At 45.3% G+C, this 107,197-nt stretch overlaps 4 protein-coding genes and 1 non-coding gene across 11 annotated transcripts; 2 read left to right on the top strand and 3 right to left on the bottom strand.

The window, feature by feature from the left end:
• Positions 1 to 12,071: 12,071 nt before the first annotated feature.
• On the bottom strand, positions 12,072 to 12,198 carry LOC118705026. Its single transcript, XR_004983570.1, has one exon. It is a non-coding gene; the product is annotated as a small nucleolar RNA SNORA27 (small nucleolar RNA).
• An 18,474-nt stretch (positions 12,199 to 30,672) lies between these two features.
• Positions 30,673 to 91,273, bottom strand: NSDHL (NAD(P) dependent steroid dehydrogenase-like). Of its 6 annotated transcripts, none has more exons than XM_045572548.1 (9): positions 91,265 to 91,273; positions 87,591 to 87,596; positions 50,486 to 50,597; positions 45,867 to 46,025; positions 41,729 to 41,875; positions 38,493 to 38,621; positions 35,476 to 35,618; positions 33,630 to 33,732; positions 30,673 to 32,033 (listed from the first exon to the last, which is right to left on the bottom strand). In XM_045572548.1, exons 3-9 carry the CDS (start codon positions 50,555 to 50,557, stop codon positions 31,701 to 31,703), a joined length of 1,086 nt encoding a protein of 361 aa, XP_045428504.1. In that variant the 5' UTR covers positions 50,558 to 50,597; positions 87,591 to 87,596; positions 91,265 to 91,273; the 3' UTR covers positions 30,673 to 31,700. The 6 variants fall into 6 exon arrangements, with proteins under 6 accessions (XP_045428504.1, XP_045428501.1, XP_045428500.1 ...); XM_045572545.1 differs by lacking the exons at positions 87,591 to 87,596; positions 91,265 to 91,273 and adding exons at positions 51,513 to 51,647; positions 55,204 to 55,390 and having other exon boundaries at positions 50,486 to 50,601; XM_045572544.1 differs by lacking the exons at positions 87,591 to 87,596; positions 91,265 to 91,273 and adding exons at positions 51,513 to 51,647; positions 55,204 to 55,390.
• On the top strand, positions 55,596 to 58,343 carry CETN2 (centrin 2). 2 transcript variants are annotated; one of them, XM_045572550.1, is made up of 5 exons: positions 55,596 to 55,613; positions 56,468 to 56,653; positions 56,915 to 57,043; positions 57,550 to 57,687; positions 58,052 to 58,343. In XM_045572550.1, the coding sequence occupies exons 1-5, from the start codon at positions 55,611 to 55,613 to the stop codon at positions 58,139 to 58,141; spliced, it is 546 nt and encodes a 181-aa protein (XP_045428506.1). In that variant the 5' UTR covers positions 55,596 to 55,610; the 3' UTR covers positions 58,142 to 58,343. The 2 variants fall into 2 exon arrangements, with proteins under 2 accessions (XP_045428506.1, XP_036269069.1); XM_036413176.2 differs by lacking the exon at positions 55,596 to 55,613 and adding an exon at positions 55,739 to 55,867 and having other exon boundaries at positions 56,474 to 56,653.
• On the bottom strand, positions 80,751 to 82,523 carry LOC118704981 (melanoma-associated antigen 8-like). The gene has a single exon (XM_036413091.2). It carries the CDS (start codon positions 82,521 to 82,523, stop codon positions 81,522 to 81,524), a length of 1,002 nt encoding a protein of 333 aa, XP_036268984.1. The 3' UTR covers positions 80,751 to 81,521.
• A 3,762-nt stretch (positions 91,274 to 95,035) lies between the features above and the next one.
• LOC118704980 (melanoma-associated antigen 4) lies at positions 95,036 to 96,032 on the top strand. Its single transcript, XM_036413090.2, has one exon. It carries the CDS (start codon positions 95,036 to 95,038, stop codon positions 96,026 to 96,028), a length of 993 nt encoding a protein of 330 aa, XP_036268983.1. The 3' UTR covers positions 96,029 to 96,032.
• The last annotated feature ends 11,165 nt before the right edge of the window (positions 96,033 to 107,197 follow it).

The raw sequence follows: 107,197 nt of genomic DNA, 5'->3' as shown, positions 1-107,197 counted from the left end.
GAGTTGGTCAAGAGTTGCCCTATCAGAATGACAGAATTGCAAGGATGGACCAACAGGTTCTCCTTCATCCAGCCCTAACAAGTCTATATCTCTCTGAGATATATTGGCCCTCCAATCCATTCATTTCTTTCCACTCCCACTGCCACCATCCTTACTGGTCTCTCTGCCTCTGATCTAACCTTCCTTCCTATGTAGTCTCCACACAGAAGTCTCTGTAACAGTTACACATTGCACCACATTTGCAACTGTTTGATGACTTCCCATCATTCTCAAGATAAAAGCCAAACTCTTTCAGGGGCCCAAGGTGTCTGCTACACCAACCTCTCTGCAGGCACAGCCACTCCCCCCTCCCCCCCTGGATTCATTACATTCCAGCCATGCTGGCCTCCTTCTGCTTTGTAATGCATCACAAGTCCCATCTCTGTGGGGCATTTGTTCCTGGCACTCAGACTCCCTTTATGTCTTTTGTCCACTTGTCTGACTAGTGAACTCAGTCATTGCACAAAACTTATTTCAAGTGTCCATAATCCTTCCCTGACTGCACAGGCTACTCAGTCAAGTTGATCACTTCCTTCTGTGTGCTCCCCTAGTTTCCTCTGATAGCATCCATTTAGCATATTGGCCACCATCCTTTCTTGTTCTGGATGGTGAAGTCCGGGCAGGCAGGGCCCTGTCTGAGTCATCACTGGGGTATGGAGACCAGCACAGGGTGTCAGAGAGAATTTACAGAAGACTGAGGGGTGTTGACATTCTGGAAACTGCCTTCATTCTTCTTTTCCTGGAGGAGGTGGCCCTGTGTCTGTGTGAATATATGTGGGGTGTAAAGGGGTTATATATACACTGAGTGGCCAGATCATTATGATCTCTGAATGCATAATAATCTGGCCACTCAGTGTATATCCTGTATAATAAAAGGCTAATATGCAAATTGTCCCCTTGATCAGGAGTTCAACCAGCAGGCAGGCCAGCCAACCACCCATGTGCCCTCCCTCTGGCCAGGCTGGATAGACCCCCACCCATTCACAAATTCATGCACTGGGCCTCTAATATATATAAAACCTAATAATAGACAAACATGTAATTGACCATACCTCTGCTATGCCCACAGCCAATCAGGAGTGTGTATGCAAATTAACCAAACAAAGATGACAGGTTAATTTGCATATGTAGGCATGGAGCAGCCTGGCGATGCCTACTATGAGGGGGAGGGAGGGTAGTGGAGGGAGCTACAGGAATGGGAACTTGCTGGCTCCTGAGCAGCCAGGAGCAAAACCAGGAGAAAGAAAGCCTATTCTTGCACGGATATCATGCACTGGGGGGTATGTCCCTCAGCTCAGCCTGCATCCTCTCCAATGTGGGACCCTTTAATGAATGCCCGACTGTTCACTAGGATCAGGCCTAAATGGGCAGTTGGACATGCCTCTCACAATCCAGGACTGCTGGCTCCCAACCACTAGCCTGCCTGCCTGCCTGATTGCCCCTAACCACTTCTGCCTGCCAGCCTGATCACCCCCTAACCACTCTCCTGTCAGCCTGATCGCCCCTAACTGTCCTCCCCTGCTGGCCTGGGTTCCCCCCAACTGTCCTCTCCTGCAGGCCTGGGTCCCCCCGACCTGTCCACCCCTGCAGGCCTATTCCCCACCAACTGCCCTCCTCTGCAGGCTTGGTCCCCCACAATTGCCCTCCCCTGCAGGCCTGGGTCTCCCCAACTGCCCTCTCCTGCTGGCTTGATCGCCCCCAACTGCCCTCCACTGCAGTCCATCTTGTTGTGGCCATCTTTTGTCCACATGGGGGCAGCCATCTTTGACCACATGGAGGTGGCCATCCTGTGTGTTGGAGTGATGGTCAATTTGCATATTACTCTTTTATTAGATAGGATTCACTGAGTGGCCTGATTATTATGCATTCATAAAAATCTGACCAATCAGTGTAAAGTCACTTCGGTTCATCTCTGTCTCTGGCCAACAATCATTTTTTAAAAATATTTTTTATTGATTTTTTAAAGAGAGGAAGGGAGAGGGATAGAGAGTTAGAAACATCAATGAGAGAGAAACATTGATCAGCTGCCTCCTGTACACTCCCCACTGGGTATGTGCCCGCAACCAAGGTACATGCCCTTGACCAGAATTGAACCTGGGACTCTTCAGTCCAAAGGCCGATGCTCTATCCACTGAGCCAAATTGGTTAAGACCAACAACCATTTTTATGCTTCCAGTCTGGTGGCCAACATCTATCACCTTCCTGCCCTACTCCCGCATTGAGCTGCTGGTGGCTATGGATGTATCTGGCTTGGCATCCTAGCTCCTAAACATGAGACGTAGAGTGTGTCACATCCCCTTCAAGAGACCCTATCTTGAAGAGATAGAATGTAAAGGACATAGTGATGGATTTGATGTAGGGGTGAGGAAGAGGGTGTCCTTCCTTCTCAATGCCACCACTGGGAATGGGCAAGTTCGCTCTAGAGCCCTATGTCTGGGTGGGCCAGCTAGAGAGCACAATCAAGAGTGGTGTCCCAAGCCACCAATGGCCAGTCAGTGAGGGGAGGGCATCAGATGGGTTTCCCTAGGGCCTCAAGCTCTTCCCATGTCCCAGGTGATTCAGCCTTGCCCAGGCCAGATCCACCACTATAGTGTCAGCCAAACGGACCAGCCTTTCCTCAACTCCTCCCTCCCTGCTAGTCTGCCAGGCCCTGCAGCTGATCTCACTTGCAAACGGGTTTGACTTGAACAGTCACTGCCCTACCCTACCCTGCCCTGCCCTGCCCACTTGTTCACTGCCCCAGTAGAATGCCCCCACCCCTGCTAGAGCCACCCCTAGCCACCTCATCCAAGCTTCAGGGTCCCTGCCAACTTTATCAGCCTCCTCTTTGACTCCTTGCCCTCAGGCACCTGAATCCAGACACACCAACTGCTCTCATACCACCAGGCCCCTACATAAGATGTTCAGTTGTGGTGATCTCCTAACCATCCTCAGTCGCAGCATTTGCTCCTTCATAAATTCTCCTTGGCCTAGAATTTGAGGGCCAAGACCCTGGTAGTTGATGGCTGCTCCAAGTCTAGGCTCTAGCTACACTTGCCTGGCTTGAACTTGGCCCCATTCTTGTCTACTCTCAGCTTCTTTTGTGTCTTGGCCCCTATCTTCAGCTTTAAGGCTGGCCAGGCTCTGGCAGAATCCTCCTGAAGCCCTAATCTCAGGCAGTCTCCCCACTGACATGAAGGCCCCTAGGTGGTGCCTCTAAGTAGGGTGGGGTAAGCTTGATTGCCTGTGTAGGGAAGAGGTCTAGAAAGTTGAGGCAGGAGTGGAGAGGTCCCCTATGCCAAGTGAGGCCATAGCCCATGAGCAAACAAGGGAAATAGATTATCTGGAAAGCCAGGTTGAAGCAAGCAGATGAGTACAGGGATAGGTGGCTGTTTAGAAAGAATTTGCCAGCAATGCTCACAAGATCCAGGAAGGCCCCTCTGATCTCCAGGGCTGGGAATGACACTCAGGCATGCTAGTCTAGCTTAAGATTTCCCAGGCTAGGGAGCGGGATGATGGATGGGGTACTGAAAGCTGTCAGGCCTCAACGCCAACCCAGGCAGTCTCCCCACACCAGAAGGCACTAGAGACGAACAACTAACCCAAACTCTGCCACTGTGTAATTTGAGAAACAAGTCCAGAGAGGGATGGCATCAAACTGGGGTCACATAGCCAGCCTGAAGCATAGCTGGGACTAAAACCAGGGCTCCACTTGTTCTGAATGGAGCCCCAACCCAGTCTGGTTCATGTGTGGGAAGGGCTGGGCTCCTGTTTGCACCCTAATCCCCTCCTTCCCTCCCTTCCAGGGCCCGCCCTGCCGCCTCATCCTTCTAAGCTCTTCAACCAGTTTCCACTTGCTGGGTGACTCCACAGGCTCCAAGTAGAGTGGGTCCCCTGGGGTGGGGTTGGGGAGCAAGGGTCCCCAAGTGTGGCTGCACCACAGTGGCCCCTTGAGACCTGAACCTGCAGGGCCAGCACATTGAGTGAGACCCTGCCTGCCTGGTCTTGCATTTGGAGCCCCTCTGCCCCACCATCAGCCTGCACTTCTGGCTAAGGGACTGGTCCCCCTCCCTGGCATTCACACGTATTCTCAGTCACCAAATGCCCCCTTTGGGCCTCCTTCCTCCAACGCACTACCACCCCCAGTCTTGGCTTGGAATAACTCCCAGTCTGGTGCAGAAGGCAGACCAGTTCAGCTCCAAGGACACGTATTCATGCTCTGTGGACAGTGGCTCCACTGGGAGCAGGGAGGTCAAGCAAGCAGGCCTCCCTGGCCACTGGGACATCTCCCACCCCTGCATCCTGAACTTCCCGCTGCCTTTTGAATCTACTACTTTGAATAAGCCCAGGAACTGCTCCACCATCAGTCTTGGCCTTTGTGACCTGATGCCCCAGAATGCAGACTGCTTTTTGTCTTTGGCTGTGAAGCAGCCCCAGTCCAGGCCTCTAGAGGACGAATGCGCAAGCCGAGCCAAGGCCCCGCTGGCAGATAATCCCCACATGCCCTAAAGAATGGCTTTTTGCTGCTTTAAGAATCATCCACAGATCGGAAAAAGAATGTTCTAATTGGAAAACCTCCCCGCCATGGTTTTCCGGAGTTTTAGTACAGTTGGCCGGCACGGAGGCTCCTGGGATAAGGAGGAAGGGAAGTCATGAGGAGGAGACAGTAGGCTCCCTGCCCAGCGCCCCCTCATCCCTGGAACTGAGCCACTCCCACCAAGGGGCCATGCTGAGGGTCTAGTCTGTCGGCAGCCTGGGGAATCAGATGGCCTTGCTGGGAGCCATGCCCCTGAGCCTGGCCCAAGCTCCACCCCCGGAGGGGGCCCAGCCTGTCTCAGAAGCAGCCTGGGCTCCAGGACCCTCTGATGCCCACTAGGTATTGTGAGCCCAGGTCCAGAAGAGAAAAGGTGTGGAAGCCACCACCTGTTGAAGAAACAGGAAGCCCGAGTCAGTATTGGGGTTTGTGTAGTGCTCCCAGAACTGACTGGAGCCCAGGATTGGAAGACCTGGCAGGGGGATGCAGTCTGCATGGGAAAATGGACTTCTGAACGTTAGATCTGTCTGGAGAGGGAGGGAATTTTTACTTAGGGGCACTGCTAAGCCTAGCTTGGTAAAACCGCTGGCTGGGGAAGCCGAGGCCACAGAAACCTGATGGTCTGTCCAACTCCAAGAGTTGCTGATTTGTTCCTTATGGTTAAGCATTGCCCTTGTACTTGGGGAAATCCCCACCTGGGGAGTGGAAATGCAGTGGATCCCTGAAACCCCTTCACACAGGAGAGCCAAGTTACTGTGATTTACCTCTTATAGGATGTAAGCTTCTCTGTTAGTCTTTTCTGGAAACCTCCCTTCCAGGGTGCTCAGCTGCCTTGATTTCCTCCAGCCTCTGAGAGAGTAGAGGGGAGAAGTGTTTGGAGGTTGCCTCCTTGCCCATCTAAGCTGGACAAGGGGCTGCTGGCCAAAGTCGCCCCTTAGTCGAAATTCAAATCTTCTCAGCATAGATGGAAGGACTGGCTCTCATCACCTGGCCCCTATCCATCCCTCTTGGCCCCAGTAACCTCTTTTGGGGACTATGAACTCAACCAAATAGCTCTATGATCTCTGGCATTGTGCTCTCCTCCCTTTCCTCTCCTCTCCATCTGCCCTGTTGTCATCTTGAGGACCACAGCTCCCTAACCAGCACATATCTCTATAACTCTACTTGCCATTATAGTTGCCAACTGGCCACATGTGACTATTTAAATTTAAATTAACTACAACTAAATAAAATGGAAAATTCAGTGGCTCAGTCACAACAGTCCAGTTTTAAGTGTTCAATTGTCCCCATGTGGCACAGCACAGATAGAGAGCATTTCCATCATCATAGAAAGTTCTGGAGGACAGAGGCACTCTAGCTGCTTCACTTCTTCCTTGATTGAAGCTGGACACCCTCCACTAAGCAAGGTACCCCTTCAGACTCCCCCGGGGAGAGTCTTCCTTTCCCCATATCCCACCTACCTTGGATAGACTAATCTGCCCTTGGATGAAAATCTCATCTTCCATGATGCTCAGGCTAACTGACTAACATATCAAAAATCAGGTAAGTATTCACACATTCTTCCTTTCCCTCCATACCTCACTGAATATGAGGAAGTGATTGGCAGGGATGGGGGCAGGATAGCAATGAGGTGGAGTAGTGAATGAATGTGTGACTTCAGTATCCATGCCTGTGGAACATCCATTCACTCTCAGGCCTCCCAGTTCTTCGACCTTGACATCTCTGAAGACCTAGTCAACTACACTGCAGCCACTTCTTCCTATAGATAGAGCCTGCATCCTGTCATCACCTCTAGAATGTCTAGCATAGGCCTTCTACTTTCTGACACGTACCTCCTCTTTTTCTTTCTTTCCCTCATTTCTCACATTCAATTAATCAGCAAGTCCTAATTGCAGCTCTACTTCCAAAATATACCCCACTACTTCTCCCTACTTCCACTGCCACCACCATCCTAGTTCAAGCAAGTATCCTTGGTCAGCTCCTCCCTGGTCTCCCAGCTTTCTCCTTTTGCTCTGCTGCATCTGTTTTCCACGAATCAGCCAGAATGACCTCCCCCTGTGTTCTCTGTCTGGGCAATAAGGAGACTATTAGTCCAGCTGTCCAAGCTGGAAACTGAAGTGCCATCTGAGACTCATCTTTCCCTCTCCCTGTCCAGGGCTGGTGCCTGCTATGGATCTCGTTTCTTCTCCAAACTCTCAAGCTCCAAGCTCCCAGCACAATGAAACCACAATGCACTTCTTGCTGATTCCCACATAAGCTTTGTTGTCTGTCTCCAAACCTTACTGTTGATTGAATTCCTCTTGCCTTGGTTAACCCCTACTATACTCATGCATCTAGCAGGAAATCATCCCTAAGCACAAGACCCAGTTAAGTGTCTCTTCCTGGGCTGCACTTATGCCCAGTATTCATTACCTGGCAGTCACTATCTCCTGTCTCTCTTCTCCCTTCTTCCTGCAGGTAGGAAACACATCTTGTGCTTGCCTGCTCCCCCAAGTGCCTGGTATGGTACTGAGTAGATACACAAGGGATATTTGCAAAATGAATAGAAGAAAGAATAAAATTTACTTTCAAATGCAGTGTATAATCAAGGTAACATTTCAAATCAGTGGATTAGAAGTATATCATTCAATAGATGATGTTGCACTGTGTACTGACTGGGGGCGGGGGGAAGGAGATTGGATTTCCTACCTCATACTCCACACAGAAATAAACTCCAGATGGCTTAGAAATTTAATGTAAAAAAATAAAATAAGACCATAAAAGTCCTAGAAGGAATCTTGGGGTGGGGACAGCCTTTCTAAGTATGTCATGAAAACCAGAAACCATAAAAGAGAGAGAAATTAAAAACTTCTGTATGGCAAAACCTACCATTGCTGTCGTTAGACAAACGACAAATGAGGAAGAATTATTTGTAGCACATATGACAGCCAAAGGCTTAATCTTCCTAAAATAAAAAAGGGCTCTTTTCAAAGCAAGCAATAGGAAAATGGGATGGCGAAACCGGGAACAGACAATTCACAAATGAAGACTTGCTGAAGTCCATTAATATATGAAGGAAATGCAACTATTCCAACCCCTCCATCAGATATGCAAAAGTTAAAATAGATCTGCAAAACCTGGGTTACGTGGGATATGGAAAAACGGTTTACTCTCATATCCCAGGGGCCATAGGGGTGGGAGTATTAATTGCTGTGACCTTTCTGGGCTGGCAAAATATGTAACAAAAGGAACAAAGAGGACTTCCTTTGACCCAGCAACACTGCCATTTAAAAATTACTTTTATTATCTGATATATAAATGGTATACATGTATAGTATATAAAATGTGATGCATATAAACATCTACCCACCAGCCAGCACCATTATCTATGCCTTCTAGCTTCAGTCTTGATACTCAGGATGACCTGTCCTGGCTTGAGATGAAAGGAAAATTTCTCTGCTTGTGCCCTTAATCACATCTCTTGCCACCTATTCAGGGACATCTGGCTAACATTTCTCCCTTTCTTCCAAGTCATCAATAATTTCCTCTTAGCTGGATCATTCTATAATTCTTCTCACCATAAAAAAAAAAAAAAAAAAAAAAAAAAAAAAAAAAAAAAAAAAAAAAAAAAAAAAAAAAAGCTTGCTCTCAGCGTCCTACCTAGTTTCCGGTGACATTGCTAAATGCACCAAGAAGGTTAGAAATCATCAGTAAATATGGACTGTTATGGTGCCTCCCTCAGGAAAATGGTGAAGAAAATTGAACCAATGGACACAAGACACTGGGGGGTGGGATGAGGGCATGTGACAGGGGGGTAGGGGAGGCTGGGGTAAGGTCATTGGGGGGAAAAAAGGAGGTATATGTACTATTTTATGTAATACTTTAAACAATAATATTAAACTTAAAAAATTGAAATCAGCCAGCACACCAAGTACACTTGCTCCTTCTGAGGCAAAACCAAGATGAAGAGGTGAGCCGTGGGGATCTGGCACTGTGGTTCCTGCATGAAAACAGTTGTTGTTGGTGCCTGGATCTACAACACCACTTCTGCCATCACAGTAAAGTCAGCCATCAGAAGACTGAAGGAATTGAAAGACCAATAGAAGCTCCACAGTTTGAAATGTTGTGAGCCTATAATAAATGGGTTAATGAACATAACAAAAAAACAAAAGCTTTATTTTAAATCCCACCTTCCCTTCCATTTATTTATTTCCTTTTCCCCTTCTCAGTAACAGTCCTGAAGATAATTATCTATACTCCTAGTCTCTGATTTTTCTTCTTTCTATCTCTTCCAGAATATCACAGAAATGGCTCTTGCCAATGCCACCAGTGCTCTCAACTTGTTAAATCCAATGATCAGTTTGAAGTTCTCATTTTACTAGACATGTGAACAGCATTTGACATAAGACATATTCCTTCTGGAAACACTTTTCCCTTGGCTCCCAGGACTCCTTACTCTTCTACTTTCCCCCCTATTCCACTGGCCCCATTAAGTCTTCTTTGGCCTCTTCTCATTGTCCACATCCCCCATCTTTAAATACCATCTGAAGGCTAGTGACTCCTAAACTTAACAATTCCAAGTCAGCCTTTCCCCGGAATTTCAGATTCTTATATCCCAAGGTCTATTTGATATCTCCACTTACATACCTATTAGGTATTGTACTTGGTGTTCCAAACCAAACTTCTTACCAGCCCTTCCAAATCCATTCTTCCTGCAGCTGTCCTCACCAAAATTGATAGCCACATATCCTTCTATGTGGCTGGGGCCCAAAACCTTGGTGTGATCCTTGACTCTTCACTTCCTTTCACTCCTCACAGCCTATCTGTCAGGAAATCCTCCAGCCTCACCTTCCCAATAGATCCAGAAATCTCCCTACTTTCCCCCCCAACTCCACTAGTTGGTGAATTCCTAGTGGTTTTGCTGTTAACAACACTGCTCTAAACATTCTTTACACATCTCCTGATTACATGGGCAAGAAATTCTCTAGATAAATGGTTGTCAAACTTTGATGGGCATCAGAATCCCCTTTGAGAGCTTGTTATAGTGCTAGCCCTCACTTCCAGAGTTTCTGATTTGTTTAGGAATCATTAGTATTTCTAACTAGATCCCAGCTGATGTTGACACTACTGATTGGAAAATCACACTTGGAGATCCACTGCTCTAGGGGTATATGATACCCAGGAGTAGAAAGGCCGGGTCATAGGATACATGCATGTTCAAACTGATAACAGAGCATTGATTTTTTTCCTGTCAGCAATGTCTGAGAATGTTCAGTGCTCCATATCCTTGCCAACACTTGTTGTCAGATGTGTTATTGTTGCCAATGTAGTAAATGCAAAGTGTTAGTTCATTGCAGTTTCAAGTTGTATTATTGGAAGTAAGAAACACAAGTAGTAGTATTCTCATTGCAATATTTTTTATGATAGTAAAAACTGGTAATGCCCTAGCCAGGCATCAGTTGGTTGGACATCATTTTGTGCACCAAAGGGTTGCTAGTTCCATTGCTAGTCAAGGCATAAGCTTGGGTTGTAGGCTCAATCCCTGGTCCCTGGTAGGGGGCATTCAGGAGGCAGCCAATCAATGTTTCACTCTCATATCAATATTTCTCTCTCTCTCTCCCTCTCTCCCTTCCCCTCTCTTTAAAAATCAATAAAATACTTTTAAGTGCTAACATTTAGCCTACATTTTTATCCATAGGTGTGTTCAAAATTCATCACAGGTTAATATGCAGCTGATCAAGTGATGATTATAGGTCTCTAGTTAGGGACCTGAGAAATGCCTATAATATGTTCTTAAACAAGCGGGAAAGCATTTTTCATAAGATTCATGACAGCAAGTATAGCATTACTTCATTTCTGTAAATTTGTCCGAAGGCATTGAGAAACACCTTTAATAATGTTAACACTTGTTATCTTTAGGAGATGAGTTTGAAGTTACTTTTACTTTTTAAAAAATGTATTCTGTAGTGTTTGTTTTTTTAAATATACATATCTCTTTTTCTTAAGAAAGTGATTTTCAAAAAGTACACCCTTATATTTGTGTTTGTATATGCTAGAAAGTATCTGGAAGGTTTCATATGACACTGGTTTGAGCAGCTGCCGCTAGGCAGTGGGTTTGTGTGGGCTGAGTGGGAAGGTATTTGTACTTTGAGTTTTCTCTTTATTCCATTCTCCACTCTTTGAATTTTTATGACAGTATTACTTTCGTAATAATAATAAAATAAAAAAAACACTAATGAAAACAAAAAAGAAAAGAGAGCTATTCTTAACACCCAAGCCAGTCCTGTCAACCCCTGCCAGCCCCTGCTGCTACTGGCCCAGCCCAGCCCACCAAGCCATGCTGAGGCCCCTGCCGACTTCACAAGCAGCCCACTCAAATCGTGCCAGACCTCCTCTGGCTGAGGAGCTCTGGAGCTGCGGAGTCAGAGCCAGTAGTTGGGCTGCCCAAGAGGGAGCTCCTCCTGCTTCTGGGTGATGCCTTGAGCCAAGAGTAATATGTTACCCCCACAAAGCCTGCAGCTGTGGGTTCCCCTAACTCTCTGTGCTGGAAGGAGAGGCCAGGCCCCCAGGGGGCCCAGAGAGAAGCCACTAACACAGCCAAGGAGCTGACTGACTGTCAGAGGCAGAAAACTCCAATAATGAATCGGTGTCTCTAACAAAGCATTTTTAAGTCTGTGAAGGTCAGTGCTAAGAAGAAATAACTCTGCAAAATCAGAAAACATAGAGATGGTGAGCGTGAACTCTTCTACAACAAACTTGTATGGCAGAATCTGGGGTCACCTCGAATTGAGAAAGAATTAATTTGACCTAAAACAGAGACTTCACATAGCAGGGATTGGATGCACATAGAACTGTCTACAGCTGTTCTTTTCTCAAAGGATACCTTTCTCAAAAGTGAGCTTTCTCTTCACTGTAGTCCCTCTGAGCTATCAGCGACTGCCATGTCAACACATCATGGTTTTTCTCTGTCTCCTCTAGAAGGCAGAAACCAACTCCCATTCCTCCCCTCCAGGCGCACACAAAGCACTCAGTCAATGCTGGAGCAATAGAATGGATTCCTCTCCAGTATAGAAAGAAAATGGAGATGACATTTTGTAAATGCTCACTTTTCAAAACTCAAGACAGAGGATGACACCTGGGTGTCCCCTGGCATCACTGTCCAATCAACAGTAGCCCAGCATGTCCATCAAGCAGATGACATACAGGGCTCACCTCCCACTGCTGGATTCTAGGCCAAGGCGGTCTCCGTGGACAAGTGGGTTACTCCCCAAGGAGTAACTTGGAGGTGACAATCTCTTGAATATATTATTTCTTGTTAATAAAATAGCTGCACAAAACAAAAACTTAAACTCAATGGTGGGACTCGAACCGCCCCTCCCCCCCCAATCACACCATCACACCATGGATAGCAGGACAGCCAGCCTTTAGCTGTCCTCACACGATTACTGCATTTGACCACTCTTAACATTTGTGTAATAATATTTATTCACAAGTAGAAACCCAGTAAGTATGTGGTGTTTTATTTATTTTTCTTTTCCATTTTTTTTTTCTCTGAGAGGATTACAAGACAAACACCCAGTTTGCTTGAGTTTTAAAAGGATATTTCCTTTGCCCTACTTGAATGACCAATAAAGACATATACTGAGTGGCTAGATTATTATGCGTTCAGAGATCATAATAATCTGGCCACTCAGTGTAAGTCCAACTGGCAAAGTAAAAAGCAGGTAATGTGGTATGCTTTAAAAGCACGTTACATTGTATTTTTTAAATTTACATTTTAAAAGTCAAAATGATTAAAATTATATAAAATTCTATGAAGTCACCCCAGAAGGTGTCCCCTGAATCCCAGACCCTACTCTCTCCTTGTGATACAGGACAGAAGAAAATGACACTTGGAGGCAGGCTTCAGGTAGACCATGTATATGTTCCAAGTGCCTGCCTGTGCCAAGCCCAGGTCCCAGGTGGTTCTGTCTGTAGGGGAGAAAAAATGCCCAAGAGGCTTAACAAGTCACTGAATCCTGAGGGAAGAACTAGTATCAGAGGGAAGAGGAGCATGGGGTGGGAACCAGTTGGGAGAGGGGAGAAGGACATTGGAGGGAAATTGAAAGAGATGGTCCTGGGAAGAGTAGGTGGGAGGGGAGCCTGGGTATGGCAGAGACTGTACCCATTTAAAAGGGTCTTCCATGCTTCCTTGAGCTTCAGGTCTAAAGGTATGAGGAGGTAGATGTGAAAAGTGAAATCATGTTGTTCTGGAGTGGCTGAGTGCTCCTTTGGATCACAGGTTAGTGACTACAAAAAGGAGGGAGAGAAGGAAAGAAGGAGGAAATCTGCTGTCAGTGAAATGCCACCATCAGGTCAAGGCTTTTTATAGCTTATCCCTAGCTGTCAAAGTTGGATTCACAGCTTTTTTTTCAAGACAAACATCTTTATTCCTTTATTATATTTCCCCAGGGGAAAAGGCAAGGAGTGGGACAGAGGGTCAGCATGTGCTTTAAAATAGAGATAAGAATATCAAATGCCATAAACCAGCCTTAATGGGGGGCCTCTTGCTCCATGAGCTTGGGAAGGAGAGGAAGAGGTCAGCAAAATAGCATGGGCGGGGCCCCTCCCTGTGAAGTCAAGACTCCACATCAAGCTAAGTAAATGTGGAGTCACATTTGTCCATCTTCTATTAGCTCATCTTGTGGCCACTTTGATGTAGGTTTCTTGCACCAACAAAAATGTTCCTATGTGGCTGGGATATGCTTTCATCTCCTTTTTCCCTGGCCTCCACTCCCAGCTTCGGCAAGGGAGGCCTCCACTGGTCCTCTCCTCCTTTAGTCTGAAGGGGTTAAACTGTTTGCCCCATCCACAGAGAGACGGACAAATGCTTGGGGTGTGTGTGTGTGTGTGTGTGTGTGTGTGTGTGTGTGTGTGTGTGTGTGTGAGAGAGAGAGAGAGAGAGAGAGAGAGAGAGAGAGAGAGAGACTATTTGCTTTAGTTACCTGCACAAAGGTTTTATTCAGGAATTACAGAAGCCATGGGAAGTAACTGAGGAAGGGCATGGGGTAGGAATCTAATCTGAGGGGCGGGCAATAAAATTGGTTTGGAAGATAATGAGACTTTCCAGGCCAGTGTGGCTCAGTGGTTGAGCATCACCTTATGAGCCAGGAGATCACAGTTCCATTCCTGGTCAGGGTACATGCCCTGGTTTCGGGCAGTGTGCGGGCAGGTGGAAGGCAGTTAATCAATGATTCTCATTATTGATGTTTCTATTAGGTCTAGTAATAATTAATGTCGTTTTCTAATACTTTTTAAAATCGAATTTATTTAAACAATACAACAAAATTTAATCAACAATATAGTTGCCGTTGTTTTCTACTACTTGTGCCCAACGCTCAGGAAGCATTTTAATCCCTCTGTTGTAAAATTCTTGTGATGTTGATGCAAAAAATTCGGTCAATGCATTTTTGAGGCATTCTTCATTATTAAATTTTTTTCCAAGAAGAAAGTTTTGCAAAGAACGAAACAAATGGTAATCGAAAGGGGCAATATCAGGAGAATATGCAGGTTGAGGGAGAACTTCCCATTCCAACTGGCGCAGTTTTTCAGCAGTGATTCTTGCAGTATGCGGTCGTGCGTTATCGTGGTGAAGAATTACGCCTTTCCGATTAATCAGCGCGGGTTCTTTTTCTCTTAAAGCTTGGGCTAACCTTTCCAATTGGGCACTATACACTGCACTTGTAATGGTTTGGTTAGATGATAAAAGTTCATAATGAAGAATTCCTTTAAAATTCCACCAAACACACAACATCACTTTTTTCGCATGCAAGTCAGGTTTTGGCGTGAGCTGCGGAGCCTCATTTTTGTCCAACCATTGAGGCCGCCTTTTCAAATTAACATACAGCACCCATTTTTCATCTCCGGTAACAATTTGCTCTAAAAACGGCAAACGGTTTTGACGAGAGAGAAGCGAACTGCAAATTGTGACTCTTTGATTACGGTTATTGTCTGTCAACTCATGAGGAACCCATTTTCCAAACTTTTGGACTTTGCCAAGTGCACGCAATTGATTGGAAATTGTTTTTTGTGAACAATTTAAAGTTGTCGCAAGCTCTTGTTGGGTAATTTGAGGATTTTGCACCAAAAGAGCTTGAAGAGCTTCTTGATCAAAATTGGACACACAGCCTCGACCACTCTTGTCATCTAATGAAAAATTTCCCTCGCGAAATTTCTCAAACCAATGCTGGCATTTTCTGGCGCTAACTGCATCTTGACCAAGAGCACTACAGATGTTTTTTGCAGCCTCACTTGCTTTTCTTCCTAATTGGAACTCGTAAAGCATGCAGTGCCGAATATGCTCTTCATCCGCCATCTTCCTAGCCCTAGTTTTGCAACAAAAACCAAACCAAACACAAACTTTTTCAAGCAAAACTTGTTAATTGTACTTCACACGTTTTGTAGATACCACGTGTTTGAAGGTTATGTCAATACAAGTCAACGCCAAGCAAGATTTTAAACGAATGTTTAAAAACGACATTAATTATTACTAGACCCGATATCTCTCCCTCTCCCGTCTGCTCTGACATCAATAAAAATATATTTAAAAAAATATAATGAGACTGAGGGGCCCGTGTGACAACCAAAGTACCAGAATATTATGGGGCTGAGGCTCAGAAGGACTGTCCAGGGCAGAGGCCAAATGTGCCTGGGCAGAGGGAGCTTTTGGTGGCCCCTGAAGGCCACAGAGGGCATGGCCTCACTTAGGCCATAGAGGAAGGATTTTGTGTCTATAAAAGGATAAGGAGTGCCAGGGAGGAGCCCTGCCCAGCTCAGTGAGGAAAGAGCCTACAAAGAGTTTGTAAAAACTCATCTGGTTGAAAGGAGCAGAAACCTATTAACCCAGCCTGAGCAGGGAGCAGAGGGGAAATGGGATACCCACTGGGGATGACCTGCTTGCTCCCCAAATAGTACCAGGAGCCATTCAAAAACAAATTGTTCCCACTAAGAGCCAGGCACTTTTTGAATTCCTGGCTGAGAACTTCAGGCATTAAATGTTCTTACAGTCTAAAGACAGCCAGCAACAGTTGGGGCCAGATACCTTCCACCAGGATGTACCAAAGGTGGCAATACAGGCCTCAAATCATCCCTATGAGATAAATACTTGGATTATTCCCATTTTACAGATGAGGCGACTGAAGCTCACAGTCACACAGCTAGCAAGCGGTGGGTCTAAGCCTGGCTGTGCTTCAGAGCCTGGACTCCTAACTTCCATGTCTATTACCTCACTGAGCTCAGACTGCTCAATTATCAGGTTACATGCAGAATCAGGAATCAGGGGAATCTGTGGGAGTTGTGCTAGCCATACTAATAGTGAAGCTAATATTTATTGCAGGATTATTATGTGCCAGGCACAATGCTAAGTGCTGAGAAAATCCTTTAGGGTGCTTGGATTCCCCCACCCCCACCCCGCCATTTTTCTGCCACTTTATAAGGAGGCTTTCTTCCTTTGGTCAAAATTAAATTATTGGAATCCTGCAGGCTTTAACTATAAGAGAGGCTGGTGCAACCTACTGCTTATGCCAGAGTTTAAATATCTGTGCAAGACACCACATTTGAAAAAGAAGCATATGATTGGCTTTTAGCAGGATATTTCTAAACAGATCAGGGGATGACTTGCAGTCGGGGAGCCTGACCTTGAATATCTTGACTGCTTACAAAGAGAATGAGGACTACACCTCCCCAGCCCCCCCCCCCCCCCCCCCCCCGGAAATGGTCCATGTCAGTCTGTCTTCGGTGAAGAGGCATGGGGAGATGGTGGCTCAGCTCCAACTGAGCCCTCTAGCAGAAGCGTTGCTATTTCTGGGAATGAGGAAGGCAGAGCTGACCCCATGGACCTCAGGCTGCTCAAGGGAATCCACCCTCGTTCCGCACAGGTCTTCAGCACATGTTGGACCCTTCCTGGAAGCCAGAAAAAGTGACCTTTTCCTCTCCTATAGGCCAGAATGCTATTGTGGTCAAGATGAGGACACTGGAGTTCAGAGCCATGAGGTCATTTGCCCAAGGTGACACAGCTGAGGAGTGGCTGAGCTGGGACAGCAGTCCAAGGCAGACAAAGCCTTTTAAGAAAGTTAACTAGCTTGCCCAGGAGACACAGCTGCCTGGCTCTGAAAGCCCTAGAAGGCACGAGACGTTGGGATAACTTTTGAAACATACACATGCCCAGGCTCCTCCAGCAGAACTAATTCTCATCTTAGAAATGAGGTCTAACAATTCACATCTTTAGCAAATTTCCCTGAAGACGGGTATGTGGCAAAGATTGAGGACTGTGGCTTTCGAGTGAGGTGGGGATTTTCAGGGATGTAATGCAGGGGTAGAGCCCAAGCAGTTGTGAGGCCAAGAACCTTCCTCAACTCAGATTCTCAGCCTTGGATCCTGTGGCATAAAGGTATCAAAGGCATCAAGGAAAGAGAATCAGTGATCAGACTCTCAAACCTCAGAGGGAAAGTAGGGGAAGGTGGGGGTAAGGGGGAGAGATCAACCAAAGGACTTGTGTGCATGCATATGGGCCTGGCCAGTAGCCATGGACAACAGGGGGGTGGGGGCATATATGGAGAGGGGTTTGGGATGGGAATGGGGGGATGAGGACAATTATGTGATACCATAATCAATAAAAAATTTTTTAAAAGGCATCAAGGATATGAAGGTAATTGAATGATGTGCCCACTGATTTAAAATGCTTTTCATGGAGGGTAGGTAAATGGGAAGAGATCAACCAAAGAATCTGTATGCATATAGGCATAACCTGTGGATACAGACAATGGGGTGGTGAAGGTCTGGTGGAAGGGGACAGGTTAGAAGAGGTCATTGGCGGAGGGGAAAGGAAGGGTACATGTAATACTTTCAACAATAAAAAAATTTTAAAAATAAAAAAAGCATTTCATTAGAAAATTTGACTATTGGTGTGCTACTATTCTCAAATTGAATCTCACCATTTACATTAAAGCCATTGGCCCTCCAAGACCTGGTTTGCAATTGCACTCCTGCACCGATACCCTCGGTTCTGGTATAAGATCCTTTGCCTATAGTCAGTCACTTGGATAATATTTTTGTTTGCTTGTTTTGCTTTGTTGCTTTCTGCATTTATGCTCATCAGTGGGATTGGTCTGTCATTTTCCTTTTCCGTTCTGTTCCTATTAGGGAACCTTCCCTCTTTTTCTAGTCTCTACAGAGTATTCTTTTTGTAAGACTGGAATCTTTTCCTTGAATGGTTGGTGGAATTCACCACTGAAACCATTTGGGCCTGGAAATTTTGTTTGGGGCGAGGTGTATCAGTCAGAGTTCAACCAGAGAAACAGAATCAGTAGGAGATATATAGAGATTTATTGTCAGGAATTGGCTACATGATGGTGGAGACTGGCCAGGAAGCCCGGAATCTGTAGCACTGGCTGTGGAACCCTTTGGCAGGAGCTGAAGTTTCATTCCACAGGAGGAATTTCTTCACCAAGAAAGCCTTAGCTCTGCTCTGACGTCCTTTCAATGAACTGAATCAGGGCCACCCTATTCCTGGGTTATCCAGAATAATCTCCCTTAAAGACGATTGATTATGGGCTTTAATCACATCTATAAAATACTTTCTTAGCAATACCTAGAAGAGCGTTTGATGGAGTAACTGGGGACTATAGCTTAGTCAAGTTGGCATGTAAAATTGACATCTTGAGGTTAGGGGGGGGGAAGATGGACTTTTAATTGCTGATTTAATTTTTAAAGAGTTCTTATAAAAGAATAAATTTTGGTTTTGTCAATCCTCTCTGTCATATTTTTTCTTTTTTTTTATTAATTTCTGTCCTTACCTTCATTGATTCATTTTTATTTGGGTTAATTGCTCCTCTTCTTCTAATTTCTTGAGATGGATACTTAGCTCATTAATTTTAACCTTTTCTCTTTTTCAACCACACACATTTATGGCTAAACTTTCCCTCTAAGCATGATCTTGACTATATCCCACAAGTTTTGATTTGCAGTATTTTCCTTATTAAAATACTAAAATTATTTTTTTTAATTTTCCATTATGGTTTTTGACCTGTAGTTATTTAGAAGTATGCTGCTTAATTTCCAAACAAGTCAATATTTTCCAGCTATCTTTTTGTTATCAATTTGTAGCTTATTTTATTTTTTGTTAGAGGGTATACTCTATATAATTTCAGTCCTGTTCCCTGTCAATATTTTTTTTTTAAATCTCATTCATACTGTTCTCCACAACCAATGGACATAAAACTCTGGGGAAGGAGGGTATGTATGCGAGGGAGGGAGGGGGGCAAAAAAAAGTCAATAAAATATATTTTTAAAAAATTTCATTCATTTTCTTAAACATTGTAAATGTAGCTCTTTTATAGTATGCATCTGCTACAAGTGACCCTGCAAAGGTGGGTGAAAGGTGAACTGGGAGACAATACATTTTTATTGTTTAAACCACCCAAACCGTAGTAGTTTTGTCACGGCAGCCCCAGCAAACTCATACAGGTACACACACTCCACACAAATGCATATATATTCAGTTCACCAAAGGCATGCACAACAATAGCCATAGCAGCACTATTTATAAGAGCCCACAGTAGCCACAGTGTCTATCAGACAGAACAAGAAAGTTGTGGTGTCTTCATGTATTATGATACTCCACAGCAGGAAGAATGAGCTACAACTACAAACACACACAAGAGCACCAAATTCAGAGTTTTGTTTTTCATAATCTGAAAGACTAGAAGAGCATGATGGAGGGACAGCCTTCCTTCCTTTGTTATTGGACAATGATGGCCTTTGCACCACAGATGATGTTCTAGCCCACCTGCTGGGACACATAGATGAGGGCAAGAGCAGATCTTCCTGGTGCTCAGAGCTCCTGGCTGTTGGGTAGAGGATGAAGAGGAGTCTGAAAGGAGTCAGGGAGACCTGGGACAGGGCTGCTGCTATGGCAGAGTCAAAGGCAGAACTCCAACCTTGGTCCCCTGATTCTGTGCACCACAGCCTGTAGATTTCTATCTACTAAAAGCCCGGTGCAGTTAGGAGAGCCCCAGCCCTGCCCCTCCCTGCCATGACCTGCAAGCCTTGGTCTGAATCCCTCCCCACTCTGACTTGGGACAGGCTTCTGCCTCTAGGCCTTGTAAGCAGCTACTTGCCAGTTCAAGTCTTGCTCACCCTCTGGGGTCCTGAACATAAAGGGCAAATAAATTCTTCTTGTGGAAGGTAGGAGGTACGCAGGTCCTGAGGGTCACAGAGCCGGAGGGTCATTCCATGGAAGATTTGAAGGTACATCTGAGTTTTTGTTTAGAGCTGCCAGTAAGACCATTTCAGCAATGTGGGACAGTGCAGAGGTATGTAGTACACACACACACACACACACACACACACACACACACACACTTAATCACAGAAACCACTTCGATTGTGTGTGATTGATTGGTTAAGAGTCCCCTACAGCTGGCCATTCTAAAGCCTGTGGAGCTGAGGGGGTTGGGGGGTCTCTCTGACCAGTGATTCGTGGAACAGTTGTGAAAGGCATAACATGTTACCACAAGACAAGGCTCATAGCTCAGCAGTCATCAGACTTCACTTGTGGCTAAATCTGGGCACAGAATGGAGATGATGTCACTAGAGCTTCAAGTTATTTCATCCAATTAACCAAGAGTTAATTAGTATGTCCAAAGTACTTTGAAGCTGAGGAGCTCTGTTTATTCATGACTGGATGGAAGCAGCAGGCCAGGAGAGGCAGCACAGGGGCACTGACATTGTAATGGGAAGTTGTCCAGGCCTCTGCCTCTGACTTGCTGTGAGCCTTCTAGGAGACACTTGGGAAAGTCTGCAGATTGTCATGGGGTGGCCACAATAAAGTGCCATACATTGGGGATCAGGGGGAGGCCTTAAAATAACAAACATGACTCTCCTCTCCCAGTTCTGGAGGCCAGCAGTCTGAAATCAAGGTGTCAGCAGGGCCACTCCTTCAGAACCCTCTAAGGGAGGATCCTTCCTGCCTTTCCCAGCTTCTGGTGGCCCCAGGCATCCCTTGGCTCATGGCCACACCACTCCAATCTGTGCCTCTGTTTCCCCTATGGCTTTCTCCTGTGTCTGTGTCTCTGTTTTATCTTCTCATAGGGCATCGCCATATAGCATTAGGGCCCACCTGAATTACCTCATCTTAACTTGATTACATTTACAAAGACCCCATTTCCAAATTGGGTCACATTCACAATGAGGGGACACAATGAAACCCATAACACTGCCTGTCTGATCTCCGGTGGCTAACAATGCTTCATTCCTATGAGTTTCCCTCTCTCACTCCTTTCCTCAGCATAGAAACCTGGGATTGACTGAGCGGGTCAAAAGCTTCTAGAAGGAGCTGGACAGAAGACTCTAGGAGGGGATTGTCATTGTAATAGCTCTTTTTTCATGAATGGGATTTTCTTTTTTTTCTTTTTTTTTAATGTTTTTATTAATATCAGAGAGAGGGAGAAAGAGATAGAAACATCAATAATGTCAGAGAATCATCGATCAGCTGCCTCCTGCACACCCCCTACTGGGGATGGAGCCCACAACTCAGGCATGTGCCCTGACTGAGAACCAAACTGTGACCTCCTGGCTCAACCACTGAGCCACACCTCTGGGCTGGACTTTTCTTCTTGAAATAATCTCAGCTCTCCCTGAATCTTGGTCTCCTTATCTGAATAATGAGGGTCCTGGCCTATATGCCCTCACTGAGTTCAAACATTGGAGGAGGAAGGTTAGGCTGAGGGAGTTGCTAGAGTTTGGTCCCAGAAGTATTCTGGGTAGGGCTTGACTATTCCCAGACAATGAACTTGGGTCCTGGAGAATTCCTTCAGACCCCAATCATTACAGTTTTCTCATTGCTGGGTTGTCATGCCAGTGGCCTACCACAGTGGAGGATTCCTCTGGTGAACCCCCAAGGCAGCTTCTGCTTTCCCTTCAGCTCAGCTCTGTGAAGCATTCAAGCTGAATGGGGAGAGGCTGGCTCCAGGGTGCTAATGCCTGTGCTGGCACTGCAGGGGTCACAGGGAGGTTCTGAGCAGGTCCTGCTTTGGAGGACTCCTCACTCTGAAGGGAGGCAGATACAAGAGCCAGGCATGTTGTTCTGGTGTCATCAGTGGAGGAAGCTCTGAGCAGGCACAGTGGGAGGACAGAGGAGGGCACAGTGGGAACTTCACCTGGCCTTGTTGCCAATCCAGTCGAGAATTGCTAGACAGAGGGCAGGAGGCATTCCAAGGAGAGCCCCCAACATGCTGCCATTAGAAATGGGGCTCCTAGGCTAGTAGGTTTTCCTGTAAAGGTTCTGAGCAGACTGCCCATGGAGACTACAGATGTCAAAGGTTATTTTGTGCCCCTTCACAGTGAAATCAGCCCCTCAGCACCCAGTAGCCTGAGCAAGAACTAGCTTTGGAGACCTCTGGAGCTCTTAGGTCTGCAGTGGCATGGGGTGACCTCTGCTGAACTACCAGCAGAGCTTTGGAGCCTTGGGTCTTAACCTTGCCTCTCTTGCAGGGCCAGGTCTCTTCGGCTTGGTCTTGGTTCCACTTGGACCCATGTTGGGTGCCCCTTTGGTCCGCTATGAGTAGATGGCTTTATTCTGGGCAGCCTTCACTTAGTCTCTGAGCTTCACTCTTCCAAAAGCTAATCCCAGCCCCAAATAAGGCACAAAGAGGCGTGTCCAATTCCCAGTGCCTCCCCTCCCAAGAAGAAAGTCCCAGTCCCAGGATCAGAGGTCACCGCCCTGGGCCTGGAGGCAATGTTCAGACAAATACTGGTTCACCTGGGCCAAAGGCTTCTCGGGCCTTTCTGAACCAGCCCCATAGACACACCCACATTTCTCAGTACCTTCTAAGCCAGCACCAGTCTAGTAATGACCTCTGTACAAGTTTTGCAATCATCAGTAGATGCCAAACTAGCCATGAAATGATTAGAATAGTATTTGGCAGATGACTGCAGGAATCCAGCACAGTTTGCTCAAAGCATTTGGTCTGTCAGAGGTGAGTTGGAGCATTGGGTAGGCAGTCCTTTGGCACTCTACCCAGGGGCTTGCCTTCCCCAGTGAGCTTGGCAGGGGCTGCCACACCCTGGATTCATAGCTTTGGAACTTGTTGGGACTTGTCTGGTCTTTGGTCCCTCTTCTAGCAGGCCTGCCTTATATCCGTGGCCCAGTACCTTTCTTCCATGCCTCAGCAGATTGCTTAGCACCCTCTTATGGTACATCTGCCTGTACTGACCAGGCTTCAGGCATGACTCTACCAGGCTACCTACTCAGCTAGTTGCCTCACTACCTTGTACTGAGGTTCAGATATAACCTCATGCCTGACTGGTTTTGCCAGGACACTCCCGCTCTACTGACTATTGGTCCAGAGGGGTTCCTTTCTAGATATTATATACATCTAGCCATTGTGGTAGGTTGAATAATGGCCCCCAGAGGTGTCCACATTTTGAGGAAATGTGTCAATGAAAGCAGATTAGAGTGATGCCATAGCCAAGACACTCAAAGCTGAAAAAGTCAAGAAAATGGGATTTCCCCTCAGAATTTCCAGAAGCAATCAGACCTACTAACACTTTGACTTTATCTCAGTGAAACTGATTTTGGACTTCTGACATCCAGAACTATAATAGAATAAATTTGCATTGTTTGAAGCTATTAAGTTTGTGGTAATTTTTTAATAGTCACCACAGGACTCTCAAATATCCAGTTTCTACCCAGTGGAGAGGTAAGGAAGGGGCATAGGCCACTCGGGATTACTCTCTGAAATTGAAAGACCATTGGGAAAAATAATGTTGGGCCAGAGGCATACCAGCCTGGGGTTGAGACCCAGTTCTGCCCCAACCAGCTATATGTCTTGTGAAAACCCTTCTGCTAAAGGCTTTGGGCTTTCGAGTACAAAGTGAAGATCATAATAAACAGTCTTATTGTGACAATCAAAGGAGAGAACACTGGTCCATATGTCTGTCCATCAGTATATTTGGGAATGTGCTGGCTGAGGAGGTGCTGAACAAAAGCCAGCTGTCTGCCAGCTTTTCCATAACTCTGCTCCTGTCATCTAGCTCAGAATTCATCTTTGCTCTTTTCTCTAATCCCCTCCTTCCAAAATCATTCAACAAATCTGGAGTGTCCACAGCATGACTAGTATTGTCTGGGGCGGGAGCTGGAGGGTCCTCAAAGTCTAAGATAATCTGCCCTTGAGATGGCCACCATCAAAGAAGAATATGTAGGGGAAGATGAAGAAAAGATGCAAGTTTCATAAAGAGTTCATGGAAATCTGCCTTGAGCACCAGTGTACCACAACTGGGATGACACTTGCTGCCTCATGCTGCAGCTTCCCTGTGACCACAAAGCCCAGTTGAATAAATTGTGATTCTTCCATTAATGACTACATCCCCTTCTCTTGCTGGATCATTAGCTCCACAAGGACTCTTATCTCGACTGTTCACTATGGTACCCTTGCCCCTAGCACAAGCCAGTTACACAGGAGGTGCTTAGGACATATTTGTGACTGTTAGACCTTAAGGACACTTCCCAATTCACTATCTGGGCATCTACTCTTGGCCTCAGCCTCCTCAACTTCTCTGCACTGGCTGACACCACTGACCACTCTCCTCTCTAGCTTTCCTTGATGCCTTTTGAGTTCACTTTTGAACTCTCCAGGTCCCATCCTTCATCCTCCTGTGTTCCCATGACTTCAAGTAGCAGCAGTATGCCAAGACCCCTCAAATATTGGTATCTTGCTTTCTAGAACCTCAAGGTTCCTCAGACTCACTGTGGCCAGAATACAAGCTTTCTAGTTATTTTATTCCTCTGTCCATTAGCTCCACATCCAATCATCGAATATTGTCTATTCTAGCCCAGAACCATCTCCAGACTATTTCTTCTCTGTATCTCCATAACCAGTTTCCTGAGACATACACACTCTCACCCTCTCTCCTGGACTGCAGAAGTCACTTGCCATTGGTGCCTACCTCCAGTTCCTCACTTTGCACTCTCCCCTCACCATTCAAACACAAATGTCACCATGTTACTCTCTAGGGCACATGTGTCAAACACAAGGCCCGCGGGCCAAATCCGTCCCGCCAGGCCTTGCAATGTGGCCCGCACCGCACTGTCATCACTGCACTCCGCTGCGTTTCCATCACAATGACAGTTTATGACTGTTCAGTAAACCATTCGGCCCGCGATTTAGGCTGGATTTTAGATTTTGGCCCCTTCTCTGATTGAGTTCGACACCCCTACTCTAGGGGTTGATCAAGTCCAAGCTCCTTGACCCCTGCAACTTCATCTCCTACCATTTCTAGCCACAGCCCACAGTGGTTGCCTCAGCCAAAGGCTAGAATGCCATTCCTTCTCTTCTCAGGTTGACCAAATTGGTCTCTTGTCTTTTTGTATTTATTTATTTATTAATTATTATTATTATTATTATTCTTTTTTGGTTAATTTTGTTGTTGTTGTTGGTAGGCATTTTAGTGAGTGTGAGGTGGTGTCTCACTATGGTTTTGATTTACATTTTCCTAATGAGTAATGGTGTTGAGCATCTTTTTCATTTGCGTGTTGGTTTATCAGTCACTCTTAAGCAGATTGGGAAACTTTATCTGTAAAGGGAAGATAGTAAACATTTTAGGCTTTGTGGATCACACAATAACTGGTCAACTCTGCCACTGTAACATGAATGCAACTATAGACAATATGCAAATGAATGAATGTGGCTGGGTGCCAATAAAACTTTACTGAGCAAAGTGGACAGCAAGCGGGAGTTGACCCTGAGTTCAACATTTGTAGAACTCTGCTTTTTTTCTTTTTTCTTTTTAATGTTAGAAAACTGCTTTATTGGAATTGTGTATTATGAAAATTTCAAATGTACTGAAAAGTGGAGGAAATAATATATAATAAACATTTATATACTCATTACTTAGGTTTAACAATTAATTTGTCATCCTTAGTTTTCTGAAATAGTTTAAATATTTAAAATGAAATTATACACTGAGTGGCCAGATTATTATGATCTCTGAATGCATAATAATCTGGCCACTCACTATTTTAGAGGCCCAGTGCCCAGCCAGCCTGGCTAGGGGGAGGGGACATGGGCGGTCAACCAGCCTGCTTGCTGGTCAAACTCCTGGTCGAGGAAACAATTTGCATATTAGCCTTTTCTTATATATTGATATGATATACACTGAGCAGCCAGATTATTATGTGTTCAGAGATCATAATAATCTGGCCACTCAGTGTATATATCTCCTGACATTTTGCCAGTTTAATATGAATCTTTACAAAATAGGGTGTTTTTTTTTTAACATAATCATTAATTTACCTAATGATTAATAATAATTTGCTAATATTATCTAATATCAATTCACATTCAAATTTCCCTATTTTCTTCCAAACGTCTCTCAAAGTACCTCTGGTCAAACCAGGATCTGATGAAGGCCATGTATCATCCTAAAACCTCTGTTCTTACTCTTTTCTTTTTTTTAATAAGTTTTTATTATTCATATTATTACAAATGTTCCTTTTTTCCCCCCCCACCATTGCTCTCCTCCACCAGGTTCCCACCCCACCCTCTGCCCTTTCCCCTCTCCCCATTGTCCTCATCCATAGGTGCACAGTTTATGTTCAGTCTCTTCCCACGCCCCCCTCTCCCCTTTTCCCCAAGAATCGTCAGTTCACTCCCCTTCCATACCTCTGATTCTATTATATTCAACAGTTAATATTGTTCATCAGATTTTTTAAATTTCCTTGGTTTTTAGATTCACTTGTTGATAGTTACGTATTTGTTCATAATTTTTATCTTTGTTTACTTTCTCTTCTGAAAGAACCCCCTTCAGCAGTTCATATAATTTTGGTTTGGTGGTGATGAACTCCTTTAGCTTTTTTTTATTAGTGAAGCTCTTTATCTGGCCTTCGATTCTGAGTGATAGCTTTGCTGGGTAGATTATTTTTGGCTGTAGGTTCTTGCTATTCATCACCTTGAATATTTCTTGCCATTCCCTTCTGGCCTGCATGGTTTCTGTTGAGAAGTCAGCTGACAATCGTATAGGTGCTCCTTTATAGGTTACTACCTTCTTTGCTCTTGCTTCTTTTAATATTCTCTCTTTGTCTTTTGCTCTTGGAATTTTAATAATGATGTGTCTCGGTGTGGTCCTCTTTGGATTCCTTTTGTTTGGAGTTCTGTGCGCTTCCTGGACTTGTAAGTCTAATTCTTTCACCAGGTGGGGGAAGTTTTCTGTCACTATTTCTTTCAGTATGTATTCGATATCTTTCAGTATTCGATTTCTTTCAGTATGTATTCTTTCTTTCTTTCTTTCTTTCTTTCTTTCTTTCTTTCTTTCTTTTCTTTCTTTCTTTCTCTTTCTTTCTCTTTCTTTCTTTTTCTTCTTCTTTAAAATTTTTTTTTTATTGATTTCAGAGTGTGAGAGAGAGAAACATCAATGATGAGAATCATTGTCTGCTTCCTGCATGCCCACTTCTGGAGATCAAGCCCACAGCCTGGGCATGTGCCCTTGACTGAAATCGAACCCAGGATTCTTTAGTCCTCAGGCTAATGCTCTATCCACCGAGCCAAACCAGCTAGGGCCAAAGCCTCTTTTCTTTCTCTCCATTCCCAACTATTTGTGCTCTTTAAGCCTGTCATGTTGCAGAGCCTCAGATCAGAGCCTGTCCCTCCCTCCCCACCTGGGCACCGTTCCTGCATTAGGCTGCCTGAATCAAATGGGTAACCTGCAGTGCACTGGCCTCAGGGGTCAGAGCCCAGGGTCTAGCTGGGGCTCTGCTAACTGCCTGAGTGCCCTTGAATGTGGCTTCTTTTCTCTGAAGCTCCCCCAGCTGGTCAATGTGGGTGTTGGTAGTTTTCCCCTCTAAATACCCTCCCAGTCTGGTTATACTTACTGGGTACCTTCCCAGAAGCAGGCATTGTACATGAATCCAGGGCCATAGAAATAAATCAAAAGCCCCTGGTCCTTGACAAGTGGACACAGGAGAACTGGGCAGCTAAACTGGTGATTACCTTATAACTGAGGAAGTATTTTGATGGCTCCCAGGCTTTGTAGGAAGCCAGAAGAGAGAGGCCCTTTTGAGAGAAAGCTGGAAGGATGAAATGCTGTTGGAGATAAAGTTTAGAATGAACAGGAGGCTGTGGGCCTAGCAGGACCACAGGAGCTTATAAGCTAGCTTTCTGGGATTGGATAGAGGGAGGGAAGCCAATGGAAGTCACATCAAGAGGTATTTCAGGTTAGCAGAAGGGAGAATTTTCCACCAGCAAGGGCTATTACACACCAAGGAGAGAGAGAAAGCTTAGAGCTACTTGTCAGTGCATAGAAATGCACACCAGAGCTTGGAGTGCTGTGGTCAGAGGCCTCAGCCATTCCATTCCCGTCTGCTGAGCCATCCTCCGCCTTGGTTCCAGTCCTTCAGATGGAACAGCGGGCCACAAGCACTTCTGGTCCAGGAACACACGCAGATGGGAGTGCTGAGAAGGCCTGGAGGCCCATTCTGTCCCTGTTTGTCTCTCCTGAGCCCTCTCTACAAAGTGGGCTTCTCCACAGCTACTGGCCCTCACTCCACTGGCTCAAATTTTGACTGGGCCACAGTCATGTTTGAAAAACAGATTATAGCTATGTGCCTTTCTTTTCCTGACAAAAGTCAAACACTCACAGGTGACCCAAAGGCTGCATCCAATTTACTAGTATGTGGTTCATAGACCTCCCAAATCACACCTGAACGCCGGGCCCAGAACCTTTGCTCCAACCAGTCCACTGGCTGCTCCGTTCCCCAGGCCTTGGGTTGTTTCCTTCCGTTGCTGCTGTTACTCTAGGATTCCAGGCCAGGCAGGTGGTTGAATGTATTTCCTGAATGCCCATTCTGTGCTGTGGGGACATTGGTTGGCTCTGCCATAAGAGCTCCTGGACTGGTGGGGGAAAGTACACAGAGGGAATACACTAAAATGAGGCAAAGATTGAGATTCCCAGGCTGGGAGCCTAGAGAACAGGCAAGGTTTTACTTGGGAGGATCTGGGTAGGCTTTTTGGATGAAAGGGAGCTGGCCATTACGGACCTGAGGACATATGGAGAGGACATTGCAGGAATCCAGGACAACCTGAGCAAAGGGATGCAGAACGGGGCACACGTAATTTGGGTAGAGCATAGCAGGCGTGAAGCCCAATAGAAGAGGCTGGAAGGGTGGGCTGAGCACAGGCCATGATGGACTGGCCGTGGAATGTGTTAGGAGAAAATCAGGACCCACTGAAGCTTTTTCAGTGGAGGAGAGGGAGGATCTAGGACTGTTTTAGGAGGGACTCCCTGGGTGTGCATAGAGGCTGGATCGGAGGAGACAGATCGGCTGGGCTGGGCCAGTACACCTGACCCAGGTGCGGACAGAGCCAGGTGTTGAATGAACTAGGTCGATGTCAATGGGGCGGAGAGATGACTGAAATGAGAGATCTCCCCAATGAACACACAGAACTGGGCATGGACTTTCAGCTGTCCCCTTTCCCTCGGCCCCGATTCTACAGACGGATGTGCCACAGGAGGGCACAGGCCCTGGTAGGTTCTCCAGGAAGTCATTTTCGGGAGGTGTGCTGCAAGGCTATCGGCCTTCAGGAAAAGAACAGGTCCGGTGGCCCAGGGACTTGGGCCGGTGAGGGGGCAAGTTCAGTCTTGCAGTGGCGGAGGCAAGGTTCTAGCTAAGACTCAATGACCTGGTGGGAGGCCACTTCAGTGATCCAGACTATTGGCAGGGCTTGGGAACAATGTGCCAGGCCCACCCCCAGAGTCTCGGTTCAGTAGGTGTGGGGTGGGGCTCCAGAGTTTCTAAGGAGCTCTCAGGGGGAGGGGCTGGAGGCTGTGGTTTCCTGGCAGTCACACTTTCTACAAATAGGTTGGGGGGGCAGGTTACTTGGGTCTGGGTCAGGACTGCAGGGCAGAGCAAGGGCGGGCAGCAAAAGCCCTCACCAGGCGGGGAGGGCAGCCCTTTGCCCAATTGGGGCTCAGGGTCTATCTGGAGGGCTCCTGCAGCCACTTAATGATCTGTCTCACCTCTCTGATCTGCACTAACGATGCTTCCTTGGGAAGAGTTTGGCTGTTCTGCCCCATTTTCAACTGGGCCAGGTTCACTTTCAGTTGCCTTCACTCCTTTCCTTCTTGGAACTTTCAGGTTTTCAATCATGTGACTTGCATGAGCCCACTAGAATGTCAGCTGTGGGCTGTGTCTGTCTATCCACCACTGAAGCCCGGACAGAGCCCAACAAACAGGTGGAAACATGCACAGTTCAGAGTTTGACAAGGGACATCATTGGTCAAGGCAGCTGCTAGCATTTCCCCAGGGAAGCGGAGAGGACAAAGCTGAGGACACTTTGGCCCTAGATGCTTCTCGGCGAGGCCTGCCAGCCTCAGTCTTCCAAGCAGTGACCCTCCTTCCATTCCATGCCTCAGTTTCCTCACTCCCTCTCATCTCCCTGAGGAAATCAGGTAGGGAGCTCTGATTCCTTTCTAGGTGCTTCCATGAAGGTTTTATTTCTATTTCCAGGGCTGCATCACTTCCTAATCTGGTCTCCCAGGCTCCACACAGAGTGGCCAAAATTAGTTTCTTGATTTTAGCTGGCCATGGTTAAACTGGCAATGGTTTCCCCTGCCTACAGGGCAAAGTTCAGTTCCCTTGGCTTTGCATCTGAGGTCCTACCTACCTCTCCAGTCTGACTGACCTCCTACTGCTCTACACTTCCCACCCCAAGCCAGGCTGGTCGCTTTTGTACTTCCCTGAATCTGAGAAAGACAATGCGCTACTAATGAAACTATGACAAGCCATTGGCTGTGAACCCGATCTTTAATCCACCTAACAGCCTCTACCTCCTGACTCTTATCCTTCAAGGTCCAACTCAATACTGTTACCTCTTTCACAAAGGTGTTTTTGATGGTCTTGGCTAGATGCCATGTCTCCTTCCTCTGAGCTTACACCACCTTGTCTCCAGTGTATCATAGTATTACATAGGATTGTGAATGTATCTTAACTCATCTATTTTTAAGTGCCTTTGGGCAAAGACTGTCTTATTTCTGTTTATACTCCCCCCTACCCTATTAGTTTAGCAGTCTCTCCGCAGGTGGGCATCATGCCCATATTACACAAACCAAACGGCATGTGCAATGTCTTTATTCCAGCCTCCCCAACTTTGGACAAAAGCAGAGAAGAAAACAGAGGTCTTGAAGATTACATGTCAATTAGTCTTAGAAGAAACCAGGTTCTGTAAGCAGAACATCACTAGGAAAGAGAGAACGCGGAGCCATTATATGTGCTGGGCCTTCTGGAAATTGGCCGGAAGGTTCTGTGTGAGGGGTTCGATGAGCGAAGTGCCCTTTCTGCCCAAACTCCAAGCAGATAAAGGAGACTCTTTTCTGTCTGACCTTTTCCATACCACACCGTCATGCAGTCTGATGTCAGGAGAGTCACTAAATAGCTGAAAGAGCATGCCACAGGGACAGATCACCGCTGTGCCATTAAGGACAACGGGATTCTGTTGATAAAGTGAAATGTGACCATGACAGAATGTTTTATGGAGAAAAACAAAACAAAACAATGCAGACAGGCATTGCAGCTGGGCCTTGGAGAACTTGGAAGCACGTAAGGAGGGAAAGCACGAGGGATTGAGGGGGAGGGTTCCAGTTGCTTAAACTTTTTAGAAGTGTTTGCTCTAAACTCTATTTAAAATATACACTTGCAGTCTCACCATGTGTTTCTAACTGTTTCTCCTCTAGGATGTTTGTACTATGTGGCTCCTTAAACAGTCTGTGGCTTCTACTCTTATATTGGTTTGCATGGAAATGAATCTAGTTCTCCATCCTCAATTAGCAACGGGGTCAGTTCTTTGCTACAGCTTCCTCGATTATGTACAGGGACAGTGGGATGCTAAGGACCCAGGAGAAAGGGGGGATGGGAGAGAGAGAACACAAAACAGATTACAAAGCTGCCCGCTGAAGCCCAAGTCTGAGCCTGTGCTTCCACTGAGGCCTCACTTGTGGTCATGGGAAGGCCGGGTGTGCTCCTATCTAACTGGCAGGAGGTACCTGAGCTCAGAAGAAAGTCCCTTGAAGGAGGTTAGTTTATTGATCCACGAGGAGAGGTATTGGAGGCGGAATGTGATGAGAGGGCCCAGTCTCGGGGGCCTCACTTGACCCTCCGCAGGTGGTGGAAGCTCTGCACAGTTCGTTCCACAGCGTCATCCATGGTGACCAGCGGCTGGTAGCCCAGGGCCTTTTTGGCTCTCTCACAGCTGTAGTAGTGGAATGTGCCAGCCAGCGCGACCCGCATTGGGGTGAATGTGGGCTGGAGTTGGATGACAGGACTGATCACCATCACCAGGAGGGACAGCAGGAGGGCCAGGTAGTAGGCCACCCAGTAGGGGATGTGGTACTTGGGGGCTTCGTAATTGAGGCCTATCAGGATGCGGGACAGGAATGTCCAGAAGGGGATGGGTTCGTCATTGGTGATGTGGAATGCCTGAAGACAGAACAAGAAGTTAGAGACTGCTCCAGCAGCTGTTGGCTCAGCCTAGGACCAGTGGCCACTCCCCGTCGGCCTGCCCGCCACAGCTCCTTTGCAGGGTAGCTCAAAAGTGAGGTGGGTATTAAGCGCATGCAGATCACAGCATTTCCGTGGTCCTCTAATCCACAAGTGTCAGCTGCTGGCAGACAAGCTTTGGATTTGCAGCTCTGGGCCCCTTTAGGAGCAGAGAGGGAAGGCGGTGTAAATTTGCTCTGTAAGTCAGGCTTTACAGTGAAGTTTCGATTGCACTCGGGAAGGCAGTTTGTTAATTTCATTTGGTAATTGTGTTTGTTAAGTATGGAGACATTCATCTTATCTTCAGGCACAATGAGTGGGTCATAGTTTCTCAAATGTGCTGTGTTTGGTCTAAACCAAGCATGTCAAATTCGCGGCCCACAATAAATATTTTTGTGGCCTAGCCAATATAACGGTATGTAAGAAACGTTTTAATAAAACTTTCATAACTTAATTTTTATAATATCGTTATACATAATCATTAGTAAGGAACTACAACGTTCGCTAATGACTGATGACTATGATCGTGTTGCATTCATTTCCCTTATGTGCCTTATGCGCAGGCGCACCATTTCTCTCCACTAGTATTAGCAGCGAATATTTTAGCAGCTGATGTCTCTAGTCTGGACTGACTTGTTTGGTGTGCACAACAGGAAATATTTCGCTTTTGGAGAACAAGAAAAATAGATTTGCTTTATGCTTATTGTACGGTTATTCAGTGTCTGGTAAGTTCATGTTCAAGAAAAATATTACTTTTTATTAAAGTATTTTATTATTTTATGTTAATGGTGACTCATTTATTTCAGCCCTTTGTATTCAGCATGTCTCTATCAAAATAAACCTACGTTTCTATGAAAATGAAAGCTTTTGTATTTTTTTGTGGTCCACATAAACTTAAATCTTGTTTATTTGGCCCGTGTTAGCCTTTGAATTTGACATGCTTGGCCTAAATCAAAAGCCACCCCAAGAGTTATATGAGTGAGAAAATGGAACAAGTCCCATAAACCAAATGAGGCCCAAATAGGAGGGATTCCAAGGCAGGAATGAGAGGGAAGGATGAGGGGCCAATGAGCACTGGATGCCAAACGCCAGGAGATTCAGATACATCTGCACCTCAGGTGGGGTGAAGGCATGAGCATGGCTGGACGATGAGAGGAAAATGGAGACACTTGGAACGAGTGGGTGGAAGGGTGAATAGCACACATTCTGCCTGGAGTAGCCACGTCCAAGGTAGGCAGTCAGGTTACGTTCACGAAGAACCAGGCCCGAAAACCAGAGAACCAGGTCCTCAATCTCTCAACCGCAGCTCACACCTCTGGACTTCGGCTGCCCTGGGCAATATGGCCATGATGCCATATTCCTGACCATAGGGGCATAACCTCAAGCCAACGGGATCTTAAAGCAGGTCTACCAGGATACAGAATCATAGAGGAAATGTACCAGTGCATCCAATCACAAAGAGAAGAAATCTGAAGACGGATAGGGGAGCATGTGGTGGGCCAGCCACTGCCTAGCTGAGAGAAGCAGGCGCCTTACCTTCCCACCCAAGGCCGTGTCTCGGGAGAGGTTCTCTGCAGCCAGAATGTGTCCGTGAACCACATTCTCCACGAAGGTGAAGTCCACCAGGTTCTCCCCGTTTCTGTGGGTATACAGATGTGGTTACACTGGGCTGGGAGCACTCAGCTGCATGCTGAGACCCTGCACATGGACCTGTGGGTTGCTCTTAAGCCCCCGCACTTTATTTTATTTTTATTAATCCTAGCCCCCGGATATTTCCCCATTGATTTTTTTAGAGACTGGGAGGGGGAGAGACAGAGGGATAGAGAAACATGGATGTATGAGAGACACATCGATTGGCTGCCTCCGGGCCGGGGATCGAGCCTGTAATTGAGGTATATGACCTTGACCAGAATCAAACTCTGGACCCATCAGTCCACAGGCCAACGCTCTTTCACTGAGCCAAACCAGCTAGGGCCTGAGTCTCAGCATTTTAAAAGACTCACCTTGACATCTGTAATAGTTAAAGATGTGCAAGGGCCCAGGACTCCTGGGGCCCTCAGAGGCAGGGGGATACTGAAGGGCCAACTAATGTACGGAAAGCCTGGTGCCCTGCCTGCCCCATCCCGGCGTGGCCAACACTGGTGTCATCTGCTCTGAGCTCCACTTTGGGCAGCAGCCCTTAACTCTTTCCGGGACACACTGGGCTAATGCCTTGCTCTGGCCTCATGTGTTTCTACCATCTCTGTGTAATCCCTCAAAGCAATAGGACAGGACAGCCAAGTGAAAGGCAGGGAGGCAAGGTAACAAGAAAAAGACAGGAAGAAAAGGGGGGAAAGGAAGGAAGAAGGAAAAGTAAATGTATTGAGGAAGGCAGCCAGCCACACTGCCACTACCTGCTAGGCTCCACCACCTGCACTTTGTTCAGAAAAGCATGTTAGCGCCTCCTCCTGTCTTCATGGATGCAATAAGAGCTGAGGGCCTGGCCCCTGACCGTGGGTCAGGCTTTCCCCTTTGAGCCTTTTCCTTCCATTTCCAAACAGGGACACCAATCTTTCCCCAGCCTGCCTGAGAGTGTACTAGGTTGAATAGTGTCCTCCCCAAATTCATGTCCCCTTGGAACTTATTTGGGTTTTTGCAGATGTAATCAAGGTTAGGTGAGGTCATCTTGGAGTAGAATGGGCCCTAAATCCAATGGCTGCTGTACTTACAAGCCAAAGGAAATTTGGATAAAGACACACAGAAAAAGAAGATCGTGCAAAGATGGAGGCAGAGACTGGAGTGAAGCATCTATCTAAGCCAAGAAATCCCAAGGACTGCCAGCCACCACCACCAGCTGGGAGAGAGTCCTGGGCGAGATTGTCCCTCAGAACCTTCTCAAGGAAACAATCCTGCCCATGGCTGGATTTCAGACTTCTGGCCTCCAGAACTGGGAGAGGATCCCTTTGTACCTGATTACCAGCCTGCGACCCCCCACTTTGCCCCCGGTCTGGGTTATTTGCTATGGGAGACTCAGCAAATGAACATAGAGGGCAGTAGAGAAGGCCACATAAGAAGAGAATTGGCCCTAGGCAATCTGGTTCAGTGGATAGAGCATCCAGTCTACAGACCAAAGGGTCCTGGGTTCGATCCTGGACAAGGGCATGTACCTCAGTTGCAGGCTCAATCCCCGGCCCAGGTCTGGGCACGTGTGGGAGGCAACCAATCAATGTGTCTCTCTCACATTGATGTTTCTCTCTGTCTCTCCCTCTCCCTTTCACTCTCTCTAAAAATATCATTGGGTGAGGAATAACAACAACAAAAATAAGAGAGAGCTGAATATAACTTGATCTTTGTTACAGTGGGTTCAGGGGATCTTGCAAAAAGCAATAATGAGCTGACTTACCCGATCATGAACTTCATCTTGCCTTTTCTGGCTGCCTCAATGAGGATGGGGACCAGTTGGGGGTCTCTTGGACCGAAAATGCCATGGGGGCGGATGGCTGTGGTGAAGAAATTCCTCTCAGGATCATTGGCGCCCAGAACTTCCTGAAGGAGAGCAGAAGGAGCAGTGGATGTGCCGTACCAGCTAAGCATTACCTCCCACAGGGGACACGGGTGCTGCCCACTGCCCAGGGCTAAAGATCTGCATCAATGAGTGGTATAATTCTGGCTACTTCTCTATTCCTCCACCGTCACCATCCAAATTTGGAAAATGCAGGAGAGATAGCTGGGTCAAAACCAGCGAGATCAAACAGAAAGGCTTGCGTTTGGGTATAAGACTAAAATGCACAAATGCAGCCAGGGGAAGATGAGCCTTGGCAGCATTTTGCGGAAAAGATCCGGGGGTTCCGGTGAGCCAGTCGGCCCTGAACCTCCCACGAGACTGCTGCCACCTAAGGGGCTCTGGCTTTAAGCTCTATTGTGCTGACTGCACGTTTCTGCACTAGCAGTCTTGGGCTGCTCTGGCTAGTGCTGAGCACCACCTCCCAGTAATGGGTTCTGATGAATCCATGTGGGTTACAAAGAAGGGCCAGACAAGGTGAAAGGTATAGGAGAAGCAGGACAGTTAATACAGGTCAAGTCCTCAGAGCAGTGCCTGGTACCTACTAAGCACTCAAGAGGAGGCAGCCACTATTCCTGTCATCCATTGTTGGCAGGAGAGGAAATCTACATTCTTTGTGGCTTAATGGACAAACTAGAATGTAAGGCATAAAATACAGAGAAACGGGTTTCGCCTCAGAAGTTACGCAACTTCCTAAAGGATTTGCTATGTAATTGGTAAAAATGGGGAACGTGCCAGTACCTACCTTGACAGGACTGCATGCTAAAGAAATGAGATGGCCCTGCCAATTTTCTGTAAGTACGCTTGGTAAGTATCATTTGTCACCTCACCCCAGGCTCTCTACTCTACAGTGGCAAAATTTTTGTATATATTTGGGTCCCAGAGAGCTGAAGTGACTTACTGGGTTTAGAACTACTGTAGCTGCCCAACAGTGAAACATTAGCCTTGCATGAGATTCCCAGAGCTGTCTCTCCTCTTCCCGCCAGGCCCCTGGTCCCCATGGCAATGGGGGAAATGACTAAATAAGCCTTCCAATGCCCTGTACCAAGGCTCATCTCTGTTACTAAAAAGAAGAGAGGTGAAGGGGTCCTAAGTCGATACCACATTCATTGTCTATGTTGGGAGGTCTGAACACCGACAGTGAGTTACTGTGTGCCAACAACGGCTGACAGGATGCTTTAGTGGGTTACTTCTGGGTGTTTACAGGCTTTGCTCTTTCCCATTGAGCACCGAACGTCAGTGCAAGTGACACAGCAAAGGTCTGGGCCATAGCTGCCACTTGCAGCTCCTAAGCGCAAAGGGTGGAAGTCCCAGGCACCTTGAGTGAGTGCACAGGGCCCATTGGATGCTTCGGTGTTCTCTCGGTCGAGTCCAAGAAGGTGGGAGTTCCATGAGGCTCTCTATGCTCCAAGGGGCAGGGACAGGACTCCAACTTGCAAAAGGCCAGGCCTCCACTTCCCTGGACATGGGAGGACCTTGTGTCTCTCTGAAGATGAGTTCTCCTGGGACTTTCTGAGCTGGAGTAATAGCAAACCGGTGGCAGGTCCTCAGGTAGTACAGGGGGACTCATGCCAAATGGACACTAAACTGGTTTAGTGGCTGTGGTGTGCTACAAACTCCTGGGAGAGGTAAACCCCCAGGACCCCACCTAAGGCAAGCTATCTGTGGCTGACTGTAGGGGGCCCCCTGGAAAATACCTGGACATTCTTTAGATTGTTGTTGACTGAGCCTCGGATATTGACAGAATCATGTCAGTTACCTTCCTTGGGATTGCGGAGATGTTCTTAGTTCCTGGCTTGTGTTTGTCAGGCAGGAAGGAGTGGATGGGACCTGGCCCCTCCCAGGCTCCTTGTTTTTCCTGTGAAAACCCCCCCCCCTTTGTGTATTGGAGAATAAATAGTGTGTGGTTCAGAGGTTGTCAGTCTCTCTAGCAGAGGAGGTCTGCAACCTACCTGGGGCCCAGCTTAAACCTATTTCTGCATCGACTCTCTTCATTTCTTTATTTCTCAATCCCTGGCTGCCTCTACGAAGAACCAATTTCATCTCTCTTTCCGTGCTGACCACGGAGAAGGGAGATCCCCAGCCTTATCAGGCCCCCTAGCTGATGAGCGTTTGTGGCCTTCAGCTGAGGCTGTCCTCATGGCAGTGCCCTCCCTGGACATTAACCCTGGAACTAGCTGTTGTCAGGGTCCCCGGAGCTCAGGAGTCTGAAGGCTTGGTGCCTGTTACTCAACTCAGATTGCCGCTAAATCCAGTTTCTCGCAGAAGCCAGGCTTCCCAGTAGAAAAGTATTTTCCCTTGAAATAAAGCAAGATCCTTCCGCCCTTTAATTTTAAAAAGGGAGGGGAGCAAGAGTGCTACTAGGAAGCTGTTTCAAATATAAACACCCTCCTTGTGTGTGAAGCCTAAGTGCTGCCTGCATACTTTGGATTGCCATAAATTGCCTGATTTCTGATCTCTATAGCAGCTGAGTAACCAACCCTGCATAGCGTGAGCTCCAGTGCAGGCTCTGGAGCTAAACTGCCCTGGTTCCACCACCTACTAGCTGTATGGCCTCAGGGAGCTTCTGAATCTCTGGGCATCAACTGTCCTCACCTGTAATCTGGTGATGATAATAGTACCTACCTTAGGGTGTCATCATGGGGTTGAAATGAGGCAGTTCCTAAAAAAGTAACAGTGTCTGGCCACATTAAGCTATTTTGTTATGATTTTTTAAGCTGAATTTCACCCACACATTTTACTTCCCAAGTCAGGTACTTAGGCCTCAGAATAGTAACTTTAAATGTTTACTAACATTTCTCTTAGGAATCTAAGCCCCTCAGATGTCCCTGGCACTCAACCAGCTCTCAGGTACGTACTCTCTCCTGCAAGATCTTCGTCTCCGTGTAGTAGTCAATGGGTTTCATGGCATAAGGGAGGTCCTCAGTTCCATTCTTGATGTCAACGCCCTCAAAGATGACACTAGCACTGCTGGTTAAAATGAGTTTCTGGCAGAGGAGAAAGGAAGATGAAAAAAAAACACAAGTCAGGAATGATCCCTAACTAAACATTCCAATGGCTGTGGATAAAAGAGAATCAAATGGTACTTGTTCATGACTCTTGCATGCAAGGCACTAGACTAGGGGTGTCGAACTCAATCAGAGAAGGGGCCAAAATCTAAAATCCAGCCTAAATCGTGTGCTGAATGGTTTACTGAACAGTCATAAACTGTCATTGTGATGGAAACGCAGCGGAGTGCAGTGATGACAGCGCGGTGCGGGTCACATTGCAAGCCCTGGCGGGAAGGATTTGGCCCGCGGGCCTTGTGTTTGACACATGTGCACTAGACGAACTATTGACTGTAGTGCTTTCACTTTTCAAGCTTTCTTAAAATAATCCAAAGATCACCATCTTTTGCAGCTATGATTATCCTAGGCACATTATGGCATTACATGCTAAAATAGATTTCACATTTTTTATATATTCTATCACAACTGAGGGATAGAACAGACTTCCATTGTTCATGGTATTTCACTATGGGAGTGATTCTCCATGGAAGAAGGATAACTCTGAGGGAGATCTGTCTGAAAAATACCCCTGCTGATTCTGACACCAACCTTGTCATATCAGTACATGCACCCATGCCCACTTGAGAAATACTATTCAAAAGGAAGATGCTGTCTTACGAGGTCAAGTTCCTAGCCCATCTGGTTAAAGAAACCTCATCCAACACTGACATCATTAACTTGAATCGTATCTTTTTTTTCTTTGTGTGTGTGTGTGTGTATTGGTTTCAGAGAGAGAGAGAGAGAGAGAGAGACAGAAACATCAATTTTGAGAGAGAATCATTGATCTGCTGCCTCTGGCATGCCCCCTACTGGGGATCGCAACCCAGGCATGTGCCCTGACCACTAAGGGAATGTGACCTCCTGGTTCATAGGTTGATGCTCAACCACTGAGCCACACTGGCTGGGCTTGAATAATATTTTAACCACTTTTATTCAACACTGTCTTAGAGTCCTAGGATAAGACAAACAAAAAAGTATTATACTTTGAAAAGAAAAAACAAAACTATCACCATTCACAGGTATGGGAAATGTGGACACAGAAAACACGATGAATGTACAGAGAATATTAAAGTGAAGGGTTCAGCAAAATTGCTGAGTATAAAATCAATACACAAAAATCAACTGTGTTCCTATACACTAGCAATTGAAAATGTGATGTAAAAGATATTTCAATAACCATAATGAGGCACATAGGGGTTTTTCAAAAAAAAATACCCTATCTTACCTAATAATAGACAAACATGTAAATTGACCATACCTCTGCTACACCCAGTCAATCAGAGTGACTGTGCAAATTAACCCAACAAAGATGGCGGTTAATTTGCATATACAGGTGCCTTTGGCCTGGGTCCTGGGACCATCCTTGGCAGCCAGGTCACTTGGAGGTAGGCTCCGAGTGGGCTCCTAGACAGGGCCGAGCCTATGATTGGATCCAGGGCGGGGGAGGGGCTTGCCCAGGCCTAAAGTCTGGGTCAGAGGCTTTGGGCCTGAGCAGGGGTGGAGCCGGCCATCCGAGGGGGCAGAGGCTGAGCTGGTGATCAGAGGGAGCTAGGGGGCCCCTGCCCAGGCCCTAAAGCTTAGGCCAAAGCTTCAGGGCCTGGGCAGGGGCTAAGCCGGTGATCAGTATAAATTACAGAGGAAACACCTTTTCTGACCGCTCATTGGCTAAGCTCCCTGTATGCAACTGGTAATATTCTTAGTAACTTAGGTAATAAGAATCCATAAAGGTGATCTAGGTTTTTCCACCACACTTCTGGAGAGAAAACAACAACAAAAACAACAAAAAAATAAACGAAGGTCCACTGCTGGAGGGCTAAGAAATGTCATATCCTACCCTAGCTGGTTTGACTCAGTGGATAATGCCTCGGCCTGCCGACCACAGGATCTGCGTTCGATTCTGATTAAGAGCATGTACCTCGGTTGCAGGCTCCTCCCTGGCTGGGGCCCAGGTCAGGGCTCATGCAGGAGGCAACCAAAGTGTTCCTCTCACTTTGATGTTTCTGTCTTTCCCTTTCTCGTCCACATTCTCTAAAAATCAATGGAAATGTATACTCAGGTTAAGATAAAAAAAAAAAAATGTCATATCCTATGAAAGACACATATTTAAAATGCCTAAAGAAAGTTGTCATTTTTTTCATGATGAAGGGACTGGAGGAGTCCATGCTAATGAAAACACCTTGGTGGCTGTGGTGACTGGCAGTGGCTATAGCAGTGGGGTGATGGGGCCGGTGCCTTCCCCTGATTGGCCTGGTTACCTTCCACAAAGGGAGGCCAGACTGCGACAGGCTCACTCCCTCCGGGTAGGCCTAAGCCTTCAATAGGACATCCCCTGAGGACTCCCAGAATGTGAGAGGGGGCAGGCTGGGCTGAGGGACACCCCCCAGTGCATGAATATTGTGCCCAGGCCCCTAGTGAAGTATAAAGCTCTACTGAAAGGCATTAAAGATAGAGATAAAGAGAGATCACATGTATTTATGCATAGGAAGACTCAATATTGGAAGCCTGTCAATTCTCTCCCAAATGACCTTTAAGTTTGATACAATTATAATAACAATTCCAGTAGTCTTTATTAACTCAACAAGCTGATTCTAAAAAGTATATGGATGAACCCTGACCAGTGTGGCTCAGTTGGTTGGAGCATCATCCCGTACACGGAAAGGGGACGGGTTTGATTCCCAGTCAGGGCACATACCCAGTTTGCGGGTTTGATCCTTGGTTGGGGCATGTTTGGGAGGCAACTGATGGAAGCTTCTCTCTCACATCAATGTTTCTCTCTCTCTCTCCCTTCCACTCTAAAATCAATTTTAAAAACATTTTTAAAAAGTATATGAATGAGGAAAGGGCTAAGGCTGGCCAAGCAAATTCTGAAGAACATGGCTGGGCGTAACTTGTCTTACCACACACTGAGATATATCCTTAGACTCACTGAATTAAGGCAGAGCACAGTGGCCTGAGCACAGACAAAGGCCAACGGAGTGGAAGAGAGAGCCAGGCACAGACCCATGCACAGAAATGTGTGACAGCACTCACTCCAGCCTTCCCCTTACCTGAACCCCAGCCTTTTTGCAAGTTTCAATGACGTTCCTGGTGCCAATGTAATTCACTCTATAAAAGAGTTCCTTGTTGTTACTGGATGGTGGGGGTGATGCGCAGTGGAAAACTGTGCTTACACCTTTCAGAGCTGGGTACAAGTCCTGGAAAAGCAAACAAAGACAAAACAAATCACTCCTGCCTTGCACAAGTAAACAGCCTCCTCACATTCCCACTCTCCAATCTGTGGCTCATAGGTGTCTTGCCCTTTTAGAATTCTACAGTTACCAAAGAAATGCATTCTCATTGTAAAAGATTCAAACAATGCAGCAGTACATGCGAAAGAAACAATGCTGTCCCTTTAATCGCCCCCTCCTCATTAACTGGTCCCTAATAAAAACTGGTTTGGGGCATCAGAAGCCTGTGGGGCTTGGCCAGGGGCAACATCTGTGCCATGGGGTAAGGGCATGATTTAGGACACCTGAGGGTAAAACTTCTGGGGAAGATGAACTTATAGACACAAATTATAAAGCATATGAAAAAGTCTCACACCATGAAAGACAGTGTAAATGGCCAATATACAGGAGTATTCTTTTCTGTGAAACTAGACATAAAACAACAACCTTAAAGGAGTTGAAAACAGGTATGTTTAGTTTACTGCTAAGAGGAACCAGAGGTCCCCAGAGCAAAGCCTGATTGTAGATCTGGGGCAGGAAATAGATGAGATGAGCCAGCAATACCTTGTCATACTGGAAAGCAAGAAAGCTCGCCAGGACACCTGAGGTCCTGCTAAAAGGACTAAGAGCCAGTTTATAAAGGCTCTCAGGGGCCAAAGAAGGGACAATTTGATCACCAGTATAATACAATTTCCTTCTGCAAACTGGTAAATAAAGGGAAAGAGTCACACATTTAATCTGCATAAGTTACAAAGATCTGAGGTAAGAAACAAAGAATGATAGCACGTTACCATTTGGCAAAGTCTTAATTACGTAATAAGATCTAAGATTGACCATCAATAGATGCTAAGATCAAAAAGACGCCCATGAATTATGTGGCTAGATTCACTGATAATTAATATTGTGTCGCAATTCCCTCTATGTAGATACGCATAGACATACGCTTTTTTTTTCTTTTCTTCCTGAAAACATTAGAGTAAGTTATAGACATCAGGCTACTCTGAACTATTCACTTAGCATCTCCTAAGAACAATGCCGTCTTCCTAAATAACCACAAAACAATGATCACACGCAGAAATGTAACAGATAGGACACTCTTGTCCAATAATTAGTCTATATCTAAATTTCCCCAATGGTCCCAATAATGTCCTTTATAGCCATTTTCATATTTGGATCTAGGATCCAATCGTGGATTGATCACACATTGCATTTAGTCCTCGTACCTCTTCCAGGTCTTTGAATCTGGAACAATCTCCCCATCTTATTTATTTTGTCTTTTGGAACACTCACTTTTCAAGCCAGTTATTTCAGAGTGCCCCTAGATTTGGATTAGTCTGTTTAATCGTGATTAGATTCAGGCCTAATACTTTTGGCATGTTGGCTTTGATCACTTGGCTAAGGTGATGACTGTCAGATTCTGGCCATAAAAAAAGGTACCTCTCGCCGAAACCGGTTTGGCTCAATGGATAGAGCGTCGGCTTGGGGACTGAAGGGTCCCGGGTTCGATTCCGATCAAGGGCATGTACCTTGGTTGCGGGCATATCCCCAGTAGGGGGTGTGCAAGAGGCAGCTGATCGATGACTCTCTCTCATCGATGTTTCTAACTCTCTATCTCTCTCCCTTCCTCTCTGTACAAAATCAATAAAATATATTTAAAAAAAAAAGGTACCTCTCTCTTTGTGTAATTAACAAGTAATTTGTGGGTGCTGGCTGGCATGCCTCGGTGGTTAGAGTGTCAGCCTGCACACCAAAGGGTCAAGGGTTCAATCCCAGTCAAGGGCACATACCTGGGTTTCAGGTTTGATCCCCAGCCTCAGTTGGGGCATGTGTGGGAGGCAATTGACATCTCTTTCTTTTTCCCCCTCCCCCTTCCTTTCCACTCTCTCTGAAAATCAATTGAAAAAATATCCTCATGTGAAGATTTAAAAAAAAAAATGTTTTTAAAGTTTCAGTGGGGTGATCATTTGAGACTATGTGAATAGCTTCCTGCCCAGCAACCTTCTACCAACTGATTTCAGCGTTCAGTGATAATCTCATTCTCACTCCCAAACAGGGAGGACACGTGACTAACCGTTGCCTAACAGTGACACCAAAAAGACTAACTGTACCAAGTGTTGGTAAGGAAGTGCAGCATTGGGAGTATTCCCACACTGCTGGTGGGGATGAAAAATTAACATAGCAGCTTTGTCAAGCAGTTTGGCAAAATCTAACAAAATTCAAAATATTAATACTCTTGTTGACATGGGTAAAGCTTGAAAACATGTTCAGTGAAAGAAGCTAGTCATAAAAGGACAAACACTGTATAATTACACGTGTATGAAATGTCCAGAGTAGGCACATCCACAGAGACAGATGAGTGGCTGGGTGAGTAGGAGAGGAAATGGGAAGCTAATGCACCTAGGGTTTTATTTTGGGGTGATGAAAACGTTCTGGAATTAGTGAAGAAGGCTGCCCAACTTTATAAATATACTAACAACCACAGAATTGTATACTTAAAAAGTGGAAAATTTATGGAATGTGACATATCTGAATAAAAAATTTAAAAAATCCGCCGAGACCGGTTTGGCTCAATGGATAGAGCGTCGGCTTGGGGACTGAAGGGTCCCGGGTTCGATTCCGGTCAAGGGCATGTACCTTGGTTGTGGGCACATCCCCAGTAGGGAGTGTGCAAGAGGCAGCTGATCGATGACTCTCTCTCATCGATGTTTCTAACTCTCTATCTCTCTCCCTTCCTCTCTGTACAAAATCAATAAAAATATATTTAAATAAATAAATAAAAAAAATAAAAAATTTAAAAAATCCCTGGCAGCCCGCTGGTATGGCTCAGTGGTTGAGCATTGACCTATGAACCTGGTTCAATTCTGGTCAGGACACATGCCTGGGTTGCAGGCTCAATCCCTAGTGTGGGACATGCAAGAGGTATCCAATCAATGATTCTCTCATCACTGATATTTCTCTCTCTCCCCCTTCATCTCTGAAATCAATACATTTAAAAAAAATAATGATTAATCAATTAAAAAAAAAACAGAATTGTACTTTTGGGTACACACTCCGAAGTAGCAGCTTACCAGCTACACTACAGTCTATGGTCAGCTTTGTTTGTAAATAAAGTTTAATAGGCACATGGCCATGCCCATTCATTCATGTATTGCCCAGGCTGCTTTTGCACTACCACGGCAGAGTGAAGTAGTAGGGACAGAAATGACGGTTATTCATTCTGAGGAGTAAGAATGTGGATGCCCGTCAGCAGATGATTGGATCAAAAAACTATGGTACATCTACACAATGGAATACTATGCTGCCATAAAAAAGGAATTCTTATCATTTGGATGGAATTAGAAAACATTATGCTGAGTGAAATAAGCCAGTCAATGAAAGAAAACACTACATGATCTCACTCATTTATGGATAATAAGGAACATTATAAACTGATGAACAAAAAGATAGATACAGAGACAGTAAAGCAACAAACAGACTGCTAAATTACAGCGGGGAGGGTAGGGAGATATGGGGGAGATAAGAGATCAACTGAAGGACTTGTATGCATGCATATAAGCATAACCAATGGACGCAAAACTCTGGGGAGGGAGGGCATATATGGGAGTGGGGGGGAATTGGTAAGACATGTATACATATAATACCTTAATAAAAAAATGAAAAAAAAAATAATATTATAATGGGTTCAAAAGAGAACTCAAAGAGTATCACTCACAGTATTACTGTAAAATAACATGATAATCAGCTTAGGATAAAGCAAATACTACAAAAAGAAACAGAGTGAATAAATATAAAGTGGTTGTGCATTCTAAAAAAAAAAAAAAAAAAGAATGTGAGTGGGTGTCAAATTCTTTCCTCTAACTTTAATGTTTTTCAAAATAAAAATTTTTGGAGCAATGTGCCTAGCCTCTAAGCAGGGGAAGTCCACTGCTTTCCATTTGGGGCCGATGGGAAATCGGTAAGGCTGGGTGTGGCCCATTACCTGTTGGCTGCAGAGGTCCCCCAGAAAGAACTGCACCTGTGGGTTGTCGAAACCCTGCCGCATATCAAACACATTGACGGTGTAGCCTCTTGCCAGCAACTGCTCCACCATGTGCTGCCCCAGGAACCCAGAGCCTCCGATCACTGTGCACTTCTTGGCCTGTGGAGAGAGAGGGACAGCAGGGGCCACACATGCGGTGAGAACTGGAACCTATAAAGAGCCTGAATTCACACGTCATGAGCCACTGAGATGGCAGGTCCATCTCTTTGTTTGTTTGAAACCCTTCTTAAACCAAGTTGGAAGCTTTATAGAATTCTGGCGTTCTATCCCCGGTGGCAACCTCCTCTCCCGGGATCAGTGAGGAGGGAAGAGCGAGAGCAAATGAGTCTGAGAAAAGACTTTGGCTGCACTGATGACCTAGTATCTGCTTTGTGTTCAGTGAAAGGAAAAGGAGTCAGCTCTGAAAGAACTTAAACCCCTTATGATCAAAACTGGACAATACGGCCCAGCTGGCATGGCTCAGTGGTTGAGCATAGATTTATGAATCAGGAAGTCGCAGTTTGATTCCTGGTCAGGGCACATGCCCGGGTTCCGGGCTCAATCTCCAGTGGGGATCCTGCAGGAGGCAGCCGATCAATGATTCTCTTTCACCATTGATGTGTCTATCCTTCTCTCCTTCCCTCTTCCTCTCTGAAATCAATAAAGATATATATTAAAAACACTCACACATAAAACACTGAACAATATGAAAAAAACAAAAGTGCTATCCCCTTGCTTCTGGTAGCTGGTTTCTGGGCACTTATAAGGCAAAACAAACAACAAAAACAAAACATGCTCCCACTCAACATCAGAGTGCACTTAAAACATGAGAAAGAGGACAGCCCAGTCTTCATACTTGTAAGAGAAAGTCAGGCCCTTTTTCTCCCTGACCCCATGGGGCTGAGCTGGGAGGCATTGGGCTCACTGCCTAACCCCTTCTTGACTTAGTATGTCCAAGACTGTTACAATCCAATGGCATCTGCTGGTGGGGCTTCCATGAAGATGGGTGATCTGTTAGCCAGGCCCAGGGCTTTGCTTTCCCTTCTCTGAGCTCCGAGGAGGTCAATGAATCTGGGACAGCTCTAGTCTTTTTTTTTTTTTTTTTAAATATATTTTTATTGATTTTAGAGAGGAAGGGAGCGGGAGATAGAAACATAAATGATGAGAGAGAATCATTGATTGGCTGCCTCCTGCATGCCCTGCACTGGGGATCAAGCTCACAATGTAGGCATATGCCCTGACCTGGAATTGAACTGTGACCTCTTGGTTCATAGGCCAATGCTCAATCACGGAGTCACCATGGTCAGGCAAAAGAGCTCTAATCTTTATATCTCAGCTCCTGCAACATGGACATTTTCTTAGTTAAATTCCAACTCTGGTAAATAATGGAAGGACAGAGCACTTCAGTATTCTCACTCCATGGAGTCAATGCAAAATTGTGGCTGCTGCATGTTTATTACACTGGCTACAAGTGGGCCAAAGGACAACCGTGATATCTTTCCTATCTTTCGGGTCTTTCTATAATAAAACCAAATATGGACTTCCTTAAGATAACAAACCCCCATTTCTCCTAAGCTCATGTATAGTAAATCAAAGTTGGGGTCTAAGAAGTAAAAATCTTAAAGAAATTCTGTTCTTGATTAAGTACAAACAATCAAATGCCCCTACTTATTCCTTACACACCTATACAATTTAGATGCAGGAGATTCCAGGGGCGCCACGGCTCCTTCTATAGATTCACCCCTGCCACCCTGGAGTCCCATTAGGAATGACATTTTTACTGGGGTCCACCGGGCATCTGCAGAAGGCTCTAGAGCTTTGGCATCGTTTATCCAGGCCTCACTATGCCACTCCCACCAAATGATCCGTTCAACTCAGTCTAGTCTACACTGTTTTGATTACTCCCACATACATGTAATCATATCATGCTCAATAACCTGCACCTTAACTGAAATTTCTAAGATATTCCCAGGGCATAACACTAACCTCATTCAGTCCGGTTTTTGGCAATCCTCTTCGTCCCCTCCTCCCAAGTTCAGTTTTTTACCCCCTCAAATAACTCTGATTCTCCCTGCTTCTCTAATTGATTTCTCTAGGCCAGTGGTTGGCAAACTCATTAGTCAACAGAGCCAAATATCAACGGTACAACGATTAAAATTTCTTTTGAGAGCCAAGTTTTTTAAATTTAAACTTCTTCTAACGCCACTTCTTCAAAACAGACTCGCCCAAGCCGTGGTATTTTGTGGAAGAGCCACCCTCAAGGGGCCAAAGAGCCGCACGTGGCTCACGAGCCGCAGTTTGCCGACCACGGCTCTAAAGTAAAGTCCGTCTGGGTCTAAAGTGGGGCCAATGTCTTTCATCACAGTTAGAGATCAGGTGAAATAACCACTATTCATGGCCATGAGAAACAACGCAGGGGAAGTGGGCATAATGGACAAGGAACATGTATTAGAAGGAAGAATAAAACTCCAGACTGGAAACAGGTAATGAAATTCAAGAATGGGTTACTGAGGGGAGTTATAAAATCAGTATCTTAGAGAGTATTTTTTTCTTTTCTTTTTAAAAAAAATTTTTTTATTGATTTTTAGAGAGAGAAGAAAGGAGAGGGAGAAGAAAAACATCAATGTGAGAGTGGAACATCAATTGGCTGTCTCCTGCAAGCCCCCCACTGGGGATGAAGCTTGCAACCAGACACATGCCCTGACCAGGAATTGAACCAGCATCCTCTTGGTTCAGGGGATGATGCCCAAACTAAGAAGAGTTTTATTTTTGTTTTTCTCTCTCCGATTGACTGTGATATATATTCTCAAACATTCTTAAAAAAACGTAAGGAAATCCAGGTATAGATCTTTTAAATTTATAAAAAGAAAGGCTAAATGTCGTAAGGCAAACCAAGGGACCCATTTTATATATCTACCACATTTTCTTTACTCATTCGTCTATTGATGGACATTTAGTTTGCTTCCACATCTCGGCTATTATAGATAATGCTGGCTACAGCACAGGGAATACTTGCGCATGGTGCCAGATGGGCACTTATCGGGGTGATCCCCCCCGACAAGTCGTATAAATATCCAATAACCATGCTGTAGACCCGCAACCAAGAGAACAGTATATGTCACTTGTAATTGAAAAAAAAGACATTAAAAAGTGATCAATCTTTACTTTATCTGTCCATCTTTATATCTATATCTATCTATCTACTGCTCCTAACTACTTTAGTATAAATTTCTTTCGCATTTCAAAAGATATTCCTAAAGTTAGCTAGTTTAGGATCACAGGTGATTTAAAGATTTCCAATTTGTATTTCAAAAACAAAACTCTTGCTCTAGAGAGTGTTAATAGGAACGAAATCCATCTAGACAGCCTATTTTAATTGCATTGACTTTGAGATTAGAGAATGTCTAGGCCACAGGGTTTCTTCCAACCTTTTTTCTCCGTTTTTCAGAGATGTCTCACACAGAATGTATAAGTTCAGATAAAAGTGTTCTTTTGATTTTACTAGTTTACATGTTACTTTCTATAGTGCTAATCAATGAGAAAGAACAACCTTTGATAGAACCATTGGAATCGAGGCTTTTTTTTTTTAATTATTGCCGAGTATCAGTAAAATCCTAATTTATTCAAATGAGGAAGTCCAGCTGGCACGTGACTCTGCTAGTTTGTCTGAACACAGAATCTAAGATGAACCTTCAACTCCTGGGGCGCAGAGGAGGCTTCACTCTGAGCTCGACCCCCCAACCAGGGGGATGCAGTGGCTCACGGGAGTTCTCCTTTATTAGCATTTGAAATAAACACTTTTTAGCTTGGCATGATTACAGTTCTGAAGCATCAGCATTCATTAAAAATGGAGCTGAAACCGGTTTGGCTCAGTGAATAGAGCGTCAGCCTGCGGACTGAAGGGTTCCAGGTTCGATTCTGATCAGGGGCATGTACACTGGTTGCGGGTACATCCCCGGTAGGGCGTGTGCAGGAGGCAGCTAGTCGATATTTCTCTCTCATCAATGTTTCTAGCTTTCTGTCCCTCTCCCTTCTTCTCTGTAAAAAATCAGTAAAATATATTTTTTAAAAAGTGAATGGAAAAATTTCTGGGAGGCCTTGCTATTGACCTTGTCACCCCAGAGGAAGGCCTCTGCCATTCCACCCAGAAGCCTAGTCTAGCCTGCTTGGCCCAAATGAAGGGAAACCGAGATACCAACCTGACAGCAGTTCCTGCCAGCCATGTGAGGCCATCTGGAACACACACCTCAGGAAGGTCACATGACTGCAGCTTTGGGAGTGAGCCCAGGGGAGACCAGCCACGGACTCCCCGATAGGCCCAGCCCAAACCATAGAAACGTGGATAAGTAAATGGGTGTTGTTTTAAACCACTAGGTTCTGACCTTGGTACACAGCAGTAGCTGGTACCTTAAATAAAGATATCTAGCTTATCTAGAAAAATTATATTCAACATTAATTGATTTAATAAATGTACCAAATATAATGTTTTACCCACATAATTATCAGTGACTTACTGGTATGTATGTGCTTGATTTTGCCCTTATTTGGTTTGGGCTAACCTTTCTTGTGTCAGTACTCACTTTTGGAATGTCTTCTGACAAATGTGTCCCTGTGACCTGGTCTCTCTTTGGTTTGCCAGCTGCTTGTTCCATTTCAGCTCCAAATATGGTCTTGTTTGTGATGAAACCTTTTCTTTAAAAAAAAAAGATTTTATTGATTTCAGAGAGGAAGGGAGAGGGAAAGAGATATAGAAACATCAATGATGTGAGAGAATCATTGATTGGCTGCCTCCTGCATGCTCCCCACTGGGGATCGAGCCCACAACCTGGGCATGTGCCCTGACCAGGAATGGAACCGTGACTTCCTTCCTGGTTCTTAGGTTGACACAGAACCACCAAGCCACGCCTGCTGGGCAGATATGTCTGTTGTTTTAAGGCCCACAGTGTGTTGTCAAGTGTGTAAATACTATGAGCCAGGTAAGAACTTTGGTTATACTGTAGTTGTCTCTAGGGGCTGGGGTACCCAAGACTATTCTGGGGAATGAACCAGATCTCATTGACAACCCACCCACCTTAATCCCCTAATTCAATGGTCGGAAAACACAGATATTTACATCACAATTCATAACCGTAGCAAAATTACAATTATGAAGTAGCAACGAAAATAATTTTATGGTTGGGGGTCACCACAACATGAGGAACTGTATTAAAGGGTCGCGGCATAGAAAGGTTGAGAACCACTGGCTTAGCAGATATAGTTTCATTTCTACAAAATGAAAAGAATTCTTGGAGATGGAATGTGGTGATGGCCGCACAACAATGTGAATCTCCTAAATGCCAGTGAACTGCACACTTGAGAATGGTGAAAATGGCAAATCTTCCGTTCTACTTTACGGCACATTCACTCAGAACAGTTCTGAAGGGGAAAATAAGCCCCCAAAGAGCAACGTGTGAGAGGCTGATGATTCAAGTTCACAAATCAGAAGCCTGAAGTCTTTCTCCTTTCACCTGGCACATCTCTGAATCCATGAAAAACCAGTATATATGTGCGCTTCTACACATTGGGACAAAGTGTTAGGCTGTAAAGAATCTAAAAAAAGAGAGCTACCTTCTACTGGTGAAATCCAAGGGCTTCACTCAACTTCTGGGCAAGAGGATGAGGGCTGCTGACAGGATCCAATGAAGAGAGGAGTGAGTGAAACTTGTTTTCTTTCTGTTGGGACAAGTTCCACACGGCTGAGTCCTGGAGAGAAAAGGAAAGGAAAGTCCGTCCATTTCAAACCAGACAGGGAAAGATGAATATTCCCTCCTTGTTCTTTCACAGACCTGAGGTATCTGTATGTTTCTGCCAGTCACCCTTCTCTCTGCTTATCTATGTACTTTTAGGACACGGAAAGGCCCAGGCTGTGAATACATGGTGGGCACTGCGAAAGCCAATAGCATGCCTGTGAGCTTTAGCATATGCTGTTCCCTCTGTTCCATGGTGAGCTCCTCCCCATCCTTCAAGGCCTAGCTCAATTGTCACCGCTGTGAAACCCCTTCTCCATCCTTAAGGTTAGCAGCTTCCTTAGCAGCATTCTATCACTTTGCACGCTGGTTTATACCTTTCCTCCCTCATCTGTCTTGGCTAAGGTGACCAGACGTCCCGCTTTTCAACGATCTGTCCCGTGGGACAAATTGTTAAAAATCGGGACTGTCCCGCCAAAAGCGGGATGTCTGGTCACCTTAGTCTTGGCCCACTAGGCTGTGAGCCCCCTGGAGGGCCAGCAAAGAGGCTGTTAGGGAGTCTGGGTTGAACTGCGCTGCTGTGGCTGGTCTAAGAGACTTCACCTGGAGGGCAGCATGCTCTCCCGCTGACCTCCGAGCTGCTGCAGTGGGGCCCAAACAAGCCCGGGAGGGGGAGAGGGGAAGGGAGCTGCAGCTTGTAAGAGAGCAGCCAGGTGTGTCAGCTCACCTCTTCCTCCATTCCCTCACTCACAAGGCGCCGAATGCTGGCCACTACCAAGCAGAACCTGCATAAGGAGGAGCCCACCTCCCAGTGTGAGAAACAGACCTAGGAGAGCACTGCAGAAGTGCCTTTGAGCTCTGTGGAGGGTAACCCCAGAGCAAGAAGCCTGGTCCGGAAGGCAATCCCCGAGCTGAGCTCTCAAGGCCCAAAAGGAGTGAGTCAAGTGGACGGGGTGGGTGACCTAAAAGACATTCCATGGCCCATGGTGAGAATGATGAGGTAATGGCACAGAGCCAGCATGCCCTGGCAGTTATGACAAGTGTCATGAGATGAAGCAAGATTGGGAGCAAAGTCCTAGCTGGTTGAAGCATCATCCTGTACACCAAAAGGTTGTGGGTTGGATTTCCAGTCAGGGAGCATATGGGAGGCAACTGCACAATCAATCTCTCTCTCTTTCCCTCCTTCCTTCCCTTTCTCTCTCAAAACAAACAAACAAACAAACAAACAGTAACAAAACAAACCACATCCTTGACTGAGGATTGTAAAAAAATAAGATTGAGAGCAATATTAAGGAGTTAGTGAGGAAATGGGGGAGCCCTTGGAAGTTGTAAGCAGGGGTGAGTGTTAAGATCAAAAAGATCCCTCTGGCTGCGGTATGGAGAAGGGATTTTAGCCAAGTCTAAGGCTCCAGGCATGCTAAGTATATGGAATGACAAGAGCAAATCAGAGAAAAGAACTAATATTGCCTGAAAACCTGCATCCAGTTAGGGAGACAGTACTGTTCTCACTCAACAGAGGACAAACTGAGGCTCAGAGAGGTCAAGCCACTTGCCTGAAGTCACACAGCTGGTGCACAGTCAAGGCAGAACCTGTAGTTGTTGGTCAGTCTGCCACCTACTGGGAAGTAGGATGTGGAGGGACACGAAGTAAGAAAGACTAGCAGGGCAAAACTGGGCAGGAGGCTCAGATGCTAGGCTGAGTCTGGGCTTTACATTGTATCCAGGGGAACCACTGAAGGTTTAAAAGTATGGGGGTGGCTGAAACCGGTTTGGCTCAGTGGATAAAGCATTGATCTGCGGACTGAAAGGTCCCAGGTTCGATTCTGGTTAAGGGCATGTACCTTGGTTGCGGGCACATCCCCAGTAGGGGTGTGCAGGAGGCAGCTGGTTGATGTTTCTCTCTCATCGATGTTTCTAACTCTCTATCCCTCTCTGTAAAAAATCAATAAATATATATTTAAAAATAAATAAAAGTATGGGGGTGACTTAACCAGAGCTATACACTGGGAAGATTAACCCGATAGAACCGGGTAGACTAACTAGGTAAGAAGCAGGTAACGGGGGGATTACTCACCAGTTTTTCAACCGAGATTTACTGAGCACCTACTATGTGCCCCCTCACAGTACTGGCGTGCTGGTAGTGAACAAAACAAAGGTTCCTGCCTTCCAAGAGCTAACCTTCTGCTGGATGGGCAAAAAAGACAAAATAAATAAGTAAAAGGTACCATAGGTTAGAAGGTGATAAACACTGTGGGGGAAAAAAGTAGAGCAAGATGTGGGGTTTGGGTGTGCTGGGGGCTACAGGGCTAAAGAAGGAGCTTAGGGTGGCTCACTGAGAAGGTAATAGTGAAGCAAAGACGGGGGTGGGGGGCGTGGAGTAGGGGGAGAAGTGGACCAAGCAGGCAGAAGGGACGGCCGTAGCAAAAGTTCTAAGGTAGGAGTGTGCCTGTGCTTTTTCAGCCCAATAAGGAAGTCAGTGTCCCAGGCTGGAGAGAGGACGGGGTGTGTCCTGCCAGGCCTTGCGGACCGAGGTGAGAACTTGGACTTGGACTAGTTGGAAGGCCCACATTGGCAGTGGAGCAGCAGAGGTGGAAAAGAAGAAAAGAAAGAAAATGGCACTTAAGGGTAGAACTTAGAGGCTGGTTAATGTGGAGGGGACAGCAAAAAAAAAAAAAAAAAAAAAATCATATATGACCTGATCAAAATGTCTAGACCTGGTTCATGTTCAAAGGGGAAGAGGGAAAAGGACAGAAGGTGTGTAAACACTTTCATTTAAGGGATGCTAATACACCTCAGGCCTTTTTCGGTCTGAGAAACTTTTGCTCTGGGTCCTGCCTCCCTAAATACTGCCCCAGTGTCCGGAGGGGAAGCAGGTAAGGGCTCAAAGCCACATGGAGCCTTAGAGCTCTTAACACGGGGCTGATTGAGGAGGGCGGACCCGCAGGTTCAGCTCATCAGCTTCCCTTTGCACAAACCCGCCCCCTTCTACTCCTCCAAGCAGGCTTCACCCTTCCAAAACTCCTCTGTGACTTTACTCAGGAGAGTTGTCTCGCCTGGAATGCTTCTCCCTGCTTTCTATTGTCTGGATGTCTGTATTATGACGTTCTCTCCCTCTCATACTCACCCATATTTCCTCCCCTCCTCGGTATGTTCCAGGCCCCCAACCACCTTCCTGGGCTGCTTTAGCCAGGGAAGAACTCAAGTGATTCTCACTTGGAACCGTGTGTGTGTGTGTGTGTGTGTGTGTGTGTGTGTGTGTGTGTTTGAGTTGGGGGAGGGGATATTCTCAATGGGACACCTTCAATGAAAGCCTCAGCTGGATTCGGCTTCGAAGCCCCAGTCGTTCGAACCTGTGCGACCATGCTCGGCATGTCCCTTTTGGGTCTCCTTGTGAGTACCCTACACTCCCAACACAGAAGGTTCTCTCATCCATCCGTGTGAAGCCCTCTGACCCTAATTCAGTCTTAGGCCAGACTGAAAGCACAGACCAGGACCGCCCCACCCAGCTCCTAGCCATCCCGCCCAGTTCGCCAACACAAGGCAGCCTCCAAGGGAGAGGTTGCGACCCTTACCCGTCCGTAGACGTACCCCTTGGAAGTTTCAGCAGGCTGCAGCCAGCATCTACAGAGCTGGGGTCCCCGGCCGCCACCCTTTTCTTGTGGCCCGCGTGAGCCAAGGACAGGTGGAGGCTCCTTTAAGACCGGGACCCGCTCGGCAAGGCGCGCGCTCACCCGATCTGCGCGCGAGGCGTGGCCCTGCCCAATGAGGTCAGGTTTCCGCCACAATCGCTCCACTCCCAGACCTGGGCGGGGCCTTTGTCCGTTAGTCCCGCCCACCCAAGCCTTACGCCAATGGCAAGCGGCGGCGGCGAGGGCGTCACCAATGGGGAGCGGGGCTGCGCGCGTGGTGTGAGGGGAACTGCGCCCATTTACTGTGTGTACATTGGTTACCTTAACAACCCGGAGCGGAGTCGGTCGAGATGGTGAGTGCTGCCCTCTACCGCGCCGCTTTCCCAAAGGCAGAGCCTTTCCCAAGCCCTTCTCTGCCTTTCCCGCGCGGTTCTTGACTTCGGCACGCCCCTCCTCCCTGTGTTATCTTTCTCCTTAGGACCCGAAGAAACAGACTCCTAGCCCGGCCAGGTTCTCCTTCCTGCCTCCCCTTAACCCCCACCCGCCCCCCACCCACCCTCCCGGCGCTGCTGGCTTTCCCCGCAAACTGTCCCAGGGCAAAGAAGACGCGACTTCCTCTAAGGTCTGATCTCTCTTACCTCTGGCCTCCCGGACGCTTCTCAGTACCAAAGTTTCCGCACAGTGTTTGGGGGGAGGTTTATGATATTAATGCTCATTTTGAAATTTAAATTTAAATATAGGAGCTATTCCGGAGACGCTCTGACCTTTTGGGGAAGGCAGAGAGAGATGTGCCCTATGGATTGAGTTTTATTATTCGATATTGACACAGTGTACATCTTAACACTAATATTTAGCCAAATCTAGAAGTAATCAGAACGAATACTTAGAGGGAAGTGGAGTACCGCGAGTGGCTATTGTAAGGAAATTCTAGAATTCGAATTCAGAGAATGTGTATCATCTGTACAGTTATCCACACTTTGGTTCTTAGCTAGCTTCTGGTCCTTGCTTCTAGAAACAATAGTAAAAAAGAGAGAGGGATAGAGGTGCATGGAAAGATTGTTATTCCCAGTAAACCCTATTATCCCTCCAGTTAAGCAAAGCTTTGGGATTGGTTAGAATGGAGTATTTTAAAAGCATATACGGTTGTCTTTATTTTATGGAATATATGGGCTACTTTACATGATATTGTGCTTATGTGTTTGTAAAGCATCTAAAGGCCTCTGCCGTTAAGGAGGTCTTCATGGCATCACCATCATCATCATCATCATCTTTCCAGCGAAAAAGGTTGGGTACTAATCTGGAGCTTTCTAAGGAGCAGATACAGGAGATCCGTCAAGCTTTTGATCTCTTTGATACTGATGCAACTGGGACCATTGATGTTAAGGAAATTAAGGCAAGACCTGTACATTCCTGCTCTGCTGCCTTTCCTTTCCTGTGCCTCTTAGTCTTCTTTCCTTGTCACCACTCTCCTCCAGTTGTCCTTTTCTCCCTGAGAAAAGTAACAAGGAAGGAATACACTGCTGTTTCCCTATCTTTACTTCAAGTGTGATTCAATAAAATGCATGCAGATGCTGGATTAATGCTCCCAAAACTGTCATTTTTGCTCTTGCTATATTGACATGTATATATTGAGATATTCCTATTTTCATTGTAGGTGGTGATGAGAGCACTGGGATTTGAACCCAAGAAAGAAGAGATTACAAAGATGATAAGTGAAATTGACAAGGAAGAGACGGGAAAAATGAATTTCAATGACTTCTTGATTGTGGTAACTCAGAAAATGGTAAGTTAGCTTGTCAGGACCACAAAGTCACAGGAAAAGTCATGTTGCCCTCTGTAAAGTAGTGAAGGTACTACTGCTGTCACTTTTTTGCTATTGTCTTTCTTTAACTGGTATGTCAATACGGTAAACACAAGCAATAAAACCTACAGACACCAACAATATTACAGTATTTCACATTTTGACAAGATGCAGTTGCTCTATTGCCCCTAATTTTAACTGTACCCCTCTTCTATATTTTAAAAGCAAGTCCAATTTCTCTCTGGTTTGTATAGAAAGAATGTTTTAAGTGCAGTACTTTATTAGGTTCCCTTTTAGCCTCTGGGGTTTGTAATGTCATTGAATTTGTCCTCTTTTTCTACCCTGAATGATGTTTGATCTCCTAGGACCTATGTCACAAAGGCTGTCTCCAAGATCAAGCTATGATGTAGGGGAGGGCAGATGGATTATACAGTAATGAATAACTGCAGTGTTTCCCTACTCATGTATTTTATGTTCTACTTCTTAAGTGTGAGAAAGATAGCAAAGAAGAAATCCTGAAAGCTTTCAAGCTTTTTGATGATGATGAAACTGGGACCATATCATTCGACAATCTCAAACGTGTAGCCATGGAGTTGGGTGAGAACATCACTGATGAGGAGCTTCAGGTTTGTAATACAGGAGTCTGGAACCCAGAATTCCTGCTTGGAGCTCTGGGTGACTCTTCTGAGTTACATTTTGTCTAATGTGAGCTCCACTTTGAAGGAAAACTAGTGTTTTTTCTTGTCCCTCTGCTGACCACTTAATTTCCCTTTTGTAGTGTGACAAACCTAATCATCCTGTTCCCAGAAAAATACACACATGAACAGTTTTATTTTCAATGTTAGGCTTTAGGAATCCACTCGAGCTCCCTTCTAGGTGATATGACTTAGACAATTATCTATTCATGTAGAATTAGAAAAGTCTATTGCTTGGTCACATTTTATAGCTTCATTATGAATTCATCTAACCTGAATCCTTACTGTCATGCAGGAAATGATTGACGAAGCTGATGGGGATGGAGATGGGCAAGTCAATGAACAAGAATTCCTGCACATCATGAAAAAAACCACCTTTTACTGAGAGTATTCTCCCCTACTCTAAGCACATACAATTAGTTTTAGTGCCTGTTATTGTGTGAAACCTGGTTTTTGAGAACACAAATGTTTTTCCCCATTAACCTCGCTGTTATACTTAACAACCTCGCATCCATTTTCAACTTTTGCAAGTGTTCTTTGTGAAGTGACCTGCTGCTTCCTTTAATTCTCAAAAAAAAAAAAAAGAACAAGAGCGCATTAGAGCTTTCACTCACTTGCCATTCTACCTCATATTGTATTGTTTCGCTCTTGTCATTCAGTCCCACAGAAAGACTTCTCAGGAAAATACATGTTGTAACTTTGTCACCACAAGCAGCAGGCATATCTCTCTGATAGTTATGGTTTTCATTGACACCTTTCTCTTTGAAAAAATCCAGTGAGCTCTCTCACTTGCATTTGGTTGTGTTTTTCCTAGTTGTTTTGTCTTAAAATAAGGCATTTCTTACTTTGAGCTTTTGTTCTCTAAGAGTGGAGTTCTCTGGTCTTGACTAAGTTAATCTTCTAAACCATTGTGTTGAAGGCAGACTGGTAGATCTGAAACTCCTTACCAGCCTGTGGGCAGAAAATGAAATAATCCTTTGCTATTGGCATGAGTTGTTTCTTTGCATTGGGAACCTGTTGGTTAAAACCAGAAGAATCCATTTCATGTAAGCCTAAATGATGCCCTAAAAATGGTTTTGACAAAGTGTAAGGCCGAAAAAGTTATTGGCAAGTCATGTTTGGAGAAATCATGGAAATCCAGGTTTGGTTCTTATGACAGTAGGTTTAATTCAGCCAACCTCAAGTCAGTTATTTGCTTGATGGTTTCTTAGAATATTGGCATCAGGTTGCACTGGGTGACCTTGTTCAACTTCCTTCTGGTTCCACAAGGGATGACCGGTAAGAGAATCCCTGGCAGATGGCATTAAGGTCTCTGCTCTAGGCTGAAGGTGTGGAGCAGGAAGGCTGGCATGGAAAATGGACAAGGATGTAATGTTCCTTTATCCACACAGGGTGGGTAGAGAATGGATTTCAGACTGCTGAGGGCATCCTAGTTCCAAGATAGGGTTGCCTGATTTAGCTAATAAAAAAAGAAACATCTAGATCAATTTAAATTTCAAATCAACAAAATTGTTTTTAGTACAAGTATGTCCCATTTGGACTTTGCTGTTGTTTCTTTATTCATTGTTGATCTGAAATTTCATTTTAACTGAGTGTCCTATATTTCAACTAGCAACCCTAGGTGGGGAGCATGTTAAGAAGCATGGCTGTGGGCCTCATTCCCTGGACACTGGCATCCTGAAGGACTTGACCTCCAAACCCCCATAAATCTCCTGTGCCAAGCAGCCATTGTAAGATAGGTTGACAGTTGCTCAGTGGAGGGAATAGGGACAAAATAAGTGGATGAGGGACTACAGCAGAGAGTTTCAGGGGATTCAGGAAGATGGAGATACGGAGCTTGGGCCAGTGCATGTAGAGGCATAAAATAAAGCTGCAAGGGGGTGGGAGGATGTGGATGGAGAGAGGGCTGGGGTCAGTGTGTGTGGGGCAGGACCAAATGGATTGAGGAAGTGAGAAGGATGGGGAGGAAATGGTTGGAGAGGTCAGTGCAGGTGCAGATGATGTAGAAAGTTGTAGTGCAGTGGTTCCCAATGTGGGGTACACACCCTATGGGGGGCAATTTGAGTTTTAAGGAGGGCAGTTTGAGAATGTGTTATTAACTGAAATTTTTGCATTTCTTATGGTTCTAGGGGCCTCATATGCAGTATATAAATATATATATTGTGAAGTTTATGCATTTCACTTTATTATATGTTTTGAAACTTTATTTGCTATTTTTCATATCACTTCATATTAATATTTAGCAATTTCTTAGTGATTTCTTCCTCAGTACTTCAACTGTCCTTTTGTTCCTTTATTTTTCTTTTTCATGGATGCCATGTTTTTTATTTATTTATTTTTAAACCATTTTTTAAAATATATTTTATTGATTTTTTTACAGAGAGGAAGGGAGAGAGATAGAGAGCCAGAAACGTCGATGAGAGAGAAACATCGACCAGCCGCCTCCTGCACACCACCCACCGGGGATGTGCCCGCAGCCAACATACATGCCCTTGACCGGAATCAAACCCGGGACCCTTCAGTCCGCAGACCGATGCTCTACCACTGAGCCAAACCGGTTTCGGCAATGTTTTTTATTATTTTATTTTTTAAAATATATATTTGATTTTTTACAGAGAGGAAGAGACAGAGATAGAGATTAGAAACATCGATCAGCTGTCTCCTGCACACCCCCTACTGGGGATGTGCCCGCAACCCAGGTACATGCCCTTGACCGGAATTGAACCTGGGACACTTCAGTCAGCAGGCCAACACTCTATCCATGAGCCAAACTGGTTAGGGCGGATGCCATATTTTTAGAAGCTTGCTTAGACAAAGTTAATGGCCTTTTAGGCTTCCTCCATGTGAATAGGGGTTCACTTTTTGAATAATAAGAATTATATGTCACAGGGGAGCATCAGGATTCTAGAGATGCTTAGATGGGTCATGGCCAAAGAAAGGTTGGGAACCACTATTGTAGAGTGAGTTAAGGGTGCTGGTGAGGGAAGGGAGCAGAGGTCATTTCATGTGAGACTGGACAAGAGATGTCAGGGAGATGGGGGCAGAAAAATAGAAGTTAGTTTCTGTGCAGCTGGACCAGGGAGTTCTAAAGGGGAGTGGTTGGGTAAAATCTGGATATGTATGGAAGGGTGGGTAGGTAGGGGAAATCAGTGTAGAACAACTCATGGGGATTGTTTATTAAGCTGAAGGAGGCAGATGTGATGAGCATATAGAGAGAGAGGGAATAGGGGTCAGCACTTGTGGGTGGACTAGAGAGTTGTAGGGGGCGTAAGGTGGAATGGGATGGAGAGGTAGCAGAGTTCAGTTTAATTAGGGGTGGGGAGTGAGATGGGAGTGAGAAGTGGAGGGACTGAAGTGATCTATGTAAGCAGAAAAGAGTGACTGAGGGAGGGGGAGGAAAAGAGGGCAGAAATTAGTTCATGTGCAGATGAACCAGAGCTTTAGGGACTTTGGGGGTGATAGGGAGGAGGAGAGCAGTTTTTAGTTCACTCAGCCTGAACAGAGAGCTGCTGTAGGATGGGGGTGATGGGAGGGGAAGGGTACAGAGGTCAGTTCATGTTGGACTGTACCAGAGAGCTTTAGGGTAGTGTAAGTGGGATTTTGACACAGGGAACAGACATCTGTTTATGGGAGGATGAACCAGATAGCTCTATGGGAGTTGTGGGTAGGGGGAGAGGAGGGAGGAAAGGTGCCTTCATTTGGGGTTTGACCAGAGAGAGATGCAGGTGTAATTGAGGAGAATGAAAGTAGTTGGTTCCTGTGAGTGGGATAGAGAAGTATATGCACATGGGAGATATGGAGAGCAAGAGGGGGCATTTCATGTTAGGCTGGGTATTGGAAAGGAAAGGGAGCCAAAGTTAGTTGCTATAAGATGAACTAGAAAGAGTCATAGTGAAATGGCAGGAATGTGGATGGAGACGTTCCTTCATATAAAGCTGGAGTATAGAGGTATAGGGGGTGTAGGGACGGGGATGGAGAGGGAGATGGAGTCAGTTCCTATGAGGATGTAGAGAGATGGAGGGAATGGGAACTTTAGGAGGGGGTGCAATAAATGAGGAAGGAGAAGAAGTCAGTTCCTCTGGGGCCTTTTGGTCCTCCCTAGTAACTCAGGGACATATCAAGCTTCCTTAGATGAACTCTGATGGATTAGTCTTTTCTTTGCTATAAAATGTTTCAATTGCTAGGAACAGCTGGATTTCTTGGTAGTCATATTCAGGCTTTGAGTTAAGTAGATTCTGTCTAAGGAAGTTGTTTAAAGAAGGGGGATAGCTCAGATCCTGTCCTTACAGGCATGGAATTGCTGCTGGACCCAGACCATTGACTGGACACTAAAGGGTGGAAATGCACATTGACTGACCTAGGGGGCCCTCTTGAGGTTCTTTCACCCTTTATCAGATATTAAATTCTTGGTTTTAAAAAAATATATATTTTATTGATTTTTTACAGAGAGGAAGGGAGAGGGATAGAGAGCTAGAAACATCGATGAGAGAGAAACACTGACCAGCTGCCTCCTGCACACCTCCTACCAGGGATGTGCCCGCAACCAAGGTACATGCCCTTGACCAGAATCGAACCTGGGACCTTTCAGTCCACAGACCGACGCTCTATCCACTGAGCCAAACTGGTTTCAGCTAAATTCTTGGTTTTGTTACAGTTTTAAATACTAGGATTTTTGGCAGCACACTGAAAGGGAGTAAGACATTCCAAACAACACTTTACTGATGGTTACAACTCTGTCAGACCTCCATAGAAAACAGCCACTAGTCATCCCTCTACACAGTCACTCTTTGGTTTGATTAGAACTGCTTGCTCCCAAATGGCCCTCCCTCATGATGCCAAGTTTCCCCAAAAATCCAGGAGCTACCTTTTTCTTTGAGCCCTTTAGGACCATTATCATAAATATCTTACAGCAAGTAGCTCCCTCCATTCCATGTCTCATGACCAGCTCAGTTCACCACCCTATATTCTAGAAGCTGCTGGAATATTGCGCATCTTCAATTGTAGCAAAAGTAAGCAGTCTGCATTGAGTGCAATTGTGAAGCAGTGACAGTATCCTAGTAATGATATCAGCAGTGCCTGAAACTCTCACAGGGGCTCAGGACCAATTTCTTAAAACATTGCCATAGGAACTTGACGTATCTGGAAGCCAACTCACCTCTTTTCTAGCTTTTACCTGATGACCCCGAGACTTCTCTTCAGAGCTCTAGAAGCCAACTTACCTCTTTTCTTTCTGATTGCTACAGTTTTCTTAATCTGCTTTCTCTGCCCTGTCTTTTCCCAAAATGATCTGTGGTACTATCTTCCTCATGCCATTACCTTGCTCAGGAAGGAGCCTCGCCATCAGATTAAGTCATACTTGGTTCAAATTCCACTCTTCTGTTCAGTAGCTGTGGACTTGGGGGGCATGACTTGAGCCCCAGTTTCCTCATCTAGAAAACAAGGGTGTTGTGTGTAGGGAGCTAAAAATGTTGGGTGCGTAGGGTAGTGCCAGATACCTGATGGACAAGCAATGGGTGATGCTCCCACCACAGCCTCATGTAGAGGCCATCCACCCTTCTTTGTTACCAGTTATCACTGTCCATTTGCCTGCTTTTCTTTTTTTTTCCCTTAATGCAAGGACAGGGAAAAATTCTTTCTTTTTCTTTGATATGGTCTTCCACAAGCTATGAGAAGCGCCTGATAATTAAACCCTAAGTTTGTTGGCTCCTCTGAACTGTCCAATAAAATAAGCTACCTTTAAGGCAACATTCTTGCACCCCCCTCCTCCGTGATATTTTCACAATCTATTTTATTTTATTTTTTAAATATACTTATTGATTTTTTTTTTTTTTTTTTTACAGAGAGGAAGAGAGAGGGATAGAGAGTTAGAAACATTGATGAGAGAGAATCATCGATCAACTGCCTCTTGCACACCCCCTACTGGGTGTGCAGAAACATTGATGATAGAGAGAGGGATAGAGCTAAACCTGTTTAGGCTATTTTCACAATTTAGGGATAATTTGAACCAAGGTGTTTTTAGTTAGTAGAAAGTTCCTCTCTCCCCTATCCTTCTAGCAAACCTCTTTGAACTTTTCATAACTTTTGCTCCAGTCTGTTTTACAGGCTTGGGAAAAATACTGATAAGTCGCCTCCTTAGGACCTCTGCCGGTCTGTCTCCTGGGAAGCAAAGAAAATATAACTTTTCAAGGTAACTCCAGATATCTCTTCTCAGCCTCAACAGAATTCCACTCCCTTCCTGTTGCCTAGCAATAATGTCTGCTTAAAAGACCAGGCCACTCTTTATTGTCTGCCCTGTATTGACTAGCAGTATTTGGTCCTTTTCCTTGGTGGAAAGTAAAATAAACTTCCTCTCTGGATCTCTTCTTTTAGTTGTGAATTCTCCCACAGCCTGCATCACCTGACAAAACCCTTACTTAGACTGTTCTGTTTATAAAAAGTGCTTATGTGTGTTAACCTTGGTATAGAGTTCATACATATACTTATGCCTCTGCTATTGTCCTAATGAAATATTATGCCCATATTTTCCCCAAATCTGTATTCTTCTTCTTATAAAGCTCCCTCCTTTCAGAAAAAGACTTTGGTTATAGAGTAGAGAGGACTTGTGGGCTACTTGCAAGCTGGAATTCTGAGACAGCAGCTTTGAAGATATTTCCCTTTCTACGAGGTGGAGTGCCAGGACAGAAAAGCTCCAAGGCACCAAATCATCTGGAATCCAACAATGGGTTCAAACTGGAGCTTGTGGGTGCCTCAAGAGGGCTGTGGTCCCAAATAGCCTTGGAGTGTAATGGAAAGTATGCCATAGTGGAGACATTCCTGGAGGGGCTGTGGGCCCTTCAGAAAAGGCACTAGGTGTGGACAGTGATGGAATAACAGCTTGTCTGGTTAGAAGCTCAATTAGGTCTAATTAAAAGAGAACTAAATGACATGTTTGCATTTCTGAGTTTGGTGCAGGGAAAATTGTTTATATACTACATGGTCTTACTGAGACTCCCAAACTACACTGAAAATTTCTCAAGGGAAGAGCACAGATGTGCCTTTAATTTCTTCATAGCTGTGCTTTGTGCTTGGTATAATGTTCTGTTCACAGGCAGTCTTACTCATTTACCGACTTTTTTGATCCCCTATCAAGGATTTATAAAGCATTAAAGAATTCTAGCATTCTGTGACTCTTTTTTTTCTTACCATTGTATTTTGTTATTATTTGAATTGTGATCCCTTAAAAAATATGTTGAAGTACTAGCTCCTTGGAACCTCTGGGATCCAGCAATCTCACCATTCCCCTGGATTTCCCCCATCCCCATCCCTTCCATCCAGTCTTTCTTAGTTTTTTCTTAAGGGAAAAATCCAACAAGAGAGGATTTATTTTCTTCTAAAAAGTTTTTCTTATCCCCCTTACATAGCCTGAAAGAACTTTTACTTCTCTGTCTTTAGAAGTTTTCTTTGAAAGCCTCAATCCATTTTCAGCTTTAGCCTCCCTGAAATAATTCTTTGGGATCTACACCATTGCTTTTTAAAAAACATATGTTTTATTGATTTTTTAGAGAGAGAGAGAGAGGAAGGGAGAGGGACAGAGAGAAACATCAATGAACCAGGAGATCATGGTTTGATTCCCGATCAGTGCACGTGCCCAGGTTGTGTGCTTGGTGCCTAGTAAGGGGTGTGCAGGAAGCAGCCAATCAATGATTCTCTCTCAAGATTGATGTTTTTATCTCTCCCTTCCTCTCTGAAATCAATAAAAAAAGAAGAAAATCAAATTTGGATTATTTGAGATTGGGAAACTTTTGAAGTGACAGAAGAAGATTTCCCCCCTTTTAGAATCATCATCTTTCAGTAGCCACCATACCTTCTAGAGTCTCTAGCAGTGGGACCACATATGTGCTATGTGCTATTTTGTTTTCTGCCTTTTCCTTCCTAGAATCTTTCTCACTTCCTCTAGCCTAAGCTCGTGGCTGATATCCACCTAAGCTTGTGCATTATTATTATTCACTTCAAAATGTCATTATTATTTTCTCTAAGTTCTGATCATTTCCTCATTCACAGTCAATTCTCTCTTGCTCACCAGGTTTACTAGATCATTACAGAGACAGGGTCCTACAACTCCCAGGGCTGGGATTTCCCAAACTCTTTATGATTTAGAAAGGACTTGACCCTTGCAATCTTCCTCAGCGAGGTTAAGCATGGAAGCCAAGGCTCAAGCTCAGAGTTCCTGACTCGAAAATTCATGCCCATGTACTCTATCACTCTGCTGTCTAAGTAAGACAATGTGTTCCTTGTTTTAATTAGCTTAAATATTTTTAAGTGAAAGCTAAATGGTTTATCATATGCTCTTTCTCTTTGGTTTGGTGTACATGGTTTCTATTATTAATGCCTTACTTAGAATTTTGATTGCCTACAACACCCACCAGGGCAATTACCTAAGTGCATCAGGGCAATTACTTAAGTGCTATGAGTTTAGGCCCCTCAAAGAGGCTCACATTACCAGTGCAATGGTTAATTTTATGTGTCAACTTGACTGGGCCATGGAGTGTCAAACATTATTCTGGGTGTTTCAGTGAGGGGTTGTTTGCAGATGCGATTAACATTTAATTCATAGACTGAGGAACGCAAATTACCGATACCCTCCTTCAAAATGGGACCTGGCTTTTTTCTGCCTTGGAAACATGGGCTCTTTTCTGGGTCTTGAGCTTGCCAGCCTTCAGACTGGAACTACAGCTTTCTGACTCACCCTGGGTCGCTCCTTATCTTCAGCCTGCTGACTCACTCTGCAGATATATTGAAAAACTTGTCAGCCTTCATAATCTTGTGAGCCAATTCCTTATACATCAATCTCCCATCACTCCTCTCATCTCCAATTGCTGCTGTGTCTCTGGAGAACCCACGACTGACACAGCCAGCAGAGGGCGATTTCCTATCACACGCTGCCTGTCTCCATTTGGAGCTGTTGGACAGTTGTTTTCTTCAAAAAGGAGGAAATCTAATTCTTTTCTTTTTCTAGATAAAAATGGTAATGAGAGAGAGAGAGAGAGAGAGAGAGAGAGAGAGAGAGAGAGAGAGAGAGAGAGAGAGAAGGTCATTGCACAACAGGCTTGAGACAGGATAGGAAATGCATTCTGCATGAAATGAACAAGTATTTCAAGAGGGAGAAAATGACAGGCTGAGACAATGAAGTGAAATAAGCATTTAGGTTTTATAACGCTAAACATCTCTTTGATATTCAGTGATTTAAACATCAGTGCTATGCTGGTCATAGATACGTGGATCAATTTGTGCTGGGATCTGTCAGATAAATCTGTCTATGTAACTTGCTCTGCAATGTCACTTTTCAGGCAGAGACTCGAATTAATTCTCTATGTTGCTATGAGAATCATGCCATCCCTGCCCTTGGTCCCATGTATTGTGCAGCAGTAACCTTTGACCACAAGCAATAAAACCTGACATGCCCATGAGACAGGCACAGACTGTCCTGGCCTCAGAGACAGCTTCTAAGTTAGAGAGGAAGCTCAGTTTCATTTCTCTGTAATCATATCTTATCCCTGACCCCAATGACACCCTGTGAGCCATCTTATGCTGTATTTACTCTGAAATCTTTTCCTAAGCTATGTCATACCCCTGAACCTTTGCACATCCTATGTCGACAATGTCCCCTTATGTTTCCTCTCCTCCTATTATATTCATTCTTATCCCTTAGTCCCTGTCCTTTCCATCACAGCCCTGGTGCTGCTGGGTTAGCAAGGCCATCTACTCCATTGACCTTCTGCCTTAATTCTGTGGAAACCTTCCAGCAGAGTTGTGGGGGTTTGTATTTAAAACTACAACTACCATTTTGGCCTGGATGATTACATGGAAGTGTACATTTGTTAAATTTCACATCAAGCTTTACACTTAGGATCTGTGCAGCTTATTGTATATGTATTATACCTCAAAAAACGAAAACAAAACAAAACAAAACAAACCCTTTCAACTTAAATTTGAAAAAAGAAGAAGAAGAAGCAGCAGCAGCAGCAGCAAGCCCCCCCTTAAGTAACTGCAGTTTCTTTTGCTTTCCAGCGGGGATTGACATGGTTTTCTTTTGCTAAAAGCTCTTGTCAAAGTAAGCTTAGGAAGATAGTTGGCTTCCTCAGGGATAAAACAAGGGTTAGAGAGAGTGCTAAATTACTCCGCATGAAGAGAGCAGAATCTGGTATTTCCTGGGGCAGCCATTTTAATCTTAAAAGACAGGGTCCCCCTAGTGCTAAAAGGTTTAGGGACCCCATGCAGCTGCCATTTTGCTGTGTGACATTTTTCAAAGTTCTTTTCATATCCACTCTTTTGTTCTGTCTTTGAGACAAAACATGTCAACATGGCCTGAGTCCTTCAGTGAAAGAATACAGTCAGGCAAGGATCTCAGCCTGGGGCACAAGTGCCAGCCACCAGAAAGCTTTGAGACAGAAATATGCTGGTCATAGGCCTTGGGGGCTAGTGAGATGTGCCAGATGTACTTGAGCCCACAGGACAGCAGAGGTACAGGCTTACCAGGGAAAGGCCTCTGGCTGTTCTGAGTCAGGTGAGCTGGGGTGCAACCCACCCATGCTGGCTGAGTTGTAAACACAGGCCTAGGGGTCAAACTAAGCTGAGTCTGTGTCCTGGCTTCGCTATGTCATAGCGTGTGTGGCTCTAAGCAAGATACCTAACTCTCAGTCTCAGGTCTCTCTGTGAGATAGTCATAGTCCATTCCATTGGAGTGAAGTCTCACTAAATATACTATTGCATGGAGCTTTTTCTATTGCCATAGAATTAGTACCCAGGAAACAAAGAAATGGGAAATATCTATTTTCTAAAGGCTCCAGGGAAATGGGAAGCAGATATCCTCTTCAGGGTTTTCTAAGACATGAGTAGAGCCAGAGCTGCTACCACCTACCGTGGACTCACTGCTGCCTCAGCCCTAATTCCGATTGTATATACTTAATGCTGGTAGTTTCCTCTACTAGACTTGAGTTCCTCAAAGCCTTACTTTCTTTAGTTCTTTGTTCAACCCCTAGAACAAATGAGAGGACCATGACTCTGGCCATCCCTATCTTCCTGCCATGAGGATCCAAGGAATTCCTTCCCATGCTGAAGGCTTTTTGGGTCAAGCTGTTGGTGTCTCAAAAGCTAAGGACAGCCGAAACCGGTTTGGCTCAATGGATAGAGTGTCGGCTTGGGGACTGAAGGGACCCGGGTTCGATTCTGGTCAAGGGCATGTGCCTTGGTTGCGGGCATATCCCCAGTGGAGGGTGTGCAAGAGGCAGCTGATCGATGACTCTCTCTCATCGATGTTTCTAGCTCTCTATCTCTCTCCCTTCCTCTCTGTACAAAAACAATAAAATATATATATTTTTTTAAAAGCTAAGGGCAAATACAATGATCCCCAAGTATGTTTTCCGACATATGAACTTGGGCTACTTATATCTCCTCCCTCTGGGTCAGTTTTCTCCTTTGTGAAATGAGGGTTGTAACTAAGACTGGCTACATGATTTGCAGAGCCCAATGCAATATAAAAATGCAGGGCTTCTTGTTTAAAAATTTAATTTCAAGATGGTGACAGCAAAGCATTATATCAAACATGCAGACCCATACTAAGCAGGGGGCCCTGTGGGACTGCATAGTTTTCCCAGCCATGAGACTGACCTTAGATATAACCTTGGGCCTTCTCTTGAAACCAAACAGGTGTGTGCTATGTGAAATTCTTGTGAAAACAGCCAAGTGCTGGGCTTGAAAATTAAAAGCTTCCTGAAACCCCATGAATTCCTCTTACTGGCATCTGTTGGGTTCATTTGGACTTTTCTAATTAGTTTTCTTACTCCATAGCCCTCCCTTCTCATCCCCCTCTCAAGACTTGTCTCCATTGTGCATCCGACTTTCACTTGGCTATGGGCCAGGGTGCCCTGAAAAGATCAGAGTCCAAAGGAGACCATCCATTTTTTGGAAGCTCAGGCCTTCAACTGTGTTCAAGCCTCTGCTCAAGTGATGGAGCAGTCTTGCTCACGCAGCAGCCTCAGAGATCCCAGTGTTCCCTAGCAACAAGGCTGAACCAGAGCTGTTGCTATGGAAACTCTGGGATTTCCATAGCTACCAGAGTATAGTGAGTATCTCCCAACTGCAGCTGAATATATCTGGTGTCAGTAGTAGAGAGGAAATGGAAGCTGATATTCGGCTGCCAAGGGGAGAGGTCTATATCATATGAATCTCATTACCTGCACAAAGAGAGGCAGGTCACTGGGAGCAGGACCAATTCTCAAGGCTTATGAGTGAATGGTCTCTCCTCATACATAAATCTCCAAGAAATGACTGGTCAACTTGGAGCTGCATAGTCTGATGGGTACCCTGGCACAGAAATCACCATATTTTATTGTCTCAATGCATCTGTATTCCTTTTCACTCCCTGCAGCTGGGATCTTGCCAAGGCTGTATCCATAGCAACTAACATAGGGCATGGCTTCTTAACCTTTTCCTTGATAATCTGGGAAAGTCTGTGGAGTCCTCAGAATAATATTTTTCAAGGTGTGAAAGAAAATAGGTAGGAATACAAAGGAAAACTTTTTATTGAAATACAGTGATCAAAATATATTAAAAATCACGATTGTGATATTGTAAAATATGTATGTATTTTCATTGATGCATTAAATAAGAATGGCAGGTGTAATGACTACTGTAATTTATAAGTAGTAACAAGTGCAAAGGATATTTGGAGGGAGCTGCTGCCATGGTAACATGATATGAAAATGTCAGGTGAAAAAGTCCTAGTTACTGCTAATCTTCTTATAGTTGCTTGCTTGCATTCATTATGCTTAATTTCAGTTAGACCGTCTATGTGTCAAACACAAGGCCCTCGGGCCAAATCCGTCCCGCCAGGCCTTGCAATGTGGCCCGCACCGCGCTGTCATCACTGCACTCCGCTGCGTTTCCATCACAATGACAGTTTATGACTGTTCAGTAAACCATTCGGCCCGCGATTTAGGCTGGATTTTAGATTTTGGCCCCTTCTCTGATTGAGTTCGACACGCCTAAGTTAGAGGTTAGTGAATATAAAGTATATTCTTTCCCCATCTAATTCCAAAGACTCTCTAGAGTCTAAATTCTATGTAGGTTGTGAGTTCTGAGTTTGCACATTGCAAGCTGTATGAATGAATGAATGGCAAATGAAGAATAAAAATGATGAAAGAGTAAGAGCCGAGTCACCTATTCAGATTGTGTTAAGAAAGTGAGTGGCTCAGGAAGGATAAGGGCCTTGTTCACAGTCATCCAGTTACTTTCAGTCAAGTGTTCCTTGTCATTTATTCCTTTAAGAACTGAGGAATTTCAACAAATGGTCTTGGAATAACTGGCTATCTACCTGTATGTAAAAGAGTGAAGTTGGACCCTCACCTTATACCATGTACAAAAATTAACTTAAAATGAATCAAAAACCTAAATGTAAGTGCTAAAAGTAAAAAATTCTTAGAAGAAAATGTAAGGGAGAAACTTCATAACCTTGGACATAGCAATAATTTATTAATAAGACCAAAAGCACAGGCAATAAAATGATCACTAGATAAATTGGGCAATATCAAAATTAAAAACATCTGTGCATCAAAGGAAACAACCAGCAGACTAAAAAGGCAACCTATGGAATGGGAGAAAATATTTACAAACAGTATATCTCAAAATGGGCTAATATCCAGAATATATAAACATCTGTGGTACACCTACACAATGGAATACTACACAGCTGTAAAAAAAGAAAGGCCTCTTACCATTTACCACAGCATGGATGGACCTGGAGAGCACTATGCTAAGTGAAATAAGCCAGCTAGAGAAAGATAAATATCACATGATCTCACTCATTTGTGGAATCTAATGGACAACATAAACTGACAAACAAAAATAGATTCAGAGACAAAGAAGCATCGAATAGACTGTCAAACCTCAGAGGGAAGGCAGGGGAGGGTGGGTGGGCAGGAAGATATCAATTAATGAACTTGTATGCATATATGCATACTTATGGACATGGATAATAGGATGATAAAGGACTGGGGTAGGGGGTGTGGGGTGGGCTGGAAGAGGTCAATGGGAAGAGAAGGGGACATATGTAATGCTTTTAACCATAAAGATTTTTTTAAAGAAAGAACTTTTATATCTGAGCACCAACAAAACAAACAACCTGATTGAAAAACGGGTAAGAGTTTGAATAGACATTTCTCCAAAGAAGATATAGAAATGCCCAATAAACACATGAAAAGATACTCAACATCACAAATTCTTAAGGAAATGCAAATCAAAACCACAATGAGATACCACATCATATCCATTAGGATAGATACTATTAAAAAAAGAAAGAATAAAGCAGAAAATTACAACTGTTGGCAAGAATTCTCAAAACTATAATATTGACACAGAAAATTCCACTTCTGGGTATATACCCAAAGGAATTGAAAGGGTCTTGAACAGATATCTGTTCACCAATGCTCACAGCAGCATTGTTCACAATAACTAAAAGGTGGTAACACCAAATGCCCATCAATGGATGAGTGGATAAACAAAATGCAGTATCTACATATAATGGAATACTAGAGATCCAATGGACGAAATTCGTGCAAGAGTAGGCCTTCCTTCCCTTGGCTGTCCGCACCGCATTTCCTTTTCCCCCCAGTTTTACTATGACCCCTATTGAGGCAGCCTAACCTAATGTTTAGCCTAAGCCCCTCTCCTGATAGATAGACTTATATTTCTTACTGCCCACTGGACAGATCCACCTGGACAGCTGGAAGAAGCTCACCATCTATATGAGCCACACTGATCACATCTTTTATATCTTTCCTCATCAAATTACCACCATCTCCTCCTCACTTATCCGCAATTTCAACTAAGAGAAACAGCTTCAGTCTAGTCAGAAACTTCAGAATTCAGATTCATTATAGACTCTCCTCATCACCTCACAGTTCATAACTTCTTACAACTCTATTGCATCTGTCTATATCTTACCATTCTCCCACAGACCAAATTACATGCTTTGTTATGTTATTTTGTTTCGTTTACTTGGACTTCTTTCTTAGTATGTGTTCATAAGTGTTCGGTGGAAGAAGGAAGGAAGGAATCAAATCATTGGAGTCCCATTCAATGATTCAAAATGTGGAGCCTGTCCATTGCCTGGGCCTTCCCCTTTCATGGCAGAAACCCCCAGTGCTGACACTGCCTGTCCTCCCTCCCTGATTTCATCTTCCCTGCGAGCCCAGACCCCAGTCTGCTTTTTCAGGACTGGTGATGGATTTAAAAATATATATATATTTTATTGATTTTTTTTTTTTTTTTTACAGAGAAGGATGGAGAATTAGAAACATAGATGAGAAAGAAACATCTATCAGCTGACTCCTGCACACCCGCTACTGGGGATGTGCCCGCAACCAAGATGCATGCCCCTGACTGGAATCGAACCTGGGACCCTTCAATCCGTGATCCGATGCTCTATTCACTGAGCCAAACCGGTCAGGGCCAGTGATGGATTTGCTGCTTATCCCATGCAGCTGGGAACATAACTCTTGGTCCCTGCAGACAGCCGAGGCCACCCTGATGCTTACTTACGCTGTGAAATGATATACTGGGATGCACAAAGCTCTGCTTTCATTTTTTTTAAATTATTTTATTTTTTAGATTATAAACAGAAGTGTATTTCTTACAGTCCTAGAGGCTGGAAGGTCAAGATCAAGGTGCCAGCAGACTTGCTGCCTGGTGAGGGCTCGCTTTCTGGTGCATAGATAACACTGTCTCATGGGGCCCTCCTTTAGTGGAAGGGGACCTGCCTTCTGTGTTAGTAGAACTTTTTCTAAATACTCCGGCTTTTCCTGCAGCACATCCTCTCTGTTCTCTGAGAACAGCTTCACAGACTCAGCGTGTTTATTGAGCATCTGCTATTGCCGTGTGGTTGTTGAGGGTGCAGTCTACACAGGGACCTGTCCTTACCAAGCCTGTATGTATGTATGTGTATGTGTATGTGTATGTGTATGTGTGTAGGATTGCGTATGTCTGTAACAATAAAAATAGCTACCATTATCATTTATTGAGGGTTCATATGTGCCAAGTATTTAATCAACACCATCCATAAATACTAATGGAATGATGGCCTCCCTCCGTCCTCCCTTTGGCTGGAGAGCTAAGCCTGGCTGGCGTCCTGGTCCAACCTGCTGTCCTGCTTTGCCCTGGCCCCTAGCCTTGTCCAGGGAGGCAGATCCATGCAGCATAGTGAGAGCTGGCAGGCCAGGATCAGGAATGTGGCTTCTATTTTCTCAATAAGTGGGTTTTAAGCAGGAGGATCAGAAGTAACTTGGCCCAGGTTATAGGCTCACCAGCTGACCAGTTGAATAGCCAGACCAAGGACTTTCCACTCCTGGCCTGGAAGAAGCAGCAATATCTGGGAGACTCCGTTATTTCTTTTAAAAATGGCCTGCTGTTTTACCACCATCGTACTTGTGCCCAGTGCAGCTAAAGCATTTGGGGGTGTGGTACCATTTACGTATGATGGGAAGTGCAGGTGACTTGGTTATTTTATTCACTGACACAGATACAGCCACGTCCACAGGAGGTAAATCATTCTCTGTTTTCCAGACTTAATTGAGTGATTATCTCTGAACACTCGTTTATAACATATTAGCTGTGGGTGTCCAAAGCCATGGACTTGTGAACATTTTTATTTTTCATACCATCATTAGGAAAAGAAACTTTTGGGAACCATCACTTCAATCAATTTTGAACACTTTCATCACCCTGGAAAGAAACCCTATGCCTGTCAGCAGTTACCCCACAGTAACCCCAATCCTCCAGCCCCAGGCAACCTCTAATCTATTTTCTCTTTCTTTGGATTTGCCTGTTCTGGATATTTCACATAAGTAGAATTATACAACATTTGATCCTTTGTGTCTTATAGATTAAATAGAGAAGGTAGACCGGAGACCGGGATGGCAGGACACACAGGCTTTATTGGAGGGAAGGGTACCTCTGCCAGCTGCTTCCACAGAGAGGAGCGGAAGAGAGTGATCAAGGGGCTTACAGGCACCTTTAAGGATAGAGGGCAGGGCTTAGGGCACTCAGCACAAACTGATTGATTAGGGACCTAGGGACTTAGGAATCCGGGGCTTAGGGTATTTGGCAGGTGCTGATTGGTGGTTCAGAGCTCAGGAATGTCTGGCCGAAGGTGGGGTTTACCTCTATCCATCAACTGGAGAAAGGGAGGATCTATCAGTGTCTGGCTTCTTTCACTTAGCTTGAGGTTCATGTGTGGCCTTTGTCAAATAATACTCCATTGTATGGCTATACCACGTTTTATCCACTCATACTGTTGATGAACTTTTGGATTGTTTCCACTTTGGGGCTGTTATGAATAATGCTGCTCTGAACATTCACTGACAAGATATTGTATGGCCAGATGTTTTCATTTCTCTTGGGTAGATTCCTATGAGTGGAATTGCTAGATCACATGGTAACCTTTGATTGTAGCCATCCTATGGGTGTGGTGTGGTGTCTACTTGGGGTTTTGATTTGCATTTCCTTGAGGACCACTGATGTTGAGCATCTTTTCATGTGCTAATTGGCCATTTATCACACAAATTTTGAAACTGTTTTATTTAATTGAAATATATATTGGAATAAGTATCCTTGAATAAATGCTTAAAATATTTCAACATAAAAAAAAGAAACCCCCAGTGCTCCAACTGCTCATGTAACTTCAGAATTCCTATGGGAATCATTATTGAGCACCTCTTCCCTGGAGCCAAACACCATCTTGGAGGTGGAGGTGCTCTCAACAGTATCATCCAAGGTGTTTCCAGCATTGGACTCCACACATCCCCAAGTTAAGGTGCCATCCCATTGGATTTTCCATTCACCCTGAAAACATCTGCACCTGGATCAATCTGGTATCCCAGAAAGTGTCTGCTGGCAACATAGGCTGGCAATGGTAGCCACAGGACACCTGCCCTTGTTGTGCCAAGGGCTCAGAAACCCTGAGTCAGTATGAGCCAGGAACAATACACGCATAGTTTTTCCAAGCACATCCACACCCAGCCCTTTTGTCTGCAGAGTCTGAAACGATTAGTCCTGTGACTTTCCCCTTCTGATTTCAGCCTTTTTGCAGCAGGCACAGATCATGGGTATTCCTGACCTATCTCAGCTCTAGGTCCCCAGTCACCAATCAAACTTATTCACACAGCCCAAACTTCTATGTGGGGTTGCCATGCACACAGGTGGAAAGTCCGCAGCTGCTAGCAGGCATCATGGACACCACTAGAGTAGTCAAGAAATGTCCTTCATCTGAATGATGCAGGGAGCCAGCTATACTCTTCCTGACAGAGGCAGGGGGACTCTAAGGTTAAGGACAGGAGTATGGCAGGTCACTGGGCCATTCTTCAGATAGACCCTGAAACATCCAGCTGGTGATGATGATTCAGAGATTTCCCTGGCCTATCCCTGCTCTTTGTCCTGTATTCCTCTCCTCCCCACCTTCTCTCCTTTGGGCTCTTCCCCCCTAGCCTGAACTCTGGACTGAGAGCCCTGACTGCCATCCTGCCTGGGACCCTCCGGACTTGGTGCTGCATATGGTCTCTCTCCTAGATTTTGGCAATTGCTCTCCCCTCAATCTTCCAATGCCCCTCACTGGCTGAGGGTGTCCAGTTAGGTCCCCTTCCCTGGCTCCTGAGCAAATCAGTGCTTCTCAAAGTAAAAGGGAAGTGTTTTATTGACATTTCAGAATTTCAGGATGTTAATTCATGCCCAAAGGAATCCTGTTACTCAGGACATTACTGCATAAATCCAGCTTTATATTGGAGAGGAATGAAGTTAGTGTTATTTTTTATTGTGAGGTCGAACCCTGGGTTCAAAATAAGACCACCGGAGGCTGATGATTGATTAAAAAAGCAGGCAAGTATTTATTGAAAAAACTGGCCAGGATGGCCGCGGGAGCACCAAACAAAGGTGGACTCCACATGACCGCACAGTTTCAGGTGTAGTCAGTCCTTTTAAAGGCTCAAAGCACAGGAATTTTTATTTGTTCTAAATTCTAAATCCTAAAGACTACATTCTAAAGACTGGGGTCAGCCCGCAGGGGCACGGTCATTCCCAGTCACATCCTGCTGGACTTTGGAATGTGGCCCTATCTTGTGATAGCTGATAACACAGAAGCAGAGCTCAGATGTTATCTAAAGTTTCTATCTCTGAAGGTTATCTACAGTTTCTATCTCTGAAGGTTACTGAGTCAGTGGGAATCAATCTCCTGTGGTCCTGGTCCCAGGCAAGGGAAAATTGCCTTAGCCTCCAGGTCTCCACCTGAAAGCTAAGGTAAATATCTTGTGTTTAATCAGGTGCAGGATCCAGACAAAAGAGTTAAAATTCAAACAGCAGTTTTTTACCTGAGATGTATAATATATTCTTAATGTCTTATTTAAATTTTCAATCTAATTTGAAAATGGAGGAGATACAAATTAAAACAAGAGTGAGGAAATATTTTTGCCCACAGTTCTAATAAAAATTTAAAGGAATCCTAAAACACATAAAAGTGAAAGATACTCACATAAAAAATGAGCATATGGCCGAAACATAAAAAATGAGCATATGGCCGGTTTGGTTCAGTGGCTAGAGCGTCAGCCTGGAGACTGAAAGGTCCCAGGTTCGATTCTGGTCAAGGGCATGTACCTTGGTTGAGGGCACATCCCCGGTAGGGGGTGTGCAGGAGGCAACTGGTCGATGTCTTTCTCTCATCGATGTTTCTAGCTCCCTTCCTCTCTGTAAAAAAAAAATCAATAATATATATATATATATATATATATATATATATATATATATATATAAATTTTTTTAAATGAGCATATGAATGGTATGGCATTTTTGAAAATTTCAGCAATATTTATAAAAATCTGAAATATTCAGACCCTTTGCATTTTAAGCTTTTAACCATGACATTAGCTCTGGTCACCTCTGAGTAGGAGGTTGAAATTAGGAAGGATTTTACAAAGGGGACAATTATCTACTTTTACAATTTTTTCCCCAAGAGAATACATGCATTATATACAGGATTGTGCTTGTAATTTAATTATTTAAATACACCTAATAGCAGATAAAATTGCTGTGTATTAGTCAGTTGAAGTAACTGCAAGCTGATGAGACAGAGGAAAACTGAAATTTGAATGGCTTAAAGTAACAAGTCTTTTTGTGTGCATATAAACTTGGATGAGTTGGGCAGGAGATCTCTTTTAATGGGTGACTCAGGGATCTGGGACACTTCAAGACTGTAGTCCCACCAATTCAACACAAGCATGCTATGTTTGCTGTTGAATGAAATAGAAAGGCAGGAACAATCATAGTAGCTCACAAATGTCTGGGTGTGACAATATTTCTGACCAGATCTCAGTGACAATAGGTAGATGTCCCTTCCTAACAACAAGTGGACTGGCAATGTAGTTTTCTGATGGGCCCACAAAGAGAGGAAGACATAATAGGATGAGACCTTGTAAACTCTTCCATACACTGTTACATATTAGGTGCTCAAAAATTATAATTTGTTATGACAATAACCTTCATTTCTTGGAAAAATTTCTGAGGTCAAATTTGCCTTAAATTCTCCAAATTTTTCAAAGACTACCATTGACAGGAGATTTCAACTACAGATCACATGTAATTTTCATAGGATCCTATAAATATCAGCTGAGTGGGTTTGCCATGTTCACTCAATAACATTTTCTACATCCCCCTTTGAGATAATGTATATAATCTCAGTTGGCTGATAATTTTCTCTTTCTTCTTGATGCATGACCAAAATCTTGTGAGTTTCTGCTACCCTCTACATGACTGAACATACCCGAACAGCTATACAGGTGCCATCGGGTACAATGAAAATGATTCTTTTTCTGGGGTACAGACACACAGACATGAAACAGTTGGGGGAAAGATAATTTTTTTTTTTCATTTGTAATTAGGATGAGCATGTCTACATAGAAACCATTTTTCACCTACAAGGGGGCTCCAAGTTTGGGGGAATTTAGCCTCTGTAGATGTTTGCTCCACAGTGATTTCCATGGTCTTTCTGCATCTACCACTTAGGAAGGAAGCATTGGAATTTGACCAGCGAGGTAAGCTGACTCATCCATGCATATGTTTGATGGCCAGTTTCAAATAAGACACCCCATTAAACTCCTGCTGTAATCAGCAGGTATTCTAACAAACCTTCCCTCTAACTTCAGGGTTACACCCCCAAATTTGTAGATTATGGGCCCAATCATAATGTATTCATTGATTCATTTGGAAAGCATTTTAAGAATGTGCTGAATACATCCCCAGGATGTTCAAGTATCTAAAGGTCACTGTTCAAATTCAAAGACATTTTTCCATCAGAGTGGTTCCAGGGAGAGGAATGGATGGCCAGTACTTCTGCAGGGAGTAGAAATCTTCTAAGCTGGGGGCAGGGAATGTGAGGATATAGGGTAGGGGTGTTGAACTCAATCAGAGAAGGGGCCAAAATCTAAAATCCAGCCTAAATCGCGGGCCGAATGGTTTACTGAACAGTCATAAACTGTCATTGTGATGGAAACGCAGCGGAGTGCAGTGATGACAGCGCGGTGCGGGCCACATTGCAAGGCCTGGCGGGACGGATTTGGCCCGTGGGCCTTGTGTTTGACACATGTGATATAGGGGGTAGGAGATTCAGGGCTGTTCCACTGTGAGTGGCTGCAGCCTGGTCAGCGGGCCAGGATCCAGGGATGGACTAGAAGGCACACAGGGAAAGCCCAGGGGAAGGGTGCTGTCATGTGGAGAAATGCCAACATCTCAGCTCTCAAGGGACCCTGGGACTTGGGCAAAAGGAACCTTGGTAAATAAAAGCCACAGACAGTACCCAGATTGCATTTGACTCGCACTGTCACCTTCCTTAGACCTGCTTTTAGTGCCTTGGCCCCAGGGTCCCTCTTTTTATTTCCCGAGAGACATCATGCAGAACTGAGAAGAAAAATGATTTATGAGTCAGAAGGTTAGACACAGTTGGGATGGGTGTGAACAGCATGGACTTTAGATGGAATTCAGACCAGGGATCCAACCTCTGCTTGTCCCTTACTAGCTATGTGATCCTGGGGATATTAGCTGGCCCTGAGAGTCTCAGGGTCTTCCTCTTTGAAGTAAGTGGGTCTGATAAGCCCTCTTGTCGGACCCCAAGAATGTATGGAGTTCTGGTAAAGTACCCCACACAGTGCCTGGCAGAGATCAGAACTGTGAAGAATGGCAGTTATTTCTGATATCATGTTTATCCCAGACTCTCCCACTCTCTCCTCTGGCACTTGTGATTAGCTATTTGTTATCAAGTTCATATTAGAGAATATATAACTCAGTATGGAATAAAACACCCAACTGTCCAAAAAGTATGGTCCACAAATAAAACTAAGTAAGTTTTCCCAATTTATGGATTTATGTTGAAATTCAGGTGTGGAGTGTGGGGAGACTTCACAGCTGGACACAACACAAAGATGCCAAAAAGAGAATCTAGGAACAACTCTTTCCGTCCATCCAAGCTGATCTTTCATCCAAACAAACGCTTTCATTCATTTTGCCCCCACCCAAAATCAACACCTTGATAATGATTGGCCAGATCACACTCAAGATCATTAACATTCAATCCCAATTAGGCTGTGGGCTGTGGCTCTCCAAGGCCATCATTACTCATGGCCCAGTAACTGTATTTCTGTAGAAATCTGTGCAGATGGGTATAACATGCCTAGTGATCATACTGTCCAATGACACTGAGACTGCGTGCAGGAAACCACGCTTCCTAACCAGGTGGAGATTTCCCTCTGGTTTATCCATGATCCCAAAGGAACCTGTCAGGACAATGCTCCATTTCACACTTTCCTCTCACACCCAGACACACAATGTGTTGCTGCCACCCCCAGCTGCCTTACAATCAACCCCCGCAGAGGGAATCACATTTTCCCAAATACCCTGGCTCAGGCCATGCACAGTTGAGAGCTGTTCCCTGGAGGCCCACCGCCTCACCTGATGTTACTTGTTCTGTAGGACTTAGGGGACCCCTAACCCCTTCCTGATATGACTTCAGCTTCTACATCATCATCCTGTGTGTGGGTGTGCCCTGCTTATGTTGGTGTCCCCACTACTAACACAGGGCCTTCCAGAGGACATAGGCTCAGTGAATATCTGGGGATTAAAGGAACCACTGAGCAGGGGTTCACTTTATTCAGATGAAGTCCTTCCACCACTTTCTTGCCAGAACCAAGGATCCTTAGATAAGTTGTTTCATGAAAAGATAGACAAGCAAAGAAGCAAAAATGAACCATATTTTCCTTTTATTTTTCTAATGCTTAACTCCATTGATTGTACTGCCAAGTTTTTTCACATTTCCAATGAAATCCTTTTATCATGCCATGTTATCTAGTTTGGGATCACAAAGGAGGATTGGAAGTGTCCCAACTTGCATTACACAGTAGCAAATCTCTTACTCTTGAACTGGACATGTACAAATATACATGTGACCAATGTCATTTACAAACTTACATGCTAAAAGCTTATGAAAACTTCTATGAAAAGGAATAACATTAGAAAATATCCTTAAAAATTCACAAAGTAATAAAGCAAACATTTCTCAACAATCATAGGAGCTCAAACCATTCCCTGAGCCTCACTAGTGCTTTCTCCTCAAACGCAGAGTTGAAAATGGAATGCACTTTATGCCCATCAAATGAAGTTAACGAACATGGGTCCAAAAAGTGCCTGGGTGCAACTCTGGCTCAGGCAAAGTGGTTCTCATTACACTCAGGCCCTTCAGACAGGAATGGGAAGGAGCGGGGATCCCTATCATTGACCCTGAGCACAAACTTGAGAGCTTTCGATATGGTGGTCTCAGCATGGGCCCTGGGACCCCATAGGAACTCATAGCATGCAGGATCGCTATTGGGCACCTGGCGGTATACCACGTATTGCTCCTGCACCCAAATTTTAGTGATGAGCTCCCTGGGCTCCCCATAGATCCAATGCTTCTTACCATCATGGACCCCTAAAACATTCAGTGCTTCCCAGACTTTCTCCTCAGGGGCACAATCACCCTCTGCAGCAATCACCCACAGAAGCGTGACCAGGAGACCGGTGTTGGGATATTTGTTCCCATTGCTCACCATGCCATCATAGGAGAGCCCCAAAGCGGTGACCATTACATAGGTGTGGGCACTGGGGCCCACTTCCTTCACAACTACACCAAATACCAGCTTCATGCACTCAGTGGCTGCTCTGAAGATCTCAGGGAAGTGGTCATGGTGCTCTTTGATGACACTACTCAGAATTTCTGCCCTGGTGGTTGGCTCCTTTTCGCGATACTTTAGGAGCAGGAACTCCACCACTTTCATCATCTTTGAATGCAGTGCTTTTTGGAGCAAAATATCTGCATAATCTTCAGGGCCTCCCTCAGTGTTTGGATCCTCCTCGTGGCTGCTGGAGCTCTCATCTTCAGAATGGCTCCATGGCAAGGCTGCCAGGGCCTGAGGGGAGGGGCAGGCAACCTGAGGACTCTGAGGAGAACTTGGTGTCTCAACAGCAGATACCTGCTCTAGGCTTTCAATAAACAGGACTGAGGGGGAGGAAGACAGAGAGGAGTAGAGAGACAAAGCCTCCTCCGCCTCATGTTCCTGTTCCTCCACCATCTGCAAAACCCATAAGAACTCCTCCACCAGCAGGTCAGGCGACTCCCTTGGTTCCTGACGGTGTTCCTCAGGCTCACTCATATGATGGCCAGGCATGATGATTCGTGCTGAGACACTGAGCAAGAGTGGACAGAAGATGGGCAATGAGGAACAATGGGCCTGGGGGAAAGGGTGGGTGTAAGAAGCATGAGTTGAGAAACAAACTCCAGGCTGCTCTGACAAAGGTGACTTATAGGTCTCTCCTTTAGGGGTGTACATGGGCCTCACAGGGCTCACTCCTGAGCATCCTGCCCACTAAGAACCTGAAGTAGGAAGTGACATGACTGCTCAGGGTATAGAAGGCACAGCACAGGGTTCTGTAACTGATGGTGGGGTGTGGAGATGTCAGGCAATGTGGGATCCCATCTGACATGGGTGAGGAGCCTGTTGGGACATTTTCATGGTTGGGACCTCACCATAATTCCTAGCACTTCCTGGCCTTCTGCTGCTCTGTAACGAGAGAATATATAGAGTAGACCAAGTCCTTCACCTCCTCCAATCCTCGGGCTCTGCCTGAGAGAATGAATGGCCACATCAGCAGGCACATGGCAAGGACAGCAATGGGACCCCAGAGCTGACAGGAAGGGTGGCAGGACTCTGTGAGGTCCTCTCTGTTGTGGGTGGAAGGTTCCTTATTGCACATGTAGGATCTTCACCTGTCTCCTGCCAGTGCCTGGCCCCTCACTGCCTTCTTCTGGCCTGAGGTTAAGCTCTCAGAATAAGACCACACACACCTGACACTTCAGTGAAGAAACAGAGGGGGCCCCATATGTGGTACCTCTCCCAGAGGGTCCAGAAGGGGTGACTGAAGATATGGGTTCATCTATCCTGGGATAAGGCTCTGATCATTTCGCACCATAGCACACTGCAGGGTTTCAGACAACTCTCTTTGCTGACTGAGACTATCTACCTAGACTTAGGCTTTACCTTACTTAGATGCAGTAGTAGGAAGTGAGCCAAGCTAACCCAAGCACTATTCTGAGTTTCCCCACTGCTGACAGAAGAGGCAGGGTAGGTCTGGATTCCCATGTGCTCTTGTTCCCCTCAGTGCTCACCTTGATTCCTGGCAGGAGCTGGAACTCGTCTCTCTGTTGACAAAATATTGACCCAAAGGATGACCGATGGGTAGTCTCACATCAAGGTCCTCACCTTCCTGAGAGACCCAAGACAAAAATGAACAGGTGCTCCATCTGCCCCCACCCCTGCCTAGGTTCCCAGGCAACTGACACCAGGGCCTGCCCTGTCTGTTCCAGGTACAGAGTTCCCTTAGTCTGGCCTCAAGGTACTTGCCTTTCTTCCTGGATAGGCCTGGATCTGAATCCAGCTGACCCCATTTCACCCTGAACAACTGTCCTCAATGAGAAATGCTCACGAGGAGCAGGCATGTGGAAAGGGAGAGCATGTCACACCCAGGTACCCTGCCTGGGGAATCTGGATGCTGAGGACAGGACACTCCCTGATGCTGAGGGCTCTCTTGTTTTCTCAGGGAGCACATAGCTGCAGTTTTCTAGAGAAAGCACTCAGACCATTAGGACCCTTCACCTCCTCTTTTCCTGAATTCAAGCCATCCCCTCTGACCAAGGCCCTGTCCTTACTGAGTGCCCTGAGACAATAGTGAGGAGGAACCACCTCTGCAGACCCATGCTAGGACTTCCCAGGGCTGACAGCAGCACAGACTGGGTTCAGGGCACCCATTGTCTGGAGTGTGGCATCCTCCTTCCTGCCCAAGCTTCCCATGTTCACTCAAGAAGTGCCTGGGATCTTTCCCTTCAGCTGAACTAAGAATGACTACTGCAGGCCATGTCCACCATCTCTCTGAGACCTCCAAGGTGAACTTGAGGACATACCACATTGACTATCACGCCTGAGTGGCCCAGTTGTGCCAGCAGAGGCTATGCCAGCTGGTCCCTGTTTTTGTTGGGGTGGGAGGTACCATCATCCTGCCTCAAGACCCACACTTTGAATACCAGCAGTGCCTGGGACACCTCCCATTGTTGTCCTGAATCCAGCACCATCAGGACAATGCGCTCACCTCCCTTTGCCACTGCTCAGGCAGAAGTCTGGAAGCAACCCAAATCTACAGGCCTAGCATGAGGCCTCCAGGTGCTGCTGACAGGAACAGACAAACTGAGGACACTTATGACACTGGCCCAACCTCAGGCATAATTCCAGGTGAGCCCTAACTCGAGTCCTTACCTGGTGTCCTGGAAGAGCCCTGCAGCCCTTCTTTTCCCTCCTGGAGCTGACCCCTCAGCCCTCAGGGGGTGAAGTCCCCTCTTCTTCTTGAAGGATCCTCACCGTGACACCTGGCTGCAGCTGGAACCTTGTCTCTGTCAACCTGAGATACCCAAGTCCAGATGAAATCATGTGGTCATCGATCAGTGGCCTCCCAGGTTTCACAGTAAGTGTAACATGGGGTATCTCTGTTGTGGGGTCCCAGGTCCCTCAGTCTTCCCTTTGAATGTTCACCTTGACTGGGCAAGACCCCGATCCTCCCCTCTGCCACATATGTTGTTCCCCCTGAATTCCCTGGGCCGACATCAGGTCTGGGCTTCTGTGGTTCCTCTCTGCATGGCCACCCACCACAGTGCTTCCCAGGACCTTCAGCAGGGCAGACTTCTGTGGATTGCCCTCTGCTTAGGGTTGCTGGATTCCCTCAGTCCTCCCTTGCGGCCCTCCTTGACCGTTCCCTCTGCCCACCTGAGACCCAGATCCTTACACCAAGCCCCAGAGCCTGTCAGACCTGGATGCAGAACTCAGGAAAATGACCTTGAGTCTGGGCAGTGCCTCTGCATCCCAGCTGTGGATCTGATGCCCTACACTTCTTACCAGGTTTCCACTCTCACTCAGACCTGAATGCTGAAGTCAGGATACACCACATGTGGTCGCCCTCCCTGCGGCCTTCCAAGGCTGGGAGCAAGGTGGGGTTCTTTGTGGCCTCTACATTGGGATTTTGGGTCCCCTCAGTCCTGACACAGGGTCCTCACTTTGACCCTGGCAGGTCTTGATTCCTTCCTTTGCCGACCTGATGCTTGTTCGTTATATGCTCTCAGAGCCTGATTTGAAGGCATCAAATGCCACTTGAGTCTGGAAAGTACCTCTGCCCTCCCCTCTGTGGATCTGAGTTCCTACACCTTATACCAAGTCCTGAGTCTCAGTCCTGGATACAGAAGTCAGGAAACTCTGCACTTGGTCTTTTACCAGGGAGCTTCCCAAGACTGATAGCAGGGTAGGGCTTTATGAGGTCCCCTAGTTGTGGGGCCCTGGGTGCCCTCAGTCGTCCTTTGGCTGTGCTCCTTGCGGTAAACCCCAGCGTATCTCAAACCTCCATGCAGAAGACAGGAGACAAATGAAGGGGTCATCTGACATGGGGTCTCCCATGGCTTGTAGCAGGAGAGGGCTTTTATGGGGTCCCCTACATTGTGGGGTCCAGGGTCCCATCTGTTCTCCTTCAGCGGACCTGTGGCTCTGCTCCTTACACAGAACCCCAGAGTCTCTCAAACCTGATGCAGAGGTCACCCCAACCTGTAGTCACCCTGCCCACTCATCTTCCCTAGACTCACAATCCTGGTGTCCAGTGTCCCCCAATCTCCCTCAGGGTCCACAAATTGACAGCATTAGGACTTGGGGTCCCCCGGCTGCTGCCTGAAGCCCTGCTCCTTCCACAAAACCGCAAGTGTCTCTCAGACCCTCAACTCTTCATCAGCAGGACCTGGGGTGCCCCCTCTTCTGCCTGTAGCCCTGCTACTCCTACCAAACCCCCAGTGTCTCTCAGACCCAATGCAGAACTCACAAAGGTCAATGTGTGATGTCACCCTCCACAACCCGGGAGACCTGCCCATGGACACTGTTCTGGGGTCCAGGGTCCCCAGTCTCTCTCCGGGTCCCCCCACTGACTCCGGACAGGTCCTGGACACCCTCTGCCGACCTGACACTCGGCCATGACACGGAGCCCCCGAAAGTCTCCACCCGGAAGAAGCGGGAGTCAGTCCTCGCCGCTGGTGGTCACCCCGCACCTTGGGGCTCCCGGGACTGACTGCTCTGGGGCCCGGAGTCACCTTGTCTCCCCCCAGGGACGGACGGCCATCACCATGAGGCCTGCAGGCCCTGGCCCTCCCTCTGTGAACCGGGAGCACAGGTCCCCACACGAAGGCCTCAACCCCGACACCCGAAGGGCGGTCCGTGGGCCTCAGTGCCCAGGGCTCCCGGCAGGGGCTGAACTAGACCCCAGGGACCTCCGTGGGGTCCTCACCCGGGTTCCAGGCAGAGTCTGGTTCCCGCCGACCTGAGAGCGCTCCCCTCAGCTTGTCCCCTTTGCCGGCCCTAAGCTGGCTTCTCAAGATGGCGCTCAGCTCCCTGGATTCTCAGGTGGATGTTATGAGGTCACTTCCGGGAACCACTTCTGGGGTCGCTCAGGATTCTGTCAGGGGCGGAGTTCCGATCCCAGGGTGCTCAGCGGCCACGACCGGTCCCCACCTGGGCTGGACGGCTGGGAGCCCACCCTGTGCTGACCCGGGTCTGTGCCCCTCAGGCCAATTGTGGGCCTCCCCCAGGCCCCCAGGATGTGGGGCGGGAGAGCACCGCCTGACAGCTCCACCTGAGACACCCGGATCTGACCCTGACTGCCTCCCCTCCCCTTCCCATGGTGTTTCTTCACCAGACAGGCTGACACTTTGGAAACCTTGTGTTCTTAATGTTCCTTTTCATTAAAGCCTCTGAGCTATAGCAGAGGTTTGGAGAGGGCCTGCGGTTTGGTGTTAAGTCTACCTTTGCTGGTCGTTGCAGGCTTTTTCCCTTTTGATCTTCATTCATAGTAATTATTGGGTTTTGCAACTCTACCTATTTTGTATACCTTTTATTTTATGCATACATGTTTATACATGTATATATGTATAAATTTGCATATATATTGTATGTGTACACATATAGCCTAAATGTGGATCAGGTGTGTTTACATATACATACATGCCCATGCCACATACATAAATACACACACACACACACAAACATATATATGCAACTCTATGTCCTATGTATTTACATAGAGTAGACAAGTTACTTTATGAAAGCTTACCTAATCTTACTCAGCATGATTTACTCTGACACTTGCTTTTCTACTCCTACTTTATTCTTTATATTTTACTGAAGCCATAATTTTTGAAAGGCCAGTCCTCAACCACAGCGCACCAGTCTTGTCTCCCCAGGGAACTTGCTCATATTATGTTGTTTAGATTTTGTAGTTGAATCCTGCCCAGCCCGTGCCCTGCAACCTCTTTCTTTGATAATTTCCCCGCTTTTATTTAGGAAGCCAATCTCAGCAGTCCAAGCTTAATTGTTATTTGGGCAACCACCTGTATAGCCCTAAATCTGTAAATTTTAAGCAGAATCGACATATTTGCAATATTGTGTTTTCCATGAATGAATATGGAAACTGCTCCATTTATTTGACACTTCTTTTTTTCTTAACCAGAAAATCTCAAGATAATTGTTAGTTGACTATTTTGAAATTAAGATACTTCTTGGTTAAGTTTTGGCTTTTATAGCTGTGGTCAATTAGATTTTTGTACTACATGTTTTTATTAGTTATGCTTTGTGTGGAAAGGCACTGTTATGGCTATGGTCATCTTCCATACTGTTTATTATGCATTTGATAATCCCCATCTCCATTTTTAAATTTTCTAGATAGATGATCATATTATCAACAGATATTATTTGTGGAGAAGCATATGTGATGTGCAGATTACCTGAGGGAAAGTGCAAACATTCCTGTAGGAGTTGAGGGTGTGGTGGTGAGCAAGGCCTCCAGGGACCTCACTAGGGCCTTGAATCATTAATGACACAGAAAGGTTCTTCATCCAAGACATGAACAGTGCTGTTCAGAGGCACAGGTGCAAAAGCTTCCCAGAAAATTGTGTCAATAGTGAAAGGGGAATCCTGGGTGAGAAACACAGTGTGGGTGACCGCAACATGCAAAGTATGTGAGAATGCACTCTGAGCTGCCATGAATAGCTCACATCTTTCAAATGCTGACTCTAACATTTGAACCACCCAATGAATGCGCAGGACTTTGATTAAGGGGTAGTGACACATGGCAGCTCATGAGGTGATAGGAAGGCTTTGAGGAGATGATCCCCGTGTCTTTCTGGGCTTAGCACATGGTCCATAGTGAGCTGTCAACTGACATTAATTTGGATTTTGAAGACTCTGTGTGGCAATTGTTTTCTCCAGAGAATATCTCAACTTTGGAAGCATCTTGGATACCTTAAGGTAGGGGTGTCGAACTCAATCAGAGAAGGGGCCAAAATCTAAAATCCAGCCTAAATCGCGGGCCGAATGGTTTACTGAACAGTCATAAACTGTCATTGTGATGGAAACGCAGCGGAGTGCAGTGATGACAGCGCGGTGCAGGCCACATTGCAAGGCCTGGCGGGATGGATTTGGCCCGCGGGCCTTGTGTTTGACACATGTGCCTTAAGGGAATGTCTTTTTTGGTGTTTTTTTTTTTTTGTTTAAGGTATTACATATAGTAATTCATATGTCTCTTGTTTTCCCCCTACTGACCTCTCCCTGCAGGTGCCCCCTCAGAGGGAAAGCTTCCCCTCTTTTCTCCACTTGCCTGGGCCTCCCAGAATCCAGCAATGCCTTCCCTTCCCTTACACAGAAGGCACAACCTGATCAGGAGGATAAGAGTGTCAGAGATGGTGGATGAGTCCTGCTTCTTTGAGAAACTGAACCCAACCATTAGTTCTTATTAGTTCTTATTAAACATTAGTTCCTTATTAGGAATTGTCTCATGTGGTTATCCAGGCTCAAGATGCTTTGAGTAAAACTCTTAAAAGGCCTGTTTGTGCCTTTTCTGCACTTGACAATAGCCGTCTGAGGTTTGAGCTGCCTCTTAGTAATATCACCACCCCCCCATAAATAAACACCTATGACAATGCTCAAAATCTGGTACAGTGACAACACCAAATGCTGTCAAGGATGTGGAATAGCAGGCACTTGCATTCATTACCTGTGGGAAAGTGAAATAGTACAGCCACATTGGAAGCTGTATGGTCAGGCAGTTTCTTATAATAGTAAACATAATTGTAACATTATGATACACCAACTACATGAGTATTTATCCCACGTTGATGATGCTGTATCCGTGTAGGCACATCTCTTGTTAAAAACTTACCACTCTGGTTGGGGACATTGATAATGGGTTGACTTTATACATGTGAGGGAGCAGTGGCTTACTAGGATATCTTTGTACCACCAGATTTATTTTTCAATGCCATCTAAAAGTATTGTAAAAAAAAAAAAAGTCTTAAAATAAACAAAATATGAACCACAGTATCTGAACAACAAAATTTGAGCAGGCCCTAAGGGAGATTGAAAATTTTGACAAGCTGGCATTTGTGTCTGGAATGGAAGTATGGGGCAATAGGGTAGTTGAGAGGGCTGTAGGCTGTATGACATAGATGACAGGGAAGGTAGGAAGAAATATTTTAAAGGTATGTTTATATCTTGGCTCTAATCTAGGGCATTCAGACCACAAATGCCAGCAAACTTTGGGGAATAACACTGCCTTGGAAAAGCTGGGACATTTGAGGCATGTTATTCAGAGTCTATGCTAATAATCACCTGACAACCATCTTGGTGGATTAGTGCTGTCTGGTAAAAAATTATCTGAATAGTATTTAAAGGACAGACTAAATTATAATAGTGAATAGCAGAATAAATCATGTATGTTAAGAGTAGGTATTCTCTCATAAAATCCCTTGGATAGTATCCTATCTAATAAAAGGGTAATATGCAAATTAACCATCATTCACTCGCAGTGATGGCAGTACACATAGCCACAAGATGGTGGAGCTCAGTCCTGTCAGCCCCGCCAGAGACCCAAGGCCTGTGGGGGCAGCCACTGACAACAGGCAGTGTGAGCAGCCTGGCAGAATGCCTGCTTCATCGCCTTGGCAACTAGGCAAGCATTCTTCCCTGGCCCATTGGAGGGCCTCTGTGCAGTGGGTGTGGAGCAGCCAGGGCCTCTAGGAAACAAAAAAGCTGGCCTACAGCCTGAGGCCAAGCACAGACTGGGAGAGGAGACTGCAAGCCTGCCTCCCACAGAATAATGCGGCTCCCTCCTGCTTCCTGCAGAATCAGTGCAGATCCCTCCCAGCTGCCACAGAACCCACAGGGCTCCCATGGAAGCAGCTCAGCTCCCAGCAGCATGCTGCTATTCCCACCAGCTCACAAAGAAGGGGCAGGAAGCCTACTACACACGATACCACACGATGGGCTACCAGTATAATATAGTATACATATATTATAACTGCATATGTGCTTAGCATACACACACACACACACATATTTAGGTAACAGCACACATACATATGTGGGTATATAACCACATGTAACCTATATTTATGCTATATGAATTTAAGTAATGTACACAAACTAGGTAGAGATGTAGAATGTATTGCTAAGAAAGAGGATTAAAAGTGAAAACACCTGGATTGGACAAGGGACATGTAGACAGACAACCACAATGCCACACCTCCGCAAATCCCTGCTGATACTCAGTGTCTTTAGTAGCAGCTAACTTTTAGAAAGCACAGTTTCTGAGATGGTAAAGAAACCCCATGGGAAGAGGGACTTCTCTACCGCTCCCGCTAGCCTCTGTGCAGTAGCGCCCCCTCCAGCAGCGGTCCTGGTATGGCAGTGATCTCTGAAAGTGTTGTAAGAGTGTTGTTCCCCTCCTGATCTAGGACTTGGTGGTCCACGGGCTTCAGAACAGAGGGCACTACAGAACCCACCTCCTGGTGCTCCTGTCAGCTCTACGGGCCCTGGGTGGGGCTGTCAGGCTGAGCACATGCCTCCACATGCCCGGGAATCTGGGGGAGTCGAGCAAGGTCTGAGGGACACAGACTCGGGTCCGCAGAGGCCAGGGGCCCTGGTGTTGTCAGATGCCGGAGGGGAACAGAGTCACCACTCCCAGGCCTCTAGACCCGATCTCTGTCCCTGCTCTCAGTCCGGGGGACCACAGAAAGACCTTCCGGAAGTCCGCCCACTGACTTCCGCCCCGGAGGTCTGAGCGAGGAGAGCGAGCGCCATGTCTGGGAGGCCGGCTTCGGGTCGCTAGAGGGACGGAGCCCAGGTATGACCCTGAGGGACGACTGAGGCCCCGGGACCCAGGGTTCCTGGCCTCAGCCCTGAGAGCCGGGGGTGGAGGGTGTCTGAGGAGGATTTCCTCAACCCTGGAATGCCCGCCTCCTCAGAGATCGGGGTGTGGTGTGTGGGGGGGCTCAAGGACAAGCACTGAGGGGAGCACTCTCAGGTCTGCACGGGCGGGTCCGGATTCCACCTGGAATCTAAGTGAGGACCCCACGGAGGGCCCTGGGGTCTAGTTCAGCCCCAACCGGGAGCCCTGGGCACTGAGGCCCACTGACCGCCCTTCGGGTGTCGGGGTTGAGGCCTCCGTGTGGGGTCCGGGCTCCGGTTCACAGAAGGAGGGCCCAGGGCCTGTAGGCCTCACGGTGACGTCCACCTGTGAATCCAGGGAGCTGAGCGCCATCTTGAGAAGGCTGTCGGGGTTGAGGCCTCCGTGTGGGGGCCCGGGCTCAGGTTCACAGAGGGAGGGCCAGGGCCTGCAGGCCTCATGGTGATGGCCGTCCGTCCCTGGGGGGAGACAAGGTGACTCCGGGCCCCAGAGCAGTCAGTCCCGGGAGCCCCAAGGTGCGGGGTGACCACCAGCAGCGAGGACTGACTTCCGCCTCTTCCGGGTGGAGACACTCGGGGGCTCCGTGTCATGGCCGAGTGTCAGGTCGGCAGAGGGTGTCCGGGACCAGCCTGTACTCAGTGTGGAGACCCTGGGGAATATTGGGGGTCCTGCACCCCAGAACAGTGTCCATGGGCAAGCCTCCCAGGGAGGGAGGGGTGACATCACACATTGTGCTTTGTGAGTTCTGCATTCTGTCTGAGAGACACGGGGGGTTTGATAGAAGGAGCAAACTTCAGGCAGCAGAGGGGGTGACCCCAGGTCCTGCTGATGAAGAGTTCAGGACCCTGAGGGAGATTGGGGGCCCTGGACCCCAGAACAGTGTCCATCGGGCAGGCCTCCTGGGGTGGGGGAAGGGTGACCTCACACTGTGCTTTGTGATTTCTCCATTAGATCCGAGAGACACTGGGGGTTTGGTAGAGGAAACAGGGCTATAGGCAGCAGAGCGGAACCCCAGATCCTGCTGATGAAGAGTTGAGGACACTGAAGGAGATTGGGGCTACCTGGCCCTCAGAAGAGTGTCCTTCCTGAAGGCCTCCTGGGGTGAGAGAGGGGTGATCTCACTCAGTGGGATTTATGATTTCTTCATCTGAGTCTGAAAGACACTGGGGATTTGGTGGGTAAGAGAGCCTTGGCCTGCAGGATGCATCCTCTGGTTAGGCACTAACCATTAGGAGAAGGAATATATGAAATATCAGTCAGGAAAAAAATGGGGATATCTCAAGTTCTCAGAGGAGATTTGTGCCACAGACAGTGTTCCCACTGAAATCAGACCTGCCTCTGTCATCCCTGAAGTCCATACGCAGGGGTAGCCTCAGGTGGTGCACCCTCACTTTTGTGTTGGTGACAGGATGTAACCTGAGCCCGGTTCAACCTGCCAGGCTGGCCCTGGCACTTCTGCCTTGGGCTTTTAGGGCAGTGAGGCTTGAGGGCCAATTCCATGTCATTTTAGGGGGCCACAGCTGGTGAGCATAATAAAGAGTCTCAGGATCTGACAGATCTCAAGAATGTGCCTTGATTCCAAGCAAATTCTGGTCCACCTGAGAGGGTGGAAGGTGTGAAGCCTTCCCACTTCAAAGGGAAGGAACTTGACAGTGTCTAGCTTGCCCTGTTCTCAGGCCTGGGAACACCCTGGAAGAAAGGGCTGGATGCTGCCAACTCCTGCAACTGCCACATGCATGTGGATTGGGGGATCTTGGGGATGTGAGGACCTAGGTCTGAGAGTTAACCCAAGATCAGCAGCAGGGCTAGTCCCAGGATCTGCCCGGTGTGATCGTGCTGATAACCCTTGAAGCCTCAATGCACACACCATCTTCTCAGAAAGGGAGGGTGATACAAAGGCCAGCTGTCCACAGTCCTCAACCCCAAAAGGAACAACAGTGGATCTAAGTGGCACACTCCTTTCTATTATGTGTGGGAAAGTGGGGAGTCCTCGGTGAGGTGGGGTCTTTCTCTAAGGGGGAGAGAGAGAGTATCCCAGGTGGGAGGCATGGAGGTAGGGCCTACACTGGCAGGAGTAAAACTGAATAACCTACAGGGGCACCGGGAATGCAACCAGGACAGAGCGCCCAGAACCTGCTCTCAGCATTTTGTGATGATGGCAGAGTTCCTAGGGGGTGGAACAGAGGGGGGGTGGAGAGGGGATATGGTAGCCACCTGAGGCTACCCCTGGGGTTTGTGCAATGTAGTGCCTCCGCATTTGTCTCTTGGGGCTCTCAGGTAGGTGAAGACCTTGGTCTGAGTGGACAAAGTCCTGTCATCTGAGGAAGGGTATACACTCAACAGTGACAAGAGTATTGGGTCAGGCCAAAGTGAAGGAGAGGACCCCTAGGGAGGAGGGAGTGTATCCCAATCCCTGAGACAAAAAAGGGACACCACAGAAATCCAGCCTGCCCCTACTCTCAGCCTTAGAAACCCTGGGCAAATATGTCAGGCTGAGCCTCTTCTCGTTTCTTGATTGGTGCTTTCCAAGAGGGCTTTGTCTGGGGATCTGGACAAAAGTCAGCTGAGGCAGGATTCCACAAGTTGGCAGGGTAGTCACAATGAAGAGTGAGGGGATCTCTGAGCCCAGGACACATGGAGCCCAGACCTGCCATGCCTTTTTGGTCAGGAATGGGGAGACGTGGAATCTGTGGGTGTACTGGCTTCCCCCACTTCCTCCTCAGTTATCTATGGAGGTGAGAACTTTCCTTTAGGAGGGTAGCCGCAGGACAACACATGGAGTTTTTTTTTTTAGTTCCTGCAGCCTGACAAGGTAAGGACTGAGTGGGACATCACCCCAGGACAGATGGACTCGATATAGATATTGTTCCTTGGTGACACCTGTTAGACTCTGGGCAGGTGTTGCCAGATGTGGGGCCACCCCAAGTCCTTCTGGTGAGTATCAGGGGTGTATAGCCTTGTTATGAGCATTTTGTTTCTGGCCAGCATAAGGGGAGGAGAAAGTCCTGGAGTGGACGTGTGGAGACGCTGAGTGAGTATGGAAGGGATTCCTCCATCCAGAAGAGAGTACCCAATACCACAGCACCTCAACACACTGTCTTTCTCAGAACCTTAGGTTGTGCCAGCTTCACCCTGAGGAGCCTTCTCACTTCCTCCTTCAGGATCTTACTGAACAGGTCGTTGAGGAGAGACACCCGTGATGCCAAAAAGCACTTCTGAAAAAGAGACTGGTAAGTAGCCTTTGTCAGAGCTCCCTAGGGTGAATTTCCAAACTGTGGCTCCTCACATTCCCTCTCTCTCACAGGTCCATGAGTCCCCATTACCCACTTTCTGCCCAACTACTGTCGCGCTCCCAGCACACATAATCATGCATTACCATCAGCTCTACAAGTCTGAGGAAGACCTTCGGGACTCAAGGGAGAACCTCGACCTGGTGGTGCAGCAGCTTGTGCCTGTGCAGGTAGAGGAGGTAGAGGAGATGGAGGCTATATCTCCCTCCCCCTCTGTCTCTTCCTTCCTCTCAGTCCTTTTCCATGAGAGTCAGGATGAGGCAGCTGCTGCTGAGTCAGCAAGTCCTCCCCACATCCCTCAGGGTGCCTGCCCTCCCCCACTGCCTGCTTTGGCAGCCTCTCCATGTAGCCAACCTGAAGATGAGGGCTCCAGCAGCCCAGATAAGGAGGGGCCAAGCAGCGGGGAGGGCTCTGAAGAGGCGAGGTCCACTCTCCAAAGCGCCCTACATTTAAAAATGGGTTATCTGGTGGCATTCCTGCTCCTGAAGTATCGCAACAGGGAGCAGACCACAAAGGCAGAAATGCTGAGTAGGGTCATCAAAGAGCAGCAGGGCCACTTCCCTGAGATCTTAGGTGAAGCCTCTGAAGTCATGAAGCTGGTCTTTGGCATTGATGTGAAGGAAGTGGACCCCAGCGCCCACACCTATGTCCTGGTCCCCACCTTGGGCCTCACCTATGATGGGATGGGGGGCGATGGGCACAGGTTTCCCAACACTGGCCTCCTGGTCGAAGTTCTGTGGCTGATTGCCGCAGAGGGCGACTGTGCCTCTGAGGAGGAAATCTGGAAAGCCCTGCATGTCAGGGGGGTGCATGATGGGAAGCAGCATTGTATCTATGGGGAGCCTAGAGAGCTCCTGACCAAAGTTTGGGTGCAGGAACAGTACCTGGAGTACAGGCAGGTGCCCAACATCCAGCCTGTTCGCTATGAGTTCCTGTGGGGTCCCAGAGCCCATGCTGAGACCACCAAGTTGAAAGTCCTTGAGTTTTTTCTCAGGAATTATAGAAGGGATCCAAGTTCTGTCCCATCCCTGTCTGAAGAGGCTCTGAGTGATGAGGAAGAGCAGGCCTGAGCCAAGTTTCAGTCAGGCACATTTCCAGCCCATGTCTGACATGAAGTGGGCACAATTCTTTAGTCTGTTTGAGAAGAGGGCAGTCAATGTTTTGGGTAGTGAGGCCCAGGGCTATTTGGGGAAATAAGGGCTGTAACATCTGTGTGTTCCTGGGATGATTTAGAAATGTATCCTTGTTTGCTTTAGGAATTTTAAATGTGTCCCATTTCGAAGAAGGTTCCATAAGCTTCAGAATCTAATTTTGTGAATGATATTTACCACACATGTATTTGTACTATCCAGTTTGAAAGTAAGAGTTTTGTTATTGTGCAAGACAAAATGGGACACCTTTCACCTTAGTTTGTGATTCTGAACTAGATAACATGGCATTAAAACAGGATTTTCTTGGAAATGTGAAAAAACTCAGCAATACAATCTATGGAGTCAAGAAATAGAGAAATAAAAGCAAAAAACATGTTAATTCTTACTTCTTTTCCATCCTTGTCTGTTATTCTATGAAATAAAGTACATCAGGATTCTAGGATTTGCTTGGTTCATTCAAGAAAATGGAGGCGCCGAAACCGGTTTGGCTCAGTGGATAGAGTGTAGGTCTGGGGACTGAAGGGTTCCAGGCTTGATTCCAGTCAAGGGCATGTACATTCGTTGTGGACACATCCGTAGTAGGGGGTGTGCAGGAGGCAGCTGGTCGATGATTCTCTCTCATCGATGTTTCTAGCTATTTATCCCTCTTCCTTCCTCTCTGTGAAAAATCAATTAAATATATTTAAAAAGAAAAAGAAAAAAGAAAATGGAGGCATTTCATCTCAGTAAAGACGACCCCTGCTCAGTGGTTTGTATATTCTCCAGATATTTACTGAGCTTCTGTCCTCTGAAATGCCCTTTCTTATAGTGGGCACCATCATAAGCAGGATCTACCCACCTATAGGATGATAGTGGGAGCTGCAGACATATAATGAAGGTGGTGAGGGATCCCCTAAGTCCTATAAAATAAGCAAAAGAATCGGAGAGGTGGTGGGGCAGTACTCAAATGTAAAGGATATAACCAGGATAGTTTGGGGCTTTGGGAAACTGCCTTCTGTGGGTGTTGATTGTAATGAAGCTGAGTAGTGGCAGTGGCCAGATCTTGCTGATCCTGTGTTTTAGGCTCGAGGGGATAGTGTGAAAAGAGAAATTGGAAATTCCCCCTAGATCATGTGTAAATCAGAGTGAAATGTCCACCCCAGGCAGGTGGAAGGCTGTCTGCCCTGTCCGTCACTCCCATTGTAGGAGTACACAGTGAAGAGACAGATGTTCCATCCACATTACCTGCAAAGATTTCCAGAGAAATAAGGGTCTTGCTCCCTGAAGCAATGCCCCCAAGTTACTGGACAGCCATTTTTTCCCTAGGGAAAGCTAGGTCTGACTCCAATGAAATAATATATTATTTCTGTTTCTGCTGGGGCTGACCAGCAGCCCCTGAGCAATGGATGAATGATTACTTTGACACAAGTTTCTGTGAAAGACAGGGCTAAGTGACTGCTTGGCTTAAACCAAACAGCCTGATTCGCCTGCCTCCTTAGAACTAAACTATTAGATACTATCAGTAGCGTATGTATTCTTGAGAAGACACATGCCTCTGCAGTGTCCTTTAAGCAAAGACTTCTAAAGACAAAAGATAAAGATTCCAGTAACACACCCGGAAGCTCAGACTTCTTTTGAAAAATCAAGGCAGGCCAGGCCACCTTTCCCCAGCTCCCTGTGAAGGCCCCCGAACTTCGGAGATTCCTCTTTATAAATTTCCCAACCAAGTCCTAAGTCCAGTGCTTTCCCACACCTCCCCATTTTTTCTTTTGCTGGCCGCAGAAGAAAGAGGGAGGCATCGAACTTTCTGCTTTGGAATGTCGGGTCCGCGAAGTGTGTTCACCGCTGGAGTTCAGATTTTTATTATTTTTTTTATTATTTAAAGTGTTACATATGTCTCCTTTATCCCCCATTGATACCATCCTGGCCACTCCCATTCACAGGACAGGCCCTCACCACCCCAGTGTCTGTGTTCACTGGTTATTCATACATACAAGTCCTTTGGTTGATCTCTAACCCCTCCCTTCCCTGCCTTCTCTCTGGGGTTGGATGGTCTGTTCAGTATTACTTTGCCTCTGGATCTATTTTTGTTCATCAGTTTATGTTGTTCATTATATCCCACATATGAGTGAGATCATGTGATATTTATCTTTCTCTGGCTGGTTTATTTCTCTTAATATAATGCTCTCCAGTTACATTCATGCTGTTGCAAATGGTAAAAGTTCCTTCTTATTTATAGCAACATTAGAGGTCTGATGCATGAAATCCGTGCAAGGGGTTTGGCCCTCACAGCCCTGACCATCCCTTGTAGTCCCTCACTGCCTCAGCTGGCCCTTGCAGCTCTGGCTTTGTCCAGAATGTTGTCCAGACGGTTGTTCTGCTGTTTGGTCTAATTAGCATATTAGGTATTTATTATATAGGATTATTATATAGAATAGTATTCCATTGTCAATGTACCACAGTTCTTTAATCCACTCTTCTGTCGATGGGCTCTTAGGCTGTTTTCAAATCTTAGGTATTATAAATTGTGCTGCTGTGAACATAGGGGTGCATATATCCTTTCTGATTGGTGTTTCTGATTTCTTGGTATATAGTTCTAGAAGTGGGATTACTAGGTCAAATGGAAATTCCATTTTTAACTTTTTGAGGAAACTCCATACTGTTTTCCACAGTGGCTGCCCCAGTCTGCATTCCCACCAGCAGTGCAAAAGGGTTCCTTTTTCTCCACATCCTCACCAGCACTTGTCATTTGTTGATTTGTTGATGATAGCCATTCTGATAGGTGTGAGATAATCTTGGATTATTAGTGACTTTGAACATGTTTTCATATGCCTCTCCGCATTCTGTATGTCCTCTTTTGAAAAGTGTCTATTTAGGTCCTTTGCCCAGCCCATTATTTTTTTTTTTTACTGGATTGTTTATCTTCCTTTTGGTAATTTGAATGAGTTCCTGTACATTTTGGAGATTAATCCCTTTTGTGAGGTAGCATTGGTAAATATATTCTCCCATGCAGTGGGCTTTCTTGTTTTGTTGATGGTTCTTTTGCTGTGCAGAAGCTTTTTATTTTCATGTAGTCCCATTTGTTTATTTCCTCCTTAGTTCCCATTGCTCTAAGAGCTTTATGGGTAAAGATATTGCTATGACATATATCTGATATTTTGCTGCCTGTGGAGTCTTCTATGATTTTTATGGTTTTTTCATCTTATATTTAAGTCCTCTATTCATTTTGAGTTCATTATTTTGTATGATGTAATTTGGTGATCTAATTTCATTTTTTTGCATGTATCTGCCCAATGTTCTCAATACCATTTATTGAAGAGACTGTTGGCTTACCTAATTTATTACCATTGTTTCTTGTTCGTCGAGGTAGGCCTGTCGAGCTATGAACTTCTCTCTTGGGACTGCTTTAACTGTGTCCCAAAGATTTTTGGGTTGTTTTGATTTCATTGTTGTTTGTTACCACAATGCTTTTTATTTCTTCTTTGATCTCTTTGGTAACCCAATCATTGTTTAATAGCATGATATTTAGCCTTCAATTGTTTGATTTTTTCATTGTAGCTTATTTCTAATATTATTCCATTTGGGTATGAGAAGATGCTTGATATGATTTCTATTTTCTTGAATTTAAAGAGACTTTGCATGTGTCCCAATATGTGCTCTATCTTTGAAAATGTCCCATGTGCTCTTGAGAAGAATGTACAATATATTCTCTACCTTTTGGGTGAATTGTTTCAGGAGATGTGTATTCCCTCTGATCCAGTGATTCAGTTTGGATTGATGTTTCTTAGTTGATTTTGTTTGTTTGTTTGTTTAGAAGATTTATCCAGTGATGTCAATGGGGTATTAAAGTCCCCTGCAATGATTATATTCATGTCCATCTCTCCCTTGATATCTTCTAGATGTGTTCTTATGTATTTAGGTGCTCCTGTACTGGCTGTATTTATGTTTAACAGAGTTATACCCTTCTGTAGAGTTGATCCCTTTAGTATTATGAAGTGGCCTTCCTTATCTCTTGTTATGGCCTTCACTTTGAGGTCTAAAATGTCAGATATAAGTATTGCTACCTCAGCATTTTTTTTTTTTCCATTTCCATTCACGTGAAAAAAATTTTCCCCATGTCTTCACTATCAGTCTGGGTGAGTCCTTTGTTTTCTGGTGGGTCTCTTGTAGAAGGTAGATATATGGGTTATATTTTCTTATTTATTAAGTTACCCTATGTGTTTTGATTGGAGCATTTAATCCATTTACTTTTAAGGTTATTATTGTAGGTACTTGTTTGTCGCCATTTTTATTCTTTATGCCTGTGTTCCTTCTTCCCTTTCTATTTCTTCTTTTACAGAAGTCTCTTCAGCATTTCTTGCATTGCTGACTTGGTGGTAATAAATTCATTAGCTTTTTTGTCTTTGAAGCTCCTTACTTCACCTCAATTTTGAATGATAGCCTTGCTGGGTATAGTATTCTTGAATTCAGTCCCTTCCTTTGCATCACTTTGTATATTTCATTCAAGTCCTTTATGGCCTGATGTGTTTCTGTTGAGAAATCAGTTGATAGTAAACGGGATACACTTTAGGTAACTTTCTGTCTCTCTGGCACCCTTTAAGATTCTTACTTTTTCATTGGTGTTTGCCAATTTAATTAGGATGTGTCTTTTTTCCAGTTGCTGCTCTGCTTGGGTGTTTTTTCTTACCTTGTCTTCTAGCTCACTGGTGCAGTCATCACCTCCCACCAGTCTACTGTTGATGCTTTCTACTGTGTTGTTTATTGCAGCTATGCCATTATTTATTCTTGGCTCTTCATTTCCTCTTGATTCTTATATATATTCTTGAATTTGTCTTCCATTAATGTCATCATCCTTATGACCATTGCTCTGAATTCTTTCTGTGACAAATTGTTGCCTCCATTTCGTTTACTTCCTATTCTGGTGATTCTTCCTCTATTTACTTATTTTATTTTATGGAGGCAGTTTCTTTGTCTATCCATTTTTACTCCTCTCAGAGTGTCTGGTTATGTGGCTCACTATCTCCCATGTTGACCAAAAGGCACAAAATATAACTTGACAAGTCATGACACAGAGGGAACAAAACATAAATGTATTCATGAAACCAAAACCTCAGATAAAGGTGACCATCAGAAAAAAAGAAATTAGTGGAGATAAAAGAGCACAAAAATTATACTTAGAAAGGGAAAAAATTTGAAAGAGAGAAAAGAAAAAGAAGAAAACAGAAGTGGGAAAAGTATACACATATGGGGATAAAACTCCACAAAACCAACAAATAAACCAAAAAATACAACAAAAAAGACCAAGATAAAAAGGGGGACAATGGAATCTGAAGAGGCAGAGCTTATTTCCAGAAGGTAAGGTAAAGGAATTGAATGAATGAGTAAATGGGCATGATTCAGTATAATGGAGGTAGAAAGAGGAAGAGTGTATAAGAAAAAAAAACACAACACACAAAATACACAATTAAAATATTTTTTTTCCTTTTCTCTATCTATCTATATATCTGTTTTTGGAAAAGGATAATAGAGAGCAAATAGGCATAAGTTTGGTGAGTGAAACTAATTAAGCTATTAGCAAGAAAGGAGAGGAAAAACAGAAGCATACAATAAAAACAAAAAAAAACAAACAATAACAACAACAAAAATTGGCTGGCGAAGAAAGAGAAAAGAGAAGTGTGCCTGGATTTGGAGCAGGCGAGAGGAAATTAGACATATGATTAAGCCAACAGAGTCTACGATAATAATAATGCCTCAATAAATCAGGTAAAAAGATCAATTTTAATAAGAAGTACCACAAAAGGAGAGAGAAAAACTAAAGCAGGAATAGAAGCAGAGAAACAGGATAAAAAGGTGAGAAGTGAGGAAGAAAAGATTGGCAAAAAGGGAAAAAATGAGCTAAAGTAAAATAATGATGAAAAATAACAAAATTGTAGAACACTAATCCAAAAAAATACAAGGTTAATGATGGTGATGAGGATGATGATGGTGATGATAATATAAGAAAAAAAAATTCCAGAGTAAAAAATAAAAAAGGGAATTGGTGAGATGTAGTTTACTTTAGCTGAGTTTTATTGTCCCATTGGGGCATGGTTTAAGACCCTCTCTACTGTTCTATCTGCCATGTCTCAGTTTCCTGTTAGGTAGTTAGCACCTTGTTGAAGTTTCCAGCTAACACTCCTCTGTCAGACTTTACAGCTTTGGTTTCAGGCAGGTGTGATCAATCTGCATGGCTTTTGTTTTTCTGCCTGCTTTCAGTCATATTTACATGAGCATCTATTTCTGACATGGTCTCTAGGTGGGGGTGTTGTTGTATCAGTTTCTGGGACCAAATGGATCCTCAAACCAGTCCCAAAGGGAGTATTTTGAATTCTTTTTTCCCTGCTGAGCTCAAGGCTGGGTGCAGCAGTGCTGCTAGGAAAGTCTGTCTTTTCAGGAGAAAAATAGCTATTCAGGGTTGGAGGGACCTGACTGTCCCAGAGGTGGCTTCTTGGTTGCTTCTCCCTATTTTGCTCCCCAGCTTCCACAAAACCACCTTCCCCTGAATCACAGCCTTGGTGAGTGTTTGTAATTGAAAGATCCTATGTACCTTGTTTAGAGATCAAAAGCAATGAAAATATAAAGACAGAGCAAGCACACCACTGTGCATCCCCCCCCCAGCCCCCCCGTTCCCTGTCACTGCCTGGCTGGTTCAGAACTTCAGGCTGCCTTTCTGAGTGCTGGGGAGGTTGGGGTCTTAGTGCTCCTGGGTTTGCAGCCGAGGCAGCAGGTCCCTGACTGGAGTGACAGTAGGATCCTGGGTGGTTTCTGAGGTCTCCCCACGTGAAGGTAAGGCTGGGCTTCCCATCACAGCCAATTTTCCCTTTAAGAAGGCAAGATCTCTGCAGCAGATCTGGCTACAGTGGGAGAGATTGCAGTGGTAGTAGAGGCTTCCTCGGTAGGAGACCCTAGTACGCCAGCCCCCAACAGTCCTGCAGAATATAACTGTCACACACACACACACACACACACACACACGCGCACGCACGCACACACACACACACACACACATACACACACATCACATGTCCACACACTCCCCTTTTGATTCCTCATCCACTCACACTCTCTTCCTCACTGCCATCCAGTTGGGTGCCATCTTCAAAACTCCCCTCGAGACTAAACTGGTTTTGCTCAGTGGGTAGAGCGTCAGCCGGTGGACTGAAGGGTCCCAGGTTTGATTCCAGTTAGGGGCATGTACCTTGGCTGGGGGCACAACCACAGTAGGGGGTATGCAGGAGGCAGCTGATAGATGTTTCTCTCTCATCGATGTTCCTAACTCTCTCTCTCTCCCTTCCTCTCTGTAAAAAACCAATAAAAAATATTTTTAAAAAAAACTGTCATCGAGTTCTGATTTTGTAGACTATAAGAAAAACAAAGAGAATTACAATGACAGCAATGGTTAGTCCAGTCAGGTAACAATTGATTCTAGGAAACCATGTGGTGGGGGTCTATCCACTCTAAATGCTTCTTTACTGTATTCCAAGCAGTAGTCTGTTTTTCATGTTCATTGATAGCAAGTAAGGACTCCTTATTTTGCCTTTGCAACATGTTTACTTCTTCAATAAGGTTATCGTGAAAGAAACCTCATAGATCAATGCACTGATGGTGATTAGGTAGACTGGGGCCCATAACAAAGACAGAGGGGTGAGTGGTGCAACTTAGGCTATGGTCAGTATGATTATCAGTAAAAGTCCTACTATGGTGGCTGGAGGAGTTCTGGTAGTCACCATGCTACAGTTTCAAAGGGCTGGAAACATGGCCTAATCTCCATAAAGTTTCCTGAACTGGCAAGCCTAGTAGTTGAGGTCATGGTGAGCTCATCTCTCCCTCAGTCCAAACCACATGCCTGCATAACCGATGTAACTATTATAAGTGTACCATAATGTCAGTATGGTTGGCTTGCAAATGACCATGTGGGCTCCAACTATAACCTGTTGGTCCCCTAGGACCGTCAAATGGGCATTATTTCCTCCACAAACTTCCCAATAGAATGCCTCATCAGAGGGCTCCCACTACTTATTTTGCTTACAAGGAGGGATGGGAGGCACAATAGCATATAGTCATATTGCCCCAGGCCAGCCTGCCTGCTGAGAGAAAAGTTAGCTGGGCCTTAATCTGATCATGTTTAGGAATTACATGTAACCGTATCTGATTATGAGCTCTCATACAGCACAGAGAGGAACTGGAAGAGGTAATGAATAAGGCTACCATTGGAAATAGGTCTTAATGAATTAATGTAAAGAAACGTATTGCCACTTATTCAGAATTCTGAAAGGATATGTATGGAAACAGATACATAATTCACCAAATTGCTTTAAAAATGCTTCCTTATATCTGAAAAACAAAAAGTGTAAAGAATTACCGGTACTTTCAACAAGTGTTATAAAATCAATATAATTATTATTCTGTTCATTCAGCCCCATAATAAAATTTTTGTTTCTCCTGATTTTTCCTGCTAATATTTCTATCAATCCAGATACTTTATAAAGTAATGGAAATGACATGGAATGTTTTCCTTTCTGCAAAACATAATACTCTAGAACCGCTGTCAGCAAACTGTGGCTGGTGAGCCACATGCGGCTCTTTGGCCCTTTGAGTGTGGCTCTTCCACAAAATACCACGGGCTGGGAGAGTTTATTTTGAAGAAGTGGCATTAGAAGAAGTTTAAGTTTTAAAAATTTGGCTCTCAAAAATTTCAATCGTTGCACTGTTGATATTTGTCTCTGAGTTTGCCGACCACTGCTCTAGAATAATTATTAGAGCTGTAAATGAAAGCATAATATAGTGATGATTATTTGACAAAGATTCCCATATACCTTAAGTATAAAATTTTCTTTCATTGGAGAGAAAGCAAACACTGAGGCATTCCAGAGCCTACTGGAATAATCTAAAGCCAATTCTAGGTCAAGGAAAAGTTTCTTAAAATTCAAACCCTGGGAAGGTAGTCAAATACAGGAGACTAAAATATTATATATTATTATTAAACAGTATTAAGTAATCTGTTCATTTCAAGTAATCAAGTTCTGATTAACATGACATAAACATTTTAATAATATATATAAAAGCTTTGCTTCCCAGGCAAATACAGGAAAACTATTACAGAAATGGGCTTATTTTTCCAATGGAAAAATATACTCATATTATTAAGAAGCATAACAGAGATAACATGACCTTGACAACTCTCAGGAGGCTGGAGAAAGGGTAGGTGTGTATGTGGGAAGATAGCAGGCACTGGGATTTGTTCCCAGGATTGCAGTAATTCCTGGGTCTCTAACGGCTTTAGTGTAAAAGTATCATTTTTTCCCTTTACAAAGAGAGTACCCCCACCCCACTGCTGTGCTACTGAAGCTATTCAAAGGTACTTCTGTAGCTCCAGTCCTCTAGGATAAATACTTAGGGAGTTTAAATAATTATTTCATATATATGTGTGTGTGTGTGTGTGTGTGTGTGTGTGTATATATATATATATATATATATATATATATATATATGAAAAGGTTTTATTAAAAATGGTTATGTCATGTTAATCAGAACTTGATTACTTTAAATGAATAGATTACTTAATACTGTTTAATAATATATAATATTTAATATATACATATATATGTATATATATATATATATATATATAGAGAGAGAGAGAGAGAGAGAGAGAGAGAGAGAGAGAGAGAGAGAGAGAGAGAGGAGACTAATAATATGGAATCTTATATATAAGAAGAGATTTTTAAAAGAGAAATAGATAAAAACAACAACCCTACAGTAAATGAATGAGCATTCTCAAAAGGGTAGACTGGGGCATTAGCCTTAGAATTTTATCTCACCCTAACCCAGCACAGCAAACGGGTTCTGAGTGGCACAAGGCCCAAACAGCAGAGACAGAGGATCCCCTATGTTCATAAAATGATGAAGTGCAAACTAAGTCCCCTAAAGATAAGAAAGCAGGCCAAGTACATCAGTCAGTAACCGAGTTATAGACAGTCAAGAACTTCTACTAGTTAAGCGTTTTCAGTGGCTGATGCCTTGAGAAGGAGGGCAGGAAGTATCACCAGGATTAAGAGTTCTTGGCAGCTGCTGGGAAGTTCCTGCAATCCCTGCCACGTGTTCACCCTGCCACAAGTAGCTGGGTCCCTTAGCAAAGTGAAATATGCCCCATCTTTAAACAAATTAAACCAAACAACAATCAACAGAGACACTCTATGTACAATATTTACAGGTGTGCCCACCCCACAGACAAGACTTAAAAATCCAGAGTCCTTTCCATGGATCTTTCAGAAGATGTCTTATAGTGCCTGGGACTTATAGCAAGAATGCAGCCCAGAGGTCTCCCAGGTGGGGTCGCCAGTGAACACCCACAAACAGCCTGTTGTTCACAGATCTCATTATGTTCTGCTCTCCATAATAAATGTTGACTGGCATCCAGAGTTGTTTTGGCCAAAGTCTGCCAGTCCCAAGTCATCATATGCTAATTTTCAGACAAAGCATTAAGGACTCCTTTTGTAAATGGACCGCTAGCTCCATTTTCTCTAATAATTTTTCTTATTTCTTTAAAGGTATTAAAGGAGACTGGTTCATGCATCCAATTACCTTGCTGATCTTTCATAACTAGGCAAGCTGAAAGCTCTCCTAACATAGCTTGCCTGACACATGATCCCATAAGTGAGGATCTAGTTGAGTTTCCCACACAAGAGGCAGAGAGGATCAGGAAGGGGTTCCTCTGATGGTGGGGCCTTAGGTATTACAAGCTCTAAAGGCTCCACTTTGGAAGGAGGGGGCGGTGTTAAATCCTGACATTTTGTAGGCTTTTGATCCTTAATTTGCAGTGGGGTGGTCACCTCCATCCAGCTCCCCCTGGAGGCCTCCCACCTTTCGGAGATTCCTCTTTACAACCTTTCCAAACAAGTCCCATACTTCCTTACAGGTTTCCTTGAGCTTACCTTGGCGAAGTTCAAGCAAGGGCCAGATTTACTGAGATGAAATGAAGAAAAATTGATGGTTTTAATGGAAGAACCGCATGCAAAAGTGGTAAGGCTCTAATCCTGGATTGGAGTTCTGGGGAACTGTGGGTTAGTT

Source organism: Pipistrellus kuhlii, unplaced genomic scaffold (genome assembly GCF_014108245.1).
Source record: "Pipistrellus kuhlii isolate mPipKuh1 unplaced genomic scaffold, mPipKuh1.p scaffold_m20_p_49, whole genome shotgun sequence".
Taxonomy (NCBI): domain Eukaryota; kingdom Metazoa; phylum Chordata; class Mammalia; order Chiroptera; family Vespertilionidae; genus Pipistrellus; species Pipistrellus kuhlii.
The sequence above is the reverse complement of the archived record's forward strand: the minus strand, read 5'-3'. Positions and strand labels throughout refer to the sequence as shown.

Bases quoted from the DNA above. Each gene is read 5' to 3' on its own strand.
- NSDHL (XM_045572548.1), bottom strand. From the start codon at position 50,557: ATGGAACAAGCAGCTGGCAAACCAAAGAGAGACCAGGTCACAGGGACA. The intron at 38,622-41,728 runs GTAAGGGGAAGG...CTCCTCTGCCAG, and splicing joins GCAAAAAGGCTGGGGTTCAG to AAACTCATTTTAACCAGCAG. The intron at 35,619-38,492 runs GTACGTACCTGA...GCTCTCCTTCAG, and splicing joins CGAAGATCTTGCAGGAGAGA to GAAGTTCTGGGCGCCAATGA.
- CETN2 (XM_045572550.1), top strand. The intron at 56,654-56,914 runs GCAAGACCTGTA...TTTTCATTGTAG, and splicing joins TTGATGTTAAGGAAATTAAG to GTGGTGATGAGAGCACTGGG. The intron at 57,044-57,549 runs GTAAGTTAGCTT...CTACTTCTTAAG, and splicing joins TTGTGGTAACTCAGAAAATG to TGTGAGAAAGATAGCAAAGA.
- LOC118704981 (XM_036413091.2), bottom strand. From the start codon at position 82,523: ATGCCTGGCCATCATATGAGTGAGCCTGAGGAACACCGTCAGGAACCA.
- LOC118704980 (XM_036413090.2), top strand. From the start codon at position 95,036: ATGCATTACCATCAGCTCTACAAGTCTGAGGAAGACCTTCGGGACTCA.